Source organism: Cervus canadensis, chromosome 16 (assembly GCF_019320065.1).
Source record: "Cervus canadensis isolate Bull #8, Minnesota chromosome 16, ASM1932006v1, whole genome shotgun sequence".
Lineage (NCBI taxonomy): Eukaryota > Metazoa > Chordata > Mammalia > Artiodactyla > Cervidae > Cervus > Cervus canadensis.
In genome coordinates, this window is record NC_057401.1 from 14,106,015 (window position 1) to 14,250,193 (window position 144,179).

The following is a 144,179-nucleotide window of genomic DNA, read 5'->3' on the forward strand; positions in this document are numbered from 1 at the left end:
CATTAGCAGGCAGATTCTTTGCCACTGAGCCACAAGCAGTTTCCCTCACTTGGGAGAAATAGCAATTAGGAGAGCCATGGAAAAGGTATAGGAAGTCTGAAGAGGGATCAGGATTCCAGAGACACTGTGACTTCCCAGTGAGAATTACTACTTTTGTCTTCCCTACAACAAATGAACTATCCTTAAAAGTCCCCAGCAGAGGCTTTTTTGTGGGGCTAGTGAAGAGTAATCCCTAACATGTCAATCATTAAGCGAACTGAAGTACATATGTACTATTATAAGTTATGCCATATTGTTATGGGCTTTTTATCTAACAACGAGAACATAGACAATAGAACTCTATTACTCACAATAGTGTTATTACTTAGCAGCTGTGAACTGGGGTATAGTCCAACTCTGTGTCCTCAGATGACCTTTTAGAATCCGGCTTCTCTACCTCTAATAGACTTTCCACATCTATAGCACTCTATGTTCTCATTTATAATATTTACTTTAATCATCAAGTGGTTGGGTACCCAAGGTTTAGCATAAATCCATGTCCACAGATGGCTTTTGAAACCAGGCTTCTCTATCCCTAGAAGGCTTCACCACATCTCACAACAGCATAGTCTGATCCTGTTGGTCTGAGCATTCTTTCTAGAGAAGATCGCATTTGCCCACTCAGTTGATGCCATCATGTTACATTCACTCAGTGAGCAAAAGTGCTGAGTACTCTGAATGCCTTGGTAAGACACATGAACTTCACAGGGTGGGAGATAAGACTTATCAAGATTAAGAGGCCTGCACATCAGTGACTTTTTAGGAGTCCTGTGGTCAGGGGATGCTGGGCTATCCATCCCAAGTGAAAACAAGTTATTGTCCCTTGCATCTTCTACGCCTGAGAAAGAAATGTCAGGCTTGGTTGGCCTCATCAGGCCTTGGAAGCAGTGTATTTCACACTTGGTGATTTCACACTTGATCCATTTACTGGATAATGTTAAGAGATCTAGCTTTAATTGGGTTCCAGAGCAGGAAGGGGCTTTGCAGTGGGTTTAGGCTTCAGCCTAAGCAGCTTTGTCACTTAGGCCATAACTGGTAAAGGCCATCTGGGTAAAAAGGATGGTATAGAGACTCTGGCAAACTCCAATAAGAGAGTCAAGGCATGGATGCTTAGGTTTCTAGAGCAAGGGCATGCTACTGGCAGCAGAGAATGTACAGTATTCAGAAGGCAGCTCCTGGAAGAGACGGAGGCTCTAAATGGGTCTAACAACATTGTTTCATGGTAGACAGAATAGCAGCTCCCCAAGGATGTTTGCTGGATGAAGCACAAGCTGGAATCAAGATTGCCAGGAGAAATGTCAATAACCTCAGATATGCAGATGACACCACCCTTATGGCAGAAAGTGAAGAAGAACTAAAGAGCCTCTTGATGAAAGTGAAAGAGGAGAGTGAAAAAGCTGGCTTAAAGCTCAACATTCAGAAAACTAAGATCATGGCATCTGGTCCCATCACTTCATGGCAAATAGAAAAACATCTGACTTTATTTTTTGGACTCCAAAATCACTGTGGATGGTGACTGCAGCCACGAAATTAAAAGATGCTTATTCCTCAGAAGGAAAGTTATGACCAACCTAGACAGCATATTAAAAAGCAGAGACATTACTTTGCTAACAAAGGCCTGTCTAGTCAGTCAGTCAGTCAGTCAGTTCAGTCACTCAGTCGTGTCCGACTCTTTGCTACCCCATGAATTGCAGCACGCCAGGCCTCCTTTCCATCACCAAGTCCCATAGCTTACTCAAACTCATGCCCATCAAGTCAGTGATGCCATCCAGCCATCTCATCCTCTGTCATCCCCTTCTCCTCCTGCCCCCAATCCCTCCCAGCATCAGGGTCTTTTCCAATAGGCTTTGGTTTTTCCAGTCGTCATGTATGGATGTGAGAGTTGGACTATAAAGAAAGCTGAGCGCTGAAGAACTGATGCTTTTGAACTGTGGTGTTGGAGAAGACTCTTGAGAGTCCCTTGGACTGCAAGGAGATCCAACCAGTCCATCCTAAAGGAGATCAGTCCTGAGTGTTGGAAGGACTGATGTTGAAGCTGAAACTCCAATATTTTGGCCACCTGATGCAAAGAGGTGACTCATTTGAAAAGACCCTGATGCTGGGAAATATTGAAGGCAGAAGGAGAAGGGAACAACAGAGGATGAGATGGTTGGATGGTATCACTGACTCAATGGACATGAGTTTGGCTAAACTCCAGGAGTTGTGATGGACAGGGAGGCCTAGCATGTTGAGGCCCGTGGACTGAGTGACTGAACTGAACTGAACTGAAAGATGTTCAAATCCAAATCTCTGGAACCTATTAATATGCTAATTTATTTGGCAAAATGGGATTTGCAGATATGATTATATTAAGGATCTTAAGATGGGAAAATTATGCTGGGTTATGTGGGTGAGCCTAATGTAAACACAAGATTTCCCATAAGAGGGAGCCAGAAGAATAAAAGTTGAGAGAGGATATGTGATGTTGGATGTAGGAGTCATGGTCAGAGACAGAGACAGAGTGTTGAAGATGTTATATTTTTGACTTGAACATGGAAAAGGGGCCATGAGCAAGGAATGCCCAGGGCCTGGAGAAACTGGAAAGAGAAAGGAAATAGTCTCCCTTACAACCTCCAGAAGGAATGCAGACCTGCTGACCTCTTGATTTTAGACTGTTTTAAGCCACTAATTTGTGGTCATTTCTTATATCAATAGGAAACGAATACAGGCTTTTCTCTCCAAGACTAGCTTATTTATTACCACTGACGAATGTCCTGTTAGCGACAAAGATTGACCCTGTGTTCTTGATCCAATAGCATCCCTTGGGGAGAACACCTGCTGCTTGGGGATGAGTTGACTACATCCACCTGACCAGGGCTAACTTGGTTTCTGGACGTGGGTTTGCCATTAGCAGCTGCAAGGCTGCAGCCAGTACGTGTACTCATGGACTCACAGAGTGTCTGACCTACCCATATGGAATCTTATGTAACATTGTCTCAGACCAAAGGTCCCAAATGGCAAACCGAAGGGGAAAAAGTGGACGCGGTTACAGACTATTTTCTTGGGCTCCAAAATCACTGTGGATGGTAACTGCAGCCATGAAATTAAAAGACACTTGCTTCTTGGAAGCAAATATATGACAAACGTAGACAGCGTATTAAAAAGCAGTGCCATCGCTTTGCTGACAAAGGTCCCTATAGTCTAAGCTATGGCTTTTCCAGTAATCATGTATGGATGTGAGAGATAGGCCATAAAGAAGGCTGAGTGCCAAAGATCTGATGCTTTTGAGTTGTAGTGCTTTAGAGGACTGAAGCGACTTGGCAGCAGCAGCAGAGGACTCTTGAGAGTCCCTTGGACTGCAAGGAGATCAAACCAGTCCATCCTAAAGGAGATCAACCTTGAATATTCACTGGAAGGACTGATGCTGAAACTGAAGCTCCAATACTTTGGCCACTGATGTGAAGAGCCAACTCATTGGAAAAGACCCTGATGCTGGGAAAGACTGGGGGCAGGAGGAGAAGGGGATGACAGAAAATGAATTGGTTAGATAGCATCACTGATTCAATGGACATGAGTTTGAGCAAGCTCTGGGAGATAATGGAGGACAGAGGAGCCTGGTATGCTACAGTTCAAGGGGTCACAAAGAGTTTGTACAACTTAGCAACTGAACAACAACAAAAAGGCTCCACTTAATAGCAAAGGAGGTGCATCAGTGACATGATTAGGATCCACTCTTCCTACATACACTCCACCAAACAGAAGCTGTCATCCCAATAGTGTGGTGGCATGGTCTCGTAAAGGAGTGGAGACCTTGCAGCATTCGGTTTACTATACTCAAGTGCTCTGTATTTCTTAACTCCGTCATCACCTTTTGGTCCTGGATCACAAATACAATGCCTGAACACACACGAATACAAATAGCTGTTGTTGTTTAGTTGATAAGTTGTGTCCAATTGATTGTGACTCCATGAACTGCAGCGTGCAAAGCTTTCCTATCCCTTGCTACCTCCCAGAGTTTGTTCAAACACATGTCCTTTAAGTCGGTGATGATATCCAATCATTTCATCCTCTGTTGCGCTTTTCTGCCCTCAATCTTTCCCAGCATCAGGGTCTTTCCAATGAGTTGGCTCTTCGCATCAGGTGACCAAAATATTGGAGCTTCAGTTTCAGCATCAGTCCTTCCAGTGAATATTCACAGTTGATTTCTTTTAGGATTGACTGGTTTGATCTCCTTGCAGTCCAAGGGACTCTCAAGAGTCCCCTCCAGCACTACAGTTCAAAAGCATCAGTTCTTCAGGACTCAACCTTCTTTATGGTTCACCTCTCACATCTGTACATGACTACTGGAAAAACCATAGCTTTGACTATATGGACCTTTGTCAGCAAAGTGATGTCTCTGCTTTTTAATATGCTGTCTAGGTCTGATGTAGCTTTTCTTCCAAGAAGCAAATGTCTTCTAATTGTATGGCTATAGTCACCACCCACAATGATTTTGGAGCCCAAGAAAAGAAAATCTGTCATTGTTTCCACTTTCCTCCTATCTATTTGCCATGAGTGATGTGATCAGATGCCATGATCTTAATTTTTTGAATGTTGAGTTTTAAACCAGCTTTTTTACTTTCCTCCTTCACCTTTGTCAAGAGATTCTTCAGTTACTCTTCACTTTCTGCTGTTAGCGTGGCATTATTTGCATATCTGAGGTTGTTGATATTTCTCCCGGCAATCTTGATTCCAGCTTGTGATTCATTGAGCAGGGCGTTTTGCATGATGTGCTCTACATAGAAATTAAGTAAGTAGGGTGACAATATGCAGCCTTGATGTACTCCTTTCCCAACTTTGAACCACTCTGTTGTTGCTTCTTGACCTGCATACAGGTTTTGCAGAATGTGGGTAAGGTAGTCTGGTGTTCCCATTTCTTTAAGAATTTTCCAGTTTGTTGTGATCCACACAGTCAAAGGCTTTTACTTAGTCAATGAAGAAGAAGTACATGTTTTTCTGGAATTTCCTTGCTTTCTCTATGATCCAGTGGATGTTGGCAATTTGTTCTCTGGTTCCTCTGTCTTTTCTAAACCCAGCTTGTACATCCGGAAGTTCTCAGTTTATGTACTGTTGAAGCCTAATCTGAAGGATTTTGAGCATACTCTTACTAGCATGTGAAATGAGTGCAATTGTACAGTAGTTTAAATATTCTTTGGCATTTCCCTTCTTTGGGATTGGAATGAAAACTGACCTTTTCCAGTCCTGTGGCCACTGCTGAGTTTTCCAAATTTGCTGACATAATTGAGTGCAGCACTTTAATAGCATCATCCTTTGGGATTTGAAATAGCTCAGCTGAAATTCCATCACCTCCACTAGCTTTGTTCCTGGCAGTGCTTCCTGCTGCTGCTGCTAAGTCGCTTCAGTCACGTCCAACTCTGTGTGTCCAAGTCTGGTCGGCAGCCCACCAGACTCCTCTGTCCCTGGGATTCTCCAGGCAAGAACACTGGAATGAGTTGCCATTTCCTGCTCCAATGCATGAAAATGAAAAGTGAAAGTGAAGTCGCTCAGGCATGTCTAACTCTTAGCAACCCATGGACTACAACCTACCAGGCTCCTCCACCCATGGGATTTTCCAGGTAAGAGTACTGGAGTGGGTTGCCATTGCCTTCTCCTGGTAATGCTAGTTCCTAAGACCCACTTAACTTCACACTCCAGAATGTCTGGCTCTAGGTGAGTGACCACACCATTGTGGTTATCTGGGTCATTAAGACTTTTCTTGTATAGTTTTTCTGTATATTCTTACTACCTCTTCTTAATCTCTTCTGCTTCTGCTAGGTCCTTGCCATTTCTGTCCTTTATTGTGCCCATCCTTGTGTGAAATGTTCCCTTGATATCTCCAATTTCTCAAAGAGATCTCTAGTCTTTCCCATTCTATAGCATTCAGTTGGTGTATCTTTCCCTTTCTCCCTTGCCTTTCACTTCTTTTCTTTTCTCATTTATTTGTAAAGCCTCATCAGACAACGTTATCTTCTTTTTCTTTGGGATGGTTTTGGTCACCACCTCCTGTACAATGTTATGAACCCTCATCAGTTCTTCAGGCACTCTGTCTACCAGATCTAATCCCCAGAATCTGTTTATCACCTCCACTGTATAATCATAAGGGATTTGATTTAGGTCACATCTGAATGGCCAAGTGATTTTGCCTACTTTATTCAATTTAAGCCTGAATTTTGTAATAAGGAGCTGATGATCTGAGCCACAGTCAGCTACAGTCTTTTTTTGCTGACTGTGTAGAGCTTCTCTATCTTAGGCTGCAAAGAATGCAATCAGTCTTATTTTTGTATTGATCATCTGGTGATGTCCATGTGTAGAGTCATCTCTTGTGTTGCTGGAGGAGGGTGTTCACTATGATCAGTGTGTTCTCTTAACGAAACTCTGTTAGCCATTGCCCTACCTCATTTCGTACTCCAAGGTCAAACTTGCCTGTTACTCCAGGTATCTTTTTACTTTCTACATTTGCATTCCAATCCCCTATGATGAAAAGGACTTTTTTTTTTTTTTTTTTTTTTGGTGTTAGTTCTAGAAGGTTTTGTAGACCCTCATGGAACCATCCAACTTCAGCTTCTTCAGCATAAATGATTTGGGCATAGACTTGGATTACTGTGATGTTGAGTGCTTTACCTTGGAAATGAACTGAGATCATTCTGTTGTTTTTGAGATTGCACCTATGTACTGTGTTTCCGACTCTTGCTGACTCTGACGGCTAGTCTATTTCTTCTAAGGGATTCATGCCCACAGCAGTAGATATAATGGTCATTTGAATTAAATTCACCATTCTCATCCATTTTAGTTCACCAATTCCTAAGATGTCAATGTTCACTCTTGCCATCTCCTGCTTGACCATGTGCAATTTACCTTGGTTCGTGGACCCAATATTCCAGGTTTCTATGTAATATTGTTCTTTATAGCATCAGACTTTCTCTACCAGACACATCCCCAGCTGAGTGTCATTTCTGCTTTGGCCAAATTGGACTACCAAGTTTTGCTTCATCCACCATACTCACTGGACCTTTCACCAGCTGACTATCACTTCTTCAAGCATCTCAACAACTTTTTGCAGGGAAAACACTTCCACAACCAGGAGAAGGCAGAAAATGCTTTCCAAGAGGTCGTTGAATCCCACAGCAAGGATTTTATGCCTCAAACATAGGCAAACTTATTTCTCATTGGCAAAAATGTGTTGATTGTCATGGTTCCTAGTTTGATTAATAAAGTTTAATAATATAAGGCTCACAGTCCAAAACAGTAATTACCTCTTCACAATCTAATATTTGGGGGGTCTAGAATCAGTGTCTAGAGGTTCTGGGTCACAGGGCAGAGTCCCACAAAACTTGAAGCTACCTGGTCAATTTAGGTTCCGCATGCCAGGAAACTACTAGGTGAATAAAGGAGTTACTATGTTGACAGAGATTATTGGCCCTAATCATCATGAGGAAAGAGGGCTACTGTAACACAATGAGGCACAGAGGAACATGTTTGACCCTTAGATGATTAGGTCACCTCTTGGATGCTCATGGGTTTTTCAGGATTACCTATAAATGGGCAAGTACAACAACCATACTCTACTGAAGGGTCACCGGAGTCTCAGACCACTAGGAGTGAGGGTCTGGTTCATCATACCAGGCACTTCAGAAGTGCCTGACTAGGATGAAGGAAATCTAGAATGGGAGGTTGAGAAGAGAGGTCATCAGCAGCTGCTACATAAAAATTGGGACCAACTGCATAAGTGGGGGCTATGCTTTGTGCACTGTATCTCTTTTTGTATATGTGAGTTGTGACAACAGAATACAGAAGAAGCTAAAACTGCATGGCATAGATCAATGTGAGAAGCAACTGGATCTTAGCAGTGCAGAGGATGAACTGTAGTAGATACTGTGGTGCCTGCCTACATTTGTTTTACTGAACCACAGCATCCATCACTCAGCTTCTATGAATGTTGGCTGCTAATGGCAGTATGCACTTTTAAACCTAGATTTATCTGTTCATTCAGCACTACAATGGTTTTATTCTTTCATCTGCTTATGAATAGCTATAATGAAGGTCATTTCTTTTTTTGCTGTATAGTATTCAATTGTATCAGTGTAATACAATTCATTTTTCCATTCTTCTGTTGATGGATTCTTTTGCTGAATTGTTTATGGGTTTTGGCTATTACAGACAAAGCCACTATGGATGTTCTTTTAACCATTTTTGAATACAGACACATATATTTCTCTTGAGTGTCTCCTAGGAGTGAAACTATTGGATCACAGGGTACACGTATGTCCCACAATAGCAGATAATGTTAAACAGTTTTCCAACATAGTTTGCATTTTGTTAGGAACTAGTTCACAACTCTGTGGGCATGAAGATATTATTATATATTCTGGAAGCTTTATTTTTTTAAATTCATCTATTTTTTTTTTTTTTTTTTTGATAGTGAAGTGCAGTTTATTACACCGGTGGGCCCAAGGCAGAGTCTCCTCTTAGCCAAGGACCCCGTCCAGCATTTGTTAAATTCATCTATTTTTTAATTAAAGGATAATTACTTTACAGGATTTTGTTGTTTTCTGACAAATATCAACATGAATCAGACATAAGTTTACGTATGGCTCCTCCCTCTTGAACCTCCCTCCTATTTCCCTCCACATCCCATCCCTCCAAGTTGTTACAGGGTCTTTTTACTTTTAGATCAATAATCAACTTGGAATGAGGTAAGAGTGAAGTTTAATTTTTCAGCAAATGGAAATCAATTGACCATTTGGCTGAAAAGCACTATTTATTTCAAAGATTTCCCTTTGTCTGCTGTTCTGTAACACAGTATCATGCAATGTTTGATTGGTTTGACTTTTCTCATAAAAGAGCTTTAATTATAAGGAAATAATTGGACAGTTATTTGGTTGAAACTTTTGTAGTATTGATATATTATTTCCATTTCGCTCTCAGGAAACTGAGGCTTACAGAAGGTAACTAATTTAGTGAGCAAGTTCTTCTAGATCAAGATTCACGTTACTAATGCCTTCAATGAGTTAGAAATCAATCAAGGAGTTAAGCAGATAACAGTGTGAGATAGGTAATCTCTGCTAAAGCTCTTTTGTTGTTGTCACGTGGTGTCCAACTCTGGATCCAAGACAGTTGTTTCAGCTTCCACCCTCATGCTTTCCTCGCAGCTTAGTGGGAAGGGAGACATGCCCCTTATTGCTTCCCTGGTGGCTCAGAGGTTAAAGCGTCTGCCTCCAATGCGGGAGACCTGGGTTCAATCCCTGGGTTGGGAAGATCCCTGGAGAAGGAAATGGTAACCCACTCCAGTATTCTTGCCTGGAGAATCCCATGGACAGAGGAGCCTGGTAGGCTACAGTCCACGGGGTCGCAAAGAGTTGGACACGACTGAGAGACTTCACTTTCTTTCACGTTCTACTTTCACTTTCAAATTGGCTTCCCTGATAACTCAGTTGGTGAAGAATCTGCCTGCAATGCAGGAGACTCCGGTTTGATTGGGAAGATCCCCAGGAGAAGGGATAGGCAACCCACTCCAGTATTCTTGGGCTTCCCTTGTGGCTCAGCTGGTAAAGAATCCACCTGCATTGTGGAAGACCCTGGGTTCGATCCCTAGGCTGGGAAGACACCCTGGAGAAGGGAAAGGCTATCCAGTCCAGTATTCTGGCCTAGAGAATTGTGCAATTTCACTCAGAAGCTATTGACCAAAATTCAGTTGTACTGCCACACCCATAACCAAGGGAGCCTGGGAAATGAAGTATTTAAGTGGCCAGTGTCTTCCTGAAATTTGGGATCTCTAGAAAGCAGGTATTGGAACAGCTAGCCATAGCTGGGGGTACTTCGTTGCAGCCCATCCGATATTCAGACAAAAGTCTGTAACTCTAGGATATACTGCACAATCCCTGACAACTAGCTGAACTCAGTAGTTTGCCTTTTGAAAAACTTCAGATGTGTATCATCTCCTTTTATTGGAAAATAAAATTATTTAACTCACTTTCACTTAATTCCCCCCTTCTGTTCTTCTTTTCTTCTTCTTCTCTCTTTCCTGTCCACCCAACTTTGTCTGCCTATCTCTTTTTTCTTCAAAAGTTAGGGTGCCCTGTTATTTCCTCTCCATGTCTCCACTGCCTACATTTCGATGACAGGAACACGTCAAGGGGATGGGGTGAGGGGGTGGGTAGGATCGCTGCAAGTGGTGAATCACAAAGTCTCTCACTTTTTCATCCTTTTTTTTTTTAAACTTTAATTATTAGTTTTTATTACACAAGTAATACATATTCATTGTAGAAAAATTAGAAAACACAGAAAAGCGAAAAGAAAAAATAATCACCCATAATCCCACTACCCATAAATAACTACTATTAACATTTTAGCGTATGTCCTTCTAGCTTTTTATGCATATATATCAATATATATACATACATAGATATATTTATATATATTTTCTTTTTTTTTACAAATATTGTGTCATACTATACACACCGTTTTAGAATATGTTTTTAATATATATTGTGAACATTATTATTTATTCCCTGAAAAAATTATACAGTTACTACATGCTCATTGTGGAAAAGTCAGAAATTACAGATATGCAAAAAAAAAAAATATATATATATATATATAGTTGCTCCAGATCTCACCTCCCAGAGATAAATGCTGTTAACATTTTAGCAAATATCTTTTCAGACTCTTTAATGCACACATATATGTAAGTATATTTTTTAAATGGGATGATCCTATAGATATTCTTCTCTGTTTTCATTTAACAATATAATTCCATAAATATATGTATGGTGCTTACTCTTAATTGGTGCACAGTATTCCACTGATAGGATATACCATATTTAACCAATCTTATTCTGTGGGTTTATTTACAGTTTTTCCCATTCTTCCAATTATAAGTATTCTTTCTTGCGTATTTTTTGATTGAATAATGAATGACTATATCTTAGGTCATTTTTTCTGACCTTTTCCAGGAGAATTTCCCTACAGTGGAATTACTTGGTATAGGCGAAAAATATATTGCCCAATTATTTTTCAGAAAGGTGGAATCAGTTTACATACATGTTGCTCTATAAGAGGATGTTCACTTCCAGATTTCCTTGCTGTCCCTGGAAACATTCATTCTTTATATTCTTGCCTTTCTGATACATTAAAAAAGAGTATATCATAATAGCTTACATTTTTGATTACTAGTCTATTCAAATATTTTCATATTATTAGTGCATTATTTTAATTTATGGTACATTGCCAGTTTGTGTGCTTGGCTCAATTTTCTACTAGAAAGTTTGATTCTTTTTGAGTCATAAAATGTCATTTATTCATGCATTCATTATTCACTCATTCCATAAATATGTTTTCACTATTTGCTTTTGTGTTTAGCACTGTGCTGAGGATATAAGAATAAGCAAAATAAACATTGTTGATGCCTTCTGGAACTTCAGTTTAGTGGGGACAGACAGTTAAACAAGCAATAATGAAAAACGTATAATAAGGAAAAGAAAAAAATGGGAACACTTGGCTGGGGAGGGAGTTGTAGATCATGAAAACTTGCCAAAGGTAGTGGAATTTAAGCTCTTGATATTTATTAGACATCTGTACTCTTTGTTGCATACATTCAAAATTTTGCTTTCTCTTAATCTGATTTGGTTTCTTTTAACTTTATAGGAATTTTGCATTTTTAATTGGTCAAACCCATCCATCTTTTCCTTTGGTGTTTCTTGCTTAACTATAACACTTAGAAAAATTCCCCTCCTACCACCCACATACACTAAAATTACATCATATTCATCAGTACTTCCAGTTTATTTATGTGCTTTAACATTTAAATATTTACTTCACTTAGAATTTATTTTGATGACAGTTTTGAGGTATGGATCTAATATATCCCTCAACAGATGGCTAACCATTTCTCCCACTATAATGTACTTAATAAACCAACCTTTTCTCATAGATTTGAAATGACATCTTTTTAATGTACTCAGTTCTTCTATGTTCTTGGGTTTATAACTTGGCTTTATATTTAATATTAATGGTTTATTCTGGACCATTTCTCATTCTTTCTGTAGTTACCTGAAAGTTGAGCATTTTGCATTTGGTGATGTTCTAGAACCTAAAGAAATGGTAGACATTGCTAAGGTATGTGTGTATGTGGGTGAGAAGTTATTATGGATGGATATCCTTAATTCTTTCAATTTTGAGACTTCCAGAGGCTGAAATCCCACATGGGATCATTGCTAATCTGGCCAATTTGTTGGCTGGCTAAAATTAATTAGATGCTTTTATGCTCTGCATAAAGCTTAGATTCCAGTAGGTGGCAGTATTGCCAAACAGTTAAGTATCCAAACTTGCAGGAGCACTGAGGAACAATATGATCTGGCAGGAAATTCCCCCAAGAGCTTTCATTAGAGGAGGCATCAGGGCTGTGATACTTTTAAAGTCTTTCTTTGTACCCTTACACAATGGCACAATCAGAAGTGTGCACTGAATCTGTTCCTAGACATGTGCAAAAAACAGAAGTGGACTGATTTTTAAAAAGTGGCACCTACTGTGGGCCTTTCTTCATATACCTCAACCAAAAGTGCCTTTGGGCCCAGCCAATGACTGATTCAAAGCCTGGAAATGTGGTTTTAAACAATGTGATTGTGGTGGGATTCAAGTGATTTTTATTTTCTTTGTATTTGGTGGTATTTTTCAGATTTCCCACAAAGAACATGCATTATCTCTGTAATCTGAAAAAAAAAAAATCAACACAAGGTATTAAAAATAGGGTGGTAAAACGGGTGACTGTGTGCCAGAGAAACTTTACATCCTTTTTTGTTTCAAGCGTATGTACACATGCAACAAATGAGTTCAATGGGCTCTCCTTATCCCTAGAGATCAGCTCAGTGTTATTGCTAATCCGAAAGCAAATTACCAGCAGGAAGCAGAGACAATTATCTCATGGAACTACACCTGAGAAAGTCCTTTGGTAGGTAATGGGGGAGTGGGGTCAGCTCCTAACAAGATGCACTAGCATACCTAATAGGAGATGGTGAATTACCCATTGCAACTCTGAGCCAGGGTAGGTTACGGGGACTTTGAGCACTATATTTAATTTTAGGACCTGCTATAGTGAAAGAAGATCTATAAATCTTGGAGTATGTCCACAGGAACTACAAAATTGATCCAAGGCTGGGTAACAGGCACTATGAATAAAAGATAAGGTGGTTGAATTTATTTATCTTAGATATGGAAAGCCTAGCTGGGGAATTAGACAAATCCCCATCTCCATGAGTAGCGACTATAGCCCTCCCCAGACATGGAGGTGAGACCTGAATTTATTAACAGTCTTCAGTTGTACAAAGGACAATTGCACGGAAGGTGTTACTTTCACACTGAGACTAAGGCGAGAGTGAGCACAGATTAACCAAGCAGAAGTGATTTAGGTCAGGCATTTAGAAGAAGGTGCTGAACACCAAGACTGGGCTTCTCTGTTAATAACTGTACATGGATTAGTAGGAACTAGATTGAAGCTAAGGGTTCAATATGGTAGAAGAGGGGAGAGGGCAGAGATGGCAGCTGAGAGCATGCCAGAGTAGGCTCCTTCGTAATTTCTAAAACAATGGACCTGAAGTGAATTAAACTTCAGGAGATGAAAAGGAACCGCATTCAGGAAAGGATATTAAGCTTGAATCAAACCAGATGTGTGAAAATTGGTGTTTGCAGACCATGTAAATTTGGGCGTGGTTACCTGTTTTGCAAAGGAGCAGTCACCGCTAGGAGTCTTTCAATAGCATATTCTGACAACTGTTTTGTAAGTAGTTTTGATTTAGAAAATTGTGATTTTACTTGTATAACTTTCAAGGGTATGTTTTGACATGAAGCTAGTCAGACTTATAACCATGTATCAGTTGCCAGCTCATTGGAACACATCTCTGGACTCCAAGAATAAGGCCAATAACCAGCTGGTGTGATCTAAATAGAGACATGCGTAGTGTTTTGAGATCTCTTCCAACTCTTCAATCCTTTCACTTTCAATCAAAAAAACTAGAAGACAATTCCAAGGATAATTTTCACAACAGCAGATATTAGGTTGAACTATATGAAGTTGCCATTTTTAGGTCAAAAACAGTCAAATATCAGCATTTTCATATAATTCAACCTACTATGATAGTTATTTCAGTAGTTCGTCTCTACCTCTCTCCCTCTTCACTGAAGCTACTAAAAACTTGGGTATATTTAGTTTTTTAGGTCAAAGTGTTGGTGGACATATAAATGCCTGTGAACATAAATGCTGAGAAATTATACGGTTGGTATTAAATGCATGTCTTGGATAAACCATGGATAGCTCATCCTTTTATTGTGCTGGATTCTGGTGCCTCTGGTCTGACCTTAGGAATTTTCAGACTATGGAAAACAAGAAAAGAAGTTCAAAGGCTTGATCTTTCAACCCATGGGAAATTCTGTCTGGGAAATGGGCCAAAGGAAGAACAAGGGAAAATATAACAAAATCTGTACCATGTTACAAGTTTAGTGGAGGAAGAGCACAACAAAGCTGTGAGCAGAAAAACAAAGCATGTGGCTTCCTTCTTTCTAGAATGGAGTATTGCTTAATGTGTCCTGCTTGTAAGATTCTAAGCATAAGACAAGACACCAAGTACACGTTGGAAAAGTCTTATCTGCATAGTTATCTAAAATGAGACAAGCTTAGCTTAACTAAAAAGATTTTATTAACAATGTAAAATGTTAAGTATTTTTACGATCTGAGCTAAATCCAGCATGCCCTATAAGATTTAACACTATGCTGATATGCAGACATCATGCTTCAATTTCAATTAGAACAAAATGTGATAATATTCAATTTTACATTGGAGGGTAATTGTATATGTTACTACACCATTTCCTAACTGGATTACTTCATTCTCCAAGAAGCTGAAAAAGACACCATTGGACTGAAAGGAAATTAGTTGCCCATATGCACTGTATGAAGGTATTAGGATTATTGTGTATTTACAAAATTTAAATACTTTTCATATATGGTTTTTGTTGCATTGTAAATTAAGACATTTTTCTGTTGAAGCTCTTAGAGTCTGACAGAATGGAAGACTAACCATAAATGAGTGCAGAGAAAGCAATAGGTTGAGGTGGTATATATTTGATTATAATATTATTTCTAATACTGGTTGGATTTTGAACAGTTTTGCAGTTTTAAATAGATTTCTATGTTTAAAGACTCTCATATGTGATCAATTGTTTACATGAGATCAGCAAGAGCTACAGATATACTATTATACATGAAATAATTTTTCTCTGTATAATACACTTAAAAATTCTTTAAATAATTTAAAAATCATAATTCTTGCATCTGTCATGGTGTGGTTTGGAGCAGACATGTGCGATGTCAGCTTTAAAAATCCTTTTAAAAACAGACTGCTTTTTGAATCTGTTTTTTTTTTTCTTTGACAGCAGCTGCTTTCAAGTGTAAAATCATTTAAAAGGACAGCGAGAGGTGGATAAAAGTAATAAGGAAGCTTAGAAAACATAGTCAAAAGCCAATGACTGTGGTTCAGCTGTCTGGAGGTCCTCGGGTTCAGTGATATTTTCAGGTCGTCCCAGTGGTGGCTTCCAGGAGGAATCGCCTAGCTTGAGACGAGACAGCACAGCCCAAAGAACCTTCTCTTCCGTCTTCTAACCAGGGGGTAGGGAGTTAGATTTAGAAGGCTGCTGTCATCTGTGATGGGATAGAATGTACAGGTTGAGTAAGGTACAGATAAAACAACTGTTTTTTAAGGATTGGCCTTAAAAATCCACCATCCTTCGAATCCAAGTTTCTCAACTTCAGCATTGTTGACATTTTTGGACCAGATCATTCTTTATTGTTAGGGGCTGTCCTGAGCATTGTAGGATATCCAGCAACATCATTGGCCTCTACTCAATAGATGCCAGTAGCACTTCCCTACCAATGTGACACCTGCAAATGTCCCCAGATGCAGCCACATGTTCCTGGGGTGGGGGCGAAAGTGAAGCAAATAGCCACAGTTGAGAACCACTGCTTAAACTGCGTGGGGCAGTTTTTCACTTGGGCAATGTATCCTTCTGAGAAAGAGTCTGTGCTTTGGAATAAAATTGGCTTCTTTTCTATAGTTTACTACTTACTAGTCCTGTGACTTTGAACATGTCGCTTAAGCTCATTAAGCTTCATTTTCCCCATATGTAAAATAGGGTTTAATAATACTTACGCTAGGTGAGAGTTAAATGAAATAATCTATTAAAATACTTAGCTTGGTTGGTGACCTTGGTGCCTAGCATAGAGGAGAGACTTATTATTAATAATAATATAGCTATGATTAACTATTTTTCCTTTACATAGGACCTTGTTTTACCTCCATTCACTCACTTTATGCCTCAGGAAGAGGTTTCAACTCTTTCTTGTTGAGTGTTTCCCTAGCACTTTTTACAGCCAGGTATCTGAATACAAAGGCTTTTGGAGAAGGTTGTCAGCTGTTAAATTCACCAGTTCTGGCCTGAAATTTTTAGTACAGCGACAAGTAGAGAAACAAAGAAACAAACCTGTAAACCTAATACAGTTTAATGAGCTGGGTTTTGGGGAAATAGTGCAATTCTGAGTAGAGACGGTCTGTTGGAGTGGAACTGGCCAGTATGAGTCCCAGAGGCTGGAGAAGGACCACAAGGAAATAGCCTATAAATTGTCAACTAGGGCAGTGCTAGGATATGGTCAGAATGGAATTAGGGGCAACAAAATGGCTGGTTGGCTCTGGGAAATGTTTTAAAAACTGTATTTGGCTGCATTGAGTCTTAGTTGTTGCATGCCAGGTCTTCACTGCACCATGCAGGACTTTGTTGCGGCACATGGACTCTCTAGTTGTGGTGTGTGGGCCAGTTCCTCCATGGCAGTGGGATCCTACTTCCCCAACCAGGGACTGAACCCACGTCTTCTGCATTGCAAGGTGAATTCTTAACCACTGAACCAACAGGGTAGTCCCTCTGGAACGTTTTTAAGCCCAAGCTTTGCCAGGACCACTTGCACTGCTCTCCAAGAACAAAGCTAAGATGTTGCCCTCCTTTCCCCCATCCTAATCTTGAAGATGCAGGACCTTGGGAAAGAGCCCAGAATCGGGAGTGAGATGAAGAGATGGGTATAGTGAAGAATGTGCCCCAGTTGAATAAAACTGGCTTGTAGATGACAGTTGGTTTTCTCGATAACTCAGCCTGGCGTGCTGCAGTCCATGGGGCCGCAAAGAGTCAGACACGACTGAGCAATGGAAGGAAAACAACAAGACACTCAGGAAACTGTCGGGAACAAAAATGAGTCCTGGCTTTCTGGTCCTCTTACATAAATTGTCATCCAAGTGCCCTGGCTTTTCTCTCCCCAGCCCCCAAGGCTCCCATGTGTCATACCTGTTTGTAAATTAGCATCACCCACCGAGCTGACAGTGTTCCTTGGAATGCTGCACTATGTTACACATTTAGATGGAACTAGAGTAGCAAGTTGGAAGCAGGAAAGAAGACAGGCACACCAGTTGGGCACATCAGATTAATCAAACACAGCCTTCTCCCCACAGTCTCCACAGATGACAGTCCTCTCTCAAAACCCACACTCTGCTAATGTGGAGAAAAACAGGACTTTCTTTGTCTTTTTTCACAGTGAAAAATAATTCACTATAATCTGGATGTCAACATTTTGAGACTAAAAATGGGACATCTCTTTTTTTTTTAACAGTTAAACTTGCCCCAAATTGTTTAAGACACTGAAAGCAATGTCAAATCCTATATATAAGCCTAATTTCTCAGCAGAATCTCTCAGAGATGAATCATGATATATCTGGAGCAGAAAGAAATGATAACCATATTCTCTCATCATTTTTAGGCCTCTTACTTCTTTAGCCACCAAATGATCAGTGAACTTAACCTAATTGGATATGGCATAGACACAGCAGATCCTGAAGGTTTTAGTATCTGTTTGAATGCTGACCACGCTTCCTGACACTCAAGTTCAACTGAAAGTCAACACTTCCTTGGAATAGATGCACCAAAACTATGAAGATACTGATAGGAAAGGAAAACTTAATTTTCATTTTTTTGAGACTTAGAGATCTATTTTCTGAATTTCCATTTATTTCCTGAATTTCCTATATGTTTGCCTTTCTCCAAACATTTAAGAGATTTGGGAGTGACCTCACTGGTATTTATATATTATAAAATGCAATTCTTGATATGTATCATTCCCACTGCATGGGGAACTGTCTACATACATTGGTATATTGTATTTACAAAGCAAGTGTGCATGCGTGTGCTATGGCATGTATGTTCTGTGGTGGTATATTTGCTTCCATTTCCTCTTTTTTATATATTAAAAGCACACAGCTATTATGCACAGGGATTATGAGATTTGTATCAAGACTGACCTTTGTATCTGTGCATTCATTACAGTGAATCAAAAAACCTCTGTGCTGTTGAAATTCTCCTCATTCACCCTTCTTTTCATATGTGTATATAACATTCACTTGTGAGTGCTATATACACACATGCACACACATACGTATATAGCATTCACAAGTGAATAGGACGTGTTAGAGTTGATGAGAAAGTGCTCAGATGTTAAGCAGAGGACAGGCTGCCTAATAAGGATGACTGCTGGTTTGGGGCATCTTTGTTGAGCATCTGTGACACCTTTGCCTAGCCCAGAGCTTGTCTGATCATCACCTAGGTCTGAGGTGATACTAAAGCTTAAAAAATTCTTGGCAGAAATTCAGAGCAGCTTTCTACACTGTAGGAAGCTGACACCTGCAAGTAAATGCTGAAATTCACCGAGCAGTAAGTCTGCCTGGAATGGTTTGAAATGTATTCAATGCCAAGGAAAGATGTCTTTCCACATTGACTGAAATCCTGTCTTCGAAGTGAGGGGCCGTCAACAGAATGTGAGCAAAATGGGTGTTTTCCCACTTATTCCAAACTTTCTGGGCTAATCCATCTGAACTTGGGAAGTCTTTGATTTTTATTGCTAATGTTTGAGACTTTCACGGTGTCTTCTTTCCAAAGTGCATACTCTCAAAGAACTGTAACCTCGGACAGTTTTAAATTTGAAAATAAAAAGTGAGAAAGGGAAGAGGAAGGAGGAAAGCATAGCAGAAAGTGAAAGAAAAGGAGATTAGGGTATTCAGCCATCAGTAAGTTCAAAATTCAGTCATTTGATGTTTAATTTTTGGGTGCTACTAGAGCCAGGAACACTGAAGTCCCCTAAGGTACAATAATACCAAATTGCTTCTGCTAATAAAAGATTTTTTACATAAATGATATGTTAAGAAACAGAGGGCATGAAAATGAGGTTTGCAAATAATAAACAGGTTTGAGTTTAAAGCTATGTTTTCTAAGTCAAGAGGAGTGCTTATGATGGAACTGCAAACTTCTATTCTGGAAAAAAAAAGAGAACTTCATCTAATTCCAGGGTTCCCAAACATGGGCAGCATCAGTTTCATCTGAGGGCTTGTTAAAGCACAGATTGCCAGCCCCACCTCCAGAGTTTCTGAATCAGTAGGTCTGGGGTGGGGCAAGACAATCTGCATTTCTTACAAGTTCCCAGACCTGCTAATACTTCTGGTCCTAAGACCACACTTTGAGAACCACCGAATTAATCAAAGGCCTATGAACTGCAAGGCTCTATGTCAGGTGCTGAGGGTAACACCAGATGGGTCCTAAGAGAAAGGTGACTCTTGGCCTCAGGGATCTTGGTTTGAGTAACTAGGAGGCTTCATTAGAAATGCCATTGGAGAGATACAAATAGAATGCTGTGAGAATTCTCAGAGGGAAATTACTCCCATCTGTAAAGAGAACATTTGCAGAAGATTCCTGGGGCCTTGGTGTTTATGCTAGGCCAAAAGGGGTGGGGAGAACTTGGACATTTGGTGAAGTAGGGGGACAGGCGTTCTGGATGAAGAGAGCAGTGTGAACAAAGATGTGGAGGTCAAAGGCAGCCTGAATTGGGTCCAAGTAAACAGTCCAGTCAGGCTGGAATGAAAGGCATATGAAGAAGTGTTAGTGTAAAACAGAACTACTGAGAATTCCCTGAATAAGGCCATATACCTTCTCTCGCCTCCCTGACTTTACATACGCCATCTCCTTTTTTTCCAGAAAAGTCTTTTCTGATTGCTCTATGCTTCTACCTTCATGCCTGCATTCATTCTATAAATAATTGCTATAGCCCTTGGGCTTTCCTGATAGTTCAGTTGATTAAACATCCGCCTGCAATGCAGAAGACCCTGGTTCGATTCCTGGGTCAGGAAGATCCCCTGGAGAAGGGATAGTCTACCCACTCCAGTATTCTTGGGCTTCCCTTGTGGCTCAGCTGGTAAAGAATCTGCCTGCAATACGGGAGGCCTGGGTTCGATCCCTGGGTTGGGAAGATCCCCTGGAGAAGGGAAAGGCTATCCACTCACAGTATCCTGGCCTGGAGAAATCCATGGACTGTCCATGCGGTCACAAAGAGTTGGACACAACTGAATGACTTTCACTTTCACTTTCATAGCCCTTGGAACATTGTCTGCTTCCAACCCTGTGCATCCACAATTCTATAAGCAACTCTTTAGACAATGAGACAATAAATTTACCCTTGCTGTTCAACTCTTCATCTCTCACTCACTCCTCAACCCTCCGTAATTAGGCTCTGTGCATGCCCGCAATTCCAAGAAAGCTGATTCTGGCCACCTCACCAGTGACTGCTTTGTTGCTAAATACTATGGGTAATTTCAGTTCTTATTTAACTGAACTGCCCCACACTATGAGCCATTCTTTCCTTGCAACTTTCTTATTCCAGTATGCTGAGCTTCATATCAGTTTCTTATAAACTCTTCTTCTTTCCCCTCAAACCTTAAATTTTGGTATTTCAGAGCTCTTCTCTGTGTCCTCTCTGGGGGTGGTCTCAAGTATTTTCAGGGCTTCAGTTGCCCACATGCTGTTTGTGTTTACCTCTGTATTTCCTGCCCTTCCAGCTCCCATGTCTCACACCAACATAAGGCACGTACATCCACCACGAGCTCTGAGCACTGGCCTTGGAGTGTCCCCACAATCAGAACTCCATCTGTCCTGGGCTCTACCTCTGCTGGTACCGCGCTGTTCCACCTTAGTGATGGGTACCATCATTCACTCTGCTCTCCAAATCTGAACTCAGGTTTCACCCTTGATTCTGCTTTGCTAACATAGTTCAGCCAACTGGCCATATCCTCTTCTCCAAGCCCCTGGCTTTAGGTCAGATTGTAAGCATTTCTTACCTGGCTTATTGTACTTGCCTACTAACTGAACCCCTCCAGTGACCCCAGGATAAAGTCCAAATATCTTAATATGAATTAGAGGGCCCTTAATGACATAGCCCCCCTACCTCTCTAGTCTCTCTCTGAAGCCTCTTTTCTAACCACTTTCCCAATTAATGAAGTGCTTGTAGTTCATCAAAATCCCCTGCTCTCTCATCTCCCCAGATGCCTTCACACATTTGGAATTTTCTGCCTAGACTGTCTTCTTTCCATATTTTTCTTTTGCTAATTCTGATTTTTTATCATAAAAAAAATCTCAACTCACACCCTTTGCAAAAAGCAATTCTCAATTACTCCTGTCTCCTCCATCCCCATTTATAACTAAAATCTGACTAGGTGAGAATCCAGTATGCCCATGTAGCATCCTTTACTAACTATCATGGCACTGTTGCATTTAAACACTATTTTTTTTTTTGTCTTTCCAATAGGGTGTGTGTTTCCAGAATTCACGTGCCATACCCTGAGGGCTCTATCACAATCTCTGCAAGGGATGGCTATGTCATTTGAAAAAGCTTCCCAGGTGATTTTCATTCCCATTTTGTCCTGTTGAGATGGAGAGCCTCTAGGGCAGTGGTTCCCAACATTTTTGGCACCAGGGACCGGTTTCGTGGAAGACACTTTTTCCACAGACTGGGGTGGGAGGGTTTCGAGAAGATTCAAGAGCATTACATCTATTGTGCACTTTATTTCTATTATTATTACATCAGCTCCACCTCAAATCATCAGGCATTAGATCCCAGAGGTTAGGGACCCCTGCTCTAGGGATAGAGCCATCCCTAGCACCTGGCACATCATGGGTGACCATCACATGTTGGATGATGGTGGGGACAAAGAATGCTGAGGTGAGAAATCTATTTTTCCTTTGACAGTGTGTAGACACTTAAAATTTGTGAGTAGAGGCTCAACAAAATTAGAGTAATATACTAAGAAACTGATGATGGTCAGTGATGAGTGGATTAGATTGGAGGAGAGAGAGGGGGGCATAGCATACGTCACATTGAATCCTGGGCAAAATGTTGTACAGATTGCAAAGAATCTGGGATAACTGGCAAAACTGCCCAGAGTGACATTCAGACACCAGTTTGAAGCATAGAAAGTCTTTAAATGAGATGCTGGGGAAAGACCTACAAGGTCATCTCTAGGCTAGCAGGTGGCATAACAGCTCAACGTCCTTCAGCCCCATGCTGGAGAACTCAACCATGGCCAGGTTGGTTCCAGTTATGCACATCCACACCAGAGTGGAGCAGAGGTGTAGAGAATGGGGGAACTGTTCCTAGACCTGGTTTAGTCTGGAGTAGGACTCTCCACAGGTGGTGCAATGGTAAAGAAACCACCTGCTGATGTAGAAGACACAAGAGATGCAGGTTTGATCCCTGGGTTGGGAGGATCCCTTGGAGTAGAAAATGGTAACCCGCTATAGTATCTTTGCCTGGAAAATTCCATGGACAGAAAAGCCTGGCAGGCTACAGTCCATGGGGTCACAAAGAGCTGGACATGACTGAGGGACTAAGCGCACATGCGCGTGCATGCACGCACACACACACACACACACACACACACACACACACACACACACATGACTGTGTACAGGAGAGGACCCATTCTAGAACAAGTGCAAGTCCTGACTGATCCACTCGAGACTGACTCTAATGCGGGGTTACCACCAACTGAATTTTACGCAAAAGTAAATGTACTGACAACACCGCACAGGATTCGTGAAGTCAGAATTTTGGAAAAGGTGAAACTGTCTTTCAGGCTTAATTTATTTCTGCGATGCTTTGTTTGATTACAGCCTGCATTTAGAAGATGCTTGTCCTTCACTTTCCCATCTCCTTTTAGCCTTTGTCAGTAACCTTGTGGGCTCTCCACAGGTGGTTCCATTTGTAATCCATTTGACACAGCAAGACTCTCATAATTAATGAAGCTCCCTACAGCACTGTCAGTGACCCAGAATGTAGGACAGGAGAGGCGCTGAAGCAGAGGAAAGGACAGCAGGTTGAGAGCCAGAAGACGGGGAGGTTGTGGGGAGCTGGGGCAGAGCAAGGCAGGCTCCCTCTTCTTCTGCGCACCTTTGTCTCCAGTCTTTTTTTTTTTTGTCTCCAGTCTTAAACAGGAAGTATGGGAAGGCAAAGGCCCCATCTCAGATGAAGGCATAATCACTAACCATTACAATTCCTGCTCTTGGCCACTTTTGTTTGTCACTGAAAGTCAATTTACAGCATATTGTTGCTGAGTCAAGTTTTGATTGTGGTGAGAAGGGGAGATGATAGGATTAAATCTTGAAATGTGAAAATCAACAGGAAGAGTTTCTGAGTTGAGGGACAGGATGGAGTCTGGAAGGGCTTCCCTGGTGGCTCAAATGGTAAAGAATCTGCCTGCAATGCAGGAGACCTGGGTTCGATCCCTTGGTCAGGAAGATCCCCTGGAGAAGGTAATGGCTACCTACTCCAGTATTCTTGCCTGGAGAATCCCATGGACAGAGCAGCCTGGTGGGTTATGGACCATGGGCTCGCAGAGTTGGACACACCTAAGCAACTAACACACACACACACACACACACATGGAGTTTGGAGAGCAGGGCAATCAAAGCATTTCCAGGGTGCGTCCCCACATACTTGCCTGGCAGGATTTCTACATGGTCAGGATTTGAGTATGGAAAAGGGGCAGCATCTTATTCCTTTTTCTCTCTGCTTCAAACATACATGTAAATGGAATAAAAAGAGAAAAGAAAGACACAGCCAGAAGGAAAACAGATGGCTTTCTATAATGCTTTTCATCCAGTTAGAATTATGTTTTGAAAATAAGGTCCTACAGAAAAGAACTGGAATACATTTTTCCACATGTCATCCCACACCATTTTCTGCTGAGATGGGACCTGGATAATAACGAGGTTGTCTGAACAGAGTTCCAGGAAGATAATGGGACAGGCCTTGTGCTCTACCTTGGTGTATCCAGTCAGAGAGAGGAATCTGGCTGATTTGCACATTAAAATGGTGCCCTGTGCCTCTGATAAAACATGTGCCCAGAGTGACTCCCAGAGACCTGCTCTCCTTCCTTTAGGCCTTCTCAGACCCCTGGTGGAGACTCACATCCCTGCTTCTCCACTGCTCACTCCCAGTGTGGTCAGTCAAGTCCTACTCTTTGCGACTCCATGGACTGTGGCCCACCAGGTTCCTCTGCCCATGGAATTCTCCAGGCAGGAATATTAGAGGGAGTTGCCATTCTCTTCTCCAGGAGATCTTCCCGACCCAGGGATCGAACCTGGGTCTCCTGCATTGCAGGCACAGTCTTTACCATCTGCGCCACTGATCTCTGTTCTGGGTGTGTTTAATGAGCCTGCCATCATACTGTGAGGACCGGTTAAACACGCCCAGAATAGAGATGCATCTTCATGTGCTAAAGGTTCCCTTTTCTCCCCCAAACGAAGAAACCTTAATTTCCCACAAGACTTCACCTGAATTTTAAAAATTATTTTAGTACATGTATGACTGAGTCCTTTCACTGCTCACCTGAAACTACCACAACACTGTTGACTGGCTATACCCCAATAGGAAATTAAAAGTTTAAAGTTGGAAAAAAAAATATTTTAAAATCATACAGCATTACTCCCTCCTGAAGAAGACCTTCTGTCTCCTAGCTTTTTCCTTTTCATGTCCCAAATGGATTTAGGATTCAAGTCCTGGGTGTCCCTTGTTCGGATTTTTTTTCCTTTTCGCTGATAGTATCAATCATTCACTACTATTATTACATTTTCAAAATGTATTTAAAATTCTAGTTATTTTTTCTGCTTATAAAAGTAATAAAGTTATACAAAAGATTTCTATTATATTATCCTTTTATGATTATAAAGATGCCCTAAGTAAAGAAAATAAAATATCTGTTCTTCCAATAATGCCTGATTCAAAAACTTTTGGATGAACTTTTACTAATTGTAGGGGGTATGTTTCAGATATTTAAATTCAATATAGGCTACATGGAATCCATGAAATTCAGCATGGGGGGGCCTTGGGTTGTCACCCTTCTAAGCAAGTACAAGAGGAGGCACACGTGCTGTTGGTGGGGGTTCTTGCTCTACATATTAAGAAGCTGAGGATAGCTTCAGAGGTGAGCCCCAAATCCAATCTCAGGGATCAATATTCTGGACAGCAGGTTCAAGGTCAACTTTTCATGGATGTTACTTACACACAGTGGCTTCAGAGTGAACGGAAGCAGGGATTATTCTATTTGATGATGATTTGGAGTTTTCCTGAGCTAGGTTGGTGAGCCAACTGGTAAATAATAATAATAACAATATACTGCACTTGTTGAGCGCTTCCTCTCTGTAAGGTTAGTAGCAGGCATGTGATATGCGTTTTCTCACTGAATCTTCACAACAACTCTCTGAAGTAGGTCACCTGATCTCTTTTTCAGGGATGAGCAAACGTACATGTTCAGAAGTGAAACAACTTCTTCCAGGAAAATGGCAGAGCCAGCATGGTAACCGAAGGCTAGCTGTAACCATGCTTACATCTAGCAGCAAACTTGCATGTTGTGTCCACAGGGCTCTCGTTATCACCATGTGTTGGAGTAAAACGCTGCTTTTTTAAAACCCTACAAGGCCTCTCAAACATAACCCACAGCCCAAGGCAGTAAGCCTTGGTCAACAGGCCCTTCAGGGGGTACTTGCAGCTACCTGCGGCACCGCATCTCCTGCCTCTTATTTTCCAACGCCGCCTCCCTCCCTCGCAGCTCGGGTCACACCGCAGTCTGCTGTCTGTGTTCTCACCTCCACCTCTCCACCTTCTGCCACGCGGCTCCCTGAGCCAAGCTGCGCTCCGGCTCTGCCGCCAAGTCCTCTCCCTCCTCGCTCAGAGGCAACCTGCCCTCCCTCCTGCTGAGGCTGTGCTCAGCAAAAACAGCAGGGGGGTCTTTCCTTCTTCTACAAACCCTGTCCCCACCCTGCGTGTCCCACTCTCTGAAGCGGATGCTTCACTTAAGATTGCTCTTGGCCATATGTGCTTAGTGAAAGTGATTATTACTAGCCCTTTGGACGTATCTTCAGACTCTGGGGCTGCAGAGTTGGGTGCAGGTTGAACAAACATTTACTGTTTATGCCGGCTGTTACTCTACTGTGTTCCAAGCATTTCTCTAGGTACTGAAGACAAGACAGTTAATGGAAGCATACAGGGACCCCTCCCTCACAGAACTTACATCCTAGTGAATATCCTCTTTCCCTCTCGGTGTTAGAGTGTATACTCCCATGGGATAGTTCTGGAGACACACTGCCTGGGATCACATCCCAGACTTCCTACTTATAATCTATTTGGCCTTGGCCAAGTTAGCTAGCCTGTGTCTCAGTTTCCTGTATAGCATTTCCCTCAAACGTGTTATTAGAATTAAAGAAGTTAATACAGTTAATACATCTAAGGTATTTAGACTAGTGGCTGTGACACTGTAATTTATATATATTTGATCTTCGACCTATTCCTGGCACAGAGCTACTAAAACTCTTGGAATGCCCTTAGAGAGCGATAAAGACGTCTTTTGTTAGGTTAATAATGTGATTTTGGGAAAACACCTGAGGATGGTGTTTTCCTGAGCCAGGAAAACACCTGGCTGCTAGGAGAACCAACTCTGTGATTGGAGGGTTAGAACTTTCAATCCCACTTCTAACTTTCAGGGAGGGGAGAGGGGTTGGAGGTTGAATCAATTGCCAATGGCCAATGATTTAATCAATTAGGCCTGTGTTTAGGAAGTTGTCAGAAAAACCAAAACAGAAAGGGTTTGGAGAGCTTCTGAGACTGGGGAAGATGGCGCTCCTGAAGGGGGCATGGAATTTCTGCACCCTTTCCCCACACCTCGCCCACACTTCTGCCATCTGGCTGCTCCTGAGTTAATCTCCTGTAATAAGTCCGTGAACTGGTAGGTAAAATACCCCTCTGAGTTCTATGAGCTGCTCTAGTGAACTAATTGAACCTACAGTGGGGCTCATTGGACCCTCTGATCTATAGCTAGATGTACAGAAGCTCAGGTGACAACTTGGGCTTGGGACTGGGGTCTAAAGTTGGGGGGAAGACAGCTTTTTAGGACTACTGAACCCTTCACCTGTGGTATCTGATGCCATCTCCAGTAAGTGTCAGAAATCAGTTGAGCTGCAGGACACCCAACTAGTGTCTGATAATTGCTTGGTGATGCGGAAAACACCCCCACATTGGAAATGGATAAAAAAATCACAGTGGAAAGATATGCTAATTACTATTGTTAGTTTGTTTAGATAACACATGGATGACAGAGCATTTCCTTTGGAAGTGTTCTTAAGTCTCTTCCACGATAAACTTTAAAGAAAATTTTTAAAATTTTGACTGGGTCTGTTGCTGCGCGGGCTTTTCTCTGGTGGTGGCAAGCGGGGGCTACTTTTCCTTGTGGTACACAGGCTTTTCTCATTGTCATGGCTTCTTCTGTTGTCGAGCAAAGGCTCTAGGGCACATGGGCTCAGCAGTTGCCACTCTCGGGTTCTAGAATACAGGCTCTGTAGTTGTGACGCACAGGCTTAGTTGCTCTGCAGCAAGTGGGATCCTCCCTGACCAGGGATAGAACCCGTGTCTCCTGCATTGGCAGGCGAATTCTTTACCACTGAGCCAGTGGGGAAGCCGGCTGTAAACTTTTTAAGGACAAGGGCTGAGTCTTCAGCCCTTTTGTGTTTGCCACACATGGTGTAGGTGCTCTCCACAGGGTAACAATGAATACATGCTCTCGACTGATGGGGCCAGAGAAGGTGTCTGTTATCAGAGTGTTTCTCAGCTCCCCTCAGAACAAAACTGCTTTCACCTGATAAACTATTCTCATCCTCTTATCTTCTCAAGGAAAGACAAATGTACATTCAGTGCCTTCTATTGCTTGTGTAAAAAACACTTGCTTTCATTTCTCAAGAAACAAGACCCAAGGTTATCGTGGGAAAAACACCCTCTGCCTCAAAAAGAAATGACAAGACTCACCTTGATTTTTCAATGGTAAAGGCATAGTTTCCCTGAGTTTGCTTAAAAGGTTTTTCATTTCTCGCATGTCTCTGTAAAATTGATAAAAAGAAAAAATAATCAGCTGTAAATTTGTGAAATGCAATCTCCAACCGTCTGTTCTATGACATAACTGAAGGACAAAGTCTGTGCCTAAGTGTACCAGTTTGAGCCTCCAATAGGCAAATAATTGCATTTATTTTGCTTTTATGAGAAAAAACAAAAAGCTGAGTTGGGTTGGCTCTGAAGGAATGAGAACTACTCTGACAAACATTTTCACAGGGCATTCTGCTGGTAGGAGCCCTCCATCTCTGCCTTCAGTTGGAGCTGGCTGAGGTGAGAGACGAGCCTCTGGTAACGAGGACAATACTTCAGTTTCCAAGGGCAGGTGAAGGACACGCCGCTAGGACACCAGAGGTACCCTGGGCGAGGCTGAGGCTGGGTGATGGTGTTCTCTTCTGGTCCCAGTGCTGTCCTGGCTGCGTGCGTCCACTCCCCGTCGTCTCTCATTACTCAGATTGAAATTCAGAGTAACACAGGTGTTAAGCATTTCCAAGGGTCAACACATTAAATTGACTTGGAATATTTTTAAAAAGCCCTCCTAGTAATTTTAAAGTGCAGCCCAGTTTGAAATCCACAGATCTCTTAGGGCAAAGTGATAGGGAGAAGCAAGGAAGCCCTCTCCCATAACAGGTCCACTGTGCCTACTCCCCACTCGCTCCCATCTCCTTTGACTAAAATCTGGACTTTGAGGCTGCAATGAAATACTGCCAATGCCGAGGGGTAGACTCTCCTATTATTATCATCCGCCATAGCTTGCTCTCTGACAAGCTTACAAGGCTTGATTAGTGCTTCTGCTCAAGGTTTCTGAAAAGGAAAATGGCTTTGCTGATGGACTATACCCTGACCATGGCACTCTGGCAGGTTTCTCTTCCTGGGAATAGAGCTGAGCATTTTCTAGTTTATAAATTAAGAGAAATCACTCCCTCATCATTTGTCTATAGTTCTATCAAATCATGCCAACCAGCTTTATTGTCTGAATTGTTGGATTTCAAAGCTTATACAAAGTCCAAGTTTTATTAATAGCACATAACTACCACATGCTTCAATTTTCTATAAACACAGAAATTTGGTAATTAGCTTTAGAATTATATTACAATCTGAAAGTAAAACCACAATGGCTATAAATGCCACTGTGTATTACATTTCTAAAAATAAAAAAATAAAATGTTCATTATCTTGTCAATGACTCAACCCCACACACACAGAGCTCTCGGTGGAATTGCCCAGCGTTCATTCAGCTGCTCCATGTTGGCTCTGGGGACATCAGTAGCAAAGGACAAGAAAGCAGTGTGAAGGCCAATAAACAAGGGGCTTATGCCTCTGCCTCAAAGAATGGAATTTTTAGCATCAAGATGTGATTATGATTATATTATTATTGCTTCCTTTTCCCAAGTGAAATAGAATCACTGTAGAATCTCTTCTTCCCAAGAAAGAAACTCTGTCTCTGGCCTTGAGCTACTGCTTGTAAAGACAAATGCATTAACACGCTTTGACCACTAAGGGGCCATCAGCTAAATCCCAGGAGAGGTAGAGAAGACAGCTCTTCAGAAAGCTGTCTGTGAACTAGATAGATGCCTCAGCTCCCTACTGGCCACTAAGTAGGCCATCCCATACACCTGAAATCTGAAGATCTCCTGGAGGTATCTTTGCATGATTTTGAATTATTCTCCCTTAAACATGGAAATTTTGGGACCCAGTCCGTTGAGTGAGCAGTGATGGGTATATAGATTCGACTTTCTTGCTTCCCAAGGAAGCACTCGGTTTTCATCTCCATGGAGACGCAAGGCTGATGGAGTGGGATGAGCAGAGGCTGGGAGCCCACGTCTCCTGGCAGTTCTGCTGCCACTCTGTAGATGGATTTGGACCCCTTACTGTCTCTCATCTCGGTTTACTGAGAGCTCTGTTTTCTGAATCTGAAAGAAAAATAATCTCAACTCTCTGTAGCGCCTAGGTATTAATTGGAGGAGGACTGGCAATCTATTTAGGGTAACTTCCCACTTACCTTTCAGTGTTCTCAATGTCTGTGGAAACCTGCCAGGAATGTTGCTGAATGTCTACAGGGGATGATGAGGAGTCCTCGAGAGCAGGTGTTTCAGCACACTCCTCAATTTTGCAATCCAGACTCTTGGTTCCCCCTCCAGGCTCCTTTCCTAAGGGAGTGGGTGTTGGTAAAGAGAAAGAGATAAGAAATCATAAATGCAAATTCTATACCCAAGGTATCATTGCAGACTTTGGCTATGCTTTGAGCTGAATGCTCCATTAACCCTAAAAACTTTTTTATTAATATTTATTTTATTATTATTATTTATTTATTTTGGCTGTGCTGGGTCTCTGATGCTACACATGGGTGTTCTCTAGTTGTGGCGGGCAGGGGCTACTCTTCGTTGCAGTGCGCAGGCTTCTCATTGTGGTGGCTTCGGTTTGTTGAGCATGGGCTCTAGGCTCGCCGGCTTCAGAAGTTGTGGCGCGCAGGCTTAGCTGCTCTGTGGCATGTGGAATCTTCCTGGAGCAGGGATTAAACCTGTGTCCCTTGCATTGGCAGGAGGATTTTTAATGGCTGGATCACCAGGGAAGCCCCTAAGAACTCTCTGAATACTAAAGTGATTTGTGTGTGTGTGTATGAGTAGCATGTTTTCACAACATTCTGGGACAGGTATCTTGAGGTCAATGCAACCTGAAGTAAGGGCCCTGCTTTTGATGGAGCATCGGGGAGTGAAATCAGATTAGCTCGGGAGAAGGGGAGTTAGCCTGCGAAGTCGTGCTGCCCTTTGGTCCTCAGATGCAGGGCCAGAGGCAGGTGACACCCAGCAGGAGGAGCAGGAGCTCCCGGTGTTCGCTCTGATTCTGACACCAGCTCTGTGGGCCTGAGGGAAGCCGCAGAGATTAAGGACCTGCCTTCCGTTTTGTTGGCTCTCCAGCCTCCTGCAGTGTATCCTTCTGTGAGGAAAGAGCCCCGTCTCAGGATCCAGCCATACTCCGTTGAGCCCATCAGTGTCATCAACTGACGCACCACGCACTGGGTAGCTGTCCGCAGCAGTGCATTGCCGGTGCACTAAGACTTGTACTTACTGTGACTGATCTCAAGGGAGTAAATCAAATGCTTTCTGGAAACAAATCTCCAAATTAGCTAAGCCATAAATTCCTATGAAATTACATGGGAGGTATAGTCTGTGGCCCAGGTGTCCTCTGTTAATGTCTTTTATTCTGCCTTGAACATCTAGGTATCCGCAAGGAGATATCTTGTTATCATGGGAAGGGCCTGTGAGGTTCAAGAACAGGATTCAAATCCTGGCCTTTTCAATTGTTCACTTATTCATTCATTCACTTGCAAATGTTTCCTGAGTGTCCGCTAAGTATCAGGTACTGGGCTTGATGCTAGAGATATAGAAGTGAGAGAAAGACATAGTCTTTGCCTCGTGGAGCTTAAAGTGCTGGAGATAGACAATTTGAAAAATTTACAAATAATTACAAAGCTGTTGTATAATATGATCTAATCTGGTAAAAAGTGGATAGCTATACTGTTTCACTCTTTCAACGAGTTTTATTTGTAATATGTAACTACAGCTCTAGACTAGTTGCCAAGAAATCATTACAGCCTGTATCATTGAATGTTCATGAGATAGCAGCACCACCTCGTTACCTCTTAGCTCAGTTTCCTTAATCATCATATAATTGTTTTTGCATGTTAAAAAAAACGCCAAAAAATAAAAACACTTAAGAAAAAGCAGACTGTTATGGTAAAATCTAATGGGAATCTTTTCCCTTGGGTTCCTGATTTGAAGGGGTCTAGCAAAAATTTTATCCCTGTTATTTCTAACCCATGAGGTAGCAACACAAGGAGAAAGAAACAAGCAATTAACTGGTAATTAACTGTGTACCATTCATCAGCCTACAGTAGAAATGGACCTCTGCATATTCAGCCAAAGCACAAACACAAGTTTACTGGTGAAATTTTTGATCCTTTATGTATACTTTATACACACTGATCCTGGGTGATGGAATTGCTTTTCCAGTTTTATGGTATTTCTCTTGATGAGATTAATTAAGTACATAATTTAGCCTATTACCATTTCCCAGTTGTAAGGCATTGACTTCTTAGCATTTGCACTCATCTCCTGGTAGAATGCTCAAGTGCAGTCCATGTGGCACCCACCTCTGAGCATTCAGCCTTGGGATATGAGTCTGAGCAGTGGTGGCTAAGACTTGAGCGAGAGACAAAACAGGGTGTGTCCCCCCCACAAACAGCCCAAAGCTCTAAAGGAGAGGCCCATCTGAAAGCACGCCTGGCTCCTGTTCTGCTCCTTTGGTGCTGAAATGCTGTGGAGAATAGAGTATGTTTGAGCAGTAAATTGGAGACCCAGAAGAGTCACACAAATTCTCTGCTTTATGGGCTCTGCTTGGCGTGGGACCACTGTAGCCCTTGTCCTGTGGTCAGGACTAGAGAGCCCAAAGCTTTCATTCATGGGAACAGGGGAGAACTCAAGGTGGTGTGATGTTCTGACTTAAAGTCCCCCCTCTACCTCCTTCATATATTCACCTCTTACACACGAAGGCTTATATGGACTCCAGTCCACAGTCACTTTGTTTACTCTTACTGCCTGTGCTAATTCTACTTACATAAGGCAATACATTCTATAACTTTCTCAAAGGAACATACCTACTCATGTATTCCTGAAACATGCCTATGAGCTTGCAATGCCAAGTATACCCCCTTTTCCCTCATTTTCGGAGCCTAGATCTAACTCTGCTAATGCAGATGAACAAGAATGGAAAACCTGGATGCTGGACCTGCAGTTTGGTGCTTTCTGTCAGCTCACAAAAGCTCTGCAGAATTTCGATCATACTATATCTTCTCTGGCTGGCACATAATAAGACAGGAGACTGGAGTGGTTTTCAATTTCAGAACATGTATTCAGATCAAAACTGCTCTCATTTACTGAGAGCACTGACTTGACACTGGGCCTCTTTCCCACTACAGTCCCTATGTATTGCCTTCATAGAACTTACCACTGTTGGAAATTATGTATTTGCTAACTAGTTTATTATTTGCTTGCCCCAACCCTACTCTAATCACTCATCTCCAGACTGGATATTTAAAGTCTGTAAGGTCAGGAATTTATCTGTTTTCTTCAGTTCTGTAAGTCCAGTACCAAGGATGAAGTCTTACACATTGGACAATTTCAATAGATGTATGGCATTAAAAAATAATTATATATATTATACAACTTTCTTTGCCACGTTATCATGGTTAGAGATGCTTTCATATTAGTGCATTCTGATTTATTTCATGCTTTTTAATGGATGCATATTCCCCAGCAAGGAATTGACATCGTAATTCTTCCCTTTCTTTACCATATGCCAGTATTTGTATAGGACAGATCCTTTAATACAGAAAACTGGGACAAAGTACATGTATTCACATTTTGTACTTTAATGCATATTGCCAAACTGGCCTCCAAAAAGGCTATGCTAATTTTTTGGGGGGCGGGTGTTGGGTCTTTGCTGTGGTGTGCAGGTTTTCTTGTTGTGGAGGATGGGTTTTGTTGCCCCACAGCACGAGGGATCTTAGTTCCCCAACCAGGGTTTGAACCTGCGTCCCCTAAATTGGAAGGCAGAGTCTTTACCATGGACTACCAGGGAAGTCACAGGCTATGCTAATTTACATTTCACTTCCACCAACTCTGAATGAGAGAATCCATTTCCATGTACTTTTGCCAGAACTTTTAATTATCAATATTTAATTTTTGCTTATTTGATGGGGGAAAATAGAATCTTTCACTGAAGTTCTTTTCCCCTCTCTTTTATTACTACTGAGATTAAATTTGGATCATTGAAAAAGCACAGAGTTCCAGAAAAATATCAACTTTTGCTTTATTGACTATGCCAAAGCCTTTGACTGTGTGGACCACAACAAACTCTGGAAAATTCTTAAAGAGATGGGAATTCCAGATCACCTGACCTGCCTCTTGAGAAACCTGTATGCAGGTCAAGAAGTAATAGTTAGAACTAGACATGGAACAACAGACTGGTTCCAAATAGGAAAAGGAGTACGTCAAGGCTGTATGTTGTCACCCTGCTTATTTAACTTAAATGCAGAGTACATCATGAGAAACGCTGGGCTGGATGAAGCACAAGCTGGAATCAAGATTGCCAGGAGAAATATAAATAACCTCAGATATGCAGATGACACCACCCTTATGGCAGAAAATGAAGAAGAACTAAAGAGCCTGTTGATGAAAATGAAAGAGGAAAGTGAAAAAGTTGGCTTAAAGCTCAACATTCAGAAAACTAAGATCAAGGCATCTGTTCCCATCACTTCATGGCAAATCGATGGGGAAACAGTGACAGACTTACTTTTCTTGGGTTCCAAAATCACTGCAGATGGTTACCACAGCCATGAAATTAAAAGACGCTTACTCTTTGGAAGGAAAGTTATGACCAACCTAGACAGCATATTTAAAAGCAGAGACATTACTTTGCCAACAAAGGTCTGTCTAGTCAAGGCTATGGTTTTTCCAGTAGTCATGTATGGATGTGACAGTTGGACCATAAAGAAAGCTGAGCACCGAAGAATTGATGCTTTTGAACTGTGGTGTTGAAGAAGACTCTTGAGAGTCCCTTGGACTGCAAGGAGATCCAACCAGTCCATCCTAAAGGAGATCAGTCCTGGGTGTTCATTGAAAGGACTGATGCTGAAGCTGAAACTCCAATACTTTGGCCACCTGATGCGAAGAGCTGACTCATTTGAAAAGACCCTGATGCTGGGAAAGATTGAAGGCAGGAGGAGAAGGGGATGACAGAGGATGAGATGGTTAGATGGCATCACTGACTCAATGGACATGATTTTGAGTAAACTCTGGGAGTTGGTGATGGACAGGGAGGCCTGGTGTGCTGCAGTCCATGGGGTTTCAAAGAGTTGGACACAACTGAGCAACTGAACTGAACTGAGATTAAACTTAATATTTTTTGTAAGTTAATTGGCTACCTGTATTCATTTCTTCTTTACATTTTCTGTTCATATCACTTGGGCTGTCTTGCTAATTTGAAAGAATCCTCTCTCCATGACAGATAATGATAATTTCCACTGCAAGTGAAACTATAAATTATTAGCATCTGAAATTTGGAACTTTAGCAAAAGATGACTCATTGATTACTTCTTCAGTACTGTCTGGGTTTCATGGTTTATTAAAAGATTTTGCTTTTCTTGAGTCTGGTAATTTATTTGTCCTAGAAAATCATCTACTAATTACATTTTTAATAGTATAGCTTTCTATTGTAACTGTTTCTAATGCTGCATATTGCTGGCTGACAATTTCTTTATATACCACTGCTTCTTGGACTTCATATCTTCCTCTTTCCTGGATTCAATTTAATTTTTCTGGAATATATCTTTGACTATTTCAGAGGAGATCTCTGAATACAAAATTTCTTAGTCTTCATATTACTGAAAATACTTTTTGCTTCTCTCTCTGTACTCGCACTTAAATTCTAATTGGCTGGATATAAAAATCTATGTTCTAGGTTTCTTTCAGAACTTGGCTGATATTATTGTCTTTCTTCTATATATATACATCCAAGGATGTTATGTATGTAGACTGTTTATGGCCCTCTGAAAATTTTTTTATCTTTAAACATTGAGTTATGAAATGGTTCCTAAATATGTCTAGATATGAGTACTTTATACATTACTCCTTTTTTGACATTTGACTTGCATTTGCAGTCTATTTTCTCCAATTATTTTATATTGAAAAACTTCAAATCTATAGCAAATTTCAAGAATAATTCAATGAACATCCAAATATTCTAGTTTCACCAATTGTTAATATTTAGACCTAGTTTTCTTTTTTTAACTTATTTTTTAATTGGAGGAAAATTGCTTTACAGTGTTGTTGGTTTAGCCATATTTTTCTTTTGTCTCTCTCCCTCTCTCTCTGTGTATACATATATATGCACATATATATATTTCACATATAAGATTATGTATATAATTTATATATATATACAATGTTTATAATTTTTGACAGGCCATGTAAAAGTTACAGACATTAATGATATTTCATCCCAAATACTTCAACATATATCTCCTCAAGAATATTTTCCTATATGGTCTTAAAACCATTATCACATGAAAAACTTTATTTAACTTTAACTAAATCCATGATTCAATTCAATTTGATGCAATACTATTATTTAATAGATGGGCTTCCCTGGTGGCTCAGATGGTAACGAATCTGCTAGCAATGCAGGAGATCCCAGTTGGATCCCTGGGTCAGGAAGATCCCCTGGAGAAGGAAATGGCAACCCACTCTACTATTCTTGCCTGGAAAATTCCATGGACAGAGGAGCCTGGCAGCCTACAGCCCATGGGGTTGTAAAGAGTTGGACACAATGAGCAACAAACATTTTCACTTTATTATTTAATATATCTATATCCAAATTTTCCAGTTTTCCAAATATTCCACAATATCCAGTTTTTCCAGTAATGTCACTTTTAGCTTTCTTTTTACATTGAGGGATTCAATTAAGGCCTATGCACCACATTTATCTGTGATGTTTCTTTATTCTCTTTTAATCTAGAATAGATTCCTGGTCTTTTTTCATCCCTCATGACGTTGATATTTTTGAACAGTGTCCAGGCCAGTTGTTTTAAAGAATGTCTTTAAATATAGAATTGTCTTGATTGTTTCCACAAGTCTAGATTCAGAGTAAACATTTTTAGTGAGAATATTATAGAAGTAATACTGTGTCCTTTTTAGTGCATTGCATTAGAAAGCACATAAGTATTTGCTCCATTATTAATGAGGTTAGTTAAGTACTGATCGCGTGGTTAAGGTGATTTCTTCCAGCATTTATAGGTGGAGGAATCCTTTTCCCTTTGTAATTATTAAGTAATATGTGGAGTGATTTATTGAGATGTTACAGCCTTTTCAATGTAAATATTTCTTCCGTTGGGTTTGGGAAAAGCTTTTCTATTTTTGTTGATTATATTTTCTCAGGTCTATCAGAATTCCTATTTCACGTTAGAGTCTCTGGATCCTATTTATCCCCTATATTCTATATTCACTGTGGGGACTGTGTTCTGGGAGAGTAGCTTGACTTGACCTTTCAGCTCCCTGTTTTATGGGTTTCTGTTTGTTCTGGCTGCACTGCAAAGCCTGTGGGATTTAGTTCCCTGACGAGGGACCGAACCAGCACTCTCTGCATTGGAAGCCCATAGTCTTAACCACAAGTCCCTATTTTAGCTCTCAGTATTTCCATTATAATAATTGTTAAGAACTGTGAAGTGTCTGAATTCCCTCTATGTGTGTTAATCTGCCACAATCTCATGGGTACTGGAAAGAGACACAAGACTCCTAGGTTAGAGACAAAGACAACTTCGTACACAAAGCAGGACTAGAGTAGCAGCATTTGTGTTAATTTCTTGAGACACCGGAAGGGCCAGATCATACTCCACACACACAGGAGATGAGAGCCCTGAGCTTAAGGATCCAAAGTCTTCTATAAGCATGTCCGCGCTTTGCTTCGGAGGGAAATATTTTCATTATACTGAATTGTAAGCATGCCTTGCTCTGGAGGGAGACACAGTCTCTCTTTTTCAAGATATTTACTAAATAAACATTGTTGAAAAGATAGTGTAAAACAAAGGCAGTCAGTGTCTCACTTTGTAAGATATGCAGACATGCAAGAGACTGAAAAACTGTCTCCCAACACTAATTAAACCATCTACTGAAATTTTATTTGATAGATAACACTTCCATTTCCAACAAAACTGACAGATTTCTTATTGCTGTAATGACTGTTTCTGAGGTGTGACAGACCTAAAATAAATCTCTCTGAGACTATTGATTACATTTATATTTTAAATTCTTCATCTGTTTCTACTTAAAATCTGTTCATCAAGCATTAGCTGTTTGCATATTGCCATTTGGTACATCCCTTTCAGGGTGTTCGTTTTCCTGTTTACCTATCATTCTGATGAGCATCTTTCTTCTGGTGACTGGAAAAGGAGCAGGTGTTTGGCTGGACAGTGCATGTCTACAGCTTGTCTTCTGGGTGCTTCTCGTCTCCACTGATAAGCTGACCTGGGTACACATCCTATTTCTTGGGTCCCGTGTTTGCTTTGAGTTTCTTGTTTACGAGTTCTACTCCAAAGAGATAGGTGGAATGCTTTAGTCTGAGAAAAAACACTGCAGTCTTCTGCTCCCTCTCCTGTTCTGCAGCTGCCCTCATGGAGGATTTGAGTTATTTCACCCTCTGTTCTGCTTTGCCGCCCAGTTCTGACACTCACAGCAGGTGTCCTCCTGGGCAAGCAACGCCTATCTCAGTTACTCAGTGTGGGGTAGTCCAGCTCTTGCTGAATGCAATTTCGAACATTCATTTCCCTGATAGCGTTTCCAGAAATCCTTCCTGTGATTTGCATTTGTTGACTCTTAGGTTGAAGTATCTCTAGAATCGATTTTATTTTTGTAGTATTTTTCTCCTGCATGAATTTCTTTTGTTTCTCTTTGAGTTTCTTATCGGCTCTGGCTTCCTTTCTTCATTTATATCCACCAATCCAATCTCCATTGCTTTTGAGCTTTGAGAAATTCCTCAATTTCTGGCTTGTTGAAATCATCCTTCCTCGTTTTTCAGGGCCATGGGAGACTGTTTTGTGTTTGCCTACTTCTGTTTTTTTTTTCTCCTTTTCTCCCTCTTTTTTTTTCCCCTGTGTGACAGAGTTTTGGCAAATGAATTCTTAGTAAGAATGATGTATGCGTCTTCCAGATGAGCTTCTAAAAATCCTCCCATAGGAACCCTTATGCTTTCTTTTCTCCCCTGACTATTGGATGGATGTGGGGAGTGGAAAGAACGAAAGGGCCCAGCCCACCCCAGTTCTGGGGTTGGACTCTGACACGGGTGAATGGTGAACTGTTTTTGTTCTAATCCATTGAGATTTGTTATTGTTTCATGCAGTTGGTACCCTACCCTGACAAATAAAAGAACCAATATGGATTTATTCTTTCCACTATATCTTCCCTCTCTTTCAACAACAGCATGAAAGCAAATTCATTTTGCTTATTCAATAATTATTAACTGAAAGTAATGGTGAACACGCTCGAGGTGATCAATTCTAGAGAGGACAACAGACAACAAATCAGATGTCTACCCCTCAATTTAACATGTGCCTGGGGAACACATTGGGTGGGCATAGGTCCAGCCATGGAGAGCCAGGGAAAGCTCTCTGCAGGGAAGTCCCATCTAAGTTTCAACTCAAAGAAAGTGCAAGGGTAGACTATGTGAAGAGGTGGTTGTGGGACAGGGTAGGGTGGGCAATATGTTATAGGCAGAGGGGCAACTGGAAAGAACTTCCAAATTCAGGTTCCTCAAAGCAGTTCAAGATTCCTTGAATGTGGCCAGCAGGGTTTGGAGGGCAGGGGTGGTGACTGGTTAGAGATGAGGTTGGAGAGGCTAGATGTTCTTTTGAGCCCCATCAGAAAGTCAGCAGGGGAGTGCCCCACATACCCAGACAGTGGAAGATCTCAGTTCTGCATCCCCAGCTTCCCCCCTTTGACCAGCGATCCTCGGAAGGAGCACCTCAGATGGTGTCTGTGCTACTCTCAGGAAAAGGGTCAGGCTGCTTCCAGACAGTAACTTCAAGTCAAAGTTTTATTTTGCCCAAGAGTGACTGTGCATTTAAAATCATTTTTTTTTTTTTTTATGAAATGAAAAACTCTGTCCCCTGAAAAATCAATTTCAGGCCTCAGTGAACAAGTATTTTCTCAGGGAGGAGATGGAGGGAGGGGAGAAGGAGAGCCTTTAGAGCACCTTAAAATCACACTAAGCTGGCTTCACCCTGTCGAGAACTAAGACATCAAAAAGTTAGCCACGTTCCTCAGGCCTGTGCAAAGCTTTTGGCCTTCAGCTCCTTTGGGATTTCCATGTATTTTTAGCCTGTTTATGGATACTATAACAGGCATGTTTGAGAAAAAGTTAAAGGAAACCACCCATGAAGCACATACCAGTTTGGAGGGCTGGTTATTCTTATATTCGTGAGAAACGGTCAGTTGTTGAGGAGGAACAAAAACACATCTGATTGTGGGGCAGCCTCAAAAGTCCCACAGAGCTCCATCCACCTCCAAATCCTAGGACTTCACTAGCCCCAGGAGACTGGGCTGGGGTCTTTTATTTAGAGTGGCGGCCCCTTTATCGCCCTCCACTCTGGAGACCTCTTTGCTACTCCTGATCTCACTTCTCCCATTCTGTCTTCTCTGACTATTTTCCTCTCTTCCCTCCCCTCCACTCCTTCTTGCTGCCACTCGGTCTTCAGCGCAGAGTGACGGCAGAAAGCACTGCCATAGCGTCCCCTTGGAGGCCCTGAGTTTGGCCTCTGATGTCCACCGTAGTCAACTTTAGTCATTTGTGTGAATTTCCCTAGGAATCAAAACAAACTAATCTTCTCTGAGCAAATATTAAATCACTGCACTATCATTTCCTTGATGGCAGGGGCAAATTTCTCATGTCCTCTGTGCTCCAGACACATTATCTGCTATGATACTATATCTAGGGAAGGCTCCCGGGATGGTTTTTGTGCTGTGAGCAACTAAATGAACAGAGCTTACAGGAGATGTGTGGAAGCTTATCCACATGGCTACGCTTGTTCTCATGCATTTTCATAACTGGTAGAAGCTTTGTAACTCCATGCACTGTGAAAAGGAGTGGGGAAATGTAGGCTGTTAAGTAATTCACTTTTATCCTTGCATTTCTGAAAAGCAAGTAATTTAAATAAAAATATGTTATATTAATTCAGTTAGTTGTTTACCTGTATTGAAAAATAGTTTCAAAGGCTCTTCTACACTGTGGTGAGATATTCATAGTGCCATAAAACATATAGTGGAAAAATAATACTTTTACCATAAACAGAGCTCTTTTCTTGCCCATATGCTGGGAAATGAACATTTTCTAATTTAGAGAAGAGACAGAGCTATCTCCCTCTTCCCAGCCCCTCCCACTGCCCTATGTCCTCTATACTCCTTATGACACTATCGTCCTATCACTGCCCCCAGAGTAGTAGTCATCTTGGTGGTTCTCCTAGCTGCATGGAGGAAGCAGAATAACAGGACACTGGAGACAATAGAAGCACGTTTGAGGGGGGTCCCTGTGAGGCTTTCATTGCTCCATTTCCAGCCCCTAAGGTAGAGCAGAACAATGTATAGGAGGTATCAACTGTGTAGTTAATTAACCTCAACTTTCCCAGAATGGGTGTCATAGCTAAAATCATGCTCACTTTGTATCACATGAAAGCTTCATTTCATTTTCCTAAATATAAGCATTTCCTAGGCAGAATTAAACTTCTTTACCCAAATCAAAATATTTTGTAAATCATTAAGTGATTGATGGAGTTCACTTTCCCTCCCATCTTAGAAGTAACTCTCTGAACTTCTTTTGGTAAGAAATAAAATGCACAATGAATTTTAGCAATTCATTAAACATGGTGTCTTGAAATATGCACACCAATAATTAAGTCAGATCTGAGAATAAATTCAGCTCATGGTGCTAGTCTAGTATTTTTCGTTTCTCCATTTGATATGTTCTCTTGCCTTTCTCCAAGGTAGATTAGTGGGCAATGGTTTGGTGTGGTAGAACAGTCACAAACTTTGTAGAGGGGATGAATGTGATAGGTGACCCTGGACAAGTTACTTCTTTGAGCCTCAGCTTCTCCATCTGTAAAATGGGAAAAACAATGTTGAGTATGAAATAAGATGGCATGGATAAAGCACCTGGCAAGTAGAAGGTACACAACAAGTGGAAGTTGTGATCATTGTTATTTTCCTAGTCCTCAGCTGACATCTACTTTGACTAAAGGTGATGAATATGGTATCCTGCTCCCTGTTTGGTATTTAAGACAAGGAGACAGAATAAGAGATGGTGTTAGACTGCCCTTAGATTCCAGAAGTTGTTTATATTTATGTTCTTCAAATAGCACAAACTTGTTCTGGTCTTGGGTCCTTTGCATTAGATACAAATGTTTATGAAGTTGTGTTCTTCTTGTCATTAAATCTCAGATTAAGTTCTGTCTCCTCAGAGAGTTTTGACCACCCCTTCTAAAGTAGTCACCCAGTCATGGTCATGTTCTATTACATTACCTACTCTATTTTAATTATTGACATTGTAATTATTAGTGTTTGGGATTTTTAGAACTTTCCTCCCTGCCTATTTCTCTGCATGAGACTGTATACTCAATAAGAACACAGATCTATCTCTGTAGTCCTGATAATTTCAGTCTCCCAGTACCTTGCATATGATAGGTGCTCAATAAATATTTGTTCAAAGGACAAATGCATGTGTCCACCATAATTTGAATCATAATCTATTTTAAGATTTATCCTGCTTCATTTCTTCTAACCTAATGTTCTATTTTAGTATCAATTGCCTCATTACATTGGAAAGTAAGGCTTGTGGCTCTATTCTATTTCTGTCTTTATGTTGCTTGTTTCTTTTATTGGTGTGGGTCATTTTCTTTACATTCCTTAATAGGAGATGGAATACCCAGGAGTCTTTATTGCTCATATGCTATTCTTTGTCTTGAGCTTATCCTGTTTTTGCTGGATGGATGGCTGTTCATTAATTTCTTATTAGAGCATCTTGATCTCTCAACTCCCACTGGATTTTGAATTAAGAATTTTTAACTGTCAACATTTCTCTCTCCTTTTCCTTTTTGTGGTTACATTTCCTCTGCATTTTTTCTATCTGTATATATCCTAGTGGCATAATACAGGAGAAGAATCTATCTTATCTCAGATCTTAGGAGGAGGAAGGGAGGGCGGTATACCTCAAACGACCTGGGGAAAATCTGACTGTAAGCGATGGCAGAGGGTTGGAGCAGAGTCAGAGAAAGTGCTTGACAGAGTGAGGAGAAATGAGCATAAAAACGGAAAGAGCAAGTTCACATGTGAAGGGCGCTTGCACTGGAGTGTTCTCTCATCTCTGCTTCTTCTAGAATGGGAATGTTGTGAAAACTGACCGACTGGGAGTAGAATGGGGCAGAGGAAAGCTGTGGGCAAAACAGCAGAATTATTGAATTCTCTTAGAAACCTGGCTTCGCTTTCTGCCACTGGAGTGAATGAATCCTGAGGTCTCATTTTATCTGGTGTCAGAAAACAGGCGTTAATGGTCAATGTGATACATGGATTCAGTTGTGGGAAAAGATTTCCTACCTAATTAACTGTGAAGATGTGAGAGCAATTATTTTTCACTATAAACATAGAAATTAGACTTTGTCAAATAATAGTGCAACCTACAACTGAAAACTGTTAGAATATGAGGCTACACAATGCCTAAAATTATTCCTATCTGTCATATTCTCATAACAGTTTTTCAGAACCACACTTGTATAGCATAATCTAATAGCCTTTATTAAATGTGTATTTTTACCTCGTATTTCTGTAATCTACTTTAATTTTGTTGGCCATGAAATAGGACAATCACCTTAGTACTGTTTGTCTTCATTTTTGGCAATAGCGGGATCTTATAAGTATAAAAGATTTCCAACTAGATTGTACCAATCATACTTATGAGACAGCAAAAATTGAGAAACATGAGGTATGCAGAAAGCATGAAGAGCCACTGAATATATTGTTAATGAAGGATATTTATAATTTGCTTAATTGAGAGAGAAGGACAATCTTCATTATTAAATTCAAGCTCCCTGCAGAAGCTTTAAAATGATTTGAGGCTGTTTTTCTCAGAAACAAACTGTACTCCTCACCCCTGCAGTAACCTTGTGTGCCCTTTTCCTCCAAAGAGTAAACACATGACTACTCAATACAAAATACAATAGTAAAACTAAATGTGATATACAATCCTTTCTGGACTTCTGGTAGCAATCAGGGAGGTAATTAGAAATAAAAGTAAATTAAAAGTACAGATAACTGCAAAATAATTTGGCTTCAGAATCTAATCACAATAAAAAATTGACCACAGACTCTCATATAGAGCCAAAATAATGACTCAATTGCAATCCCCCCGCCCCCATCCTTGATGAAATAGAATAAATAAGAGAAGTGGCCAACCTGTAATAAGAAATTAGCGGAAAAAAGAAAGTAGCTAACCTAAAAGTTACCAAAATACAAATTTTTACTATAGTATTAAAAGAAACATACCAGAAAGAGATTCTAAGCAGAAAGAGATTGAATGTTACAGACTAGAATGGCAATCACCATTCCCCTAAGATTCTGAGGACTACACTCATCCCTCAGTATCTGTATGTGTGTGTGGTGGAGTTGGGGTGGTTGGTTTTAGAACATACCCTGAACCCCAAAATCCATGGATGCTCAGGTCCCATAGTCAGTCATCTGTATCTGTGGTTCCACATCCATAGATTCAAACGGCCACAAATTGTAAGCATAGTGCATGATCTGCCATTGTTTGAATTCAGAAGGGTCAAATCTATTTTATTTCAGGAAGGGACTTTGTGAGATCACCTAGACCCCTCCTAGCCCAAGGCCACACTAGAGCTATCACTGGATAAAGAGTGTATTTTCTGGCATCTTAAATCTTGGTAGACAAATTTCTTTCTAGTGTTGATAAAGAAGAAAGCATACAACATGTATGTACTTAGATGAGTAAGAATAGCTAGGTAAGAGTTTGGAAGTTTCAATTTTTATACATACAATGGGGTTATTTCCTTTTGTTTCAAAGGGTAGCTAAATGGTTATCCATCTTCACTATGTTTCAGAATCACCTGGAGTGCCCCCAGATTCTGATTCAGTGGGTCCTGGACAGGATCCGTGCATCTCCATGTTTATGCAGCATCCTGGATAATTTTGTAAGTAGTACCTTCTAAGTAGTACTAACGATTTACATTCTAAGTAGTACTTTAGGAGAATAAAATAGAAATCCAAATGGAGACTTAATCCTACAAAGAGGAGAAGTCAAAGGTGCTCTTAGGTATACTCTTTTAAGAGTTTTACTTAGATGGTAAGATGCTAGAGCAGGGAGCAAGGGCTTATATTTTTAAAGGAAGAGACAGAGAAGGGCATCAATCAGAGACTGACAGTGAAGACAGGAGGCAGTGCAGGTCAGATGAAATGATCAGTTAAGAATCTATGTGCTTTTTATTATCATGGAAGAAATAAAAAAGGAAATCAAAATATACATAGAAACAAATGAAAATATGACAACCCAAAACCTATGGGATTCAGTAAAAGCAGTGTTACACTGCTTAGCACTTAGCAATGTAAGCTTACCTCAAGAAACAAGAGAAAAATCAAATAAATAACCTAACTTTACACATAAAGCATCTGGAAAAAAGAAATGAAGAACCCCAGTGTTAGTAGAGGGAAAGAAACAATAAAAATCAGAGCAGAAGTAAGTGAAAAAGAAACAAGAGAGACTATAGCAAAAATAAACAAAACTAAAATCTGGTTCTTTGAGAAGTTAAATAAAATAGACAAACCATTAGCCAGACTCATCAAGGAAAAAAGGGAGAAGAATCAAATCAAAAAAATTAGAAATGAAAATGTAGAAATCACAACAGACAAATAGAAATACAAAGGATCGTAAGAGACTACTATCAGCAACTTATATGCCAATAAAATGGACAACTTGGAAGGAATGGATGAATTCTTAGAAAAGTATAACCTTCCAAACCTGAACCAGGAAGAAATAGAAAATCTTAACAAACCCATCACAAGCACAGAAATCGAAACTCTAATACAAAATCTTCCAACAAACAAAAGCCCAGGACCAGATGGCTTCACAGGTGAATTCTACCAAAAATTTAGAGAAGAGCTAACACCTATCCTACTCAAGATCCTATCTTCCAGAAAATTGTAGAGGAAACTCATTCTATGAGGTCACCATCACCCTAATACCAAAACCAGACAAAGATGCCACAAAAAAAGAAAACTATAGGCCAATATCAATGATGAACATAGATGCAAAAATCCTCCACAAAATTCTAGCAAACAGAACCCAACAACATATTAAAAAGATCATACATCATGGCCAGTGGGCTTTATCCCAGGGATGCAAGGATTCTTCAATATTCACAAATCAATCAATGTGATATACAACATTAACAGCTTGAAAGATAAAAACCATATGATTATCTCAATAGATGCAGAGAAAGCCTTTGACAAAATTCAACACCCACTTATGATAAAAACTCTCCAGAAAGCAGGCATAGAAGGAACATGCCTCAACAAAATAAAAGCCATATGTAATAAACCCATAGCAAACATTATCCTCAATGGGAAAAAATTGAAAGCATATCCCCTAAAATCAGGAACAAGACAAGGGTGTCCACTCTCACCACTACTATTAAACATACTTTTGGAAGTTTTAGCCACAGCAATCACAGAAGAAAAAGAAATAAAAGGAATCCAGATTGGAAAAGAAGAAGTAAGATTCTCACTGTTTGCAGATGACATGATTCGCTACATAGAAAACCCTAAAGACACCACCAGAAAATTACTAGAGCTAATCAATGAATATAGTAAAGTTGCAGGATATAAAATTAACACACAGAAATCCCTTGCATTCCTATACATTAACAATGAGAAAACAGAGAAATTAGGGAAACAACCCCATTCACCATTTCAACAAAAAGAATAAAGTACTTAGGAATAAATTTACCTAAAAAAACAGAAGACCTATATATAGAAAACTATAAACCACTGATGAAAGAAATCAAAGATGACACAAATAGATGGAGAAACATACCATGTTCATGGATCAGTTCAGTTCAGTTGCTCAGTTGTGTCCGACTCTGCAACCCCATGAATCACAGCACACCAGGCTTCCCTGTCCAGCACCAACTCCCAGAGTTTACTCAAACACATGTCCATCGAGTCGGTGATGCCATCCAGCCATCTCATCCTTTGTCATCCCCTTGTCCTCCTGCCCCCAATCCCTCCCAGCATCAGGGTTCTTTTCCAATGAGTCAACTTTTCGCATGAGGTGGCCAAAGTACTGGAGTTTCAGCTTCAGCATCAGTCCTTCCAATGAACACCCAGGACTGATCTCCTTTAGGATGGACTGCTTGGATCTCCTTGCAGTCCAAGGGACTCTCAAGAGTCTTCTCCAACACCACAGTTTAAAAGCATCAATTCTTTGGTGCTCAGCTTTCTTCACAGTCCAACTATCACATCCATACATGACCACTAGAAAAGCCATAGCCTTGACTAGATGGACCTTTGTTGGCAAAGTAATGTCTCTGCTTTTAAATATGCTGTCTAGGTTGGTCATAAATTTCCTTCCAAGGAGTAAATGTCTTTTTAATTTCATGGCTGCAGACACCACCTGCAGTGATTTTGGAGCCCAAAAAAATAAAGTCTGACACTGTTTCCACTGTTTCCCCATCTATTTGCCATGAAGTGATGGGACCAGATGCCATGATCTTAGTTTTCTGAATGTTGAGCTTTAAGCAAACTTTTTCACTCTCCTCTTTCACTTTCATCAAGAGGTTTTTTGGTTCTTCTTCACTTTCTGCCATAAGGGTGGTGTCATCTGCATATCTGAGGTTATTGATATTTCTCCCGCAATCTTGATTCCAGCTTATGCTTCATCCAGCCCAGCGTTTCTCATGATGTACTGTGCATATAAGTTAAATAAGCAGGGTGATAATATACAGCCTTGATGTACTTCTTTTCCTATTTGGAACCAGTCTGTTGTTCCATGTCCAGTTCTAACTGTTGCTTCCTGACCTGCATATAGGTTTCTCAAGAGGCAGGTCTGGTGGTCTGGTATTCTGTGTAAATTCTTTCAGAATTTTCCACAGTTTATTGTGATCCACACAGTCAAAGGCTTTGGCATAGTCAATAAAGCAGAAATAGATGTTTATCTGGAACTGTCTCGCTTTTTCAATGATCCAGCAGATCAGAAAAATCAATATAGTGAAAATAGTTTACTACCCAAAGCAATTTATAGATTCAATGCAATCCCTATCAAGCTACCAATGGTATTTTCACAGAACTAGAACAAATAATTTCACGATTTGTATGGAAAAACAGAAAACCTTGAATAGCCAAAGCAATCTTGAGAAAGAAGAATGGAACTGGAGGAATCAACCTGCCTGACTTCAGACTATACTACAAAGCTACAGTCATCAAGACAATATGGTACTGGCACAAAGACAGAAATATAGATCAATGGAACAAAATAGAAAGCCCAGAGATAAATCCACGTACCTATGGATGCCTTATCTTTGACAAAGGAGGCAAAATTATACAATGGAGAAAAGACAATCTCTTTAACAAGTGGTGCTGGTAAAAGTGGTCAACAACCTGTAAAGAATGAAACTAGAACACTTTCTAACACCATACAGAAAAATAAACTCAAAATGGATTAAAAATCTAAATGTAAGACCAGAAACTATAAAATTCCTAGAGGAAAACATAGGCAGAGTACTCTCTGACATAAATCATAGTGAGATCCTCTATGACCCACCACTCAGTAATGGAAATAAAAGCAACATTAAGCTAATGGGACCTAATTAAACTTAAAAGCTTTTGTACAACAAAGGAAACTATAATCAAGGTGAAAAGACAGCCTTCAGAATGGGAGAAAATACTAGCAAATGCAGCAACTCACAAAGAATTAATCTCAAAAATATCCAAGCAGTTCATTCAGCTCAATACCAGAAAAACAAATGACCCAATAAAAAAATGGGCCAAAGAACCAAACAGACATTTCTTTAAAGAAGACATACAGATGGCTAACAAACACATGAAAATATGCTCAACATCACTCATTATCAGAGAAATTCAAATCAAAACCATAATGAGGTACCATCTCACAATGGTCAGAATGGCTGCAATCAAAAAGTCTACAAACAATAAATGCTGGAGAGGGTTTGGAGAAAAGGGAACCCTTTTACATTGTTGGTGGGAATGCAATCTAGTACAGCCACTGTGGAGAACAGTGTGTGTGTGTGTGTGTGTTAGTTGCTCAGTCATGTCTGACTCTTAGTGACCCCATGGACTGTAGCCTACAGGACACCTCTGTCCATGGGATTCTCCAGGCAAGAATACTGGAGTGGGTTGCCACTTCTTTCTCTGAGAACAGTTTGGAGATTCCTTAAAAAACTGGAAATAGAACTGCCATACGACCCAGCAATCCCACTGCTGGGCATACACACCGAGGAAACCGGAGTTGAAAGAGACACGTGTACCCCAATGTTCATCACAGCACTGTTTACAATAGTTAGGACATGGAAGCAACTTAGATGTCCATAGGCAGACAAATGGATAAGAAAATTGTGGTACATATACACAATGGAATATCAGTCAGCTATTAAAAAGAACACATTTGAATCAGTTCTAATGAGGTAGATGAAACTGGAGCCTATTATACAGAGTGAAGTAAGTCCAAAAGAAAAATACCAATACAGTATATTAACACATATATATGGAATTTAGAAAGATGGTAATGACCCTATGTGCAAGACAGCAAAAGAGACACAGATATAAAGAACAGACTTTTGGAATCTCTGGGAGAAGGCAAGGGTGGGATGACTTTAGAGAATAGCATTGAAACTTGTATATTACCATATATGAAATAGATGACCAGTCCAAGTTCAATGCATGAAGCAGGACACTCAAAGCTGGTACACTGAGATGACCCAGAGGGATGGGATGGGAAGGGAAGGGAGCTAATCTAGAGTGGGAGAAATTCTCTCTATGCATATGTGATGACTGAAACTGTTGGAATCAGTTTGTAAATGTGGGGGAAGGCAGTTTGAGCGTTAACACCAACACCCAGGAGAAGGCAGAGCATCGCTCAGAATGGAATTCAGGTCTGATCAAACCATGCTGAAGCCACTGGCATCTCTGGAGATTTCAGTTCTTTAGGCCAATATAGTCTCTTTATAAGTTAAAACCAGAGGATGAAATTTTTCAGTCACTAATATGCCTCCCTATTGTTTATTGAATTTCCCCTATTTTATCTTTGGGGCACAATTTGTGATTTGTCATCTTGCAATCAAATACATTTAGGGACATAGCAGCAATTTTGGATAGCATTTACTACCCCAGTAAGATCATTATATAGTTTTACTGCCCACACTGATTCTAGCCAAAATCATGTTCACGAGGGGTAAGATAATAAATTTGAGAACTGTTTCTACCACAATTTCTGTTCAAGATAATCAGGGTTGTTATGCATGTTGATAGTACTGATATAGGCTTCTTTTATTTATTTCAAATATTTCCTGAACATATTCTAATTGTGTATAGGTAAACATATGGTACATATTGGCCTTTGCAAAATATAAGTTTTGCTTTAACATTTCTCACTGTTTATGGCAATATATTAAATGTAGATACCTTTTCGATGAAATTGAAGAGACCCCAGCAGGCATATAGATTTTAGCATTTCTGTTGTGTACATTTCTAAGCAGCATTGCAGCTGAATGTAGAGCCGACAGATTTCTGGATGGATCTCACCATCTTCCGGGCTGCAACAGAATGAAGGAGAAAAGCTGTGAACATTCTCAAGATTTCACTCATCAGCCATTTGTCTCAGTTCTGAGAGGGGAAAATGCTCACTAAAGATTTCTAAAGCCTTGAGTCTAAAATATAGGACTTTTTGCTTTCAAACCAATAACTAATGTCACAGTTCTTACATAAGTATCTTTCTGACTAACAGCTCTTAATATTTTTCCTCTTCAGCAGCAGATTTCTGCTAGGAGCTTAAAATCATAAATGTTTTAAGTAATTGAAAATATCAGACATTTTCAACTTAAGTATTGGAACAAATTTCCAAAATATATTTAAACCTAAGGCTATCCTAATCTGTAAGACTAGATTAAAAACTCTTATTTTTGGAGAAACTAATGAAGAGCTATTCAATTACCAGCTAGAAGATAGCTCTTTAATATTAAGGCCCTAGGATAACATGGTTAGAGAGCCAAGATAGAAATTATTTTTATCAAGGTCTTTTGTCTCAGTCTAAAGGACATCCCTTTATTGTTTGCTATGGTTAATTTAAGAAAGATTAAGTGTTTTAATTGAAAAAATGAAAAATTTATGAAAAATGAAATGTAATAAAATTCTAATAATTTTGCTTTATGATCTAATTCTAAATAAATACTAAATTTATGCTCTCAAATTTATTTGAAGCCTTGAGCCATTCTCTATTAACTATGGTAAAATATACAAATGTGAATATGATAAAACATGAAGTGATCACTTTTGTTTTTTGAGAGGACAGAAATTAGTTGTGGATAGGACACTATTTTATATGTAACTAAAATAGCATGTATTGAATAAAGAAAACTAAATAAAAGGGATACAGTTTAGAGCTAGATTATAAATGGAAGAAGCCTAAAAGTGGACTCTGTCAAATACCCTAGGGTATTTTTACTTCTATCTCCATTCATTTAAAATGCAATGAAATCTGACTAAGCAATGCAGCATTTGGATTTGATTCCTTTGTAAAGTGGTCAGTGGCAAAACAGCAGGGGCAATTATCAGAAAAAAAAGGTGACTTCATTTTTATAAAAGTTCTGGAATCACACTAAATAGAATTTGTATTTACACAGCAATTTACCATAATAATAAGTTTTCATTTTCAATATTTATTTAGTAGATGAGCCAGCATATATCTAACTGTATGGTTATGTAACACAGAAAAATGCAAAATCTTTTGCCTGAGTATGAACGATGCCTGCAAAATTATTCTGTCTTTCCTGTGTCAGAACAAAGGACTTCATAAAAGCTTACATGCAAAATTTGGCTTTATCTAAAAAATATGAGCCTACATTACTTTCTCGTTTGTGTCTCATGGGTCCAGCCCTAGGCCAACATTGGAAGCAAGTGTATCTCTGGCAAAAGTCCCAGATTTTCTTGCAGAGCTTCTTCCCACAGGTGCTTTCTACCCTCAAGCTGTCCTTCTGCTTCTTGGAGCTTTCCCCCATTCCGACACACACACACCCACACCCACACCCATCACCCACACACAGACACACACCTACCACCTCATTATTTCATATTAACTCCAGCCTTTCCAAATGTCTGTGTCCCCTCCCCTCCCTTCATGGCCCTGCTAGACTCTGAAGGAGTAATAGGCATCAATGGTTCATATAAAAGAAAGTGATCCTGGTATATTACCTGCTAATACATAAATTTTGATAGAAAATTTGAATTCTCTTTATCCCAAAGAGAAACTAGAGCAAATATTTTATAGCAGGTAGGTCTTTTCTGTGCTGCTTCATCATTTCAATTATAGCTGTTTGTTTTCACCTATGCATAACATTGGCCCTGGTGGCTTGTATGCAGATTAAAAAAAAAAAAGCTGCAATGAGTATGTGGTATGTATTATACATTTGATGAATGGGGAAATTAACAGTACAGTATTATTCCAAGCCACAGAATATTATTTTCAAAAGTACAAAATATGTGCTTTGTGGCTTCATTACAAAAATATGTGAACTTCATATATAGATGATGTTTTATGTAATTTAAACAAATGATTACTGTATTAGCATATCTTAAGAGCCAATAAATTTTATTATTTTACAGCTAGATGGTGAGAGACAAAGCAATGTATCAAGTGGTTCTGAAACAATAGACGTCAGAATAGAGATTAAAATGCCTAATTCATATCATTTCCTTGGATGCAAGCTTCCTAATGTCTCTGTAACCAATGGAGAGTCTCAAAACTATGGAACCATTTTGCCCTTCCTAAATGTTATGGGAGGAAGCTGAGTGGGTGCTACCAGAAATATAGTCAGCCTAACAAAAATTAATTGATACTAAAGTTGCATTATAAATTTCCTACTTAAAAATTCTTACATATGCCCATAGATCATCCTTTAACATCTTGATAACTGAAGTATAAAGAAAGAAAAAAACTAGTCAGAGAGCAGTGGACAATTTATCTTTTATATTAGTGTTTCCCAATGCTTTGACTAGACTACATTAGTCTCAGGTCTTGCATAGTTTCTCTCTCCTCCTTTGTTTATTTATTTTTGGATATGCTGGGTCTTCACTGCTTTGGGGGCTTTTCTCTAGAGCGGTATATAGACTCATCGTGGTGGCTCTTCTTGTTGCAGAGCATGGGCTCTAGAGTCCTCAGGCCTCAGTGGTTGTGGCGCGTGGGCTCAATGGTTGCAGTTCCCAGGCTCAAGGGCACAGGCTCAGTAGTTGTGGCACACAGGCTGAGTTGCTCCACAGCACGTGGGATCTTCCTGGACCAGGGATCAAACCAGTGTCTTCTGCATTGGCAAGTGGATTCCTTACCATTGAGCCACCAGGGAAGCCCTATTTCTCCTACTTTAGAGCTCTAAGCTGTGTTGCTGCTATTGATTACTAAAGTTCATTAAAAGAAAAATTGTCAAATGGGTAATAATAATATGTCTAATATGATCAGTGGATTGAAATTCATTTTTGGGAAGCATTAAGAGTATTTAGGTTATTTTTGTAACAAGTGAGCAAGAGTTAGAACTTGAAAATGGAAGAAAAGTCAAGAAGACAGCAATGTAAAGGCTTGAAACTCACTAGGAATAAATTAGAGAGCCCACAGAGAATTTTACATGAAACAAAATAAGACCTACATACTTCCTCTAGGAACTGATATAGCTTACAGGTAACTTTACCACATGTGATTGATGCTTAGTCTAAAACTATTTACTTATGTTATTCAAGTTTAGGTCTATGAGAGTCAATCTGATGCACATTTAATTGTGAAAGAAATTTTATAAGGTGTGATTATTTTTCTACTGAGCATAAATCAAGAACTAACCTTATTTTGATTAATTTGAAAGCCTAAGTATTAATAGAAAACCACTCTAAAATGAACTTAAATGATACTCAGTGATTTAGAGCTCAAGTTGAATTTAAAAACTTCAAAAATAACCACCAATTTATGAAACATCAATCAACTCTTTAAGCTTGAGAACCAGGATTTAGTGTCTTAATATTAGGACTTAGGAGAACTGGACTGGTGTAGTAATAGGTGGACAAGAATATAGACATTAACTAAGTCACCCGTTGATTGTGGAAATGCTCTCTATTATGGATATTCTTGTTTTATAACTCAAAACTAATATGATGAACACCTGTTAGAATGGTTAAAATTAAAAAGACTGACAATACCAAATCTCGTACATTGTTAGTAGGAGTTAAAATTTTGGAAACAGTTCTGGAAGTTTCTTAAAAAACTAAACATATACCTTCCTATGACCTGATAATTCCACTTCTAGGTATTTACCCAAGAGAAATGAAAACCTATTCACAAAAAGATCTTTTTAAGAGTGTTCAGAGTAGTTTTATTTAAAATAACTAAATACTATAAATAACCTGGGTGTCTGTCAAGAGGAAAGTGGATAAAGAAACTAGATTCTCATACATTGACTATACTTCAGTTTAAAAAAAGAAACTAGAATATTCCTACAGTAGACTCATACTTGATAATTAAGAGGAGTAAATTCCTGATACACAAAACAACACAGATGAATCTCAAACACATAATTTGTTTTTTCACTTAAAGAAATCTATCTTTAATTGGAGGATAATTGCTTTACAATAGTTTGTTGTTTTTTGCCATATGTCAACACAAATCAGCCATAGGTATACATATGTCCCCTCCATCTTGAACCTCTCTTCCATCTTCTATTGTATCCCACCCCTCTAGGTTGTCACAGAGCACTGGTTTGAGATTCTTGTGTCACACAGCAAATTCCCACTGGGTATCTATTTTACATATGGTAATATATATGTTTCTGTGCTTCACTCTCAATTCGTTCCACCCTCTCCTTCTCTCACTGTGTCCAGAAGTTTGTTTTCTATGTCTGCATCTTCATTGCTGCCTTGCAAATAGATTCATCAGTACTATCTTCCTAAATTTCATATATATATATATAAATATATGATATTTGTTGTTTTTCTGTCTCATTTCAGTCTATATAATAGGCTCCAGAGTCATCCACCACATTAGAACTGACTCAAATGCATTCCTTTTTATGGCTAAGTAATATTCCATTGTATATATGTACCACAGCTTCTTTATCCATTCATTTGTTGATGGACATTTAGGTTGCTTCCGTGTCATAGCTATTATAAATAGTGTTGCAGTGAACATTGGGGTACATGTGTGTTTTTCAATTATGCCAAACACAATTTTGAGTGAGAAAATCCTTACACAAAAGAGTAAATACTATATGACTCCATTTATATGAAGTTCTAGAACAGATAAAACTAATCCATAGTAACAGGTATTAGAACCATGGTGAGGAGGGTATTGACTGGGAATGGGCATAAGAGAGGGAACTTTCTAGAGTGAGTGTAATATTTCATATATAGATGAAAGTTTGAGTCACATGGGTATATACATTTGGGAGAGGAACCAGAGATCAAATTGCCAACATAGGCTGGATCACACAAAAAGCAAGGGAATTCTAAAAACACAATTACTTTAATTCATTGATTATGCTAAAGCCTTTGACTGTGTGGATCACAACAAACTGTGGAATATTCTTAAAGAGATGGGAGTACCAGACCACTTTTCCTGCCTCCTGAGAAACCTGTATGCAGGACAAGAAGCAACAGTTAGAACCTGACATGGAACAATGGACTGGTTCAAAATTGGGAAAGGAGTACATCAAGGCTATATATTGTCACCCTGCTTATTTAACTTCTATGCAGAATACACCATGTGAAATACTGGGCTAGATGAATCACAAGCTGGAATCAAGACTGCCAGGAGAAATACCAACAACCTCAGATTTGCAGATGATACCACTTTAACTGCAGAAAATGAAGAGGAACTAAAGAGCCTCTTGATGAAAGTGAAAGAGGAGACTGAAAAAGCTGGCTTAAAACTCAACATTCAAAACACTAAGATCATGGCTTCTGGTCCTATCACTTCATGGCAAATAGATGGGGAAAATGCAGAAACAGTGTCAGATTTCATTTTCTTGGGCTCCAAAATCAATATGGACAGTGACTGCAGCCATGAAATTAAAAGATGCTGGCTCCTTGGAAGAATAAATATGTCAAATCTAGACAGTGTTTTAAAAAGCAGACCTCACTTTGCCGACAAAGGTCACTCTAGTCAAAGCTATGGTTCTTCCAGTAGTCACGTATGGATGTGAGAGTTGGACCATAAAGAAGGCTGAGTGCTAAAGAACTGATCCTTTTGAACTGTGGTGCTAAGAAGATTCTTGAGAGTTCCTTGGACTGCAAGGAGATCAAACAGTCCATCCTAAAGGAAATCAGTCCTGAATATTCACTGGAAGGACTGATGCTGAAGCTGAAGCTCCAATACTTTGGCCATCTGATGTGAAGAGCTGACTCATTAGAAAAGACCCTGAGGCTGGGAAAGATTGAGGGTAAGAGGAGAAGGGGATGATAGAGGATGAGACGGTTGGATAGCATCACTAACTCAAAGGATATGGGTTTGAGCAAACTCAGGGAGATAGTGATGGACAGAGGAGCCTGGCTGCTGCAGTTCCTTGGGTTGCAAAGAGTTAGGCATGACTTAGCGACCGAACAACAACACATTTGGCAAAACTTATTGAATGGTACACTTGAGATTTGGGCATATTCTTGCCTGGAGAATCCCATAGACGGAGGAGCCTGGTAGGCTACAGTCCACTGGGTCGCAAAGAGTCGGACACAACTGGTCGACTTCACTTTCACTTTGATCATATGCAAATTTTTAACTTTTAAAAAAGAACTATAGGCAATGATATTTCATAAAAGAGAGTATAGATGAGTTTAAATTTGTCCTGAAGCTTTTGTAACATGTACCTGGAAAGTATGATTTAAGTGTAAAGAATGAGAAAATCTTGGTCAGATTTTCAGTATATTAAAAAACATTTATTCCTTATTTTTTTCAGTATATTAAAAATTTATTCCTTAATTCTGTATAAATATGTTTTAAAGCATATTTCACACAAAAGTTGTTATTAAGATGACTTTATGTTATTAGCACTCTTCTTTTACATATTGTGAAAGTGAAGTGAAAGTGAAAGTCGCTCAGTCGTGTCCAACTCTTTGAGACCCCTTGGACTATACAGTCCATGGAATTCTCCAGACCAGAATACTGGAGTGGATAGCCTTTCCCTTCTCCAGGGGATCTTCCCAACCCAGGGATTGAACCCAGGTCTCCCGCATTGCAGGCAGATTCTTTACCAGCTGAGCCACAAGGGAAGCATGTACTTCCACTCTTTTATCTTTTTCAACCCTTTCAATTGATGCTTAGTTAATAAATGAAATAAAAAAAAAATTGAACCATAGGCAAATATTGAACCCCAGTTAATAGTAAGCATGCTGAAGCATTTAGGTGTAAGTTTTCTGATGTCTGCAACTTCAGAAAAAAATATAGATTATGGATGGGGGAATGAATACACAGACAGATGTATGGTAAACAAGTACAACTTAACTGTAGAATCTGGATGATGGGCATTTACTTGATGTTCAAGGATTTACAGTTCCCCTAATAGTTACCTGGCATAAACTGAACAAAACAACTGGGAAGCTTTACAACTAGTAAGGTCAAGTTCAGGAGTTAGCACACTGGGGACTGTGCTTATGAAATGACTTGACTCTGCATCTGTCTGCTCTTTTGCCAGACTTTGGTGTTCTGTGCAGCTGCTCATAGCTTCTTAAAATCCAGCAAAATTTGTTATTTTAAAAAGTCTGTCTCTAATGCAGCGGTTGATATATTTATCAATAGATGAAGGCTACAAGACATAATAAAAGGAAAATGGATTCTGGAGTCAGAAAACAATTCTAAATATAGACTTCATTACTTAGCATTGTGATCGTAGAAAAATCACTTTAAGTTCTTCAATACTCAGTTCCCTTAGCTGTGAAATAGGCATGTGTGCTTGTGTTTAGTTGTTCCATGGTGTCTGACTCGTGGCCCCATGGACTGTAGCTGCCAGACTCCTCTGTCCATGGAATTCTCCAGGCAAGAATGTTGGAGTGGGTTGCCATTCCCTCCTCCAGGGTATCTTCCCAACCCAGGGCTTGAACCCAGATCTCCTGCATTGCAGGCGGATTCTTTACCATCTGAGCCACGGGGGAAGCATAGCTACTTATGATTGAAGTATCTTGAGGTTGGTGCAAGGATCAAATGAGATCATGGTGGGAAAATAAGTAAAAACTGTGAAGGACTGTTAGAAGTTGGCTGCAATCCATCTAAACACATCAAATTTATCTACTTAGCCTTATGCTTGTGTATAGCCTTTAGTATTAAAACTTCTCTGCCGTTCAACAGTATTCTTTCTTTGTTTACAGCTCCCAAACATGGAACTGAAGGAGACTTTGGCTAAACAAACATGCCATTAGGCTGAGAAAGAAAGGTGTGACCCCACTGACAACCCCTCAGCATTTCACAGACTTTGGTGATGACAGATACACACTTGGATTTTGTCAGCTAGCAGAGATGGAAACCAGAACTGCTGTTGCAGCAAATATATCAGAGTCATTCTCAGAGTCAACTTTGTTATTGGCTATTAATTCAAATGGCAAGGAAAGACTTAGGAAACCAAATGGGATGAGGGAAACGGATGATAATCTTTGCTTTATTTTTCAGAGCAAATAATTAAGGAGGAAAGGGATTAACTGGCTTACCCTAGGATACTGATCTCAAAATACCTGCAATGGTTTCCTCTTAGATAGATTTCACTTACCAAGGATATATCCTAATGCTGTGCCAAATTCAGCGATGGTTTCAGAGGCCAGCCCTTGTACACTTACTCCTTCTCTTCATGAAGGACACTTCTCAAGGTGGCTCCATGAGTTAACATAATCAATGAATAGTCAGAGGGCAGTGAGGGCACAAGTGTGTATATGTTGGTGTATATGTGTGTGTGTGTGTGACCTAGTTTTTAGTTGGGGTTTCAAATTCTTGAACATAATTATAGGGTCTATGCAAGTTCATAAAAACAGAACAGATGGCATGTACCTACTAAATAACTAAGGTCTTTCACACCAAAATAAGCCCTGCAATAGAAAGAGGGCTGTGAATCAGAAGAACAGGAACAAGACATTTTTCAAGGTATCTCTATATGTAATATTTGACTCTCCCTATTGTCTCCATTTTTCTCATAATCTTCCTTTAGTGATTTTTTGTGTGTGTGAAACTTGTGCTTTGTGTGACAACCTCCTGTGTTTTCCTCATAGAGAGTCATAGTAAGTTTGGTTCTCCCCCCGCCCCAGAAGCCTTTGAAGAAGTAATTGTGGCAATTCCCTCACTTCTCAGCATGTTAATTTCATGGGAACATATGGCTCTGTGACTTCCTCACCACTGAACACAAATCTGGATCAAACTCTGTCCTGGAGCTATACAGATTCAGTCAGAAAGGAAACTTAACTTTTAAAAGCAAGGTTAAAACCTGTAGTGCAACAGAATTATCTTTTGGTAGCTGCTTTGAGTACTGTATGCAAAGCAACGGATCTCAGAGGGGCAACACAATTTTATAATTTAGCACCGTATTCTGGTCTTCCTCTCCCTGTTGTTTTTGGTTTACCCTCTGGCAGGACCTTTGACATTTCCCCATGACCCAGTTGAGAGATTGATAAATAGTGAGTAGCATTACCAAGCAGCTTGTTCATTTTTTTCCATTTAAAGAATAAAACTTATATTTAAACACACACAAAAAATTGAGAGCCATCATTTTTCTGACATTGTGATACTTAAAATGAAATAAGACTAAAAATACTACTATTGAATTGTAAATCATCTTTTATTTATCTTAAATGGTTCTGTTTAAGGCATAACTGAGAAGAGCTGGGAATAGGTGGTGACCTTTGTGGTGATGCTGAAAGGCCTTTCTGGGCATGTCCCAGGGCATCTGAGGTTGAAGGAGTTAATGGGCTGAACATCATAACTTTTTTTTTCTTGATACTTGAAACTCATGCTTATTGATCGGAGAAAACTGACATTTACAAGGCACTGTTCCTTCCATTTTCAGAATATCTTATTCTGCCTTGGCCTCTCCCACCCTTCCATCCTTTTTGGCTTGAGAGTCTTTTGATCATTCCATTTACCTCTGATTCTTTCAGTGTTTTTCCTCTTTAAGATCTCTAGTTGGGAGATATGGGGTCTGCAAATAGCTCTTTAGGCCTTGGCTTTCCAGGTCTTGTGGTTCTTACAGTCACCAGATAGAAACCTGTGGCTGGTGGAGTCTGAGTTTTAGATTCTTGAATCTTTGCTGAGATGATAATTAGCACCATGGGTTACATGGCTACAATCAGTCCTATCCCACTGACTATGGCAAGGATCAGTTTATTTTATATAGATATATGAATACACACACACACACATACACACACGTCCTGGGGAATAAAATGGAAACCCACTCCAGTATTCTTGCCTGGAGAAGCCCATGGACAGAGGAGCCTGGTGCGTTAAGAGCTGGACACAACTTAGTGAGTGAACAATAAAAGCACACACATATAAACATAGTATTTGTTGTTGTTCAGTCACTAAGTCACGTCCAACTCTGGGACCCCAGGGACTGCAGCATGCCAGGCCTCCCTGTCCCTCACTATCTCCTAGAGTTTGCCCAAGTTCATGTCCATTGAACCAGTGATGCTATCCAACCATCTCATCCTCTGCTGCCCCCTTCTCCTTTTGCCTTCAATCTTTCCCAGACCCAGGGTCTTTTCCAATGAGTTGGATGTTTACATCAGGTGGCCAAAGTATTGGAGCTTTCAGCATCAGTTCTTCCAATGAATACTCAGTGTTGATTTCCCTTAGGATTGACATTTTTGATCTCCTTGCAGTCCAAGGGACTCTCAAGAGTTTTCTCCACACCACAGTTCAAAGCATCAATTCTTCGGCTCTCATAGTTACATTTATATTTAAATTAAGGAAGCATATACATGCTTTCACACTTTAATTAGAAAATATTATTTTTGCATCAAAATCAAGATTTTCAATCTTTAATGCTTACTATTTTCACATGATAGCAGTGATCTTCAAAGGTCAGTTATCATTCAGTGATCATGTGTTACACTGGAAAGAATTCAGCTCATTAACTTTCATTATACTTAAAGTCTGGGTCAGTAATCACTGCAAGTGGTTAATTCCTGCTTTTATCCACTGGAATTTTAGAGTTCAACATACTAAACTGTTGGTTTATCTAAATGACATTTAGCCCTTCATTCTTAGTTATGTCATTAACCTAGGTGAAGCTATACTTCTTTTTAGCTAAAGTTATAGGCTTCATGAATATTGCCAAAACAATGACATGACTTTAAAACAACCTAAGATAACTGGGATTACCAAGTTTAACTCATTCAGTTAATCCAGAAGAGAGTTTTTGATTTTAAAAAAAAGAAATCTCCCCATCTTTTTTAACTGGAAAGCACAAAATGTTAATCAATACTTTAATATCTAATGATGACAATTCAGTATAGTTACATATACTACTGTGTACAGTTACGGAGTTAATAAGTCCATTGTGGTTTGGCCTCCTCTTATGTGTGAGAGACTATTTATGTAGAGCGATGGCCTGAGGGGTGACACAAGGTCATGAGAGTCCAAACTATAGTCCACACAGGCCTGAAATCCTTTTTTTTTCTTCTTTTTCCAGTCTGACAAAATGATTAAACCAGGAAGACTCTTTGGGGAAGGTTTGGGAAAAGGGTATAAAGATGGCGCCTGTTTGTCATACAAATAACAGCGGCAAATACAGAGAGTTTCTTGTTTGTGCCAGAGCTTCCATGCGGCAGTTTAGCTCTCTGGCTCATTTTCAGCTTGCATGAAGGGTTTTGAGAAGAGTTAGAACTTTTTTAGCATTTTGCAGTCTACTTGTCCAACTTCAGACTCCTACCCAACGCTAGAGGTTCTTTAAATACTATACCTAATGGGATTCTGTCATGTTATTCTGTCTTTCCATTGGCACGCAATGATAACTTGTATTTTTTGCAGAACTCTCAAAAGATGACACTTCATGCCAATATGGAAATGTGCATTTCTAAGACAGATGTAACAGCTATTTTCTACAAAAAGGCAAAAGCTTTATGCAAACAGAAGAGACCAGTATCTATACACATGGAAAAATCTCACATTCCATTATGAGTTTTTTCCCCACTGGACTATAAATTCCTTGAGGCCAGAAAGCTTATCTTATTTATCTTTGTATCTTCCAGCACTTAACAGATTGTCTGGAACATAGTAAGTTCTCAATTAAACAGTACCCCAAGGCAGTTTTAAAAAGTAGTACCTAGATGATAAGAAGCTGAAGTCTGTAATTTCAGTACTGGTTCTGCCAGCATCAGCTTCATTTCACAATTAGAGATCATTTTCTTAAGAATTTCCTGTCTTGCAGCCTTCTTTTTTTCTTTAAGCTGTTTTTAATATATTTTACACATTTTATGTAGCTAAGTAAAAAAGGAAAAGACAACTGATACTAACCCCAGAGGTATCCATTATTAATGTTTTGGAATATTTCCTTCCAGGTTAGTATCCCTAAAAGCAGGAAGTCTTATCCATTATTTCCCTTTGTCAAGCACCTAATGGGTTTCCTTGGTGGCTCAGTGGTAAAGAATCTGCCTGCAATGCAGGAGATGCGGGTTTGATCCCTGGTCAGGAAGATTCACTGGGGAAGACAATGGCAACCCCCCACAGTATTCTTGCCTGGGAAACCCCATGGACAGAGGAGCCAGGCGGGCTATGGCTGTGGGGTTGTAAAACAAACAAACAAGCACATGGCAGAGTGCCTGCTCATTCACAGCTCTCAATCCATGTTTGTTGACATGAGTCAAACTGAATGCTGGAGGCTGACCATGTGAGTCCATGTGCTACCTGGCGTGTTCCCATAGGGGCAAGGCTAATAATTTCAGAGTGGTCAAGTCAGTGAAGGAGAATCTTGGTAGTAAAACTACTGTAATAAAGTGGACTCTCCCCCTCCTATAGTCAGGGGAGGAGTAGAGTTCATTTTACTACAGTAGTTCATCTTTTTTTTTAAAGAAGGAAAAATATGGGACTTCCGTGGTGGTCCAGTGGCTAAAATGCTGTGTTCCCAATGCAGGGGGCCTGCATTCAGGGACCTGGGTTCGATTCCTGGTTGGGGAAGTAAGATCCCACATGCTGTAGCTAAAACGAAAAAAGATCCTGCATGCTGCAGCTACAACCCAGTGCAGCCAGATAAATAAATAAAAGTATTTTTTGAAAAAAAAAAAAAAAGGAAGGAAAAATATTAACATAAAGGCCACATTCCAGCCTCCATATAAAGCATAAGTGGTCCTGCATCAAACAGCTCTGGTTAGATCCTGATTTCATTACTTATAACTATGTGATCTTGGGCAACTTTCTGAACCTCTCAGTGCTTCAAAAACTGAATTAGGATGGTAATACCTAATTGTGGCTCAAACAGTAAAGAATCTGCCTGCAATGCAGGAGACCTGGGTTCAATGCCTGGGTCAGGAAGATCCCCTGAAGGAGGAAATGGCAACTCACTCCAGTGTTCTTGCCTGGAAAATCACCTGGACAGAAAAGCCTGACAGGCTACAGTCCATGGTGTTGCAAAGAGTCAGACACAACGGAGCAACTAACACACCTAATCCACAGCATTATTGAAAAGATTTAAGTGAAATAATATATGGGAGTTATATGGTCATAATAAGTACTGATAAATAAGGGAAGTATTCCAGGGAAGCAGTTCTGCACATACTGCCTAGACATCTTTACAATTTTGTTACAGGTTTTTTTCCTATTTAATTATTAATTCAAATAATATTTATCCATTTCCTTCTATTAAGAAAAGGTGGATCTGGAAAAAAAAAAGGAAGCATTACTTTTTTAAAAAGAGTTCATAGAAACCCCCATTATTATCCTACGGTGTTTTTATTTGATGATAACATATTGTAAAGTCTCCTCTAAGACACATTAATTTCTCTGAACAGTGACAGAAAACCTGCAGTCTTTTATTTCTTCCTTGATGTGGTATCATTTTACTGCCATCAAGTTTTCAACTTAATGGCTCCATGGTGGAGATCTAGATATAATTTTTTTTTCTTTCTTAATGATGAAGTATAATGTGCTATTAGGTGAAACAGAAGAAGAGGACTCTGCACCCCTGCCAACAGTTAGCTCAAGAACAGAAATAGCTCTTCTAGGCAGACAGACATATGGGCAGGAGGAGAGAGTGATTAACAAATCTTTAGGTCAGTCTCTCCAATAGAGGCATTACTTTTGATTTTCAAAATAGTATGAGTTATGTAAGATCATTAGCCTTTAGCTAGGAAAAAAACACTGGGTTGTGGGCTTCAGTGTCAGAGGGTAGGGATTCACTTTTTTATCTCTTGGCATTTGATTACAAAGTACAATAAAATGGAACATTTACTGGGGGTTTACTGGGTGCCAGATATCATGCCAAGCACTTACATCTCATTTAATTCTCCCAATAGTCTATGAAGTACTTACTGTGTCCTTATCCTTAATTTACCAATAGAAGGAAATGAAGCTTAAGAGAGGTTCAGGAACTTGCTCAAGGTCACATAATTAGTAAACAGAGTGATAAGACTTAAACCTATATTTATGCTTTTAACTGCTTCATATTACCAGCCCTGAGTGCTCAGGAACCAAACTGTATTTGTATCTTTGTCACTGGTCTCACGCGTTGTTATCAAGATCATGCTTTATGTAAAATATTATGCTAGGAGTGAAATAATTTTTTCAACTTTTTCTTTGTTCAGCCCCTAAATTGTTGTAACTTAAGTTGGCTCTACTCCTAGTTCTTCAATTTTTCCATTTATAATAAATGCACCGTGATATTTTCTGCTTTGCTCACAGAAATGCATAACACAATGGGAGCGTAAGTGTACACACAGGAGGCATGCCAGGCTAGCGTAAGCTGGTATATGTGGGGGAGCGGGGGAAACTGCCAGTGAGTGCTGTGTGTCCCCTAACCCCCAGGGTTCACCCCATCTAAGAAGAGCAATGAGAGTGGGGAAAGGGTATGTTAAACTTTGCATATGGAATCCTCTTTCTGGCTTCCTGTGATCTTTTCTGATGCGCAAAAATGGATGGACTGGCGGAGGTGGGGTGGGGTGGTGGGAGATGCCCTTGATGCTGTTCAGGGGCCATCACTAATTCTCTTCTTTTGCTCATGGAGAAGGAAAAAGGCTCCAGCATCCAACACAGAGGCCTCTTTTTACCACATGACTGGAAATGTGAGAGCTGTCTGCACAGGAGGAGAAATGAACACTATAAATTATTTGCAAAGTATTTCAGAAGTGAGCAGTGAGATAAATATATTAATGCAAATATATGACATTGTTGGTGGCTAGTGGCTCAGTTGACTTAGGCCATAAGAATTTTAAAATATTATACTTAGACAAGAAGTAGTCTTCATACTTTGCATATCATGCATCCCCAGCTATAAAAAAATTAAGCATGCACTCTTACTGTACATACATTTGTTGATAAATGATACATAGATAATGATATTAATGTATTGGGCATATTAAAATGTAAAGAAATAGAGATTAGAAAAAGAGATCATAAAATATAAAGTTATAATATTTTCCTTCAGATCATCTAGCATACACTTTGAAGCCCAGAGGGTAAGCCCAGAGGTTCTCAAACTTTAATGTGCATTTGAATCACTTAAAAGGCTTATTAAACCACAGAAAGCTGGGCTTCATCCCTAGAGGCTGGGTTTGGGCCTGATCACTTGATTTCTAATAAGTTCCCAGCTGATCCAGGAAACACACTTTGAGAAGCAACGGGTTAACCTAAGACAGCCTTACTCCTTAGGGAAGGTATCCAGTGTCCAAAGAAAAGAAGCAATAATGATGGTGGCCATGGTAAGGCTGATATTCAAAGCAGATGACCCTATAGGGCACCCCCAAATCATAACATTCAGCCATGGAGCTGATTCCATTAAGCCAAAGAGTAGCTTCCATAAACATCCAAGTACATTCCAAGCCCACAGAAAGAAAAATGTTTTCAGATAATATTCCAGATACACATTAAGGAATCCAAACCCACACCTTAGCTCAAAGTTAAGCAGATGGAAGACCATGGGAGGTCCCAGGACTGCACCCCACATGGCAAGCACCCCTGAGAAGCCAAACATGGCTTGGCAGATTCTTCTGAGAGGCCTCCTGGAGGGTGTGCATTCAAGTTGCAAATCCTATTTGGTTGGCTCTCCAGGTTTTACTGGGCAAGGTTTTGTCCTAATTTTAAAAACATCCTGTTTTAAAAGTTTGGCTTCATTTTGGCCTTCTTTCATTTCTTATCTTTGAACTCACATTGCAACACTCAATATGAACTGACATTTTATCGCAAATCAAAGGAAATGCAGCGACACCGACTTTACAAATTAGTGTATGAGTTAGTGAAGCACTCAAATGCTGAGACGACTGGAAAGTGATACAGTTCTGAGCAAGGGCAAGGAGGATAACCTCTGCCTCTTGCTCATTTGGAAGCTAGTAGGAAAGGTAGGGAACACACAAAAGTATGTTCCAGCTCACATCACTAATATCCCAGAGATTCATTACAGCAACCCAACATGCCCATGGCTGATGAAAACTGCTCGAAAGACATGAAGCTGCAGCATGGACTGGGGCCTGCAGTCTCAGTACGAAGTAAAAATACAGCTCCTATCTGTCCTCACAAAAGGTAAAAATCCTGGTTGTGCTCTCTGGACCTATGGCAAAGAGCACTTGCATGAGGGTGGGGAACATTTCTCAGTGGAGTGTATCAGGGAAACTGGAAATCCAGGCAGGAAATGGAAGAGTAATAGAAGCCTGGCTGACATGAAGACAGAGGGAAAGGACCAGAGGGGACAACTCTGGAGACTTAACTACCTTCCACTGGTGGAAGGTTATGCGTGCTGGCTGTTAAAGAGGCAGTGAAACGTGGAATACAGTCCATTCTTTCCCAGGGGTTTGGGTGGACAGGAATTAACTTCTATTTAATTTTTACATGACCATTTCTCTCTGTCTTGGTTTTGCTTTTTATAGACACTGCTGGTCCTCTTTGTAAAGAATGTTATTCCCTTCCCAAGTTGATAACTTTGACTAGTGTGTGCTTAAGTTATATTTCTAAACATGAATATGTGAAGTCTCTGAGTGATATACATACATTCATCTCCCTTTACTGTGAATTATGAAAGGCAATTTCTGCTGCAGTTTAAACATGTCTAATTAAGGATACAAATCTTGAAATGTTTATGTTTTTTTCACCATTCTATCCTTGCTTCTTACATACACACACACAGGCACACACAGAGTTTTCAGGGCAGGCATGCAGTGTTCTACCAGAAAGGAACAATGTCAAAAATAATAGCAAGAATAAAGAAAAGGAATCACTCAGTCTACATGGAACCAAGACGAAGACTTAGAAAACAGAGTCAGAAGTTGTAGGGCAATTTCCCCAAGCATCAAGCAATATTATATTTGTTTGCTCTTTGAAAATGAGAAAACAGTATTATGACAATGTTAAAATCGTTTTTAGATGAAAAACAAATTATTCTCAAATCCCACATCTTACTGTATCTAACTTAACTTTTATGACAAATTTTCCAAACGTTGACTATCTAGATTTTTGCTTTTACTCGTTTAAAATAATTGTAGGCCAATTTGTACTCCCTTCTTTTTTCAACTTATCATTTTATCATAAATATTTTCTCATGTTAAATAATTTCAACACAGTAATGAGGAAAAAAAATTGAGTAGGAAACTCACAGAAGAGGAAATACAAAAGGATAATAAACCCTTTAAAAGTCCTCAACCTTATTAGTAATCAGGAAAATGCTAATTTAAATCAGTGAGCTCTATTAATTCATACCCATTAGATAGAAAAATAGAAGTCTGAAAATACCAAGTGTTTAAGAGGAATTGGAGCAGTGTAGCAAGTAGCAATGGGAGGCTCATTGGAGAATAATTCGAAGCATCAAGGGAAGTGTTACATATTCAACTAAGCATCAGTTCTCCTCCTATGTCTGTCTTCTAGAGTGGCATTGTTCTGCAGAACTTCCTGCAATGATGGAAATAGTCTTCTGCGCCGAGTGGGGTGGTAGCCATTGAGTTCATGTGGCTTCCGAGCCCCTGTAGTAGATTAGTGTGGCTGAGGAACTGAATTTTTAATTTTTTAAAAATGTTATTGATGCATAATTGATTTACAGTGTATTAATTTCTGCTTTACAGCAAAGTGATTCAATTATACCACATATACATTCTTTTTCACATTCTTTTCCAGGATATTGAATACAGTTCCCTGTGCTATACATTAGGACCTTGTTGTTTATCCATTCTATATACAATAGTTGACATCTGCTAATCCCAAACTCCCAACCCTTCCTGAATTTTTAATTAATTATGTAAATCTAAATTTCTCTGCTTCCAGCATTATTAGAAGCATACCAATTTCACCACTGAACTACCAGAACTGGATATAATAATTTTTTGACATTTTGCGAATTTACAGTGTGCAAAACTCTATATATCATTTTACCATGTGCTTTTTCAACTATTATATTAGCAGAGTTGAATATTTTCCTTTGTTTTTGCTTATTGCAATTGTGTGTTTATGCCCTTTGCCTGTTTTTGGCTGAAGTCTTTGCTATAAATCCCATGCAATATGTTTCATTTCTTCTGGCCACAGTTCCTAGTAAATTTATATATTCTTTTTTTTTTTTTCTATTTTGTATCTCCTAGAATTTCAGTATGATTTTTCCATTGTATTTTTAAATAAGTATTAAAATATTTCTGCATTTTTACTTAGTTTCTTGTTTAAGGTTTTACACAACTTTAGTTAAAATTAACAGATTCGACTGTATAAAACTAGTATTAAAACAAAGAGGCAAAAGACAAATATATTTGTATAAAATATGAAGCTCATTCAATTCATGAGGAAACAATCCACTGATAGGTGTAGCAAGATTTTTTTTTGCTTATTTCTGAGTATCTATTATGTGCTAGAAAACATTTTATTTCATTAGCATCTGGCCTCAGTTTTTGTTGTGGAGAAACCTGCTTTCAGCTTAACTGTAGTTCCTCTGTAGATAATGTCTTCTCTTGCTGGTTGCTCTTAAGGTCTTCCTTTTTCCATGGGATCCTATGGTATCATTCCAATCTATTTCCTCTTCCTAATACTTCTACTAGAAATATATTGGGCCATCTCATTCTAGCCTTAAATCTTCTTAACACTCTTTTATATTTTCTGTACTTTTCTCTGTTGCATTCTTGTCATTTTCCTTAGATCCTCTCTGCTTATCTCTTTTTAGCTGTATATCATCTATCCATTAGGTTTTCATTTTGAGGATCATATCTTTCATTTCTGGAATGATTTCTTTCCCAAATATACTCAGTCTTTCTACATACCCTCTTTTGTCCCATGTTTTAAATTTCTTTTTGTACCTTTAATGATTTAAGACATGCTTACTCTAAGTCATTATCAGATAATGCTATTAACTAAAGTTCTTGGAGAGTTAAAATCCTACTGTTTATTTTTCATGTTACTCTCACCTTTGTGAGGTTCTTTGTGTCTTACAATTTAAACCTGTGATCTCATTTTCCATAGGACTTTGTAGATTCCTGAGAAATATTGCTTTTGGACTACAACAGTAGTGTAAAATGTGGTTATAATTTCTTAGGAAAACAAGTCAAGTAAACATCTTTTTGTTTTGGTGGTACATTTTCCCTGGCCTACCTTTTCACTAAACATGTAGTCCTTTGAATATTTCGGTTTTTATCAGAATCCCAATAGGAAGCAAATGGATGGTTTGAGAAGCATTTATTTGCAAAGGATTGATTAAAATAAAGAGGTGTGGGTGGTAAGTGGGAACTTAAGGCTGACTGCAGAGCACCACTCGTCAGCCCTAAGTCATGAGAGGAGAGAGTGGTATCGCGCAGCTTCCTTGAATGGAACAGGTGACTTGGTTTTAGGGGACATAGCCAGTTCAAAAGGACCTCACAGGAAGGGGAACAGGAGAATAGATACCTTGATTTCACCTTTCTCCAGGTTTTTGCCAGAGTTCCCTGTTGACTAAGCTCAACCCGAAGACACAGAGTAAGGGAGCCAGTGATACAGGGTGGGAAAGGGAAAAGAGTGAATCTGGAGGATCAAAGAGTAGACTTTCAGCTCATGACTTTCTAGGTGGATATCTCATTTCTAATTCTTGTCCCCGTAAAACCATCAAACTGCAAGCTCCTTGATAATGGAACTAGCAAACTCCCCCAGGAAACCCATCAGATCAGTCCATACTACCTACCACCCCACTTGTAATTCTTTCTTCACTTTTTGACCCTGGAGATTTCTCTGACTTTCTTGTGATCTCAGATATTTAAAAGGGTGTTTGTAATATTTTAAACATCTTATCTGAAGTTTTAGAGTTGTCTAGTCCTGTGTGAGAAACTTTGTGTTTTCTAACACAGAAGATACAAATTATCTCACCCAATCTTATATATATTCTCTGTCATTATTAACATTTTAAAGATGAAGAAACCAAGTTTGGGTTACTTTCTCAGAGGTCATAGAACTACTAAGCTTGAGACTAGAACACTGCCTCCAAAATCCAGGCTCTTTCTATGACAGGAAACATTGGATACAGGTGTGCTGTGTGGCTGCTGTTTTGAAAACAGGAAGAAGGGAGGGTGGGAAAGAGAGAGGAAGGAAGGAAGGTTTATAAATTCAGCTAATACAGGTCATCTGTAAGATTAACTGCGAAGCTTCAAAAAGAGAAGACGGAAAAAAAAAAAAAAAGAGTGCCAGAGAGTCATTAATATAAGAACTAGCATTAAAGTGTTATGTTTGCAGGTTTGAATTTGACATCGATTCTTCCATGGAATCCGTCATTAAGAGAGCAAAAAAGTGAATCCTGATCGTTTATTTCTCTTTGAACAATGAGACTTGAAACAAAAATACTGTGATTTAAAATTATCTGAGTACCATTACCATGTTACTTCAAACAGAATTAAAAGGCTCCAAATAAAATAGTCAATAGACACCTTAAAAGAAAAAAAGCAACATTTAAATAGAAAAATCTTCAGTTTAAATCCAGACCCAAGTGAAAGAAGTTGATGTAGAGCACAGAGAAGAAATTCTGATTCCTGATTATGTTGAATCAGGTCACATAGCTGCCTCATGCATAGAAGAAATTAATAGTGAAGAAATTAAAACTTAATAGTCAGAAATTCTGATTCCTGATTATGTTGAGTCAGGTCACATAACTGCTTCATGTGAAGAAAAAATTAAAAATGAAGAATATTAGGCTAATTATATTAAAAATTTTTCATTTTGCAAAAGCAAAGAAAAATCTTGCTGCTTTGAGAAATTAATGCAAAGACAAAAAAATAAGGGCAGGAGGGAAGATTTAAAAAAAAAAAAAAAAGAAAAACAAAAGGACCCCCACCCCACCTCCTGGAATGCAGTAAAATATATTCTACATGAAAGGCCAAATAGTCCAAAAATGTCAGGAGTATCGACAGCTAATAAAGGCTTAAAACTGATTAATTTTGGAAGGCTATTAGAAAATATTGTGTAGGAAAAGTAATTATAATTGATAGAAAAAAGGGAGTTAAAAATAAGAAAAAAGAAATTTTCTGATATGTATATATTAAAATATAATCTGGGGAACTTCTATTTAGGGAGTATACTTTTTATATTAGAGCACATTATCAATATTTTGTGATCATCAAAAGCATAGTTTATTGTGTGTGGAGGTAATTTGCTTTAAGACATACTTTAAAATAAGGAAAATGAATTCTGTAGATAAGAGATGAAGAGATGCTTTGACTAAAAAAAATAATATTTGACAAAGGTCCATATCCAGATTCTGAGTCGAGAGAAAAGATCAAGTTTGTAAGATATCAGACATGGAGATGGTAAGCTAACTTGATACTGCTTGAGAACACTAATAAACTTACTAGGAGGATGTCAGGTTAAATACATTCTACTACTATGTTGGCCAAAGGGGGCACGTTCTAGAACGAGAGTGACAAATGGTAAACTCAATACAGAGACTAGATGGTAATGACTGGGGTTTCAACAAAATAAAACATTATTTCCACGAGCATTTGGTGTGAGAAATTGCTGATATGATTTTACTTTCATCTAATTGCATTGGAAAATATTATTTTGATAGGTTTAGACTGCTTCATGTTTAATATATTTAAAAGTGTGTTTGTTTTATAAGATGAGGAATGTTCAAATTATGGTCTGAATGTTAGTGAAAGTGTTAGTCACTTAGTCGTGTCTGACTCTTTGAGATCCTATGGACTATATAGCCCACCAGGCTGCTCTGTCCATGGCATTCTCCAGTCAAGAATACTGGCTGGCTAAAAAAAAAAAAAAAAAAGAATACTGGCTGGCTTATTTTACTTAACATAATGTCCTCTAGGTTCATCAATGTTGTTGTAAATGGCAGAATTTCCTTCTTTCTTTCTTTCTTTTTTGATGCTGAATAATATTCCTTCGTGTGTGTGTGTGTATACTGAGTCTAAGTGTTAGTTGCTCAGTCGTGTCTGACTCTTTGCGACCCCATGAACTGTAGCCCACCAGGCTCCTTTGTCCATGGAATTCTCCAGGCAAGAATACTGGAGTGGGTTGCTATTTTCTTCTTTAGGGGATCTTTCCAACCCAGGAATCAAACCCAGGTCTCCTGCATTGTAGGCAGACTCTTTACTGTCTGAGCTACCAGGGAAGTCCCATAGATGATAAGTAAATGTTAAATGTCACATTTTCTTTATCTGTTCATGCATCCATAGATAATTAGATTATTTCCATGTCTTTTGATACTAGCCATAGTAACAGATTTAAAGTGATTTCTCATCATGATTTTGATTTGTCTTTCTCTGATGAAAAATAATGCTGAGGCATTTCTCAAAAAGAGACATAAAAATGGCCAACAGGCACTATATGACAGGCAGGAATACTTTTAAGGCTTTTAATAAATGTTGCTAAATAGACATCCATCAACTTTAAACTGATTCATGTTCTCTACCAACTATTTATGATAATATAGATTTATAATTTTTTGATCTTGACAATCTAATTTGCATTTCTTTGATTACCAAGAAATTAGAAAATGTTTCTGTAAGTTTTTTGATCACTTCATTTCTTCTTTCATTATTTGTAATTTTGCATCCTTTGCTTAGTTTATTCACAAAGTGCTTATATTTTTTACTAATTTGTTAAAGTCATAAAAGTAAGTTATTATCTTATTTCAAAAACATTTGTTGAAAATACTTTTCTCAGTACATTTTTCTTAGTATGTTTTTCCTTTAATTGCAAAATAAACAGCTACAGAAATTAAGAAATTAACTTTATAGTTAATACAAAGCATTCTTAATACTATCTAATGTTTTCAAATTTTGTCAATAGTTTTTAAAAAACTTAAAAAAAATTTTAAACCAGGAATAAGTGAGGGCTCATCAAACAAGATTAGGTCTTTTTCATCTCTTTTTAATCTACAACAGTCCTTTGTCTTTTTTCTCCCACGACACTGGGAGACCAGAACAGTTGTCCAGTAAAATGTTTCACATTCTGAATCTGTCTATTACTATGTGATATTATTTTACTCACATATACAGATTTAAAACTTAAAAAATTTTAAATGTGTCAAACATTTTACATATGGTCTTGGCTTTCAGGTCATTTTTAGAAAGGCCTTTCCCATTACAATTACATAAAAGTGTATCTCTATTATTTTCCAGTACTTTTATCAAGTTTTACACTTAAATCTGTAACCCATCTTATTTTGATAAAATTGTGAACAGATTTCTTAATAGATTTACCATGACACTTGAGAGAATTAAGTAAATTGTTAGGTGATGATATTGACAACCAATCTTGTGTATAATACTAACATGAACAAGCATTTATGTAAAGCAACCATAAATCATACAGGTAATGTTATTTTAGTGTCATACACTTATTTTCTTTGTCAGGTTTCAGATATTGAATCAAATAGAAACTGCACCAAAGAGAGGGAAAGATTGTGATTACAAAATAATCAGTTCAATTTTATGTCCACCATTTATTCTATTTCATTATTTTCCCCCCAAAAGACTCACTAGTATTCTTCAAAATAGCAGAGTCTATAATTCTGATCATAGTGAGTGATGATTTCAAATATAGTTCATTTAAATGAAAATGAGGAAACAGAGCCATTATCTCCAAACTTACTACTTATACAGAATGTAAATTGGAATTGATGTATCAGTGAATAATTTCTATCAGCAAATAAACCACTCTGTTCTTACTAGTACATTGGATGGCAATATTTCCAACATCTTCATAATTAGGCCTGAGATTCTTTCTGACAGGATTTTCCTGATCATTATGTTATAATTTAGCTAACTTTAAAGGAGAATTAAATTACCTTTTTCTTATGAAACATCCTGACTTATGTTTACATGTTTTTAATATTAGATTTGGTTTACTGAAGGGCAGTAGCCAATGATGGGAAATACTTAAGATAAAATGCTTTGAAATTTTTATGAGTACCAGCTGAGAAGCTGTGGTTTGTAACCTCAGGAAACCTGACTTTCAAAATATCTGCTCACCAGAAAGCTAAAATTAAAAAGACAGCCAATACCTAGCTTTGGTGAGAGGAATTTCTATATGTTGATCTTGGGAGTGTAATTGGTACTACCCCCTTTCAAAAAAATACATGGCTCTATTTACTCAAGCTAAGTACGCACCTAGTCTATGATCTAGCATTTACTCTTCAGCATTTCCCCACGAGAATGGAAAATATATGTCTACCAAAACCTATACAAGAATATTCATAGCAGCTTTATTCATAATAGCCCCAAACTGGAAAATGGATAAACTGTGGTACATTCCTACCATGAAATATTATACTCAATTTAAGAAATTCATCCTACATGCAACACATGGATACATATCACAGATATGCTATATGATTTCATTTGCATGAACTTTAAGAACTGATAAAAGTAATCTATGGTGATACATATAAGAGCGGTTATTTAGCTTTTGGGAATGAGGTTGAGTGAGAAAAGGTATGAGGGGAATTTTTGGGTGCTGGGAATGTTCTACATGTCGATGTAGATGGTGGTTCTCAGGTGTATTCACGTGTAGGAATTGCATAAACTGTACACTTACGATGAGTGTATTAACTCACTGTTCCACCTCATATGACAAAAAATTCTGTTGTTTTTGTATGAAAGTGAGAATAAATACATTGAAGTTTCTTCCAACTTAAAAGAATCCTTCCTCCTGTGTCCCCTTCCAGTACCTGCCACTCTCTGTCCTTCCCTTTTACGGTCAAAGTTCTTTCAAAGATGTGTGTATTCACTTTATTTCTAATCTCTCAATCACTTGATTCCATCACTCTCCTTCCCTTTCCCCTGAAACCCTTTCCAGGGTCCCTATTATTCTTGCTATCAAATCGAATGGACTATTTTTCATTATTTTATGACCTCTCTGGAGCATTCCACATTCTTGGTTTCCTTTCCCTTGTCATTCTCATCCTTGCTTCTGTTATGCTGTTTCACTTGGTTTCACTCCTACCTCGCAGGGGGTTGCTTGTTAGTCCCTGTTCTGGCTCTCCTGTCTGTCTGTCCTTAATTTTGATGTCCCTCAAGATCCTGCCCTGGCACTCATCATCTCACATTATATTATACACTCTCCATGACCCACCTTACCTGTTCCCACTACTTCCATTTATACTTGCAATGTTTACTTTCAGCCCAGTCCATTTACTGAAGTCCAGGTCCACTTATCTAACAGCCATCAGGCATTTCCATTTTGATTTCCCATAGGTGCTCCTAGTTCAATGTTATTACCCTGCCCTCAAATCTTTTCCTCCTGTATTCCCTACCTCAATGGATGATACCTGTGATCAATCATATGCCCAAGCCAGAATTTTATGGGTTATTCTTAATGTATTCCCTTTCTTTCCCAGATGTAGTTAACCACTTTGATTCTACCTTCTGAGTTATGCTCAGTTTCCTCTGCTTATTTTCACTACATTAACAGAGTTCAGATTAACATCACTACATAAACCACTCTAACATCTTCCTATTTTAGACCCCCTTCCAAGTTATCCTCCACAGTAGGGCCAAAGTGAACTTTCCACAAGTACTCTGTGAGAATTGTTCCATATATATATAATTGACTGATTCATGAGAGGGGATGAGCTCCATGTCCTTCTACATATTGATCCAGCTGCTTACCTCCAGAGTAAACTTTCTAAAATGCCAACTTGATCATATTATTCCATGCTTAAAACTCTTCAGTGGCTCCCCATTACCTTTAGGATAAAATTCAACTGCTTATATGGCTTACAACATGGTTCTAGATTACCTTTTCAGTCCAGTCTCTCTCTTCTGCTCATTGACTACTACACTGCAGCCTTATATTAAAACTACTTTCAGTTCTAAGATGTGGCATCATCTCTCGCATCTCAGGGCCTTTGCACATGCTCTTCCACTGGCTGCCATGCTTTTCTCAATTCATTTATCCTCTCCAACTCCTATACTTAAAGTCTCAGAGAGCAACATAATTTTCTTTCGCAGATTCTCCCTAAAATCCCTTACCTGCGTTAAGTGCCATCCATCCCTGTGAGATACAATACACCCTATGTTTATCCCTCCGATGACACGTGTGTTACTGAAGTATCATCACCTGTTAGCTGCTCTCCATCTCCCACTGCAGTGTAAGCCTGATGGAGGCAGAGGCTATGACCTGCTCACTTCTGTGCCCCAGTGCCTGATACAGGGCCTGACACATTGGCTTCATACTTGTTAAATGAAGGATAAGTCAACCATTTAAAAAATACTACATATTAAACATTATTAGTGTATATACATAATTGTGCTACTAGCGGAAGTAGTAGAGAGTCAGGGGTGTCTGAATCATTATCTTTTTCACATTTCTGAAAGGGAAGCAATATTCAAAAGTTTTTTTTTTTTTTTTAACATATTCAAAGTCTAACTGTTGTACAGCGATACCAAAGACTTTGTCTACAGAAATGAAACTTGGAACTTAAAAATAGTGATTGAAGACCATGACTTAAAGGCCTCTGCCCTCCCCTCTTCTCTGTTCTTTACAGGAAGCATAGCGGGCTACCCTTTTCTCTACCCTCCACACCCACCATGTTTGTTGAGCATAGATCTCCTGGCGACAATTCCTCTCCTTGCTCCACTCGCGCCCCTCCTATAGATCTGGCATTTCCCTTCATGACCCTGCTTCCCTAGACACAGTAATTAACAGAGGTGGACAGCAGACTGAAGTTGTTTCATCATAGAACCCATTGCTTGCCCCCAGCTGATTAAGTAAGAGACAGGAGCAAGTCTGTTCTTTCTCTGGAATTTTTTTCTTTTACACTTTCTTTCCAGGTGGAGGAAGCTGGTCTTGAGTGAGGGGATGAACTTCTCATGATGTTTAAGTTCTGGATCCAATTATTCTGAAAGTTATTCTTGAATGGACAGGGACCTCCCCATCCTTCCTACATCTGATTTGAACTCTTTCATAGAGTTATTGCACCAATTAATTTTCTTTTTGGCCTAAATTAGTCTGGTGCTGGTTTCTGTCCCTTGCAATCGAAAGAATTTTGCCTGATTTACAGTGAAATGTTTCTGTCTTTGCTGAAACTACCACAAGAAAGCTCCTCAAACATCTCACAATCTGGCTAAGTAATCAATACACAAACTATAGATAATATGGTTCTATTCTACCAGCAGATATTTTTCCTAGAATAAACCTTGTATTGTGTGTATGTCCACAGAGTGACTTCTCCTCCATTTTACTTGTCCAGAGGGTGACGCTTTGTGAAAAATTCTTGTCATTACCCTATTTCTGGCTCTAAAATGATGATTATTTTCAATGTGTTTTTCTGCTATATGTTAATTCTCCTCAGTTGTCTAGTACTTTTTTTTTTACTAAAGCTTCTTATGGAAAGTAAATAGGACGGAAAGTCCTTTGCTTACAGTTATACAGGTCTTTGAGTGTCTGGCCACACTTAAGTAGACTTTCATAGCAGCTTTATTCATGTTTAAGACATGCTCTCTTGCAAGAGTTATATTTTTCTAGATGTATCATATGTACTCATTTTCCATTTAACTATTATGACATTCCAATGTGGGGATGAGCCTCCTATTATGGATCAGAAATAGGACACTAGTGGAAGGACTTCCACGTGGAAGGAGACATCTGGAATGAGATACAGGAATTCTCCCCGAACACTGACTTCAGAGCTGTATGAGGCCATACGGGGATGGGCGTGTACAAGAGACAAGCATCACATGCTTAGTAACTTCGTATTTATGTTTTCAGTTCCTTTTTTTATATCATAGTTTACTAACAATGGTGTGTTAGTTTCAGATGTACAGCAAAGTGATCCACTTATACATATAAAGGCATCTATTCTTTGTCAAATTTGTTTCCATTTAAGTCATCACAGAGTACTGAGCAGCAGTCCCTGTGCTATATAGTAGGTCCTTGTTGCTTATCTATTCTAAATACAGCAGTGTGTACATGTCAATCCCAAGCTCCCAATCTGTCCCTGACTGCCACCCTTCCTTCCTGGTAACCACAAGCTTGTTCTCTAAGTCTGTGAGTCTGTTTCTGTTTTGTAAATAAGTTCATTTGTATAATTTTTTTTTAGATTCTGCATGTAAATGATATCATAGGCTTGTTTTTTTTCTGTCTGACTTCCTTCACTTGATAGATGATAATCTCCAGGTCCATCCATGTTGCTGCAAATGGCATGATTTCATCCTTTCTAAAGGCTGACTAATATCCCATTGTATATATGTATCACATCTTCTTTATCCTTTATTCATCCTTTATTCATCTGTTGATGGACAGGTAGGTTGCTGCCATGTCTTGGCTACTGTAAATAGTGCTGCTATGAACACTAGGGTGCACTATCTTTTTTGAATTATGATTTTCTCCAGATACATGCCCAGGAGTGGGATTGCTGGATCGTACGATAGCTCTATTTTTAGTTTCTTAAGGAACCCCCATACTGTTCTCCATAGTAGCTGTGCCAGTTTACATTCCCACCAACAGTGTAGGAAAGTAATCTTTTCTTCATATTCTCTCCAGCATTTATTGTTTGTAGGCTTTTTGATGATGACCATTCCGACTGTTGTGAAGTGATATCTCACTGCAGTTTTGATTTGCATTATTCATTAATTTTTTTGTGATGAAAATGTGACGCAACAGATGCTGATAAATTCTAGTCATAAAATGCAGAGCATTCAACTCATGCTGCTGGAAGAAATATGTAAATTGGATACAAAAGTAATTGTGTGTGTTACCTTTTAGTGGTAAATCAAGTGATGCTCACATGGGCAGTAAAGAGTTAACAGTGGGTCTGGGATTCCTGCCCTCCTTACTAGGGGAAAGCGATTGACCTCAACCAGAGCTACTTATAAACATGCTAATTGTATTTATTAGTGGAAAGATACCCAAGAGTCCCTATCTAAAATACTAACATTTTTTTGGCAGCATAGACCTGGGCTGTCTAGACTGTGTATTATAAATAAACCAGCAGTTTGTGGCTTGATGGGGGCATGGCTGGCTAGAGATGGGGAAGTAGTCACATGAGCATTTTCTAACTAAAAAAATGTAAAACTGGGAACCTCAAACCCAAAACGATGTGTTTTGTGTGTGTGTGTAAGAACAGCATGTTCACATAAATTGTTCAGAACTCAGTTGTTAATCTGAAACCAAAACATATCCTAATGCAGGAAAAAGGTGCAGTTTTGGGAAGCTGTATCTGATGGACTCGGGCTTTTCCAAAAGTGAACAGGCATCATCTGTGATGGGTTTTTGACAGGACCGTTTGTATAACTTGTAAAGCTTGGCTTTGGGTAAGATGTGTGATACACAGGGGTCCACTCTGACCTTTCAGCTCTTTGGCTAACATATCATGTGAATACAAGAGATAAGAAGCTGCTGATGAATGTGGCATATCAGAAGAGAGAAAGAGTATAGATTATTCATAAAAATAGTGCTAAGAAAATTGGTTAACATTTAGAAATAAATGGATGCCTATTATAGATTATATACTAGAACAAGAAGTAAAAAGGAAAAACTCATTTAAAAATAGAATGAACAGAAAAATACATGAAAATATTTCTGATTTTGTCTTAGGAGAACTCTTTCTAAGCCAAAAAAAAAAAAAAAACCAATCAAAAAAACTAGCAGAGAAAAGATTGATAGATAAAGAATAAACTGAGGAACTGTATTTGCACTGCATCTGACAAAGGTAGATTTATATATAAAGTTTAAAAGTACTGAAAAAATTAATACCACTATAGGAAAAGGGCAAAGATGATAAATAAGAAATGACCAAATGCAAGAATATAAAGTATCAATGAACATAAGTACAAATGTATTACTTACTAAGAAAACTTAAAATAAATGGAAAAAAAAAAAAAAGAGATACAATTTTCAAATGAGATACACTGGCCATGCTTTAAGAGTAACGTTAACATCCTTATGGTGGGAAGTAAATATGGTAGCCCCCGGGGAGAGAATGTGCTGTGAGCAGTGCAGCAAGCTCAGGGCCTCTGGCTGCTCTACTTATGGGATCCGCCAAGGCGTGCGCGCCAGGGCCTCATTCTGCAGAGCTCCCTGCTGCTGACTGGGCACACTGGGCCACTAGAAGCCGGCCACTCCTGTCAGTGGGGGACTTCTTTGCTCAGGGGCTGCCCATGGACCTGGCTGAGACGTTTTCAGCGCTGCACTGCAATCTGAGGCTCTGCTCACCATGCCCACTTCCCACCACACTTCTTTCACAGGTGTCAGTCCTGCTGACATCTTCTCCTTTGTGCTTCTGCTCTTGCTCCCCTTGTGTGTGTGTGTTAGTTGCTTAGTCGTGTCCAACTCTTTGCGACCCCAAGGACCATAGCCCACTAGGCTCCTCTGTTCATGGGGATTCTCCAGGCAAGAACTGAGTGGGCTGCCGTGCCCTCCTCCAGGGGCTCTTCTGGACCCAGGGATCGAACCTGCATCTCTTACGTCTCCTACATTGGCCACCTGGGAAACCCCTCGCTCCCCTTAACCTTTCACAAATGTCTTCGCCAATAAATATTTGGCACACTTAACTTCATCTTAGTGTCTGCTTCCTAGACTATCTGAAGAAAATCAATTAGTACAATCTTTCTGGAAGTCATTATAGTAATACTCTTTGACCCACACTTTACCTCTAGAAATTGACACAAAGGAAATTAAGAGATATATTTGTAAATTTTATGATGGATTATCTGACAGTATTATTTATAATTGGCAAAAAAGGGAAAATAAACTAATCATAAAGGATTGGATACATTATATCCTTTAAATAAAATGGTATACATGGTCTTTAAAGATATGGGATATAACTTATTAGACTTGTTAATGTAAAAAAATTTATAAGTAGTAAAATTTTTATTAAATATGTAGACAAAAGAAAAAAAATATATATTCAAGGATATATTTGTGCTTTTTTCTTTAATTTCTAAATTCTGCAATGAACATATTATGGTAAAAATACTTATTATTTAACTTATATAGTACAGTTATAGGCATTTAGAAAACAAGAAAAATACTAAAATATAGCAGTTATTCTTTGATGATATTTGAGTAATTTTATTTCTTCTTTACTGTCCTGAATTTTTCAAATTTTCTAATATTATAAATAATCATCATTAAAATTAGATTTGACTGATTTTTTTAAAACAATGCAAATCAACTTAAAATGGAGCTTGAACAATTAGACAACTGTGTTCAAAAATATAAACTCAGCCTATTCATCATACTTTTTACAAAACTTAGCTCAAGATGGATCACAGACCTATATATAAAACATAAAACTACAAAAATTTTAAAACACAGGAGAAAATCCTTGTTCTTTTAGATTAGACAAAGAGGTTTTAAACAAGGCAACATCATGATTCATAAAAGACAGATTGATAAATTGAAACTCATCAATAATTTTTTTAGATTGTTTTGTGAAAGACACTGTTGCTGCTGCTGCTGCTAAGTCACTTTAGTCGTGTCCGACTCTGTGCGACCCCTTAGATGGAAGCCCATCAGGCTCCCCCGTCCCTGGGATTCTCCAGGCAAGAACACTGGAGTGGGTTGCCATTGCCTTCTCCAATGCATGAAAGTGAAAAGTGAAAGTGAAGTCACTCAGTCGTGTCTGACTCTTAGCGACCCCATGGACTGCAGCCCACCAGGCTCCTCCGTCCATGGGATTTTCCAGGCAGGAATACTGGAGTGGGGTGCCATTGCCTTCTCCGGAAAGACACTGTTAAGAAATTGAAAATACAAACCTCAGACTGGAAAAAATGTTTTCAAATAATGTACCTGACAAGAGACACTTACTCAGAAAATACAAAGAACTCTCAAAACTCAACATTAAGAAAACAAATGACTAAATAACAAAACTTAAGCAAAACACTTAACCAGACACTTCACTGAAGATGATATGTGGATGACAAATAAACACATAAAAAGATGCTCAATATCCTTAGTCATTAGGGAAATTCAAATTAAAAACATGAAATACCTCTATATGCTTTTAGAATGGCTAAAACAAATAAAAGCTAACCGTACTAAGTGCTGGCAAGGATGCACAGAGATTCCTATACATACTGGCTGGAGTGCAAAATAGTACAGTCATTTGGGAAAACAGTTTGGCAGCGTCTTACAAAGCTAAATACATAATACATCATTGTCATGTGACCCAGACATTCTACTCCTTGGTATTTACTGCAAATAAATGAAAATTATGTTTTCCCCAGAACCTGTATGTGAATGATCACAGCAGTTTTATTCAGAATCACCCAAACTGGAAATAACCCAAATGTTCTTCACTTAGTTGATCGATAGATAAATGGTGGTCTATCTGTACGATGGAACACTACTGAGCGATAAAAAGGAATGACCATTCAATGACATGGACGATGTTCAAGTAGAATCGAGTGGAATCTCAGAGGAGTGAAAGAAGCCAGAGTTAGAAGATTACATGCTATGTGATTCTATTTATATGACATTTGACAAAGGCAATAATAGAGGGACAAAGAACAGATCAACGTTTGCCAAGGGGCTGGGGATTCCCAGAGGATCTGACTGTGAAAGGCAGCATGAGAGAATGTTTTGGAGTGATGGAACTCTTCTGTATCTTTAAAGAAACTTTATAATTTATTTGGCTGCACCAGGTCTTAGTTGCAGCATGCAGGATCTAGTTTCCTGACCAGAGATCAAACCCAGGACCCTTGCATTGTGAACGCAGAATCCTAGCCAACTGGCCCACCAGGGAAGTCCCAACTCTTCTGTATCTTGATGTTGGTGGTGCTTCAATAACTGTATGCATTTGTCAAAACTTATAAAAATGTACAACAAAAAAGCAAATTTTACCCTATGTAAGTTAAATAAATTTTTAAAAGATAAAAATTAAGTAGGGGCAATAAAGTGGAAATGTTTGGAAAATGTTAGCTGTTGAACCTGAAAAAATTGTTTTTTATTAAAACTGATATAAATTAAAATTAGCTATATGTATGGCTGAGGTTAAATAATGCATATTAATTAGGTTTATCAACCCTTAAAATTCATGAATCCACACGAAAACATGTTAAAGCAGAAGGAAAGAAGAGCTTTATAATTAATCAGCTGAGACAGTTATGTCCAAGGCTGTGATTTCTCTCTTCCTTTCCTTCGTCTCTCACTCTTCCCACATGGCTGCCTTCAGGCGTTTAACACTGAGTGAAACTTTCCTGTGGGTCTCCATGTACCAGGCTTTGAATAGTCTATCAGAAAGCTTAGAATAGCAGTTTGACAGACCAGGCAGAGATAGTCTTTATATGATCATCTCTTTTATGGATTCTTGATAAAAGTCAAGAGTCTAATGCTAAAATATTTCTGTGAATGAATATCCATCATAATCTAGATCAAAATGGTAACTTTTCTGGGGATCTGACTTGACCCAGGGATAGAACTGAGAGAAATTCATGGCTAACCTACTTCTAGGATATCTCTCTTGAACATAAATGATTTAGCCAAGCTTCTAGTGAGAAGTATAGCTCAGAGACTCCAAAATGAACATCCCTAGCAGGTACAGTAGAAGCTGTCTTATCCAGTGTTGCTGAGACTGGTAATTGGGTGACCAGCAAGTCAGCTTTAACTCTATATCCTAAATTGTTATTTTCAGCTGAGACATACATTTATGATCATCCACCAGTTTTCTGATGAAAGGCTAAGTTCTTCTTTTTGAATGTGGATTCATCGATCAGTGTTCTCCATATGACGAAATCCCACACCCATAATAATCATCTCCAATTTCCACTTTCAATTTCTTTTAAGTGCAGCAAGAACTTAAATACTTGTGATTCACACCAAGTGCAAAATCCTCCTAAAATTTTATGATTATTGTTCCTAGTGTTTTATAGTTATCTTGTCCACACCTAATTTGATAGTATTTTTTCCTCACCAGCTCACTTTTACAGTCCCTTTCTAAGGTATACAACTGCTTAATTTGTATGTTAACAGGTATCTTTTGCCCCTCCTATCTCACCAGTTTACATAGTCAAAATTATAGCATAAACATGTTTGGAAACCAACATAACTGACTCTTGATAAGCATATAACTCAACTGGATGGTGGTGTGCAGAAGTCCACAGCATATATTAGATGTTTTCCAGCATGGGCATTTTGGGCTTCCCAGGTGGCTCAGTGGTAAAGAATCTGCCTGCCAATGCAGGAGACACAGGAGACATGGTTTAGATCCCTGGGTCAAGATCCTCTGGAATAGGAAATGGCAACCCACTCCAGAGCTACAGTCATGGGGTCACAAAAGAGTTGGACATGACTTAGAGACTAAACAACAATGTGGGCATTGGGTGTTACAGAGGAAACGGAGAGCTTCTCTTAATCCAGCAGGCTCAAAGAAAGTGAAGGTCAGCCGAAAGAATACCTATAGCAGCTGAGATGTAGATGTTCTGTATTATTGGTTGAGAAATGACATGTATGCTTTATATACATTTTGTTTTGAAATGTGAAGTGTCTTATATATATTCCTTGCTTTGATGAGAAATCAACCTCTCTCCGAACAAAGATAAATTGTAGGAATAAGTACAAACAGGATTAAGATTTTCATACTACTACTACAACCTATCTGGATTTTTTTAAACTGTGAATGTACATGGCAATAAACACCAGAAGGGACACAATCATCCTGGTTAACACAATTTTTTTTTTCATGCTTTCCTCTCCGAGGATATCTAATGCTCACAAGGTCCCTTTCAGAATTTTCTTATTTCTCTATTTCCTCACTGTGATCATCACTTTCTGCTCCCACTTGAGGTTTGCCCACAGAAATCAGAAATACCTTGTTTTTACTGCTATGACTATAGGTTTCTGTCTTTAAATGTGGCCCTGTTCCAAGATTATGAGGAACCTTTTAACTGTTCCTTGATATTTAATGAGGATATTACCTACATGAAGAGGATATTAGGACTCCAGTTCTGAAAGCCTGCTATACAGGGCAAGACTATTTTGACTTTGAGAGTTACACAGTATCCTTTTCTGCAAAATATAGACTTGAATTGGTATCTCCACAGTATTTTTTTCAATCATGACTGCACCCCAAAGGCTTGTCTATATGGACACCCCAGGCAACTAAGTCTCTGGGTCTTTTTACGTTATACATTTTGATTCTGAGACTTTCTTCCAAAAGACTAGATTTTCACCTTTTTAAAAACTGATATTGGTGTTAGCAAGACCATTTAATCTCCATAAAGGGGACCATTTAATCTCCTGTCTGCTAGAGAAGGAGCGTGAAACATCTAGTTCAGTTTTAGATGGAAATGAGTAGGAATTTGAGGATGTCTTACTTTGTGTTATTTAATATCAAAGTTATGTTAGACAGCTTTTTTGTCATTTAATAATCAGCTTTTATTTATAGCTTTTAAGCTGACCATGCGTTTTGCTCTTTGATTATGATGGTGAGCTGGAGACATGAGCCTCTCTAGGAAGCATCTCTAGGAAGCTGGAGAGATGAGCCTAGAGCCTCCAGCTCTAGGAAGCTGGAGAAGGAAGCATCTCTTCAGAAGTTATTCACTCTTGGGGTGAGAACAGAATCAATCCTATCCCAAGCATTCATTCAGGGTTTTTTGCAGCGTTATGCCCACCAGGGGATGCACTGAATATATGACATTGAGACTGGGATCAGGCATCTGATGTATTCACCTACCCTGACAAGAGAAATGTGCACACCGGAGTGAGTTTCTTTATGGTCTAAATCAGGATGGAGATAAATACATGCTTCTAAGGCACAGCGAAACTTCCTGGCACCTGTGTCAATAGCTATTGTTTCCATTTCCCCACCTCCCGTTGCCTCCTCAACCCTCCAATCTGGACTTCTGTCCCTACTACTACGCCAGCTGCTCACATCAAGGTCACCAGGAACCTCTCTCTCACAAAATCCCCTGTTTGTCTTACTTGCCATTTCAGTAGCATTTGACACAACAATCACATCTTCCATCTTTTTTTAAAAAAATATTTATTTATGTATCTATTTGGCTGTGCGGCGACTTAGATGCAGCAGGCGAATCTTTAGCCTCAACATGCAAACTCTTAGTTGTGGCATGTGGGATCTACATGTAATCTTTCTCCAAGTAAGGACTGAACCTGGGCCCCCTGCATTGTGAGTGCAGAGTCTTAGCCACCAGACCACCAGGAAAGTCCCCACATCTTCCGTCTTGAAATACTTTTTATCTTGACTTCCAGGGCACTCCAACCCTAAATTCCTGGCTCCTCGTGTTGCCTGGGTCTCTCCTTTCTTACTAAACGTGCTTAGCCCGGAGTTCTCTTCTGTTGTCTATTTACATTATCTCTCTAAGTGAACTCATCCAGTCCCAAAGTTTTAAATACCACCTCCATGCCAATGATTTCCAAATTTAAATTTATAGCGCTGACCTTTCCTCTGAGCTCCAGGCTTGTCTGAATGGACATTAGCTTCTAATGGATATTAATGGATGCCTAAAGGAATCTCAAAGTTATTATGTTCAAATAGAGCTTTTCATTTTTTGCTCTCTCATTCCCCGAAGTGTGCCTCACCTAGACCTCCCTATTTCCTGTCAAGGCATTACCATCCGGTCAGCAGCTCAGGCCAAAGACAAAGGACTCATGTTTGACTCTTCTCTTCCTTTCATCTCCCACCTCCATGTCCTCCAACCTTCAGTCCATCTGGAAATCCTTCTGCCTTCACCTCTAAAATAAGCCACTCCTACTTGAGCAACTGATTTCTCTCTTGCCCTCTAAAGTCTTCTCCCACATATTTAAAAAAAACAAATCCCATTCTCCAATGGCTTTTCACTGCATTTTTGAATCAAATCCACGCTTATCTGTTACCTCATGAGGCCTTGCTGGGTTGGCTTCTAGCTCCCTCCTTGACCTCATCTGGCCCTGCTTCTCCACTCTCTCCAGCCTGTCAGGTTCTAGAACTCGCCAAGCTTGTTCTTGCCTCAGGGTCTTGGCACTTCCTTCTCCTTCTGCCCGAAATGCTCTGCCCCAGATCTTTGCAGGGCTAGTTCCTTTTACCAGTCAAGTCTCATCTCAAATGTCACCCGCACAGAGAGGACTTCCCTGACCACCCAAACCAGCTGCCTTCCCCTCGCCCTGGATGTGACGCGCTTGTCATGCCATCCTTTTATATTATCGTCTTTGTACATGTACCACTTTTGTAACTATCTTGCCTGTTATCTTATTTGCCACAAGTCTCCTCTATAAATTCCATGAGGGTGTAGCACTGTATCGCATCTGCTTTATTTCCTGAGGTATCCCCACTGCCTGGCACGCAGGTGCTCAATAAATCTTTGTTGAAAGAGTAACTATAGTTCAGAAATAGGCGTGAGAAACAGATTGGAGTAACCTCCGACTCTTACTTGGGGGGGCAGTTTTACTGCAGTGTGGCAAATTACAAAGAGGCAGAAAGCTTTGAATGGGTGTGAGATTTTTCTTAAAATCCAGTCCTCTTGAAGGTATATAATTTCATTTATAAAAGAAAATTTCAGGTGATGATTTCCTTATTTAACTCCTTAACCTGCCACTTTTAAGGTCTGGGGTTCTCAACGTTGGTTACCTGCTGGAATCACCTGGCTAGTTTGAGTCTCGTGCACAGAGATGCTGATATTATGGATGTGATTATAGATGTAGCCTGAGCATCAGTGGTTATTAAAAGCTTTCCAGGTGATTCTAGTATGAGACCAAAGTTGAGAATCCTTGTTCTAGGAGATATTTTTGGACTTCATGAAATGTTTTTCCAAAGCCCATGAAATCTGAAAAATAGAGCCATTTGTCTTCAAATCTAGTATGTGAGGTTTACACAGCTTACTCATTAATATGCAACCAGGGTAGAAAACTCCTATTTTATCCTGGTTGAGTTTCAGCATCACCAACAACAGCAGTCTTCCTAAAGCTGTGAAGGCAACAAAAAGACTGAATGCATTTCAGAAGCAGTAAGAAGAGAACTGAATTCAGGTAGGAAATGATGTTCCACTCAAGAGATAAGAAATGAAGGGGTTACATATGTGGTTCAATGGAGAAACTGGTATGATTATCTCGACCATTTCAACTGATGGAAGAGTTCTCAGGGATGACAACCAGGGGGTACTCTGGCAGGAGGAGAGATTAACAGGTAACAGCAGCATCGTGTTGGTGGTGTCTTGGGGAAATGACACGAGAGCGGTGGTCTCTATTTCAATCAGTATGTGTATAGGATGAAGCTATGAGAAAAGAGATTCATAGACACAAGAGCCAAGAACAATCCTAGAGGCGGGGTTGTCTGATAAAATCAGTGATTCAGGCTGCAGCAGAGGCTGATACAATAGCCCATAAGACAAACCCCCAGCTACTCAAACATACCAGGGCAGAATGGCCTGGAAAGGAAGTGTGTAGGGCCTGGGAGGGTCAGACTCTTCGAAGAAGGTCGGATGTGGACTAAAGGTAAGAGCAGTGCCACTGGGGACTGAAGAACAGAGAAATTTTGTTTCATTATTTCTAGAGGTATTTGAGCAGCTGATGCTTTTACTTTGGGAAGTAGGAGACTAGATCATCACTCTTTTTACTCATTGTTTTTAAATGGAAATGGCCTTCCGAATACTTAGAAAAGCAAACATAGATGCTCTAACAATTCAACTTCCTGAAACAAAAGGTTTTTATTTTGACACTTGAAAAGGTATTTACACAATTTCTCCTCAGAGTAAATGCTCTTTATAAAGCCCATTCTGCCTCTCTCTGCTTCACAGATGAAGCCCCATTGTTCTACTGAGCGCTTTCTGTTTTGATGTATAAGAAAACAGACATGGGGCTGATACAACCCAGGTTCAGCTTCAGGAAAAAAGGATATTGAAACAAATTGTGGTAGTGCTTGCATGGTTTAGATAAAGATTTAAACAATGATAACATTAAGTCATTATACAGCTCTTTCCATTTACAGCTCCAGCTCCATTTTTATCATCAAAATTAGCCTGACTTTTAGTATAAACTTGTCTTGGGTGAGCTCCTTTCTTTAATTTTTCTGAAAGGCAGTGAGCGTGCCCAAAAGATTTATGAAACAAAATTTTTCAAGACCTAAGTTTCTCTCTAAAAACAACACTTACCAGTAAGGAATGTTTATACTTTAGCTGTGTGGATATGCACATAGCAAGAAAAGGGGGGGAACCTAGCAGGTAGGAAACCGGAGGATAGAACAGGAGGTGAATTTCCAAGATGATGCACATTTTAAACACTGTCTAACCATATTAGTCTCTTTACTACCCCACTACAGGGGTTCTCTAAATTACCTACATCCCCTGTGTGGTTTGAAAAACGAGGCTATCTCTGATTCTTACATACTTACGACACCGGGACTCAAATTCATACAGGCAAGAACAGGCCCATCACACACAAGGACAAACAAGATCTAATTTTAAAGGGTGTATGAATCTTTAATTTTGAAATCCCAGAACAGGGTACTGGAAGCCTCAGTGCCTAGCACACACAGAAGTGCATGATAAATAGAGGCAGAATAACTGAATGAACAAGGAGGGCATTTCCAGAGTCTGGCTGATAGCAGCTGTGACCCTGCTGCTTGGGGTGACCCTATGCAGTGGAGCTGGACTGGAACACTAGGGAGAGTGTAAACCCACAGACCTCCAAACTCGGGAGATGGCAGATAACAACCTCCCCAGGTGCAGAGTTTTGCTTTCTTCTCATTCTTCTCAAATCGATGTCTCCAGATTTTTGAGTCATGATCCACAAATTTTTTAAATTAAAAAAATGAATGTAGGTATTTTTATAATAGCTTGTGATTTCCTTAAAAACCTGTCTTATGAGGTTTTTTTTCCTAACACTGTAGGAAAATAGAAAAATACAGATATGCCTTTTAAACCACTGTTGTTTTGAATGAGACGTTAGTCCTTTCTTTTATTGTTCAACATTCAACCTGTCTTATGTATTAAGAGATTCCCCATTTTCAGTGGTGCTGAGGGGTCTCCCTCTCCTGCTTCCCATTATGGAAGCTGATGGAGGGAAGCCACTCTCGCTTTACTCCCTGCAGCCAGGGTGCTCGCGGCACATGACCAGTTGGGCAATCCTACCAGGCCTCTGAAACTCAAGTGTGACCCAAGAGGAAGGGGTGATTAGGACTCATTTGGGGCAGCCATATCCACCAGCGGCATTAGCCAGGGCAACCTCCTGGCCGGCCTGTTTTTGATATGTAGCCCATACAGTCTCCTCGGTTTACAAATATTTTCCATGCCCTCCCTCACACTCCCCCATTTGATTGTATGATCTCCCCATCAACCTTCCAAAATATCCTTCTATTTGCTTAAGATGTCCAGAGCAAGCTGCTCTTGCTTGCAACAAAACCCCAAATTGATATAATTACTGATCAATAACAGAACAGTTCCTGGCAGTTATTAAAAAAATGAAGGGGGAAGCAAAAATTATAAATTATCAAGTAAATTTGAACCACATTCAGATATTATTTATGTTCTTCCAACGGTGGCATGGGGGAAGTCTAGTGGCCTGTGAATCAAGAGGTCATGAGTTCAAGAACTGACCTTGCCATTTACTATGTGACCTTGGGTAAAACACTTAATCTCTAATAATCTCCATTTCCTCACCTACAGCACAAGAATAAAACCACCACATAGGTATGTTCTAAGGACAACAGGAGACTATTTTTATCATTAAAGGAGTCTTAAATCTTATTTTTGTCACTCCAGACCAACAAAATCTCTTCTATAGAATCTCATCTTGTCTACCACTTCGGTTCAGTCGCTCAGTTGTGTCTGACTCCCTGTGACCCGGACTGCAGCATGCCAGGCTTCCCTGTCCATCACCAACTCCTGTTCATAATCCATGTCTATAATATATTTCCTAGTTTCTTCTTTGGCTTCAAATTCTTGTTCAAAAAGTACTTTAGATTATTACTTCCAGTGTAAGCAATAAAGCATAAATTAAGTTAAAAATATGAGTGGATAACTTGCTTGTTTCTTAGTTCAACAGCTGAGTTTATATTTGACCCAACTGAGGCCAGTCCCCTACAGAAAGACATAGGAGCAGAGCTCAAACCATAGTTTGCCTGTTGATCACCACATGCTTCAAAGCGACTGTTCGAACTTTGGCTTCTACCTAAAATTTGTGACTGAATCATGTTTTCCCAGTTTCTTGATGTCATTTAGTATAGAATTAAAGTCCTGCCCATTGAAGCTCTTAAGTGGATACAAATGGAAGCTTTCTGGTCATGTAATGCAGGCACAGCTAAAGAAAGACTGTGAAAACCGAGGCAGAAAAAGGGAGCTGGCGTGATGCTGGCCTAGCAAGGATTACAGTCTGAAATCTGGTCATTGGTCTTAGACGATGTAACATAAATTGTTTCTGGGCAGCTGATGTAATGCTTCCAGCTAAGGGCAGGAAAAAGAGGGGAAGAAGGGAGGGTCCCATATTGGGGCTCCCCTCATTGCCAAAGCCTGGGAACATCCCCTTGAGGAGAAAGGAAGGGAGACACCTTCTGTTTGTTTGGTGAATCCTTTGTCTATGCCAGTGGTCGTCAGACTTATCTATGCAGCTGAATCATCTGGGGATGTTTAATAAATTCTGGAGCGTTGAGGATGAGACCCAATCCCTAATATATTTTGAAGCTTCCCAGGTGATTCCAGTTAGCAACACTGGAATCCAGTGTGGGAACCACTGGCTGATGTCGTTCTCAGATCCTGTTTATGTTAATAAAGCTTGTGAATTGCAGCCATCAGTGTCAAAGTTTCCTTTTCCCCATTCCTCCCCTATTTTTAGTCTGACAACAAAAGTCCAGGTACATTCATTATATTTTATGCTCCAGGTACACTCATTATATTTTATGCATATATATTGCTTTGTATTGAAAACATTTCTAAAAGCCTCATCACTTTTATAATAGAAAAATACCTGCCTTAAACCCAAAGTCATTTTCTAATGTTACTGCGTTTATCAGTGGCTCATCATTTCTCTAATTTTTTTCTGAAATGAAATACTCTATTCTTGGTGTCAAACCACAGAGGAATTATTCCTGAGTGCTTGAAATAATACTCTTTTTTTAGTACTGAAATGGCAGAAAAAAAATACATTTTCTAATCAAAATATAATCTTCCAAACTATTTTTATCATTCCCCTCCCAAATTGTTAAAGCTATAAGCTTGTACAATTCTATTTTTCTGGATTGTAATGAGAGTTCTACCAATACCACAAGGTGTTTTTGGTTAAGGAATTCTGGGAAAAGGAATAATAATAATAATAGCTGGCACTTATGAGGTATTTGACGTTTTGCTTACTGTTTTACCTTCATCACATCATTTAATTCTCACAGATATTATAACTCTTACTTTTTTTCAGAAGTGGAAACTGAGGCATACAGGGGATGAGGATGCTGTGAGGTCACATCACACTCTTGGTAAGTACCTAAGTTATTTTCTTCACAGAGGCATGTGTGAATGAACAGAAATTTATAGAGCAATTGTGTGCAGAAAGGTGCACTAAGTCCTTGCACTGATGTCTCTCATTTTATCTTTATAACCACTGACATACAGGCAAAAAATATGACAGGATGCTCTAGGGAAGAAGCACAGATCAAAAGCCTCCTGGCTCTCTCTCCTCCTGACTTTCTCGCCCCTGCTTCCTCTCTAATTATTCTTTCCAGTGAAACGGGGGCAGTCCCGCCAGGACACAGAACAGATACTGCTGGAGAAATGCTTTCTCCTACTTTTTTCTTTAGATCAGTAGTTCCAAATCAGGAAAATGAACGAGTCTGAAGCAGTTTTGAAGGTAACCTAGAGGACAAGCAAAGCTTCAGGTTTTTTTCTTTTTCTTTTTTTTTGCATCTAGCTACTCAATGACTAGAAGAACTGCCACATAGACAAATATGCTTATTTTTGAGATTATTCTACAAGTGTAATCAAGGTGTATATTCAAGATGGCCTATGAGTCAATTTCCCCCTTAATGTTTGATACAGGATATTTAGAAAATACACACATATGTGTAAAAGAGAAAATGAAAAAATTTACCCAGAAAGGAAGAATTATTATTTTTCTACTGTATAATTTTAAAAAAATATTTCTTTGGCTGCTCCAGGTCTTAGTTGTAGCACTGGGGATCTTCAATCTTTGGTGCCACATGCGGGATCTTTAGTTGTGTCCTGTGGGATCTATTAATAGTTCCCTGACCAGGGATCAAACCTGGACTCCCTGCATTGAGAGTACAGAGTCTTAGCCACTGAACCACTAGGGAAGTCCCTAGCTATATAATTTTCTTTTCTTATTTTTTTTTTTCAGATATGGGTCATACTGTAAAACTGTTTTATAATCTGTTTTTTCCACTTATTGTCATTTTCAAGGTTTGCACAGTATTCTAGCCTCTAGGTATACTGTTATTTATTTAATTAATCTTCTACTGAATATTTAGATCACTCCTATTTTTTAACCATGACAAGTGATTCTATAATGTACAGATACACATTTTTGCAGCTTAAAGGAAACTTGAAAGAAAAAGAAAGTGAAAGTGTTAGTCTCTCAGCCATGTCCGACTCTTTGAGACCCCAGGGACTGTAGCCCACCAGGCTCCTCTGTCCGTGAGATTTCCTAGGCAAAAATATGGGAGTGGGTTGTCATCCCCTTCTCCAGGGGATCTTCCCGACAGGGGATTGAATCTGCCTCTTCAGCATTACAGGCAGATTCTTTACCGTCTGAGCCACAAGTGAAGCCCAAAGGAAACTTAGAAATGATATAAAAACCACAGTCTAGAATAGTCAAGGGATTGATCAAAATTACTCAGTTGAAAGCTTGGCTGAAATTCTAAACTGATTACCAGTATGGACTTCATTCCTCTATACCAGAGGTTCTCAACCCTGCAGAAAAGTTAAAAAATATTATGTTTGGGCCTCTCCTCCAGCCATTCTGATGTAATCAATCTGGGGTGCGAAATCCAGCTATCACTATTTTCAAAAACTCCTCCAGGAAGTCTGACGTGCAGCAGAGTCTGATCCCCTGCTCAGCACTGTAGGGCTTCCGGAATCAAGAGCACACAGCGAGGTGTCCTGGGATCCTCTCAGCACTCACTCCTGCCAGTTAAGGGGGACACGAACACTCCTACAATTAATTATTCTTTCTTGAGCTAATAGCACTTGACTGTTACTCTGGTGATTTCTTAGTCAATTTTCATGGGATATTTGGTCTTGAGAGCTGAAAGACCAGTGCATACTCTTGTAACTGCTCAGATTTTAGAGAGCTTTGAATGTTTATTTTAGACCAGTACAGGGGAAAGGCAAATGAGCAGCTGCAACTGGAGGGAAATCTCTGAGTGTCTGGCTTTTCACCACATGTACTCACAGCTACAAGGCCCTTTAGCATTAGCCCCGAGATGACAAAGGCTCTGATTCCTCCACCTGCCTGGTTGTTTGGTTGCATCCCCCGGCATCTCCAGGAACTCTAGGGCTGTGTTTCTGGAAACTACTGGCAGAGTGTTTAAATAGCCTCATTAAAGTTATTCACTCGCACAGCAAGCTGGCCTGAGACTTTGCTGCCCCAGGTCCCAACTGTCCACAGAGGTGCCAAGTGAACGAGAACTGGCCACCACTGCCATCGCCTCCTGCTGGTGGCAGTGGTGTTGGAAACTGACTGTAACCTGGGGCGGGGGAAAGTGACACTCGCCTCACTCATCCAGGTCAGAGACTGAAAAGTTAGAAAAAGACTGTTCACTATGTCTTATGTTTATTCGAAGAAACATCTGGAAGCAGAGTCAGTTGAGCTGCGCAACTCTAGCATTTACTGATTTGGCTTTCGGTTCACAGCCACAGGTTCTATCCCAAGGCCTGGGTGGGAAAGTGTTCCGGGAGCATGCTATACATAGAATACTATGGAAATTACGGAAAAGTGCCAGATTCCTTCTTCCTTGTGGTGGATTTGTTCCTGGGGCCTCCCTGCTGTCCTGCCTATGATGTGGATCCCTCAGATCTGTATAATACATCGGAACACCAACTGAAAGGAGCAGAGGACATACAAATGGAGCAGATGCGTGTCCGTTTACACGAGAAAAGAATCTGCCTGGCCTCAGGTCTGGTTATCCAGAAATTCCTTAGAGACAAATAACAGGATGACTGGGGAGTGGTACCTGGGGGTGGTGGACGGGATCATGGACTAGAAGGCAGGAGACCCGGCTTCTCAATGTACCTCTGTCACTCACAGGCTGTGTGGTCAAAGGTAAGTCACTTCACCTCTCAGAGCTTTAGTTTCCTTATGCATAAAACAGGGATAATATTTCCAGCTCACGAAGGTATCAAAAGGATTAAGTGACTTAGTATGTGTGGCAGCACTTTGCATCCTGCAAAGCAGCAGATATCCATACTGACAGGGCTTTGTTTATTCAGTGAAGGAAGAGTGCACCTCTCAGGGGCCACTATAGCTCCACAAAATCAAGGAATGTTAGAGAGTACCCACTTTAGCTCTAAAGGCGGAGGCCCAAAGAACCCCTGCAATGGTAGGGAGGGGAACTGTCTTTATAAGACTACTTGGGAAGTCCCACTAGCTGTTCTTCCAATTGCTTGAAGGAGGGGAGGGATGGGTAGGGGGAAGGGCAAGAGAAGCATGGGTGATCTACTGAGGCTACCTTAAATCTTAAGCCTGGAAGGGACATGTTGTTGAGTAAAAGAAAATACCTGATGTAGGTTCCACACTCTTAGGCAGAGAAAACTGATCAGAGAATTACACCCTTTGCTGGGAATTCAGAAACAGCTGTCTAGAAATGGCCTCGACTCTTTCGTGCAAATTGACATTTGTCTGTATTTGTATACAGCATCCTTTTTCAGTTAAATCCGAATAGCTACTAAATCATATAAATAATAAGAAATCAGGTTAGGAGAGTATTTCCCCCCCTTAGGATCTCATTTAGCTAAAGTAAAATATGTATGTCCTATATTTAGCTTTCATGTGGAACTCAGACTCTGCTAGATATCTGACAGGCTATTTGTCTTGATCTTGATCCTAATAAGATCAATGGCTCCTGTTTGATACAAAAGAGTAATGGTGTGAGCTAGATGATAATGTAAATAATTGTCTTAGCAAAAGAGAGCATCTTTCAAGCAATTTGACTTCAGGATACACGTACATATATTATAATTTCTTTCCTTACGTTGAATTCCAAAAATGTTTAACATATTCCTAAAGTTAATTAAATATGTCTGACCTTCATTAACTAACAATTCAAGGCCAAAATATACATCTCTGTTTTTCCTATATTTGCTAGGGTTTTTTTGGGTTTCATTTTGTTTAATGAGGTGACAGGTATTAGTGAGTTTTAATACTCCACACAGAAAGCAACAAAGAAATTAAGAAGGTGATATAGTTACTAGCACAAATACAAAATGGTCACACATCCTGGCATCTCTCTAATTGCTCATATCCAAACTTCTGTAAATATTCTGAGCAAGCAAGCAGGTGATAATTAACAGAGGTAGCCACTAATGGCTGAGGGCCACCTTCACTCAGCAGACTTTTCTGTTAGTCAATATTTAAAAATTGTGATAGTTCACACACAAACATGAATTCATGGATTCTCTTTTTAAAAAGCCACAAATATGGCACATTTCGTCCACCTTTCTGCATGGGAATCAGTAATCAGCGGAGCCCGGTGGCAGTCTGCCTTAGACCCACAGATGTGGACGCTCTGGCAGCCCCCTCCCCTTCCCCCACCACTTCACTTTTTCACATCGCCTCTCTGGCCCCTGATGAATCTGAGTTTGGAGACTTGATTTGCACACTGCCTCCAACCTCACAACTGCATATTCCTTTTTCTTTTCCCTTTAGCTTCATTCCTTTATCCCTCGGCAGTGCCAGCTCCTTAATCAGCACAGTTCCCAAAGAACTAATTACTTCCTCCTTCTTCATTTTCTTTCCTCTTTTCCAGCTGAATCATTCTCCTTTCTTGCCTCTTTCCCCCTCACATCCCACAGAATTTCTTTCTCTGAAGTTGGAAATTATCTTTATAACAGTGAAGCATGAAAAGCAAGACTTTCCCCAAATGAACTGGGATGACTTGTCTTTTGGAAAGATTACACCTAAACAGACATTTTAACTTGTTTCACATTTTCACATCAGATCCACGATGGTGCCTGTACAATAACCTAATAGGAAAATTTCGAGAATCATTTAAAGTTACTGTGAACAGACTTGGTAGCTTAAAACATATTTCATCCTCAGAAAACAAAAAGATTGAATCCATGAATATAAAAACAGTTGAGAAGGCTTGTTTTCTGGAGGGAACATTTGCTGAGTGATTTTGCATTATGGTGCATGCTGTGGCCTAAAATAATCTGAGCAGTTTCCTCATTATTCAATGATGGTACAGTACGCAAACAGATGCAGCCATTTGAGCTCAAACTTCAGATAGTAAGAAAACAGGGTTTATGGCAAAAAATGTTCATGAAAGTCACCCAGCTTGGAAGATACAGCCATCTCCTCCAAACCCTGTCACCCTCCATGTAGTGGCTCTGAGGTGAGGGGTGGCTGAGTCCTGAATCCTGACCACGTGCTGAGGGACAGGGACCATCTCAACTCACCCCTCTCACTGTGCACAGAGAGAAGTTTCCTCAGATCTCCACGGGTGATCTGCCCACAGCTACTCTTGGAGAATTATGAATTCTGGGGCTTTCAGCCCTCTGCTATGGTCAAGGCAACTGACCCAGTATGATGATGACCTTTATGTGTCAACTTGACTTGACCACAGGATGCCCAGGCATGTGGTGAAACCCTGTTTCTGGAAGAGATTGGCATTTGCATTGGCACAGGGTATAAAGCAGGAGGCCCTTCCCAGGGTGGGTGGGCACCATTCATTCCCCAGAGGGTCCAAGCAGAACAAAACAGTGCAAGAAAGCTGAATTCTCTCTCTCACTGTCTGCATGCTGAGCGAGGACATTAGTCCCCTCCTGCCCTCAGACCAGGACTCACACCATTGGTTTCCTTGCTTCTTGGGTCTTTGGACTCTGAGTGAATTAGACCACCACTTTCCTGGGTCTCCAGCTTGCAGACGGCAAATTGTGGGACTTCTCTGCCTCCATAATTGTGTGAGCCAATTTCTCATTTTATATTACCTCCCAGCCCCCACCCCTACACCTGATTGTTTCTGTTTCTCTGGAGAATCCTAATATACCCCACCCTAGGGAGAGATCTGTCACTCACTTCTCAGTAGGGTGAGTGTTTCTCTGAGTATTTCCACCATAAGCATATTTGTGCTCATCGATGCTACACATCCCCAAATCACAACCACAAAGATCCTGACCATTACCATTTGCCTCATCCAGTGCCTGTAGGAATGAATACTCGCTTGTGGTCCTCAGATGGAAGGTCTTCCTGTTTTTGAGCAAGACCCAAATGAGGACCATCACAAAACCAAAACAAATAGATTTTTATAAAAGTGCTAGTAAGAAAAAGAACAAGAGTCTTAAGATGTCTTATTCTTGACTCACTTCCCCAAAACTCACTTCTTACACCACATCTTCTTCTTACAGACATCAGTGGATTTTTTTCAAATAACCCCCCCACCCCTTGAACAGAAATAATGATTAACCCCCCAAATGTTTGAAGTGTGTGACTTAAGAAACATGAATTATACATGGTTATACACCAGAGGTAATTTTAGGAATTAATCTCTGTTTTCTACCTAAATTTTTCCTACATCGAAATATTTTGGTGAGGATGAGGGGGAATCATTTATTCTATAATTCTAAGACAAGTAGGAATTTTCACAGTAGTAGAATAATAGGAATATGATATTGAAGATAAATAAAATCAGAAATTGTCTGTTTACTGATAATGAATATCTGAGAGAGGAAAAAACTATCAGTTTCACATAATTCCTGAGCTCAGGGAGTGGATGGCAAGAACAGAAAAAAGAATTCCAAGCCACAGACTTGTTCAATGCAGGGTGACACAAACCATCAATTTCTTAAAAAAATGCAGTATCTGTAGAGTATACGAAAGTGAGGTATGTCTGCACACAAAAAGGGAGAAAACTTCCAAGCCAAATTGGAATGCTTCCAAATGAGCCCCAGGAAGGGAATAACGGCCTAAAACTCAGCGCCTGGAGCTCTAAGGAGTTACCAGTCTGGTCGAAATCTGGACATCCCAGGAAGGGGCTGATTTAGATAATTACTGTGTGTTCCAATGTTAAACTTCATTTGTGGGGAAAGCAGGAGCACTTTTGGATCGATTGACAAGGGATTTGGGTATTTTAAGAAGTGATGTTTTGAGACTGGCCTGGGAATCTCTTCCCATTCTTGTCCCCTGTGAGTCCTTCCCATCTTTTTACCCAGCCTCTACGTTACTCTCCTGAGTGTTCCCATCATCCATCACGCAGTGGGAAGCTCTTTTTTGAGCCTCTCCTCCAAAGTGGTGAGTGGGTACCACTCTTCACCCTTATCTGCAGTTCTCTCCTCATTCCCGTGCTCACTGATGTGTTGGCGTGGAGCTGGGTGGCCAGTGTTACTGTGATATTAGAGTGTCCCCTCCCCGTCCAATGTGCTCTGCTGAGAAGAAGCAGGTGGTTTCTTGAAATCCAGAATTCAGCCTGCCTTGACCTGGTCCAATATTTCTAGGACTTGAGTAGGGAAACAGACCAGAAAAGGGGTGCCCAAGGATGGAGCAATTTGAGGTAGACCCAGGATGGAGAGAGGAGGTCTGAAAAATTTGGAGCCCAGAGACAAATGCTGAGGCCTCGAGAATGCAGAGCTGAGATCCATTCACATTCCACTGGCGGCTTCAGCAAGGCCATAATTTTGTTATTTTTTTCCCTGCCTGCCTGTTTTCTTCTCTTACTAGCTGAGGAAACCTTAAAAACCCTCAAGTCAGCTGTGGGCTGGCTGAAGAGGTCCTTGTGCTAAAGTGAGTCCAGGGAAGCAGAGAGACTCTAAGTGGAAATAACACTTTGTAACAGTGGAAGGGAAGGAAGGCAGGAGAAAGAGCGGGGCTGCCTGGGGAGACAAAACAGCCCCGTGTGGTGCCAAAATAAAGACTCAGGCACTAGAAAGACCTGTGTTCAAACCCCAACCCTGCCCAATATCTTGACCAAATACCTCAACTTGTTGAACTAAATGTACTACCAAATGGAAATTCTAAAACTATTTAGCATTATGGGTGCTCTGGAGAGCTTCCAGGTGAGGTGTGGAAGCTCTAGCACAGGGGTCCCCCACTCCTGGGTTAGGAACCAGGCTGCACACAGGAGGTGAGTGGTGGGTGAGCAAGTGAAGCTTCATCTGTATTTACAGCTACTCCCCATCACTCGCATCACCCCTGAACTCTGCCTCCTTTCAGATCAGTGGCAGCATTAGGTTCTTATAGGAATTCAAACCCTACTGTGAACCGCGCATGCCAGGGGTCTAGGTTGTGAGCTTCTTATGAGAACCATCCAGACACTATCCCCCTCCCCCCCACCAGGGTCCATGAAAAAATCACCTTCCACAGAACAGATCCCTGGTACCAAAAATGTTGGGGACTGCTGGTTTAATCTCAAGAGTCAGCCTTGGAGTCTTATTGGCTATGAATGGGACCATGATCTTGGAACCACAAGGGCCAAGTCACCTGAGACACAAGAATCACCAGGATCACTGTTCTGACATGCTTGAACTTGTGAAAGAATCTCAGCTCCTACCTACCTAATTCACAGTAGGCTCTATGACTAGGCTGGTCTCTACTACTCATAGGTATAAGCATTTCTTAGTCAAAATAGCTCACTTTGAGATATTATCTCACTGGGTTCTAGGTAAATATTATTTCAGATGAACTCATTTAATCATGAAATAATATAGGCAAAGGGGTACAGCACACAGCTGGTTCTCAGCACAGTGAAACTCCTATTTCTGTTTCTCCTTGGTTCAAGACACACAAATATTGTCTTTTCAAGTTTACTCATGGCAGGAACCTCAAAGACACATGAAAGAGAAAGGACTTTACTCCTTGCATTCAAAGCTCTGTCCAGGTGACATCCTGCCCTTAATGAAGTTGTCTTTCCCGGCTACACCCACCCAAGCTGAGCTGACTGCCACCTCCTTAGTGCCTCTCCCGCTGTGTACATATTTCTATTGTACCAGTGATCCCACTGTTTTATAATGATTTGTTTACATGTCTGTTTGTTTACACAGATGCTAGGCAATAAGCTCCTTGAAGGGCAGAGAATGTGTTGTATTTCTCTTTTTACCTCCAGAGCCTTGCACAGTGGACCGCCCATAGTAGGTATTCACTATTTAAGGAAGAAATGGAAGGACTAATGAGCCAAGGAGGAAATGGGCAGGAAGGAGGAGGGGTAGATGCCAGGGGATTTCCTCCTACTACTTTCTCCCCCTCCAGCACCCCTTTCCCCACTTCTCACATCCAAGCACCCCACCCTTCCTGTCTCCCTAGTCTTGCTAAAGTTCCCCTATCCTGGGCCTCAGGAAGCATCACTTTGGTTTACAGATTGGGAAGTTTTTGTCCTCACTAATATGGACAGAGATGTATGTAAGTCACAGCATGAAACTGGTAGTCAAGAAAGTCGCATGATTTGTTCCTGGCCAACAGGATGTTCATGGAAGTTGTTATGTGAGACTTTTGACAAATCTTGCTATTTATTTATTTTTAATTATTTATTTATTTGGCTGTGCTGGGCATGTGGGATTTTTAGTTGCAGCATATAGAATCTTTTTTTTTTTCTTTAATTTTGGCTAGTGGAATCTTTAGTTGTGGTTTGTGAACTCTTAGTTGCAGCAGGTGGGATCTAGCTCCTTGACCGGGGATTGAACCTGGACCCCCTGCATTGGGAGTCTTAGCCACTGAACCACCAGGGAAGTCCCCTGAGAAAGCTCTTTTAAAAGAGACACAATTGTTTATGTCTTTGCCTTTTGCTCTCTGTCTTTCCTACTTGGAAGTAGTACAGAATTTCTGGAGCTGAAGCACCAATCTTGGAACTTTGAGGAAAAGGCCTGATTATAGAAATCTCAGGCCTGATACCTTTCAATCTTGAGCCAATGTGTGCTATCCCCTATCACTGGGTTTATAATTATGCAAGAAAATAAATCTATATCTATGAACATCATAGATATGAACGTCACTGAAATTCAGCCTATGTTGCTTGCAGCTGAAGTCAATTCCAAACTGATCATCTAGTCTTCTTTCTTTCCTTCAGACATGCCAAGGTCAGTTCATTTTAGAACCTTTACACTTGCTATTCCTTCTGCCTGAGATGTTTTTCTCTTAGATCATCACATGACTTTTCAAAGTCAGATATCAAGTTAGAATGTCACCTTCTCAGATGTCACCACACTACATCCATCATTCTTTAATAGTATCATCCTATTTAATTTTTTCCACTGCTTTTATCCCTCTCTGAAATGCTCTCTCCTTTGCTGTGTCTTTTTGCCTTTGTCCACTCAGACTGCTATAACAAAATGCCACAGACTGGGTGGCTTAGAAGCAAAGAAAGAAAGTGAAGTCGCTCAGTCGTGTCCGACTCTTTGTGACCCCATGGACTGTAGCCTACCAGGCTCCTCTGTCCATGGGATTCTCCAGGCAAAGATACTGGTATGGGTTGCCATTTCACAGACATGTATTCCTCATAGTTTTGGAGATGGGAAATATGAGATCAAGGCACAAAACGGTCCTGTTTGGTGAGAGCCTTCTTCCTGGCTCATAGCCAGTACCCTCTCTCTGTGTTCTCACTGGCGGAAGGGGTGAGGGATATTTCTGGAGCCTTTTTCATTAGCACACTAATCCCATACATGAGGGCTCATCCTATGGCTTCAGTATCTCCCAAGGACCCATCTACCAGTGTCATCACACTGGGCATTAGAATTTCAACATAATAAATCTTGTGGGGACACAAATTTTAGACTATAGCTCTTCTTAATCATCCCTACCATGAATGCAGGGACCTTCTCTTTTTTCAGAACTGCTGTGTTTCTGGCACCTAGAAAAGCACGTGGCATATGGATGCTCTATGAATAGGTCCCTAGAAAGGAAGATGACTTCCAGAGTTGGAAATGAATACGTTTCCTCACCAAAGATACTGTCATATGTGTTGAATAGGTTTATAGTTTAGGAAATTATGGGTTAAATACCATTTATGTCCTAACTGCTGTATATAACACTGTTTACATGAGATAATGAGTTTCAAGTTCAGTCTCTCTTAATGAACTCACAATGTTGACCATAGATCATCTTGAAGCTTATACCCATATCCAGAAAACCCTGCCTCCTTACCTTTTATTCCTAATATAGCTCATCAGATTTTAGCTCCTTGATGGAATTTTTTTCTTTGATTTAAAATAAAGTTTAGAAGGTAGGATGAATTGAGACATATATACACGACCAAGTGTAAAATAGCTGGCGAGAAGCAGCTGTCTAGCACAGGGAACTCGGCTCAGGGCTCTGTGTTGACCTAAAATGCTGGGATGGGGGTGGGGGAGGCTTGAGAGCGAGACGATATATGTATACTTATAGTTGATCCATGTCTTGTGCAGCAGAAATGAACACAATATTGTAAAGCAATGATCCTCCAATTAAGAATAAATTTTTAAAAAGTTTTGATCTTTTTTTTTTTTTTAAAAATCCCACTCCATTTCTGGTAGATTTTTAAAAATTGATTTCTTGAATGCCACTACTTATCCTCCTTATAGGCCCTATCCTATTTCACATCCTGCTGTGTGCAAATTACACTCAAGCCCTTTCAAAGGCACCTTGCCTAACTTCCTGTCCTCCCAAGTGGTTTCTGAACCTTTAATCTTTTTTGTGGGTCCATTTAAAGGCAGAAAAAATATTCCTATTCACTTTGGGACCCTCCGATCCGCTCTGAGTTTCTGTGTAAGGAGCATGGCAGACAATGAGACTGCAAGTAAGACCTTGACATTTAGGAGAGTAAGTTATTTCTTCTAATAGATGGAATGGGCTTTTTCATCTAGAAACCATAGAAGTAGACTTGATAGAATGGGGCCATCATGCTACACACCCTTAAGGACTAAAAAGCAGACTAGCGTGAGGAAGCAAAGTGTTTACCAACTAAATGGTAAAAAGTTAAGTCCAGGAATTCAGACTGGGGACAGAGGTCATGTGTTGTTTCCCCATATTTGCTCTCTCTCTTTCCTTAGTGTTAAAGTCCTCCTTTTATGCAGGGTGGCAGGGATAAAAGAATATTTTTCCTTGTCTCCCTCGCAGTGAGATGTGGCCACATGATGCAGTTCTGGAGGAAGTTCTGTTTGGGTCTGCTTAAAAAGAGAGGACCCAGCTGGGAAGTACTCCAGCACTCTTGCCTGGAAAATCCCATGGACGGAGGAGCCTGGTGGGCTGCAGTCCATGGTGTCGGAAGAGTCAGACATGACTGAGCGACTTCACTTTCACTTTTCACTTTCATGCATTGGAGAAGGAAATGGCAACCCACTCCAGTGTTCTTGCCTGGAGAATCCCAGGGACGGGGGAGCCTGGTGGACTGCTGTCTATGGGGTCACACAGAGTCGGACACAACTGAAGTGACTTAGCAGTAGCTAGGAAGTGGCCTTTCACCTTTAACCTTCCTTCTGGTCTGGAACTGGGACTCATGGCTGGTGCTCCTGTCATCATCTCACATCATAAAGTGAAGCTGACGGAAGCCATAAATAACAGGCAGCAGAAATGCTCGCTTGTAAGCCCTCATACCAGTTCTAAACTGGCCCTTCTAGGGCTTCTTTTCTGCGACAGAGTAAACCCTGGTGTCTTTAAGCCACTGCTACTTTGAATTTTTGTGTTCAGTGTAGCCAAATGTAATCCACTTTTTATACAAATGCTCACACAGGGAGCTTTAAAAAAATATCCCAATGCCTAGGCTGCCTCCCAGATCATCTAAATCAGAAACTCTAGGGATGGAATTCAAGCATCAGCAATTTTTTAAAGCTTCCCAGGTGACGACAGTGTGCAGACCAGGTTGAGAATCACCGCTTTAGGCTGACAGGCCTTATTTTCAGCATGTTCAAGAATCTCCTGGGGGGTGGGGGGGTGCTTGTTAAAAAAGCTGGATTTCCAGGCCTCATTCCTTAGGACTTGGTTCTGTCAATTCGAGGGCACCCCACATGATTCTGAGACAGGTTAAGGCATGGATCCCATTTGAAGAAACACTGCTTTAGGCAATGGCACATCTTTGAAAGTTTTAAAGCAAAGAAGTGACAAGATCAGAGGAGAGTTTTAGCAGGATTAGTCTGGATCTAGTGAGAGACTGAAAAGGAGAGGTGAGAGACTAATGGTGAGGAGACCAACTGGAATAGTTGATGGCCTGAGGGGACATGATTCTGAACTACGTGGGTGGCCACAGAAATGGGGCAAAAAGAGATACAATAGATGTTGGAAAAGATAAAACACCACAGGACTTAGTAACTGACAGAATAAGACTGTGGGAGACTTTGAGATACTTATTTTTAGTAACTGAAGAATACACTAGGGATTTGATGCCTTCTGAGTTAGTATGCATTTCCAACCAACTCCACCCCCCCCAACTTTGGCTCAAACTCAGTTAAATAGCTGTAGATTGTTAGCTTACTATTTATCTACACCTGCAAATGTTAAGTTGATTTTTGTTAACCTATTGTAGCTAGAGTTTTCCATTGGATTGGAAACATTATTTGCTAAAGCAGCACTTCTTTTTAAAGGCTTAGACACATTATCCTAACAGGAATCTATTTCATAAATTTTAGTATTTATTTATAAGTATATATAATATGTGTATGAACAAGCAATATACATATGTGTATATATGTATACACAGGAAGTCATTCCGTCGTGTCCGACTCTTTGAGACCCCATGGTCTGTAGCCTACCAGGTTCCTCCGTCCATGGGATTTTCCAGGCAAGGATACTGGAGTGGGTTGCCATTTCCTTCTCCAGGAGATCTTCCCAACTCAGGGATTGAACCCAGGTCTCCTGCATTGTAGGCAGATGCTTTACAGTCTGAGCCACCAGGGAAGTCATATATGTATATAGACAAGCAATTAAATGTTTTTCAGGAAGTTTTCACTTTTTTTTGTTTAAAGTCACGTCTTCTAGAGCAGAGGAAATAAAAGAACTCTGCCTGGTGGTTTAGTTACTGCTCCAGAGTTTGCTTTATATAAGTATCTTTTTGGATGAGACACATCTAAACTTTCAAAGGCTGTTTAAAGAATGGTTTTTAAAAAATAATTTTTAAATTATTTTTAAATTATTTAATTAAAATAAATAATTATTTAATTATTATTAAAATGTTTTTAACTACTCAACGTAAAGTCACCAAATAGATGTTAGGATGATATTTATCAAATAACCTGAAACATGATTACCTTCTGAGTAATTCTAAAATACACAATGCCCACTAATTTCTTATAAGAATGAACATCTACGCCTCAGAAATTGATCTTAAGTGTGTTCTTCTAGTCTTCTCATTTAAAAAACCAACGTATTGGTTTTATGGTTACAAACCAGAAAAAATAAAGTCAAATATAATAGAAATATAAAATGTAAGCTAATGTATTTGCTCATTTTTTTTCCCCTAAAGTGTGTATCAAGACACAGTTTTTTCCCTCTTATTAAAGTTTAGTTGACTTTTAAATTGAAGTATATGACACAATGTCTTTTAAGAATAGATTTAAAACTACCAAGTAAACTTAATGAACAAACAAGATGCACATTTCCTCATGAGCTTGGCACCAGGTATAAACATGAATTAAACACAGCCTTGCTCTCTTGTACTTCACAGAATAAATAATAAAGTAATGAGGAGTTTTCCTAAAGTTTGTTTTAGATTTAACTTTCTCTCTAAGTTGAAACATCTATTAGAAAGCTTTAACAATGTAAAAGTCATTAGGTCTGTTCAAAAATAAATAGGCTAACCCTCAGCAGGCAATGGAAGACATGTGTCTAGATTCCATATCACACTTCGTTTGGTTAATAAGAATAACACTCGTCTTTAATTTGGTGTGAGTCGGTCCTTCGTCGCTTGCTCCTGAGTACAGAGTCAGTACCACTGAGGACCACCACCTAATCCCAGCCACGCAGACCAGAGAAAGTGAACATCCTGTATGTGGACTGGCAGGTGCCTAATATTTGGTGTATTAATTACTACTTCCCCCTAATATTCTTTTCTGCAGTTGATTTTGCTCCACCTTCAGACAGTAGTAATTAAATTGGTTAGAGCAAAGTGCTAACCATACTGGGAATTCTTTGTGAACACATACCTCCATTTCATACAAACAGCATTCTATTTCATGGTCACAAATCCCACCCCAATATGAGCTGCAGTCTTGCAAATGATAAAACACTGGGTGCTGGGAAGTGCAAAAGTGTTGAGAAAGCATGCAGATTTTTGTTGTTGTTCAGTCACTAAGTTGGATCCGACTCTTTGTGACCCCATGGACTGCAGCACACCAGGTTCCTCTGTCCTCTACGATCTTTGCAGATAGTGTTGGGCAAAACTCCATCCCCACCAGGCAAAACAACCCAAAGTATGTATTCTACTGCAGATGGGGGGAGGAAATTTGCAGTGGGTTGAATTACCCTTCTGTGTCCACACCCTGCTCCCAAATTCATACGTTGAAATCCTGTCACCCAGGATCTCAGAATGTGACCTTATTTGGAAGTACGTTGGTGCAGGTACAATTAGTAAAGTTAGCATGAGGCCATACTAGTACAGTAGAGTGGGCCCCAAATCCAGTGTTACTGATGTCTTATAAACAGGAAAATCTGGACACACGTACATACACACAGAGAAGATCGTGTGGAGTTGAAGGTAGAGATACTTCAATAAGCCAAGAAACACCAAAGATTGCCAGCAAACTGCTAGAAGCTAGACAAAGAAACAGTCTTCACAGGACACTAGCCTTGCCTTGACTTTGGGCCTCCAGTCCTGTGAGAAAAGAACTTTCTATAGTTCAAGCTACTCAGGTTGTGGTACTTTGTTACTAGAGTCCTAGAAAACAAACACTGAATTGTCACTATCTTAGATGGATAGCATAATCTTTTGGTGTAGATATAACTCACCTTTCACTATCTGACCAGTGAGAGTTAAAAATTTAAAACCCAAACATCTGTAATAAGAAAACATAAAGGACAGCATGGGTGATCTGGCATGCCTGCCAACAAGGCTTCTTTTACTACACCCCAGGCCGCCTCTATAATGTGGATCAAAGAAAGCTGAGTGAGCTGCCTCCATAGTCACCAAACACCCCTTCCGCTTTCTCACCAAACACTCCTTCCGCTCTCCATCACCCCACGTAATTGCTGCACCCTCAGGCAAAGTGCTGAAAGGAAGCACCCTGACTAAGCTGCAGTTATGTATTCTCCCTCTCCCATTTCAGTATCTTAGCAAACAAGACAGGAAATGGACACACACAGGGAGACTGGAGAAATAGAGCAGGAAAGTCAAACAAGAATCAAACACAACCAAAATAGACCAAAAAAAGAAGAAGAAAAGACATGAGGAGAGATACAAGGAGAAAAACATAGGCCTGGCTGGTCAGGAAAATAATTGCTGAAAGGAAAAACCTAAAATCTGTGGATATGGACCCCTAGGATAATCATTATATTGTTCCCAGAAGCCATTAGGAGATTAAGATTCTCCTTGTGATCACAGTGTGTTCACATCCTAACAAATTATTTCTGGAATTCAATCATCAAACTTCTGGCATGTGCTTTTTTTTTTTTTTTAATAGCTCAGTTCTGTAAAGAAAATCTACATGAATTAACATAGAACACTAGAATGATAAAGTCAGACGACTCAGAAATCATTCAATTCAATTTTTGAGGTGTACAGAGAATTTAACAGTCTCATCCAATGTCACACAGCTTATACCAGAGTTAGGCTAAAAGATTTTGTAAATATTATGATTTATGAAGAATCTAGGTTGATTTATATGAAGAAAATAATCTTAAATCTAACTACTTTTGAACCGTCACATCTCTATAGTGTTTTTAACATATTAAAGAAGAGGTCTTTCAATAACCATCCGGGAAATTTCAGCCTAGCAAGTTTTTCAGAACATAAAGTAAGAAGCCAAGGTAAACAAAAATTTATTCCAGCTGAAATATTTATTTGAAAACTTTGATGATACATATTTTTTATATAAATGTATCTGACCACCTGAATTTTAAATGTTTTGTTAATAATTACAGTAACACTAATATGAACTTAATACTAGCATTTGCTGGATATTAGGCAGTCTTCTAAGTGTTTGATATATGTTACTTTCCTCAGTCCTCAGAATACTGTATGATTTGGTCCCATTATTCATCAGCCCTATTTTGCTGATTAAGAAATTGAGGCAGAAAGACAATATCTTTGCCCAAGGTCACACTATTTGTGAGTAGTAAAGCTGAGATTTGAACAATGGCAGTCTTGCTTCAAAGTCTATGTACTTAGCCACCACACCAGACTGCCATTTACCACCCTGTGAAGCAATTGGCATATCAGTTCGCATGTATCCCTAGTAAGTAGCGAAGCAAGGATTTTATCCAGCCCAGATAGTAAAGAATCAGCCTGCAATGCAGGAGATCTGGGTTCGATCCCTGGGTTGGGAAGATCCCCTGGAGGAGGGCATGGCAACCCACTCCAGTATTCTTGCCTAGAGAATCCGCATGGACAGAGAAGCCTGGCAGGCTACAGTCCATGGGGTTGCAAACAGTCGGACATGGCTGAGTGACTAATCACACAATCTGATTTAGAGTCAGTGCTCTTTCCTATGACAGCTATACTGCCTTTCATAGTAGCATACTCAAACCTCGCTTTCACTCTCATCAGCAGCCACTAACAGAAGGTCGTGGTGTGAAGACCCAGAGCAACACAGACACCATAGAAGCATATAGGACAAGGACTCCTAACGCCAACCCACCAGCCATAGCATAAACTAGAGGGTTTGCTGGAGGATATTGTCTCTTGTGGTCCTCCTAGCTCCTGCTCTTCTGTCTTCACTCTCAGGAGATGACGTGGCTGATGGAATAGACACTAGACCAGGGAGCAGGAGACCAGGGTTGCAGCCTTAGAGCAACCCGGGAAGGGCAGGGTGCCACTGCCAGGGTAGGCACCACCCAGCTGGCTCCCTAAGTCCTCTCAACTAACCCAGGAGTGAGCATGAGAGCCAGTTTACAGATGAGAGAACTGAGATTCAGAGAGTTAAGTAATTTCATCAAGATCAGCAAATATGGTATTCAGCACAGGTCTGCCTGACTATAAAATCCTCATATACACTCGACCAAGTTGCTTCTAAAGTCACTTTAAATCCTCCAAAACTCAGATTCCGCAAATATAAAGGGAGGATATTTTGCTAACTCAGTATTCTCTGTATCATGGAGCCCTAGGGATTCTTCAAAGGTGTCTCAGAAGTCATTTTTGGAAGGAAGTTCAAGGAGACAGGGCCCAGAAAGCCAGCTACCCCTGATGTGTGCACACACTCACACATACACAGAAACACCAAGCCGTGGCCCTCTCAGCTTTAACACTTAGGAGAAGATCAGCATGGCGAAGGTACAGTAAAGAAAGAAAAGGCTGTACCCAAACGTCTGCTGATCTAAATACAATTTGAGAAAGTGTTTGCCTTGTATCTGTGAAGAAGCCCTGCTTACCCAGGGCCAGCTAGTGAGAACCACAGTCTGAGTCTTCTCTTGTGGTCACCATTCCTTGAGGATTTCAATTGGTCAGGGATAAAAGCGATATAGCATTTGTGGCTTAATTCTTTTTTCTTTTAAACTTTTAACCCAAACTATATTTTATTAAATTTAGACATCATCCATTTTAAGAAACACTGCTTTATGTACCAATAAGAAAGAAAAGATGCTGCTGTTCAACATGATGATGCATCATCCATTGTAAAATAAATTGTAAATTCAGAGACAGTGAAATGTAAAAGACCTTAGGGATGGTAAAACTGGGGTTCTTGCAATGCCATGGGCTACCTGTGTGGCTTAATTCTAATTCTCTCCCTCCCTATTTATCTTGCCTCTTCTTTTTATCCTGTCCACTTTCCACCCCATCTTCTTCTTCTGGCCCCAAACCAGGTGGTAGAGAGGAAAGGAGGGGTCTGTGTTGGTAAGATATGATCTAATTCATTTACTCCTTCAAGTCCTGCCTTTCCTCCACCTGTATCCCTCCCCAGAGCAACAAATTGGTGCTTAGACGATCACTATCAGGCAGGCATCTTGATGTATGCATGGCGAGCCAAGCTTTATTTTGTCCCATCTCTGTAGCTCATATCCCTTTCACTAAAAGCTACACATGTTGAAAAGAATAAACCCAATGAAAGGCAAGTGTTAATCATGGTAACAGTGATCACACCTTTTTAAAAACACTCATTGAGGTATCCTTTACATACCATAAAATTCACTCATTGTTAAGTGTGCAAGTCATTGATTTTCAGAAAACATACAGTTGACAACTATCACCCTAATTCAAATTTGGATCATTTCCATCACTCCCAAAGATACCTTAAGCTCATTTGCACTTACTCTCTGTTTCCACCCTGGGCAACCACTAATCTCCTTTCTGTTTCTTATAGATTTGCTTTCTCTGAGCATTTCACTTAAATGGAATCATATAATATGTGGTATTTTGTGACTGGCTTCTTTCATTTTATGTACTCTTTTGGAAGTTCATCTCTTGAGCATGTCTTAGTACTTCGTTCCTTTCTACCTGACATCTTTTTGAATGGCAGCATTATATGGAGGAAAGATCATGGTTTTCAGAAGCATGCAAACCTGGGGCCAGATTAAAGTACCACTTTTTAGTTGTGTGACTGGGCAATTTGCTCAATCTCCCTAAAACTAATTTGTCCAATAAAGATACTAATCCTTCCCTCAGAGGATTATTCTGTCAATTAAATGGATTGTACCAGCAGACAATGGGCACTCAAGAAATCTAGTCTTTCTGTCTACATTCCCCAGGAATCATTGCTTTTCTTACCCCTGCATCCAATTGTAAAGTGAATCCTTCAGCCTCCCTACCGACCTTCACAGGAAGCCTGAAATGAGAGCCTGCATAACCAGCAATATCAGGAACAGAATTCCACCCAGGGGAATCACATCCTTCATTAATGGGGTCCAGATGGTGATGGGCTTAAGGGATTTTCCTCAATTATCTTACTGTCATTTTTCAGAAAGGTTACACTGTATCTCATTATTTTAAGGAGGAAAATGTTTCAAATTCTACACCAGAACATTCAATAGAGTTGACCTTACTTTCCCAAGGCTCTAAGAACAACCCGTTTTCCCACGAATCCTTATAAACCTGCCCCCAGTAACATTCCTCAAATAACATGTAAGCAAGTAGTGAAAGGCTGTAATTCCCTGAATTAATAAAATTCACCTCAAATCCTCAAAACTTAACTGGTGCCCAATAGTTGCAGACTCTTTCTTTCCTAAACCTTTAGAAGAAACTGAATTTCACATGTGTAGCAGAATAGACTAAATTGACCTCCTTGTTCATTTCTCCAGTACATCTTGTCTGATTAGAACATGTTCTCAATTTGAGGTCAAGCTCAAAGGAATTTTGGATATAAACTTGCCATAAACTGTTAGACACGGAGTTTACAAATACGCAATTCCTTAGCTCTCTTCTAAACCTGTTTTTTTCTCTGAACCATTGTTTCTTTATATATTTTAATCCACCATGATTCCCTTTTGTGTTTCTGATTGTTTTTCTCTCTTTTTCTCTGATACTTTTCACAGCTGCATTTCCTCCCCCAAATCCTTAAACACTTAGATTCACTCCCAGATTCACTTCTTAAGTATAGTATAACAGACAAAACAGAAAAGGACAATAATTTTCAATACTTCTACTAAATAAAATAGGTTTGTAACATTTTATATGTCTCTCACTTCAAGGAGATTAGTAGAGTGTATCATTTTTCATCATATAAAATATAAACTAGTTATTAAGAGAGGTGACATACAGCTTTCTAATCTTTATATACCAATAACTGTCACTACATATATTAATGGCACTAAAGATAAAATGATTCTTTCAAAAAAGTAAATTGGATATAATTCCTATAAATGATCAATCTACAACATTATCACAAGAGTCTAACCAGAACTTCTACTGTGATATAATCATACATAAAGACAAATATATAAAGGCTAAATCCAAACTGAATCAAACACTTAAATCAATGTACCTGCATAAAGATTCCTGTGTTTCCTTAATCTTTGTACTTATCTGAAATAGGAACTGTTAATAAAATCCACAATTAAATTTTCTCCCACTATTGAGAGATCAGGAGGAAGTGAGTGTGGTCTCAGGAGAGAAGTTTTCACTCACTGCCTTATCACCTAAAATAGGCATGAGAATCCATAAATGGGATAAAAAGAATTAAAAATAATTGGGGAAGGGATGATAAGCAGCTTAAATTTAGTTAAATTTGTGAATTTCCCCAATCTTGAAAAAGTTTTTCTCCAGTTCAAACTTCCCTTTCATACACTACAGTGAAGAGAGTAATTTATATCCAAGACTTTATTTTAGGGATCTTAATTTAAATGGTATAATAAGAATTTGACTCATGGTATAAATAGATCAGTAAATCTGGGATTTAGCAAAGATTTTTGTGCAGTACATGTTTAGTAGCAGATGACAAAATAATCTTGCGGCATGATGATTTAACTTCACTTTGGTGCAAAAACATCTTAAGCCTCAAATTCCAAAATGTGGCCAGCATACTTAAAGTTAATTTTGAAAAAAAAAAAAAAGACACTTAATGACCCAAATATTCAACATATAAACAAAAATCACACAACTTTTGGATTATAATTTGGCCTATAGTTTGTTCATTGCTCTCTAGACAATCCTGATCTCAGGGTAATTGATTAAAACCTCACATTTGCAGTGATCATCTCTGAGGCTTTGATCACTCTAAATATCCATTGTGTGCCAGCATTCACACTTCATATACATGAATTACCAAATAACACCAAGAGGCTCCTACCCCGAGATGGCAGCAAGTTTTTGGTGTGCTTGGCGGGCCATTTCACAGCCTTTGGTTCTTGTCTTGTGCATTTCCGCCCGGAGAGAGGGGCAGCTGACCGAGACGTCCCCAATGGAAATGACCAATTCTCGGTACAGGGCCACTTGCGTGTTGAACTCTTGCACAAGCTGGAAAAGAAGCAAGTTTCTTTCATAAGACATTTATAACCAAAAAGTTTGCTACTTTTTCCTACCTAAACAGAGGCTTTCACTGACCCCTGAGCCACCTCAAATCTCCTGCTAAAGAGCCTACAGAATGTTTAAAGATTGGGACACAAAGATTGTTAAGTTCTCTTTGTCCAAGGCAAGTGTTTATTTTTCATCCCTAAGTCTGGTCATGGAAGTTCTATTTCCAGACCTACTTGCTCCCATCCGTTCAGACTCAAGTTTCTGACGATCGAGAGCATATTTGGAGAGCTACCATGCCACTCCCAGGTCACCGGAGAGCGATGCTGGCAACTCTCGCTACAATGTTCCCCTCTACTACAGCTGGGATGTGAATTTGAATTGGCCTGCGGATTTCAAAAGGCCAAAGGTGGGTTGTATTAGGCAATCCGTTCACTTCCTGCCAGACCACTGAACAGTTCGGGCTCTGCTGTCTGACAGGAAGACCCGCCACAGCCTCTGCGCTGGAACCTTCGTCCCCACCGCAGCGCCCTGTGCGTCCTGTTTGGGTCTGTTTGCTCCTGTCTCCCCACAATTCAGCACTCTTACCTTCCTAATCCCCCCCTCCCTGGTGAGCCAGCCAGTTCACCGAGTCTTTCGTATCTGCCATTCTCGGAGGGGTTAGAAGGATGACCTACAACCGCTGCCCCCAAGACTCTCTCCGTGGCACTTCTTGGCGGGTCCATGACGACCAGGTGTCACCCCGAATCTGGGGGACTGCAGATTTAAAAATAGTGCATGTGCACGTGATCGGCATGGAGGAGATGAGGGTGGCGGAGTGGCTGGCACTCAGGCGAACGATGAACGGACACGATTCCCCCACATCTCCAAAGGGAAAAGAAAAAAAAAAAAGAAAGGAAAAAAAGGAGACGCATTTTCCACCTACCATCTTGCAGTCGTCCAGGGCTCGTTGGCTTTTGTGGGCGCTCTCGGAGCCGCTGCCCCTGCGCTCCCAGTCCCCGCTCTGCAGCGGGGGCTTGCTGATCTGGAAGATTGAGGAGCGGGTGGACCGGCTGGGGCGCTTTTTGCGCCCATTCGGTGCAGAACTCATGCATACACATCCACCAAGCCGAAGCCGCTGGTGCAGTGCGCCCCGGCGCGGGCGGCCCGGTCGTTGCCCTGCGAGCCGCCGCCGAGCAGCCGGAGCTGGGACCCGAGGCGCGGCGCTCACAGGGTTGGGGCTGGCTGCGCGGGTGGGTAACCTTCAGCTTGAAGGAGAGCCGGGGAAGCGCTGGCTGTGCCGTGCAGCATCGCTGCCACTAGCAGCGAGAAAGGGGCTCGGTCAAGTTCAGCTCAGCAACACTGCCGGCCCTGTCCCGGGAGCTGGGCGCTGGAGCGGGCTCGCACCGCTTTCCGCTCGGCATGGATCGCAAGGCTGCGCGAGAAGGAACACGCCGCCCGGCGGTTCCGAGTTTCCATTCAGATGGACAGTTTTCAAAAGCCTGCGCTGCCAGGTGGAGGGGGGCAGGGGGTGGGGGTGCAGCGGGGAGAGTGTCGCTCTAGCTTCGGGTGTCTTCCCACGGCGGCGGCGCTCCCCTCCCTCCCCAGTCACCGGGCCTGGAAGGGCTGGCTGTCCCCGAGGCAGGCAATTGGTTCTAATCCGCTGTCTTGATCCCTCGTCTCCACGGGGCTTGCCTGTTTGAGGATCCCAAATGAATCCGTGGCGGGACTGGCAGACGCAGGGAATCAGTCCGGCTGACGTGGTTCGCGGCCCGGCGCATCGATAGGATGGGAATACTAATGTGATCCGTCCATACAACCCCCTTCCCCCTCCAGGGCTTATGCACTTATCCAATCAAATCCCCGGGAACATCAATTGCAATATTACTTCATCGGCTCTATTATTAGAAGCGAAAAGTGTCATCAGAGTGGAGCACATTGCCAGATGCTGGGACCTAAACCCGGATTCCAGATCAACCAGTGTGGGCTTGAGGCCCTCACCGGCAGAGACGTTCTGGGGCCACAGATGAGCAGAGCCCGACGACGACGAGGAAGTGAGGTTTCTACCTCAGAAGGAAGATCTCTTGATAACAGTATTTTAAAATAGCTTGGTTTCCCTGGGTTTTGTTGTGTTTTTGTTTTTGTCTTTGTTCAGCATGTGCAGGGAGGGAAACCAGCGGGAGCAGAAGGTAAGAGGCCTTCAGTCAAACTGGTCCTCCAGCCATCCCATCCCATCTTAACTGGTGAAGTTCCTGGTCGTCCGTTCCAGAGGCTGGGTAGCCAGCTCAGAGAGTTTCCCAGTGGAGAGCTGAACAAGAGCCCAGAGGCCTCCCTGGACACTGGAAAGGCTCAGTTCTCCTCTGTGCAACTCAGTGACCCAGAGGCCAAAGGAGGTGGCCCATGAAAGGGGGCCCTGGAGTGAATTCCTTGGCCATTTAAGTTCACCCTTACCACTGACTTCCTAAGATTCTTCTGGAAGGAAGAGAGCTAGTGTGGGCATTCAACTCCAGTGCTCTGAGAATGCTTGTTCCCATGAATGGTTTGTTTGGAAGGGACAGATAAAGAAGTCTGTCACAGGGGAACTAGTTATGTGTTGAAAAACCTAATGAAGAACAAAAAGGAAGTTTCTAGTCAGTCTCTTATGGGGTTATAGCCAGTATACAGAGAAGGAGAGCCAGAAATAGCCAGAAAGGCTAACACTATAAGGAGACGTTTCTAGAATTTTTTTTTTTTTTTTGCAGGATGGATAAACATAACAGGGTAATATAATAAGAAAGATATTTGGTTTTTGTCCCCAGTTCCTGATGCAGAGCTCTTAAAACTCTTGTTATTTCCTCAGTGATAAGGGTGATAGGGGGCTTCCCAGGTGGGACTAGTGGTAAAGAATCCACCTGCCAATATAGGAGATCTAAAAGACGTGGGTTTGATCCCTGGATCAGGAAGATCCTCTGGAGAAGAAAATGGCAACCCACTCCAGGATTCTTGCCTGGAGAATTCCAGGGACAAGGAGACTGGTGGGCTATGATCCATAGGGTGACAAAAAGTTAGACATGACTGAAGCAACTTAGAATGCGTGCGAGGGTGATAGGAGCCCCTTGTCACCAGAAAGACCAAGCCTTGATTAGGCATTTGGAACTTTCAGCCCCATCTCCCAGCTTCCATAGAAGGGAGAGAGGCTGGAGACGGATTTAATCACGAAGAGCCAATAGTGTAATCAATCATGCCTACATAATGAAACCTCCATTAAAAACCCTAAACGATGGGATTCAGGGAGCTTCTGGGTTGGTGAAGACATGGAGTTGCTGGGAGAGTGGCATACTCAGAGGGGGCATGGCATCTCCACCTCCCCACTCCCATACCTTACATACCTTACCCTACACATCTCTTTCTGAGTCATAATCTTTATAATAAACTGGTTAGTAAAGTGCATTCCCAAGTGCTGCGAGTCATGCTACCAAATTATCAAATCTGAGAGGCGTTTGTGGGAACTCTTGAATTTGTAGCCAAGTTGGACAGAAGTTAACTGCTGCTAACTTGGGGTATTGAATTGTAGAGCACTCAGTGGGTTTTGGAGAGTTGGAGAAATAGTGTTGAAAAAGAATCCACATATTTGGTTGGAGAGGAAAAAACCCTCACAGGGAATATCTGGATGGATATTCAGCTGCATTTGCATTGTTATTAAGTCACTAAGTCATGCCTGACTCTTTGAGATCTCATGGACTGCCACACTCCAGGCTCCTCTGTCCTCCACTTTCTCCTTGAGTTTGCTCAGATTCATGTCCATTGAGTCAGTGATGCTATCTAACTATCTTATTCTCTGCTGCCCCTTTCTTTTTTGGTCTTTAATCTTTCCCATCATTACGGTCTTTTCCAATGAATCGACTTCACATTAGGTGGCCAAAGTAGTGAGCTTCAGCAACAGTCCTTCCAGTCTTCATAAAAAATTGAAAATCAGTTTTCCCTAAGGCAGAGTTGGGGAGAGAAGCGTCAGCCCCCACCCCAGACTTTGGTGTGCAGCAGCAGTCTTCCCAGTGTTTAGATGGTCCAGAGACCAGGCCGAAGGGTTTGCCTCTTGGCTGAGTCTCCACAAAGATGGGAAGATAAAGAGATTAACTCTTAGCCAACTCTGACTGTTCCTTGTGCGCCCCCCACCCCCCAGTCTCAGTTTTCTCTCTACTTCCTTTGTGTAGGGAGGAGGGAGTGGAGAACACATTAGAGGGTTTGGTGAAATTTTCTGGGATTTGGTGAGTGGTTGGGATGCTGAAGGAAGGTACAAGGAAGTGAAGGAAGGATGGATAATACTCATTTGTAAATTCAGTTTAGTTCAGTTTAGTTGCTCAGTCGTGTCTGACTCTTTGCGACCCCATGGACTGCAGCACACCAGGCTTCCCTGTCCATCACCAACTCTGGGAGCTTGTTCAAACTCATGTCCATCCAGTCGGTGATGCCATCGAACCATCTCATCCTCTGTCATCCCTTCTCTTCCTGCCTTCAATCCTTCCCAGCATAAGGGTCTTTTCCAATGAGTCAGTTTTGCATCAGGTGGCCAAAGTATTGGAGCTTTAGCCGTCAGCGTCAGTCCTTCCAATGAATATTCAGAACTGATTTCCTTTAGGATTGACTGCTTGGATCTCCTTGCAGTCCAAGGGACTCTCAAGAGTCTTCTCCAACACCACAGTTCAAAAGCATCAGTTCTTCAGCACTCAGCTTTCTTTATGGTCCAACTCTCACATCCATACATGACTACTGGAAAAACCATAGCTTTGACTAGAGGGGCATTTGTCATCAAAGTAATGTCTCTGCTGTTTAACATGCTATCTAGGTTTGTCATGGCTTTTCTTCTGAGGAGCAAGTGTCTTTTAATTTCATGGCTGCAGTTACCATCTGCAGTTTTTTTGGAGCCCAGGAAAAGAAAGTCTCTCACTGTTTCTATTGTTTCTCATCTATTTGCCATGAAGTGATGGGACCGGATGCCATGATCTTTGTTTTTAGAATGTTGAGTTTTAAGCCAGCGTTTTCACTCTTCTCTTTTACTTTCATCAAGAGGTTCTTCAGTTCCTCTTCACTTTCTGCCATAAGGGTGGTGTCATCTGCATATCTGAAGTTATTGATATTTCTCCTGACAATCTTTTTCCAGCTTGGGCTTCATCCAGCCCAGCATTTTACATGATGTACTCTGCATATAAGTTAAATAAGCAGAGTGACAATATACAGCCTTGACATACTCATTTTCCAATTTGGAACCAGTCCATTGTTTCACGTCCAGTTCTAACTGTTGCTACTTGACCTGCATACAGATTTCTCAAGAGGCAGGTCAGGAGGCCTGGTATTCCCATCTCTTGAAGAATTTTCCAGTTTGTTGTGATCCACACAGTCAAACCTGGAGAAGGAAATGGCAACCCACTCCAGTATTCTTGCCTGGAGAATGTCATGGACAGAGGAGCCTGGAAGGAAATAGTCCATGGGGCTGCTAGAGTCGGAGATGACTTAGCCACTAAACAACACAGTCAAAGGCTTTGGTGTAGTCAACAAAGCAGAAGTAGATATTTTTCTGGAACTCTCTTGATTTTTCTTTGATCCAACGGATATTGGCAATTTGATCTCTGGTTCCTCTGCCTTTTCTAAATCCAGCTTGACTATCTGGAAGTTCTCAGTTCATATACTATTGAAGCCTAACTTGGAGAATTTTGAGCATTACTTTGCTAGTGTGAGGTGAATACAATTGTGTGGTAGTTTGAACATTCTTTGGCATTGCCTTTCTTTGGGATTGGAATGAAAACTGACCTCCAGTCCTGTGGCCACTGCCGAGTTTTCCAAATTTGCTGGCATATTGAGTGTAGCACTTTCATAGCATCATCTTTTAGGATTTGGAATAGCTCAACTGGAATTCCATCACTTCCACTAGCTTTGTTTGCAGTGATACTTCCTAAGGCCCACTTGACTTTGCATTCCAGGATGTCTGGCTTTAGGTGAGTGAACACACCATCATGGTTAATTGGGTTGTTAAGATCTTTTTTATATAGTTCTGTGTATTCTTGCCACCTCTTCTTAATATCTTCTGCTTCTGTTAGGTCCATATAATTTCTGTACTTTATTGTGCCCTTTTTGCTCGGAATGTTTTTGAAGAGATCTCTAGTCTTTCCCATTCTATTGTTTTCCTCTATTTATTTGCATTCATCCCTGAGGAGGCTTTCTTATCTCTCCTTGCAATTTTTTGGAACTCTGCATTCAGAAGGATATATCTTTCCTTTTCTCCTCTTTGTGTTAGCACTAACTACCTCTCTCCTCACTACCAAACTTAAAGAAAAGTCTATTCTAATCTAAGGTTGGTGGTGCTTTCAAGAATTAAAGGAAAAGGGACTGCATTTTAAGGTGTGTGGACCTTGGATAGAGAAAAAAGCACACTGGAGGTGAGTCTTCTGGAAATCTTTTGCCACCACTCTGCTATTTCATCCCCTGTCCCTGCAGGAAAATACTGCTGCCAGATTTGAGCATCTCCAAGCTCCTCAATAGTGGGTTTCTACTCCAGATACAACCATCTGGTTTCTACTCCCCCTGCTTCTTCTGCCTAGAGACCATTTCAACAAATTAAAAGAAAAAAGGCAACACAATTGCACTGCCCTGTTCCTATGCTGTATTTCTCGCTGGAGGTGGGGGGAGGGAATGAATGGGTCAAACTCTATGGCACATCAGAAGGACTACAGATTCAAAAACCTGCTGGGGGATTAAGCAGAAATTGTCATGTGTAGGTGCTCCTTGGCCCTCTCAGATACACAGCCCAAGTCACTTTCCTGAGAGGGAAGAAAAATAGCATCAATCCCAGAGCTGTCTCTCCCAGGGACAAATGCTGTAATCAGAATAGCAGCAGGCAGGCTTAGTTCCCTCACCTTCCCCCACATTCAAAACAGCATGAATTTACATTCCTTGGGCTGTCTGACTGCCAGATAGAAGGGTAAAGTGCAGTTGGAAATCCTACAAACAAGGGGACATTTTCTGGTTATCTAGACCCAATTTCAGCACAATCCTGACAATGGGTCCTCGGTAGCTGTCTAACTTTGATCTAACTCACATCCTAGATTCATTCCAATGTAAGATCCATCTTAGGTTTCGTGTTCTCTCTATGGTAATTTTACAGAATTTGTTTTGATTTAGAATAGAGAATTAAAAAAAAAGAGTATTAGTGTGAATATGAACAACTGGTATGTGTGTGAAAGTCACTTAGTTGTGTCTGACTCTTTGCGACCCCATGGACTATACAGTCCAGGGAATTCTCCAGGCCAGAATACTGGAGTGGGTAGCCTTTCCATTCTCTAGGGGATCTTCCAACCCAGGGATGGAACCCAGGTTTCCCGCATTGCAGGCAGATTCTTTACCGTCTGAACAACTGCTAAGTTTCTTCAAATGGATGCTCTAAGAAACCACATTGAGACCCAAAGATGCACATTCAACATGGGCTGGTCAAAGATGAAAAAGGACCTTTTTGGTGTGGATCTGTGACAGAAGTAAAGAAAAATATATTGAATACTGAACCCTGAGAAATTGAAAAGATCTGAAGGAAATGATCAAGCTATTTTCTAATAGGGTCAAAAGAGATCATGTTATTATGAAAAATTCAGTGAATAAACTATTTAATAAATGATTTATTTCCACTAAAATCAGGAGAAAGTGCAATATATTGGAATGCTTATTTACTAATTTCACAAAAATTTTTGAGTGTTTTTATTAGGTGCAGATCCAGGTTTTATTGATCCTAAAGCTTATATAATTGGGGGGCCTTCTTTGAGAAAAATAATTCAAATTTAAAATAAAAATTAGATATATGGTTTTGGGAGGAGCCTGTGCAATTTGAGGTTCCCTGAAATTAGGCTTTGTTGCCTTATTGTAGGGGCTTCCCAGGTGGCTCAGTGGTAAAGAATCTGTCTACCATTGCAGGAGACGCTGGAGACTTACGTTCGATCTCTGGGTTGGGAGGATCGCCTGGTGGAGGAAATGGTAATCCACTCTAGTATTCTTGCCTGGAAAATCCCATGGACAGTGAAGTCTGAAGGGCTACAGTACGTGGGGTCACAAAGAGTCAGACATGATTGAGGGACTGAGTGCACACACACCCCTTTATAGTAAATTGCCACATTTGTTGTTTCTTATATGCACAGTGGGCATCTGGTGTTTTGCCTCATCTGATTTTATTTTCCTTTTTCTGCTAATAGCATCTTAAATTTCCTTTGAGAAAACCAGTCTTCTCTCACTTTTTGTCACATGGCTTTTGGGTGGGCATATGACTCCAACCTGATCAGGAAGAGTACTACATTCTAGTGGCCACAGATAATTGGCTTATCAATGGGTATGAAATCTAAGCTGAAGTAGTGAACTGTAGATCTTGGGACTTTTTCTAGGACTATTATGTTGAAACATATGAAATTGCCATTACTCAACCATTTTTGACCTACATAAATGACAATTTTGTATATTTCAACCTAATATTAAGAGTTTCCCTGGGGTTGCTGGGGTGATGGGATGAAAGCCTGTAGCTTCTGGGGACTGCTTTTGTTGCTTTTGGTCGACGTCAGACTCCCTGAGAGCCAACCCAGAGAACATCAGAATGCAGAGATGGAGAAAGACAGATTTCTGGGGGAGTGGGGGAGGATAATTGACATCCAACATCATAGTGGTTTCAGGTGTACAAAATACTGATTCAATATTTATCTGTATATTGCAAAATGATCACCAAAACAAGTCTACAGATCTTCCTCAGCTTACTACAATGGGGTTATTTCCCAACAAACCCATTGAAAGTTGAAAATATCATGTGAAAATGCATTTAATATGCTTAACCTACCAAATATCACAGCTTAGCCTAGCCTACCTTAAATGTGCTCAGAATACTTATGTTAGCCTACAGTTGGGCTAAACCTTCTAACACATAGCCTATTTTACATTAAAACTGTTGACTATCTCATGTAATTTATCACATACTGTACTGAAAGTGAAAAACAGAATGATTGTGTATGTACAGGGTGGTTGTGAGTATATTGGCTCTTTATCCTTGCGGTGGTGTGGCTAACTGGGAGCTACTGATGCCTGGCATCATAAGTGAGGATCATACCGCATATCTGCTAGCCTAGAAAAAGCAAAAAAAAATTGTCCTTCAAACCATCTTAAGTCAGGGACCATCTATGGTTAACATCCATCAACATACATAGTTACTTATTATTTTTTCTTGTGGTGAAAACTTTTAAGATTTATTCTCTTAATGACTTTAAAATATGCTATACAATATTGTTAAGTATGGCTACCATGCTGTACATTATATCCCCTTGACTTACTTATTACTGGAAATTTGGGCCTTTTGACTTCCATTTTGCACACTGCCCCACCCCCCACCCCCACTGCTGCAATTCTGGTAACCACTCATCTGTTCTCTATATCTATGAGCTGGGCTTTTTCTTTTCTTTCCTTTCTTTCTTTTTTCTTTTTTTTTTTAAGATTCCACATATAAGTGAGATTATATAGCATTTGTCTTTTTCTATCTGAATTATTTCACTTAGCATCTATCTTTCAAGGTCCATCCGTGTTGTTACAAATGGCAAGATTTTATCTTTTTTAATGGCTGAATAGTATTCCTTTGCGTGTGTGTCTCTGTGTGTGTATACCACAATTTCTTTAACCATTCATCTATTGATGAACATACATGGGTTCCATGTCTCAACTGTCTTAAATAATGCTGCAATGTACATGGGGATGCATATGTCTTTTCTAGTTAATGTTTTTATTTTCTTCAGATACATATCCAAAAGTGGAATTGCTAGATCATATGGTAGTTCTATTTTGAATTTTTTGAGGAATGTCCATACTGTTTTCCACAGTGCCTACACCAGTTTACATTCTCACCAAGAGTGCACAAAGTTTCCATTTTCTCCACATCCTCACCATCTCTTGTTATTTCTTGTCTTTTCCATAAGAGCCATTCTGATAGGTATGAAGCAATATCTCATTGTGGTTTTATCCCATTTTAGATTTCTCTGATGATTTGTGATGCCAAAAACCTTTTCATGTACTATTGGCCATCTGTATATCTTCTTTGGAAAAGTGTCTATTCAGGTCTCTTTCATGCTTTTAATTGGATTTTAAAAATCAGTTAATTTACTTTTGCTAATAAGTTGTATGAATTTTTAATATATTTTGGATATTAACCTCTTACTAGATATATCATTTAAAAATATTTTCTTCCATCCAGTAGGTTCCTTTTTCATTTTGTTGATGGTTTCCATTGTCATGCCAAAGATTTTCAGTCTGGTGTAATTGCACCTATTTATTTATTTACTTTTTGCTTCAGTTTAGGTGTCAAACCTGAAAAATAATTGCCAAGACAGATAACAAGGAATTGATGCCTTTGTTTTCTTCTAGGAGTTTTATGGTTTCAGGTCTTAAGTTCAAATCTTTTATCTACTTTGAATTAATTTTTAGATATGATATAAAATAGCAGTCCAATTTCATTCTTTTGGATATTGCTTTCCAGTGTCTCAACAACATTTAATTTAGAGAGACTGGCCTGGTCCCACAGTGTATTTTTGACTGCTTTGTTATAATTAATTTACTATATATGTGTAGATTTATTGTAGGGCTCTATATTCTGTTCCATTGATCTTTGCATCTGTTTTTATGCTAATACCATATTTTTTTTATTACTACAGCTTTGCAATGTAGTTTGAAGTCAGGGAACATGATGCCTCCAGCTTTGCTTCTTTCTCAAGGTTTCTTTGGTTATTCAAGGTCTTTTATGGTTTTATACAAATTTTAGGATTATTTGTTCTATTTCTGTGGAAAATGTCATTGGAATATTGACAGCAATTGCATTGAATCTGTAGATTGCTTTGGATAATAGAAAACTTTAGCAATATAAGTTCTTCCAATCTATGAGTACAAAATATCTTTCTATGTATTTGTGTCTTATTCAATTTTTTTCATCAATGTTTTACAGTTTTCAGTGTAAATAGGTCTTTCAGGTCCTTGGTTAAATTTGTTGCTAGATAATTTATATTCATTTTTATTTTAATGCAATTTTAGAGAGATTGATTCTTAACGATATTTCAGCACATGTATCCAATTTTGCCTTAAGTCAAAGTATACTTACAATTTCAGTTAGGTGAATCGAATCCCTTTTAAATTAAGTTAGTGTGAGTTACTGCCATTTGCAACCAAAAGAGTCCTGCCTAATATGATACATAAAGAATAATTTTGCACAAGTAGAAAATATATCAAATCAATTCATTATCTAATACTTAGTGTTCACTATGAGCATGATGGTATGTTAAAGACTAGAGAGAATACAATAAAAGATGATTCCTTCTATGGTACTTAAACACACACACATGAAATCATGAAGAATAAGATATATATTAGTGTTTTCTTTTTCAGTTCAGTTCAGTCACTCAGTCGTGTCCGACTCTTTGCTACCCCATGAATCACAGCTCGCCAGGCCTCCCTGTCCATCACCAGCTCCCGGAGTTTACTCAAACTCATGTCCATCAAGTCGGTGATGCCATCCAGCCATCTCATCCTCTGTCGTCCCCTTCTCCTCCTGCCCCCAATCCCTCCCAGCATCAGGGTCTTTTCCAATGAGTCAACTCTTCGCATGAGGTGGCCAAAGTACTGGAGTTTCAGTTTCAGCATCAGTCCTTCCAATGAAACCCAGGACTGATCTCCTTTAGGATGGACTGGTTGGATCTCCTTGCAGTCCAAGGGACTCTCAAGAGTCTTCTCCAACACCACAGTTCAAAAGCATCATAGGAGGGAGTGAAATAGAAAAGAATAGCTTTATGGCTTTCCTAGGAGATGGCAGCCATAGTGGGATAATGCCCTAAAAACTGTATCCCAACCTGGAGAGGGTAGTGAGGGATTTTATAGTAATAGTTCAAAGAAGGCATGATCAATTCATGGATTCTTTTGATTGCTTAATGGCAGGGTAAGTGGGAGTCAGCATCATCAAATTCTGGTTCCAACCTGTCTGGGTTCTATGTGCTTGGGGGCAGCATACTTAACTTTTCCCACTCGCTGTGGGTTTCAGTGCTTTTTGCCTTTGGAAAGGGAGGCCAACCCTTGCTTTCTAGCTATTGACAATTAGTCGACTTACTTCACTACAACTCAGTGTCAGTAGATTGGCGAGCCTATCCAAGTTTGGTTTGGTAACAAGGGACTACTGCTGTCTGGACTTACTGAGGCTCAGGTTCTTTGTGTCTCAGCATAGAAAGAATTCAGTGAGATACAAAGTGATAGGTAAGAAATGGATTTATTCAGAGAGAAACACAATCCACAGACAGAATGTGAGCCATCTCAGAAGGCGAGAGAGGCCTAGCATTATTTTCTGATGTATATAAATACTTCAAGGGATAGGATCAAGAGATGGGATCAACCTCTATAGACTGGAGTTATTAGAAAAAGCTATATGGTAGAGATGCATCCTGACAATAATACATCAGGATGCATCTCTATCATATACTCTAGTGGGTAGCCATTCCCTTCTCCAGGAGATCTTCCCAACCCTGGGATTGAACCTGGGTCTCCTGCATTGTAGGCAGATTCTTTACCATCTGAGCCACAAGGGCCCTTATACATGATAGAGATGCTTCTTGAATTAGGGATATGTAGAATCTGGATAGATGAAGAAGCAGGGAGAGCTCTTCAGGGGTTGGCCTGTAGCAGAGGAAAAGCACAAGAGGGGAGTGAAGTACATGAAGAGCCTGACCTGGATGTAAAAGAGGGAAGAGAGGCTAACGTGAAAAGTGCTGTGGGATAGAGGTCACAGCAATAGGATAAATGACTTGGTTCAGGAAAAGAAGGACGATGGTAGGTGAGAAGCAGAGAAAACAGTTTTCTTTGGATGACAGTAATGTACATGATTTGAGGCCACGTTGGGAAGCAGATACACCAAAGGACAAATCTGATGCCTACCACTGCTTTCCTATACTTTCAAAGGAGTGGACTTTAAAAGTTAACTCCAGTGTTCTGAGGAATTGATGATGCAAATTATGGGCAGAGTGGGAGTTAGTGTTAGCTAAATAGGGAATGGTTCACATTCAGTTCAGTTCAGTTCAGTCGCTCAGTCATGTCTGACTCTTTGTGACCCCATGAACCACAGCATGCCAGGCCTCCCTGTCCATCACCAACTCCCGGAGTCCACCCAAACCCATGTCCATTGAGTCGGTGATACCATCCAACCATCTCATCCTCTGTCGTCCCCTTCTCCTCCTGCCTTCAATCTTTCCCAGCATCAGGGTCTTTTCCAATGAGTCAGCTCTTCACATAAGGTGGCCAAAGTATTGGAGTTTTAGCTTCAACATCAGTCCTTCCAATGGTTCATATTACTTAGACCTTTTAGAACAAAAAAGAGGAGTTTCATCTTAATGCTTGGTTGGTAAGATCTTGGACAAAAGAGGACCACTGCCATTTCTTGATTATGTGAATTATAATACGAGGCAAGTGATGCTTTAAGAAGATTAATTTGGCAGTGATCGATAGGATGCATTGGAATGAAGAGGTAGTGAAGCCATTTATTAGGCTATTATCATAATACAAGAGGACAAGGAGCCTGAATGTGCCAGTAACAATCAGGAAGAAACTTTAAACTGTTTTAAGGTAAGTCCTAAAAAACAAACTGACTAGAAAATAATAGAAACTGTTCAATGTAAAAAGTAACGGGAATTTCAATATCTCATGGAAATAGCAAAACCCACTGACAGTCATCCCTGAAATTTGTATCTAAGTGTGACTCTATGAGCTGTTCCTGCTTTGCATGCACAGAGGACATGTCCTCACTAGCCAGACTCTTTGTCCACGGATTCCATTGGGACCTCCTTCTCATTGACCAGACCTCTTTCCATGGTTCTGGCTTGTATCCTATCTGCACCTTACCAAAGCTAGACGCTAAATCAGCCACTGCTTTTCTGGTCCCTCCAACCTTGTCTGCAGTGGCCGTTCCTTCCAACACAACTTGGTTCTTTTAAGGACACTTCTGGGGCAGCCAAGTATGCTGAAACACACACCAGAGAAACACTGCAGTGGACAGGCTGTGTCTGAAGAACCAGTTCCTTAACTGTCCTTTGACCCAGGTCATTTCTGGCCATTCTATTTCCTACTTTGCTTCCTTCTCTGGTTCTTCTTTGCTCTTTCATTATCTCTCATTCTCTCTTCCTGTCTCTCCCTGTCTCTCTAATAATCGTACAACTAACATAACCGTGACTTTTTCTCCTTCTAAACATAATACATATCCAGATACGGATAAAGTCCTCTTTGTCCACCATCGCAGCCTCAGTTCTCTCCTTCTTCCCCAGAAATAATCCTTCTAATAATTTTGCTGTGCAGATCTTCTATTACACAACTGTATATTTACATGCGCCTGAAAAAAAAATGTAGTATCATAGTGTTATTTATATATATGTGTGTGTTTTATAGAAATTATATGTTGTATGCATCATTCTGCAACATGTCTTTCTTTTTTCTATTCAACATTATGCCTTTGTAGAGGCTCCTGTATTTGTGCACCTCTCCTTCAATCTTGAACTTCTGCAAGGTGTTCTGAATAATAGAAATATCACAGTTTACTAAGTCATTCCCTAATTGGAACATTTAGATTATTTCTAATATTTTAATATTATCAACAATGCTGCAGTAAAACTGTAAGCAAGCCCTCTTCTTCATGTGTGAGTAAATATTTCATTAGTTACATGAAGAAGAGAATTGCTGGGTCATAGAATATATACACTTATATTTGTAAAAAACATTCTGAAATGTCGTTCCGAAGTGGCCATATCAAGTTATGTGGTATGCTATCTATGTATGAAAGTACCTGCTTTCCCACAAACTGGTCATTTTGATATCATTAAACTTTTAAATTTGTGTCAATTTGACTTTCTTTCTTGATGCTATATTCTTACCTCTCCACCTTCCAGTTTCTCTTCCCAGGATTTCACTGATTTAGTCCCTCTTAGAAAAGAATCTCTGCAGACAGACACTCTATAGCCTGGTTATGATTCCCTCCACACATTCACATACCACCCTTCCACCCATCATGGTCCCAGGACTCCTGCTCACATAAGTAGCCCTGAGTGGATCAGTCTATCTCTGAAGGGTGGGCTTCCAAATTGCTTACTGTTAGGGAAAATAGGCAGGTCAGGGATGAGAGAAAAGAGTAAAAGGTGAATTCACATTTCCTAGTCTGAGAAATTGTAAACTGGAGCTTTTCCTGATAAAATTGAACAGTTGAAGATATGAGGGCTGGAGATGAAAATGTAGAAGTCAGAAGCAAAGAAAAGTCAGGGAAGTGTTGAGAATGGTGTGTGTCCAGGAAGTAGTAAGTATAGAAAACGAAAAAGGGAGAGGAATGATTACTCTCAAGGCGTCATCAGATAATAGAAGGGACACAGCAGAGGGATGGAGAAGGGACTGCCAGGAAGACAGAAAGAAACCACTGGGTGAAGTGTCACAACATGAAGGGCAGAGTCCCTTTCAAGGTGTGAGCTGCCTGTTGTTCCAGAGGGCCTTAGAAAAATTCCTTTTGGCACGAAGAGGTCATTGTGGAAAGTTGTGTAAATCTATAGAACAAAAGGAATAAAACCTAAACTGTAAATGAGCAATGAGGGTGGAAGAAGCAGGCCGGGACCATGAGTATGATGGGAAGGACAGAGATAGGACAGTTGTTACAGTATGGCAGATTCTGGTAAGTATGCACTTACCTTTTAAAGGATGTGTTTGGAAGGGCTTCCCTGGTAGCTCAGTTGTTAAAGAATTTGCCTGCAATTCAGGAGACCCCAGTTTGATTCCTGGGTTGGGAAGATCTGCTAGAAAAGGGATAGGCTACCCAGTCCAGTATTCTGGCCTGGAGAATTTCATCGACTGTATAGTTCATGGGGTCGCAAAGAGTTGGACATGACTGAGCAACTTTCACTTTGGAAGAAAAAGGAAAAACCAGTGGGTAAGTAAAGATAAAAGTTGCATTAACAGAAAGACATAATTACAGAAGAAGGCATCAGAGGAGAGAAGAATGTAGTCTACCATGCAAAGGAATGGAAAGCTACTGATTTTTTTGCAAATGAAAACAGTGTGGATAATCTTTCCTAGAATCTTTTATGGGAATTCCAGTGTTGCTGATGTCAGTTTAACGCTGAAAATAAAATCCATGTTTAAAGTATTTAGGTCCTTAGGATAGGTTAATAAAATAATCTCTTGAATAAGTAAAGGGCTACAAAATAACACCATTAGATGGCTCTGAGTATTGAGGCATTTGAACTCTTGCATTTTCAATCTAATTACTGAAATTTCTGATGCAACAGTGAGTGGTAAAGGACATTCAGAGTCTCCCACTAGGAAGGTCACCTCAAAATCTCACTTGTATTTTTTTCTCCAAGGTTGGTTCTGGAAGAAGATACTACAATTCCTTACAATTACCTGTTCTAGCAACCACCAAACTTTGCAGTCAGGACATTGTTCTTTCTGCATATTCTAAATTTTTTCCTGGAGCAATTTAATTCCATTTCCTTAGTGAATTTAGGAAATACAGAGCATTTGGTGCCAGACTGGAAGTAAGATGGATGAGTTAAAATAAAAACTCCTTTTCCAAAAGATGATGTAACTAAGTACTTTTAGACTCTGACAGAAATGGGGAGAGAATTAGGTTGAGAGAGCGTCCCTTAACTGCAAGGCATAGAAGATCTCGGGTTTTTCCTCCCTGAGGGAATTGGGGAATAAGAGGGTGCTTCCAGGGAAGGTAAGATGGAAGTTTCTACATCAGACTAGGATAGATTCCAGCCCCTCCCACCTGGCTTATTCCGCCCTCTGTCCATTTCCGTGGAAGTTGGAAGGACGAATCTGATGTCTCTCTTCTGATTGTCTGGCAGGAGGAGAAAGTGTTTGACTTCCAATCTGGCAGCGAATGCAGTCGCAGTACTCTGGCTCATTCAAAACTGCCAGTGCAGACTCCATCACTAGTTCTACTGATTTGCTGCCCGACCAAGGGTACGATGAGGCTGCCATCCTCTTTACAGGAACCCTTACCTTCTTAAAGAGTCATATCAGGTCACCTATCAGGTTTTTTCCTTCCAGGCAAAAATAATTCAGTTCCTGCATCCTTCCCTTAAAGATGTATACAAACATTTTTTAAACTTCAAAATAATTGAAAGTAATTTCTATAATAAGGCCTCTAATAATAGTGCGATTAAAGTAAAAGCCATTTCTTATACCTTCGTATTATAGTTAAATAATATATTGAGGCTCTAACTACTGCTTTTAAAATTAAATGACTGCTTTAATAATCTATGTGATCCAAATGACAGGAAATCATTCTCACCTTATATGACGATATTAGTAAGAGAAAATTTGTAGCAATAGACTTTTAAATTAGGCCAAAAAAGGCATTAAATAGATAAGACAGAAATAAAGGTTGTTAACCAGAAATATTAAAAGGAAAGACCTTTGTTTTGGTGCTTGACTATTTTTTCGTGTGTGCATTAAAAGGAGCTAATGATTCCTTCCCTTTTATATATCACATCTTCCTTGTTAATCTATAATTATAATTGCAATGAAAATTACTAAAAAGTTCTCAGATAAATAGACTGGGAAGGACTCTACATCTGGAGGAAATGTCTGAATCTGCATAGTCAAGGGTATAGTGAGGAAGAAGAAACTGGTAGAGAATGATTGATAGACAATCCTTCATTACAAGACTAAAGGACAACAGAGAATTTCAGCTTTGTACAATAGCTGAAAGCATCATCAACAAAACCTTACTGAATGTCTGGTGTTTTTAGACTCTCAGAGACATCCAAACATATATCTAAGATCACAAGTGCTAAATGTCAAATCTCATTCCTGACAGTGAGGGATTCCCAGAATCTGGTAGTATTGGCTGACAGAGAAGAGGAAGAAGAAAATCTGGACAGGAATTGGAAACAGGATAACTGATCTTTGGTGGGGAACTATCTGTTAATTACATTGTGTCCAAAGAGACAGGACAAAGTTGGTATAATTAGTATTAGCCCAAGTGTTCATGGAGTCTAACTTAGTGGAGGTTTTAGGGGGTCATGTTAAAAAATATGACTGATGTACCTACTAGTTGCTGGGGATGCAAAGACAAATAAGGCAAATCTCTGCCAAAGAGAAATTTATAACAGAAGTGGAAATGATAATACACAGGGTGGCAGAACCATCTGTGAAAGAATTCTCTTGTTAGTGAGCAGACAGGGAACATGGAAGGAGGCTGACAAGAGTTCAAAAACCTGAGGGGTCATATAGAAGTGGGCTGAAATATAGAGCTGGATTCCATTTTCTAGAGGGAACTGGAGAGCTGAAGAAAAATTTGAAGCAGAAGGTCAGTGATATGAGTGATGCCAACAGTCTTGGACACAGACAAGGCCTGTAATTCAATGACCACATTGGTATACAAACTTATCCACACCAGGGTGAATGAAAAATATTGCCTGCCGCATCAGTAAGCAAAGGATGTTGCAGCCATCAAGTCATCACATTATAGTCATCCCTGTAGGAGGCCTGCCGCCTGGCAGTCAACTGTTACGGCCAGTTCTGACAGAAAACCCTGAGAAAACTCAGGGTGAGTAAGGACATGATACTGGCCCCAGAGAGCTGAGAGGCATGGCAGAGGAAGGATTTCAGTGATTCCAGACTCTTGCATCTTTCATATATAGAAAAGCGATAAATTCCTTGAGATATCTGTTTCTCTTTTTAATTAACAGTAATCTTTAGATTTTCCAAGTATTTGGTCTTCGTTGTAAAGACCCCCATATACCCTGGCTCTCCTCCCCCTTCCTCTTTGGAACCGTCTCTCAGAGTGATAGGAGATGAGGTGTTCTGGGCTTAAGCCCTCAGTTTTGTCTGCTGAGTAAAACATAACTCTCAGCTTTTAGGTTGTACATTTTTTTCGGCCCCAGAAAACACCAGGTATCTGACCTTGGCCAATGAGACTGATTTTATTTTTTTAATTATTTTTTTATTTTTGGCTGTGATGGGTCTTTATTGCAGGGCTCAGGCTCTTTGTTGTGGCATGAAATCTTCTCTAGTTACAGTGCATGGTCTCTCTAGCTGTGGCAGAGGGCTCAGTAGTTGCAGCACATGGGCCTAGTTACCCCGCGGCCTGTGGGATCTTAGTTCCCAAAGGTCAAACACAGTCAGTCCCCTGCATTGGAAGACGAATTCTTTACCACTGGACCACCAGGGAAATCCCAAGACTGATCTTATTTTTTATGTTTTTAACCTTTTTATTTAATATTGGAGTATAGCCAATTAACAATGTTGTGGAATAGTTTCAAGTGAAGAGCAGAGGGTCTCAACCATACATATACATGTATCCATTTCCCCCTAAACTCGCCTCCCATCCAGGCTGCCATGTGATACTGAGTTCCCTGTGCTATACAGCACGACCTTGTTGGTTATCTATTTTAAAGATAGCAGTGAGTACAGGCCAAGACTGGTTTTAGATCTGGAGACTTCTGGTGCACTACCTGTCTTAGAGAGGAATGTCTTGGAAGCCGGCAGTAGAACTGAGCCAGTTCGTGACATACATAATTTGACTACAGCTGGGGAAGAGGGGTGCTCAAATTTATTACTAAAAGAATAGTGGGATGAATTGCCCATAGAGGAAGGAGCCAGCAGACTGCTGAATTTGTAAAGAAAATTTGGGGGAATAAATGAAATTTAAGGCCTTGTGGTCTTGAAGAAAAAGGATGGGGCTTAGATAGGGAGAAGAAATGGGGAAAGCATTCAAGTCAGGGGAATTGGTATAAACAAAAGCACAAGAGGGGGTTCAAATGCACAGTATGTGTGGGGAATGGTAAGTACATGAGCTTGGCTGGATCAGAGGGTTTGTATAAGCAAATAATAATCAAGTAGATTGGAAAAGTGGGTTGGAGCCAGACTGTAAAAGACCCTGAAACACCATGCTAAGTATTTTGGACTGCATCCTATAAACAATAGAGAAAATTGATTTTATTTTTCAGTTTGGGTGGAAGTCTAGCAATATTTTGCGAAGGTTAATCTGGTATCAGTGTATGGAATGGGTAAAGTAGATGTCAGAATGAGACAGAGTGTTGCTATTAAGATAGAGGAGCCTGGGATTCCATAGAAGTGGTGGAAAGGAATGAGGAGCTGTAACAGGCATTACAAAGGAAGACTTTATAGGTGGTATTGAGTGCCTCCAGAATTTTATAGTTAGGAGGATGAATAATGATGAAACCATGCCTGAAATCTCAAACTCCAGAGGAGAAGCTGGTTTCATGGGAAAATCATTAACTTAGATATAGATGTGCTAAATTGAGGTAATAATAATACAGGTCATTATAAATGCCAGGCCTGAAACTCAGTAAAGAAATTATGGTTTAAGTTTTATGTCTGAGAATCCTCCTAGTAGAAGTGAAAGTTTAAGCCCAGAGAATAAATGATTCTCCAGGAGAATATGTAGAACACTGATTCTCCACCCAGGCCATGTATTATAATCACTGGTGCTGTGGAGCAGTTGTTTCTGCCTGCCCCCTCTTCTGCTAACAGAAGACCTCTGCTCCTTTTAGGAGCTGTCTCTGCTTCTCTCCCTGTGATTCTGTTTGTGGGCAGGAGAAGGCTACAATTATGGGATCTTCTCTTCTCCATCATAAAGGAGAGCCTGCCACCTAATACAGACAATCAGAGCATCTAGCCTCTAATTATAGTGATGGTCCAAAGGTAGGGACATGACCCAGTGCCCTCTTAGTATTTAGCCTGTAGACCAAGCTAAAGAGGGCCTGACCCTTTTCTCTGTAATCATTAACTGTGTGGATGATGAGAACCAGAAGCTTCCTATGTTCTGCTCTTCTACCATGTAAAGAAAGCCTGCCTGACAATGAAGCCACCTCATAGTGAAGCAGAGATGGTCCTAATGACATCATTTGAATCCCTAGAACAAGGAGTTCTTGCATGTAGCCCTACCACATATCTGCTAACATGACCACTTCATTTATACGCCATCATATCACACTGGGCACAGTAATCCAAGTCTATGCTCTGACCAGTAACCCTGAAGAAGCTAAAGTTGAATGGTTCTATGAAGACCTACAAGACCTCCTAGAACTAATACCCAAAAAAGATGTCATTCTTATTATAGGTGACTGGAATGCAAAAGTAGGAAGTCAAGAGATACCTGGAGTAAGAGGCAAATCTGGCCTTGGAGTCAAAATGAAGCAGGGCAAAGGCTAACAGTTTTGACAGGAGAACACACTGGTCATAGCAAACACCCTCTTCCAAAAACACAAGAGAAGACTCTACACATGGACATCACCAGATGGTCGACACCGAAATCAGATTGATTATATTCTTTGCAGCCAAAGATGGAGAAGCTCTATACAGTCAGCAAAAACAAGACTGGGAGCTGACTGTGCCTCAGATCATGACCTCCTTATTGCTAAATTCAGACTTAAAGTGAAGAAAGTAGGGAAAACCACTAGACCATTCAGGTATGACCTAAATCAAAATCCTTATGATTATACAGTGGAAGTGACAAATAGATTCAAGGGATTAGATCTGATAGACAGAGTGCCTGAAGAACTATGAACGGAGGTTCATGACATTGTACAGGAGGCAGGGATCAAGACCATCCCCAAGAAAAAGAAATGCAAAAAGGTAGAGTGGTTGCCTGAGGAAGCCTTACAAATAGCTGTGAAAAGAAGAGAAGCTAAAGGCAAAACAGAAAAGGAAAGATATACCCATTTGAATGCAGAGTTCCAAAGCATAGCAAGGAGTGATAAGAAAGCCTTCCTCAGTGATCAATGCAAAGAAATAGAGGAAAACAATGGAATGGGAAAGACTAGAGATCGCTTCAAGAAAATTAGAGATACCAAGGGAACATTTCATGCAAAGATGGGTACAATAAAGGACAGAAATTGTATGCTTCTAAAAAAGCCTCTTGATGAAAGTGAAAGAGGAGAGTGAAAAAGTTGGCTTAAAGCTTAACATTCAGAAAACTAACATCATGGCATCTGGTCCCATCACTTCATGGCAAATAGGTGGGGAAACAGTGGAAACAGTGTCAGACTTTAATTTTTTGGGCTCCAAAATCACTGCAGATGGTGATTGCAGCCATGAAATTAAAAGACACTTACTCCTTGGAAGGAAAGTTATGACCAACCTAGATAGCATATTAAAAAGCAGACACATTACTTTGCCAACAAAGGTCCGTCTGGTCAAGGCTATGGTTTTTCCAGTGGTCATGTATGGATGTGAGAGTTGGATTGTGAAGAAAGCTGAGTGCCGAAAAATTGAAGCTTTAGAACTGTGGTGTTGGAGAAGACTCTTGAGAGTCCCTTGGACTGCAAGGAAATCGAAGCAGTCAATCCTAAAGGAAATCAGTCCTGAATGTTCATTGGAAGGACTGATGCTAAAGCTGAAACTCCAATTCTTTGGCCACTTGATTCGAGGAACTGACTCATTGAAAAAGACCCTGATGCTGGGAAAGATTGAAGGGGTTGGGGGGTGGGGAGAAGGGGACGACAGAGGATAAGATGATTGGATGGCATTCCTGACGCGATGGACATGAGTTTGTGTAGGCTCCGGGAGTTAGCGATGGACAGGGAAGCCTAGCGTGCTGCAGTCCATGGGGTCACAAAGAGTTGGACACAACTGAGTGACTGAAATGAACGGAGGTGGGTTGAGCGGGGAGAGCACTGGGGAAGGCTGCCTGATACTAACTGGCTGCGTCACGTTTGGTTGTTTCAGTCTTTGTAATGAAGGAATAGTTCTGTGTTTTGATTGCAGTGGTGGTTTCATAAAACTACTCCTGTGATAAAATGATGGATCTACACACACTCATTGTGCCAATGTCAGTTTCCTGGGTTTGATACTGTACTATGGTTATTTAAAATATAAATGAACTGTGGGAGTCAAGTGAAAGGAAACTTTTCAACTTTCTGTAAATCCACAGTTCTGCCTATATCTTTTAAACTTCTTGTAAATCTACAATAATTTCAAAGTAAAAATCTTTAAAAATTGCTGCTTATGGGAGACATTTAAATATAAAGATATAGAAAAGTGAAAAGGCTAAAAGTTAAGGGCTGAGAAAATATATTCCATGCAAATAATAACAAAATTAAGTTAACAGATATGTTATTGTCAGAAATAAGTAGATTTTAAAATAAGAGGCACTAATGTGAGATAATGAGAGTGACTCCTTGGTGGAAAAACTGTAATTTATTAGGAAACTATCTGATAATATAACCTCAACATATCTAAAGCAAAACTGTACTTAATCAAAGGAGAAATAGACAAACCCACAGTCTATAATGGGAGATTTTAAGATACTTTCTCAGTAATTCATAGATCAAACTGATAAAAATTCAGTAGTAATACAGATTCTTAGGACAATAAAGTGACATATGCCTAGGGTTCTACAACTACAGAATATATGCATTTAGGAAAATCAACTCCCTACTGGGTCATAAAGCAAGTTTCAACAATTTTTAAAGACTGGAAGACTTTATTCTTTGTCGACACTGCAGTTAGGTTTGCAATCACAAACAAGAGATAACTAGAAAATTGTATATGTTTAGAAATTGGTAAAATCATATTTATAATAACTAATATGTCCAGTAACCCATATTGGAAATTTAAAATAATGTTGACATTGGGTGATGAAAGTCTTAGATATTAAAACTGTTTGATTCATCTAAAGTAGTATCTAGAGGGTGATTTCGGGCCTTAATTGTTTATATTAGAAGAGAAGAAGGACTTAAGTATCCAAGTCAAGGTGTTAAAAAAAGAATAGTAGATAAGAAGCTCACAGAAAATATTAGGAAGAAAACAATAAAGGTAAAAATAGTAATTAATGAAATGGTAAAGAAACTGACAATAGAAAGGATCAAGACAAAAGTTGGTTTTTTGAAAGAGGAACATATTTCACAAAACTCTGGCAAAATTGAATAAAAGAGGAGGCACATATAAACAATATCAGTAATTTTAAAAAGAGGTTATTACTACAGATGTTTCAGAAGAAACTACATGAAGAAGACAGTAAGAGGCTCTTAGGAACAACTTTATACCAACACACTCCAAAATTAGATGACATAGAAAAATTCTTAGAAAAACATGTGTTAAGAAATTAAGATAAAATTCTCTTCATAAAGGAAAAAATACAAGTCCCAGATGGCTTTACAGGCAAGTTTTATCAAACATTTAAGCAAAAAATAATCCCAGTCTTAAGGAAATTATTCTAGAATGTAGATAGAGGGAACATTCCTGATAATATGATACTACCATTATTTTGACAAGGATAGAACAAGGAAGGAAAGTTATAGATCAATCTCACGCATTAATGTATATGGACAACCCTAAACAAAATAGTAGCTATCAAAATCTATGGATGAAAATGTTAGTTTATTATTACCAAGTTGGGTTTATTCCTTCTATGAAAGGTTGATTTAATAAAAGAAAACCACTAAAATTTTCATATTATTAGCTTAAAGGAGAAAAATTATATCATGATTTTAACAAATAAAACTATTCAATAAAATTTCACAGTCATTCAACATAAACAGTCCTCAAGCAATCTAAGAAATGGAAAATTGTGGAAACCCTGAAAACAGTCCCTTTAAGATTAGAAAATCTACCAAGTGCCTGCCATCACTACTTGTGTTCAACATTGAATTAGAGACCCCAGCCAGCAAGGTAATGTAAGAAGAAATCAAAGATATAAGGGTTGGAAAGGAATTGTTCTATGTATGAAGAAAACCTAAAATATAATCTACAAATAAATTATCATAATTAAAAGAAGTAAAACATACTCTTTTTTAATAGATAAGAAACTAGATGACATGAAAGAAAAATAAAATACTTACATATTATCTTAACACCCAGAAAAGATCAGATGTAACATGTTGGTACTTTCTGGTAGTTTTTTCTCTGTGTATTTTCTTAATTTTTATTTTTTTCACATACCTAACATTGTATGGGCGATAAAGAATCCGCCTGCAATGCAAGAGACCTGGGTTTGATCCCTGGGTTGGGAAAATCTTCTGGAGAAGCAAATGGCTACCTACTCCAGTATTCTGGCCTGGAGAATTCCATAGACTACATATGCATTTCTGTAGACTTGCTTTTCATTTTAGCCTGGCTTATTTTTAAAAATTATTTTAAAAATTAGCTTGCTGATATAACATTTCCTTGTATGGATGATAATAATTACTTATTAATTTTCCAAATGTTTATGGAGTTTTCCAAAAGTTTCTATTGTAAATAACCTGTGGTAAAGAGCTTTGTCTATGTCACAGTACACCCTTGTGATGTATTCTTAAAATGAGACCTATCAGGACATTGGTTCCTTATGGTCTTTAAAGATCACAACTGTCCTAAAGACCCTTAATAAATATTACCGAATTGCTCTCCAAACTGATATGAATTAAACTGCAACTATCAGATGACATGTTTTCAACTTATGAAACCTAAGAATAATTTGATATTATCATTTGAATTAAATTTGAATATCATTTATCTTTGCAAGTTTTTAAAATAAATTTTAGTTTGTAGAGTAGTTTTAGATTCAGAGCAAAATTGAGAGAAAGGTTTAGAAATTTCCCATATGTTCTCTGTCCCTACATATTCATAGCTTTCCCCATTATCAATATCCTCCACCAGAGACATATATTTGTTACATTGATGAACATAAATAATAGGAGTTTATATCCTATTTTATTCCTGTATTTTCTTGTTTGCTAGTGAGGTTGAATTTTTTCATGTTTCTGACCCACTAATACTTTTCCACGTATTTTCTATCTCCTTTCCCCATTTATCTATGGTAGTTCAAGTATTTTTGTGATTTGAAAAATTCAGATTAACCAATATTGTGATTTCTCCAGTTTGATTTATTGCTTTCTATTCACAAATAATAATTTTTATTTTCTTTCATAAGATGTACAGCAAAAAGTTGAATACTATTATATTTTAATGGGCATACCATATTTTTGGTGAAAATTGTTATTTTGTTTCAGAGTAATTGAGAAACATTAGAACATCATATAATACATATTACCTAAAATGCAGGACATAGGAGAAAGAAAAGAAGGTAGCTTTAGAGCTGCAAAAAGCCACAGTGGTTCAGGTTTTGTTGTTGTTTAGTCACTAAGTCATATCCGGCTCTTCTGTGCCCCCACGGACTATAACTCATTAGGCTCCTCTGTCCATGGGATTGAATACTGGAGTGTGTTGCCATTTCCTTCTCTAGGGGATCATCCTGACCCAGGGGTTGAACCCAAGTCTCCTTCATTGGCAGGTGGATTCTTAGTCACTGAGCCATTTGGGAAGCTCTAGATTAAATGTATCTATGGTAATAACTCTATTTTCTGGGAAAAATCCACAATTTAAATTCATCGAAGTAGTTAAGAAGCCCATTCACACTGCTTCCACTGACCACTCTCTCCTCCTATGCCAATGTTCCTAAACAGGGAGAATTTATAATAAGTATATTGTTTAATATCAACTTTAACAGAAAGCAATATAAGTTTAAAAGTGCATTTAAGGTGATTACTAACAGAATTGAAAACTTCCATAATATTGGAAATTTAAGGTATTGAGGAAGAGGGGAAACTTCTAGTAAATGACTGTGAAGTGACCTTATTATGTGAACCACTCAACAGATAATAATTATAATAACTGGATAAGATATTTTTAAATGCCATGAATTAATGGTACTGGAAAGCATTGGAAACAGAAGCCAGAAAAATGTTTTCTCTTGCAAAAACTGCAACTGGAAGAGGTAATTGCAAGGTTATGACTTGACCTGAGAAGGACTTGACCTGAAGGCTCGTCCTAAACCCCAAAGCTATAGAGCTGGGAAATCACAGATGTAAACCACAGCCTTACTAGTTGAAGTGCCAGATCAGATTTCAGAGTTGAAAAAGCAGCTGGAAATATAAGGAGATAGTCTGAGAGGGACAATAATAAAGAGTAAAACTCAAAATCTAAATTCCTATGTGTGTGCTAAGTTGATTCAGTTATGTCCAACTCTCTGATCCTACAGACGGTAGCCCACCAGGCTCCTCTGTCCATGGGATTCTCCAAGAAAGAATACTGGAGTGGGTTGCCATGCCCTCCTCTAAGAGATCTTCCCAACCCAGAGCCTGAATCTGCATCTCTTTTTTTTTCCCCATTTATTTTTTATTAGTTGGAGGCTAATTATTTTATAATATTGTAGTGGTTTTATGAATCTGCATCTCTTATGTGGGTCTTTTACATGGGTCTCACGTCTCCTGCAATGGCACGTGAGTTTTTTACTGCTAACGCCACTTGGGAAGCCCTAAATTCCTGGGTGGCAGTTAAACCCACGTATGGTATTCAGGGGACAAAGCAAAAAAAAAAAAAAGGCAAACTTGAAAAAAATAGAGCTTAATAGGGTAAAAAGAGTTGTGAATTTCTGTCTTTTTTTCCTTTTTTTTTTTTTTTTTTTTAATCATTTCCCAACTGTGTGCAGTTTGGGCAAGATAAAGCTGAAAATTTAGGATTTTAAATGTTAGAGAACAGAGCCTGGGAACTGTAGATTATTTTGAAATGGGGAGTGTGAGTTTCCTGGAAACAAGAAAACTTTAGAGTGAGTCCTCAAATATAAGGCTAATCCTTGGATGAACTGAAATCATACAGGCACAGAGTGTGCCCCCAACTAACATAGGAGTAACTGAACCACCATAAGATTAGAACTGATATATCAGTTGTTAAACAGTCAGAGCATACTAAATGTTCAATATGAATTTAGGCAAGTGAATTACCCAAGAGAATAAAAAAGATAGAAATCTTCAAATGAACACAACAAAATTCTAAGTCACTACACATTATTATATAGATAGTATCTAGTTTCCAACCAAATATTACTAGATGTGCAAAGAAATAGGAAAGTGTGACCCATGCTCGGGAAAAATGGAAGTCAATTAAAAAAATGACTCCATATGGGTCCAGATGTTGACTTAGCAGACCAAGACTTCAAAGCAACTACTATAAATATATTCACAGAATTAAACAAAAATATGTCCAGTGAACTAAAAATAAATGTTCTCGGTCATTTTTGTTTGTTTGTTTGGCAGTTTTGATCCTTTCAGTTTCCATGTAAATTTTAGGATTAGTTTGTCAATTTCTGCAAAAGAGCTTGTAGGTTTTTTGAAAGGGTTATACAGAAACTGTAGATCAAGTTGATATCAATATTGAGTCTTCAAATCTATGAACATGGGGTGTCCCGTTCCATTCACACTTGTGCTTCTGAATCCTTGAGTTCTGCACCTATGAATTCAACCAACTGGGGTTTGAAAATATATGAAAGAAAATTCAGAAAGTTCTAAAAATCAAGACTTGAATTTGTCAGGAACTGGCAACTGTTCACTTTGTCTTTAAATTGTGTTACAACTATTTACAAAGGCTTTATGTTGTATTAGGTGTTATAAATAATCTAGAGATGATTTAAAGAATGTGGGATGATGTGTGTAGGTTATAGGCTTCCCTGGTGGGCTCAGCTGTTAGCAAATCCACCTGCAATGTAGGAGACCCAGGTTCGATTCCTGGGTAGGGAAGATCCCATGGAGAAGGCAACGTGCAGATACTATACCATTTTATACATGGGATTTGAGTACACCCAGTTTTGGTATCTGAAACCAGGCCCTAGAACCAATCCCCTGAAAACTCTGGGAGACGCCTGTAATAAGATCTCTAATTTTTCTCAAAAATGTTTTGTAATTTTTAGTGTACAAGTCTCCTACTTCTTTTGTTAAATTTATTCCTAAATGTTTTGTTCTTTTTGATATTATTACAAATGGAGCTGTATTAATTTCATTTCAGACTGATTATTGGTAGTATGTAAGACCGATTTTTGTAAATTGATCTTGAAGCCTATGATTTTGCAGAATTCCTTTAATAGTTCAAATGATTTTTTTTTTTTGGTATGTGGATGCTTGACAATTTTCTACATACAGGATCACATCATTTGCGGTAAAGAGAGTTTTACTTCTTTCCTTACAATCTGGGTGTCTTTTTTTTTTTTTTTGGGTACTTGCTTGTACTGGCTAAAACATTCAATTTAATGCTGGATAGAAATGGTGAAAGTAGATAACCTTGCCTTTCCCTAAACTTACAGGGAAAGCATTTATACTTTTACCATGAAGTATAATAATAACTGTAAGTTTTACAGTGTTTCCCTTTATCAAGTTAAGGAAGTGTTTTTTTTATTTCTCATTTGTTGAGAATGGGCAATGGACTTTGTAAAATGCTTATTCTGTGTCTACTGGGGTGATCATGTGGGTTTTGTCA

The 144,179-nt window shown here is 39.7% G+C and overlaps 1 protein-coding gene across 2 annotated transcripts; it reads right to left on the reverse strand.

Moving 5' to 3' along the window:
- Positions 1-10,535: 10,535 nt before the first annotated feature.
- Positions 10,536-116,677, reverse strand: LOC122454497 (regulator of G protein signaling 7 binding protein). Of its 2 annotated transcripts, none has more exons than XM_043489029.1 (6): positions 115,825-116,677; positions 114,736-114,902; positions 50,698-50,828; positions 30,396-30,543; positions 28,313-28,383; positions 10,536-15,745 (listed from the first exon to the last, which is right to left on the reverse strand). In XM_043489029.1, the coding sequence occupies exons 1-6, from the start codon at positions 115,987-115,989 to the stop codon at positions 15,654-15,656; spliced, it is 774 nt and encodes a 257-aa protein (XP_043344964.1). In that variant the 5' UTR covers positions 115,990-116,677; the 3' UTR covers positions 10,536-15,653. The 2 variants fall into 2 exon arrangements, with proteins under 2 accessions (XP_043344964.1, XP_043344965.1); XM_043489030.1 differs by lacking the exon at positions 115,825-116,677 and adding an exon at positions 115,488-115,617.
- Between the last annotated feature and the right edge of the window lie 27,502 nt (positions 116,678-144,179).

Bases quoted from the DNA above. Each gene is read 5' to 3' on its own strand.
- LOC122454497 (XM_043489029.1), bottom strand. From the start codon at position 115,989: ATGAGTTCTGCACCGAATGGGCGCAAAAAGCGCCCCAGCCGGTCCACC. The intron at 50,829-114,735 runs GTAGGAGCCTCT...ATTCTGTTGCAG, and splicing joins AAACTTGCTGCCATCTCGGG to CCCGGAAGATGGTGAGATCC. The intron at 15,746-28,312 runs GTGAGTCTTGTC...ATCCCATCACAG, and splicing joins TTTACCATTGAAAAATCAAG to ATGACAGCAGCCTTCTAAAT.